At 41.4% G+C, this 144,179-nt stretch overlaps 3 protein-coding genes, 1 long non-coding RNA gene and 3 pseudogenes across 4 annotated transcripts; 5 read left to right on the plus strand and 2 right to left on the minus strand.

Moving 5' to 3' along the window:
• Positions 1-4,990: 4,990 nt before the first annotated feature.
• LOC103247560 (NUT family member 2A-like) lies at positions 4,991-13,987 on the minus strand. The gene is given in 8 exon segments (XM_008019685.3): positions 4,991-5,776; positions 6,111-6,227; positions 6,714-7,099; positions 7,542-7,681; positions 8,649-8,777; positions 10,744-11,443; positions 13,516-13,673; positions 13,675-13,987. Coding segments are annotated over 8 exon segments (2,634 nt in total). The 5' UTR covers positions 13,893-13,987.
• A 2,567-nt stretch (positions 13,988-16,554) lies between these two features.
• LOC103247558 (uncharacterized) lies at positions 16,555-77,488 on the plus strand. The gene is made up of 3 exons (XR_012094103.1): positions 16,555-16,690; positions 53,772-53,820; positions 75,828-77,488. It is a non-coding gene; the product is annotated as an uncharacterized lncRNA (long non-coding RNA).
• A 417-nt stretch (positions 77,489-77,905) lies between these two features.
• LOC103247559 (coiled-coil domain-containing protein 71) lies at positions 77,906-79,701 on the plus strand. The gene is given in 2 exon segments (XM_073019544.1): positions 77,906-79,020; positions 79,084-79,701. Coding segments are annotated over 2 exon segments (1,383 nt in total). The 5' UTR covers positions 77,906-78,105; the 3' UTR covers positions 79,552-79,701.
• Positions 79,702-100,698: 20,997 nt separating this feature from the next.
• On the plus strand, positions 100,699-112,018 carry LOC103247561 (BEN domain-containing protein 3-like; annotated as a pseudogene).
• An 846-nt stretch (positions 112,019-112,864) lies between these two features.
• LOC119627887 (NUT family member 2A-like) lies at positions 112,865-123,508 on the plus strand (annotated as a pseudogene).
• A 5,768-nt stretch (positions 123,509-129,276) lies between these two features.
• LOC119627903 (ribonucleoside-diphosphate reductase subunit M2-like) lies at positions 129,277-130,661 on the plus strand. Its single transcript, XM_038008949.2, has one exon. It carries the CDS (start codon positions 129,353-129,355, stop codon positions 130,520-130,522), a length of 1,170 nt encoding a protein of 389 aa, XP_037864877.2. The 5' UTR covers positions 129,277-129,352; the 3' UTR covers positions 130,523-130,661.
• Positions 130,662-140,588: 9,927 nt separating this feature from the next.
• The window catches only part of LOC103247618 (procathepsin L-like), a 3,608-nt pseudogene continuing 17 nt past the window's right edge, over positions 140,589-144,179 (minus strand).

Below are 144,179 nucleotides of genomic sequence, written 5' to 3' on the forward strand. Positions count from 1 at the left end.
TTCAGCAAAGTTAAAAATGCAACATTATCACACAAAAATACATTGCAGTTCCATACATTAGCAATGACCAATATGGAAAGGAAATTAAGAAGAAAATTTCAGGCCAGGTGCGGCAGCTTATACTTGGAATCACAACATGTTGGGAGGCTGAAGCAGGTGGATCACTTGAGGCCAGGAGTTTGAGACCAGCCTGGCCAACATAGTGAAATCCTGTCTCTACTACAAAAACAAACAAAGATAGAAATGAACACAAACAAACAAAAAAAACCCAACAGTTTTATTTATAATAGCATGAAAAAGAACAAAATACCTAGAAACAAACTTAACCAAGGAGGCAAACAACTTGGATGCTAAAAGCTACAAAACAACAATGCTACAAGAAAACAAAGAGTATATAAATAAAAGAAAAGACATCTCCATGCATGTGGATTTGAAGACTTAATATTGTTAAAATGTCCATATTACCTGAAACAATTTACAAATTCAGTACAATCCCTACTGCAGCATTATTCACAATGGCCAAGAGATCCAATCCAAATGTCCGTTGGTGGATGAAAGGATAAAATATGGTATATACATACAATGGAAGACTAAGCAGCCTACAGAAAGAAGGAAATCATGTCACATGTTAGAACATGAATCAATCTCAAGAACATTATTCTAAGTGAAATAAGCTAATCACAAAAGGACAAGTACTTTCCTTCATATGAAGTATTTAAGGTAGTCAAAATCACAGAAACGTGAAGTAGTGGTTGCCAGGGCTGGGGATGGGAGTAGGGGGAAAATTAGTATTTAATGTGCACAAAATTTCAGTTGTGAAAGATAAAATATTTCTAAAGATCTAAATTGCACAATGATGTGAATACACATAACATTACTAAATTGTACACTTTAAAATGTTTAAGATGGTTTTCAAAAAAAGGAAAAGGCATAGGAATAAATTTCATGACCTAGGACTAGTTAATGGTTTCTTAAACATGACATCAAAACCACAAGTAACAAAAGAAAAAATAGATAAAATGGACTTCATCCAAAGTAAAAACATTTGTGCCTCAAAGAGTACCATCAAGAAAGTAAAGGACAACCCATAGAATGGGAGAATATTTCTGCAAATTATATCTTGTAAAGCATTTTTATCTGGAATATATAAAGAATTCTTACAACTCAATGACAAAACACAAACCGGTTAAAAATTACTAAGTGTTGAGTAACATTGCTCCAAAGAAGATATACAAGTGGCAAATAGGTACATGAAAGAGGTTCAACATCATGGAAACACAAATGCAACTATGATGAGATGCAGCTTCATAACCACTAGGATGACTTTATCAAAAAGAGAGTTGATAGTAAATGTTGGCTGGAATATGGAGAGATGCTGGGACCCTCACACAGCTAGTGGGTATATAAAATGGTTCATGTACACTGGAAACAGTCTGGCACCTTCTGAAATGGTTAAACATAGAGGTTCCATATGGCCCATCAATTTCACTCTTAGGTATGTAGCCATGAGAAATGGAAGCATACATCCCCAGAAAACCTTGTACACAAATGTTCTGAGAAGTATAATTCACAATAGCCAAAAAGTGAAAACAACTCAAATGTTCTTAACTGATAAATGGATAAATTTTAGTATATCCATTAATGGAATATTATTCAGCAACAAATAGGTTTGATGTAATGATACATACAAAAAATGTGGATGACCTTGGAAATATTATTCTAAGTGAAAGAAGACAGATATGAAAGACACATATTGTATGTTCCATTCATAGGGCATCATGTGACACTGAAGTTAGAATCCAAGTGAGCTACAAAAGGGCAGCCACTTGGATCAAGTCCATCCTGGCAGCTGTCAGAAAGCACAGCATGCTCACTAACGGGGGCCGGCCTTACTCATGGTGTCAGATGGAGTTTCCCAGGAGGCCATGGCTTCTTCAGGGATCTGTTACCCAGTGGTGAACGGAGGGGTCTCTGGAGACAAACTGGCCTGGGGCAGCACCAGCTGCACTGGCTCCCAGATTGTGACCTGGGTGCGTAAGCAGGGAGACCAAGTAGACCGAGAGCTTCAGCACACCCCCAGCACCCACTGTGAGCAAGCTGTATGGCTTCCCCAAGCGTGGATGTGACGACATCATGGGTATTTACAGATTCCCTTTCACTGCGTCCCAGGCTCTCCTGGTTCATGTGTGATACACTGCACTTGGGGTGGAGGTGCACTGACAGTCGCAAAGGGCCAAGCCTTTCTTTCCCGTGGCTCTGATGCACGGTTTCCAGATACCAGTCAGGAAGGAAGTTCTTGAGATTATGGACCTTGTCCTAGTCACATAGGGCTGCTAGGATAAAGTGCCATAGACTTGGGGGTGGTGCCGCATATTAAAAAAACAAATGTATTTGTCACAGTCTGGAGAATGGAGGTCCGAGGTTAGCGTCCCAGTGTGGTGAGATCCTGGTGAGGGCTCTCTTCCTGGCTTGCAGATGGCCGCCTTCTCACTGTGTCCTCGTGTCAGGGAGAGAGTGAGCTCTGGGGTCTCTGCTTCTTACCAGGGCCCTAATCCCATCTTTAGGGCCCCACCCTCATGGTCTCTTCTAACCCTGAATAACTCCCAAAGGTCACATCTCCAAATACCATCACGTTGGGGGTTAGGGCTTCAACACAGGAACTGGGCGGGGGGTAGGGGGGTGACGTGTGTTCAGTCTGCCAGAGCCCCCAGTCAGCCCCACCCACTGTGCCCGTTTAGGGGCAGATTGTAGGGCTCAGGTGGGACACAGAGGTGGAGGAAGCACAAGCTCTGCCTCCGAGGAATGGTTCAGCCAAAACAAGGACAGGGACTGTGGGATAGACAACAGCCAGTGGGGTAACCAGCAGGAGCCCCAGGGTGTCATTTCACCCTTAGGTGAGGAAGTTGGCTGGGCACCCACACACACCAGAGTATGGACCATGTTCCCTTCAAACAAGGCTCATTTAACATTCCTAACTCCTGCAAAGGGGCAGTGCTACCTTATCTCCTGAGGATGGCCCTGAATGTAGAGGAGTCACGGGAGCTGCCCACATCACCCACCAGTGACTCTTCACTCCCCACATTTTCCCCGAGGGCCTGATGTGCACTGAGCTGGGGAAGCCCTGCCAAGATAAACTCTCCTTCCTAAAGGCCACAGAGGACAGCAGGCCTCCAACACTGCCCACGTCGAACAGAGGGGAGGGGGCAGAGGGGCATCTGTCTGGCTGACTGCTGTGTTCTGTGGGTAGAGGGGGCCAGAGAGGACCCAAACATGGCTCCCTTTGTCACTTGACTGAGGGGCCAGGCCACTGTGTGCCAGACCATTTTGCCCCACCAGCCTCTGCTGCTGGGCCAGCCCCCAGCGCCATGACCACAGCTCTGCATGCAGGCAGTGCTGGGACCAGCGCCCTGGCAATCATAGGGGTCCTGAGCCAAAAAGGGCCGTGGTGGAGGAATCAGAACTCAGACTGTGGAGAAGAAGGTGTTGGCCAGGAGGGAACCAGGGCGGGTGCTGGGTCCTGTCCATGCTGGGATCTGAGATTCTAAGAGGTGGGTTAGGGGTAAGGGGGGCAGAAGTTGGCTCTGGGGTGAGGGGAGTTCAGCAGAGACTGGGAGGACAGGACAACCTGGGAAAGAGCAGAGTGTCCTCCCCAGCCTCAGTCCCTCTCCTGATGTAGTCCTCATCTCACTCACAGACTCTGGAAGTCTCCCTTCAGCGAACACCTAGCCCCCGACTCCCAGGGCACTTCCCAGACAGCCAATGCCACATCCCAGGCAGGCCCTGCTCTGCCCTTGGGGTCTGTGCCTGGCAGAAGGGTGGCTGACCCTCAACCCCTCTCAGCCTGGGCCCCAGTTCCCCTGGTCCTGGAACTAGCAGATACCCACCCTGTGCCTGGTGGGCTGGTCATGCTTGTCCCCATTGATGATGGTGTACTGGGAGGGAACCGTCTTAGATACCAAGGTAAATCTGTGTTGACATCAATTCCACACAAGTTCAGTCATCATACGGGAAGGGAATCATAGCTGTGGGGGGCTCCATGGAGGACCCTGAGGGCCCCTGAGGCCAGTCCCTGTGGCCACAGCAAGGAGCATCTCCTTCAGCTAGTTGGACAAGACTCTCTCCTGCCCAGAAACAGGCAAAGGGACTTCCCCTGCTCCCCATCCATCGTTGTATCCCAAACACACCCATGTGGACGGTCACCTCAACGTCTCCACTCGGCCCAGTGCCCGTGCTCTTCCTGATGAGGATTAAGCAGGAGCAGCTGCCTCTCCCCATGTTCATGTTGCAGGCGGCTGCCTTCTCCTCAGCTCCCACTGAGCAGAACAAGAGCCAGCCAGGTCTCCCTAATCCCAGGATTTTCTGGGGATACTGATAACGATGGGAGGTTCCAAGAAGCCTCCCGAATGCAGGCAGGGCTTTATGAGTGGGTGGTGGGAGGGATCAGGGCTTTCTTGGCATCTGTCAGTCCCTGGAGCAACTGAAGGGGCTCCCCACACCAGGGGGAAAAAGTGGGGCCAGCCCCTGTGGGTTCCCAGTGCCTGGCATCTCCCAGTTCCTCTGCCCACCCTCACAGATACCCTCCACGGAGCAGCACAGTCCCGAGGACAGAGGCAGCAGCCCTGAGAGCATTTTCCAACACAACTACATTTATTCACATTTACACATAAGACCCCCAAGGCACTGCTTCCCACCCCCCAGCCCCTTCCCCCCAGGACCTCCCTTCCTGCCCTCCCCCATTCAGCCACCCTCTCCCTCCTCTCCCCTCCCTCCCTGCCCTACCCATTCAGCCACACTCTCCCTCCTCTCCCCTCCCTCCCTGCCCTCCCCATTCAGCCACCCTCTCCCTCCCCTCCCCTCCCTCCCCTACCCTCCAAAGCTAAGGCCCAGCAAGATCAGCGTTGGGGAGGAAGAAGCTTTTGACTGCTTTGGGGCATCGAATGCCAGACCCCCACCCTTGGGGACTGGCACCAGAAAACCTGCCCGGAAGCCCCTATTGGCTACAATGCCGCTTCTTCTTCTTCCTGGAGACCAAAGGGTCACCCTTTCTCTTTTGAGACTGTGAGGGGCCACCCAGCCCCCAAGCCAGGGATTCCTCCCCAGAGACTCTGAGCCCAGGCCCTGGGTGGGTTGTCTTTTCGGCAGGGGATGCGCTTCTGAAGAGAGGTCGCTTCTTGGACTTTGTGGCAGGAGAGGCTGCTAGGCTGAGGCCTCTTCTCGGAGCAGATGGGGACTGAAGAGTTCTCTGGGGTCCCCACTTTTCTGGGCTGAGAAGGCCTGACTCAGGGACAGGGCTCTGGGGTAGCCACCAGGGCAGCAGCTTATGATGGGAACCCAAGAAGAAGGCCAGGCTGGGGAGCTCCTCCTCCTCATTTGACCCCTGAGCCAGCCCGTTTGACTCCCTGACAGGAGATCCTCCAGGGATATCAAAGGTGTCCTTGGTCCCCAGGCCAGGGCAGGTGGGTCTGTGGTCCTGGGGAGGAGAGGTTGGCCGGGCAGCTCTCAGCCCAGGGGAATCCTGACATCCTAAAAGCACAGCAGAGTCTTTGGACCTGGCCATGCCAGTTTGGGCTCTGCCTTGTCCCTGAGGGTCCCGGGCAGCCGTCTGGGGTGGGCAGGTTTCCATGCCAACCCCTTGTTGGGGGTCAGAGATGTCTCTCTCTGCTCCTTGGCCAGCTGCAAATTTAGAAGAACTTGAGTCCAACCGGGCCATGCCATGACTAGGGGCTGCCCTCACATGCTCTTTCTCCTTCAAGGATAGGAGGCGCTTCTCCACTAGCTGCGGAAGGAAAGGGGGCACTTACTGGCACTACCCTGGGTGTGAGCAGGGCCCAGGGTGGTGGAGACCAGGACACTTGGGCGGGAGGCAGGGAAGCCTGAGGCAGCTGGGCTTTATGTCAAAGGGAGAGGGTGTGGCTCTGCCGGGCATCCCGTTGGGCCTCACTGCAGCTTGCATCCTGACTCCCATCCCTGGCTCCTCTCCATCCTACTCCCTCTGAACCTGCATCTTCCCACCCCGGAGTGGCTCCCCAAGAAGCCCAGCATCCCCAGCAGGGTGGGGTTAGACAATCAGGTGGGCCTTGTGTGCTGGGTCCCTCCAGCCCCTGGAGTACCTGGGCAAGGGTGAGTCCTTCCTCCTGCTCCAGCTCCTGGCTTAGGGCCAAGAAATCCATCTGTGGATCTGGGGAAAGCACTTCTTCCAGGAATCGGGGGTGAATGACGGCCTCCACCTGGAAACAGAAGGAAGAAGGCGTGAACTTCCTGCACAGGGAGTAACCCGGAGCCAAGGACACCCAGAAGAGATGCAGAAAGCTGCAAGCACCTCGTCCCCACCCTCGTGGGGCTGTCTCACATCATGGCGACTACCAGCTACAGACACAGACCGCAGACCTGGTAGCATACGCACACACAGACAGAGACACACAAACCACACACAGGCACACAAACAGACCCACATACGGCACAGGAAAAGACACAGACACAGCATACACACTCCACACTCACACCCACACAGACACACAAAGAAAGACACACGGTAACAAATCACAGACACAAACACACAGCAACACACAGACACACACAGTCACGTACACAGACACTCAAATCCATGGAAATACACGCACTGCTGAGTAACTAAGGAACAGAGCTTAATTCTAAGGACCTGGGAGTGCTACCCCCTGGAATCCTGCAGACCCCAGCACTCCAGGCCAGCCCACCTTGGTGACAAAGTCCTTCTGGGAACACAGCTTGTCAATGTAGCTCAGGAGGCCCGGGTCTGGGGATGTCCAGTCCTCTTCCTGTGGCTGCTTCACTTCGCCCTCTTCCCGTTGTTTCTCGGGCTCCCCTGTGGCCCCGAGGGGAGGCCCCAGCAGCTCCTCCATGATGTCCACATACTCCTGCACCACTTCTGGAGGAATCTCCTCGGGGACCTTGGTCTCCGCTGGCCTCTGGGGCCTGGGTGGTGGCAGGCGGGCCTTGGTCTCTGCTCGCCGGTGGGGCCTGCGTGGTGGCAGGCGGGCCTTGGTCTCCGCTGGCCTCTGGGGCCTGGGTGGTGGCAGGCAGGCAGTCGGGGCCTTGGGGCCGGCCTTGCTGGGAAGGTACACTGAGGCAGAGAGGGAGGAGGATGGGTGTGGTGAGGGCCACTCCTCCTGCCTGCACCACACAGGGGAGGGCAGGGCTTGAGGATGTGAAGTAGGTCCCAGGTGGGTCAGGACCACCTGAACCGCAGCACCCCCGGAGGAGGCAGGAGGGGCACATGTGAGACAGCATCGCTTGGGAGGAAGTTCGGAGCCACCAATATGCTGTGTAGTCTCCTCGCCCATCCCTGCTTCCTGGGCACAGCATGTGTGGAGTTTTGGATGAGCGAGGGGAGAGAGTAGCTAGGAAACTTGACCAGGTCAATACCCAATGTATGCACCTGGAAGCTGTCCTGTTGGAGGGAGAAGATCTCCCTCTTGAAGGGAAGCATGTGGTGTGGGCACGGTGGCCTCCCTTGGCCCGTTTGGCCTTTGCCATGGCTCCTGTGGGAATGTGGGAAGCCATACCTGGCTGCTTGTCCACCTCAGGGGCTGGAAGTCCTTGAGGTTCAAGCCTCGGTGGGGCTGGAGGAGGCAGGCACTGGGGCCCCTTCATCAGTTGCGATTTCTGAAGCTGCATCTCCTCCTCAGCCTCAAACTCCAGGAACCTGGGGGTGAAGGAGGCCCAGGCTGTGCTGAGAGGGTCCAGGCCCCCTTTCCCCAGGACCAGGCAGCGGCCGAGGGCAGGGATGGGAGGAAGTGCCTCCGGTGGACTGTCCAGCCCTTCACTAGGTGCCATCCCCCAGTCCCAGGAGGGAGCTGCTCCCAGAATTCTGGGCTCAGCCTCCCTCACCCGGCCCCTGTAGAGCCCATGGCATCAACGGGGCTTCCTGACTCAAGTCAGGGCCACGATGTCCAGGAGGGTCCCAGGGGATCCCTCCTCCAGGTTTCAGCTGGCCAGGGGTGGGGTTGATGGCAGAAGGCGTCAGGGATGATGCCCAGATGCAGGAGTCCTGAGGTTGGGACTGTGGGCCCCTCAAAGATAAGCCAGGGCCACAAGGCCTGGGAGACCAATGATCAGGAAGAAGCACAAGCTGAGCCCAGAGGACAGGGCGCCTTTCCCCTGAGGCTGCTGGCTGTCTGTCTTCACGGAGGGGACTGCCCAGGAGCAAAGGCGGTCAGGCCAGAGATGGGGCTCACGGTGTCCTGGGCACAGGTCTCCCCGACCCAACTCCCTGGTCGGGCTGGGATGGGAGAAAACCGACTTCTGGCCACTGCTGTGAGGAGCCTGCACCCCACTCTTGTCTATAGTCACTAGCAGCCCTTCTCCCCATTCCCACAGCTGGAAGTGACCCACTTTGGGCTGCGATGCTGGCTGCTCCCGCCATGACCTCCAGTGTCAAGGCAGGGGTAGGCCCCAGGCCAGGCAGGGCTGCTTCCCAATAGTGAGGACTGAGACCCCAGAGCACTCTAGGTGGTAGGAGCAGCTTCCTGAGGGAGCCAGGGGCCCAGAGCGTCTTGTGTTTGTCCACATCCCCCTCATGCTCCACGCTGAGAAGCCACCACGGCCACCAGGCCTCTGTCACTCACTCTCACACTGCCATGCGGGCCCTGCCCCAAGGACCCCAGACTCACTTTTCCGCCATCTCGTAGAAGATCATCCGGTCAAAGTTGCTTGTGTGCTGCCATTCCCGCACGGCCCGCCACAGTCCCTCCTCCAGGCTCATGGTGGGCTTCCGCCGGGCCAGGGATCGGAGAACTGGGCTGTAAACCAGTGCAGTCAGTCCCAGTCTATAAGCCCACCCTTCATCCCAAGCCCACCTGGTCCCAACACCTGGCCCCTGTCCTCCCCACACCTGTCCTGCCATGTCCCTGTCCTGTTCTCCCCCAGGTGGGCTCCTCAGGCCCCAGGACACGACTGCAAGATCAAACATCAACACAAGCTACCAAGTGGCCTCTCCGACTGCCTCTCGGGTCCTCAGTGTTGAGAAGTGAAGTCAGTACTATGGGTGGAACATGTGTGCCCCCAACATTTCTGTGCTGAAGCCCTCAGGGCCAGTGTGTCAGTATTTGGAGGCAATCAGGGTCAGAGCAGGTCATGAGCGTGGGTCCCAGTCATGGAATGGGAGCCCTGATAAGGCCAGGAGGAGATGCCAGGGCTCTTCCTCTCAGCCACAAGGGGACACAGCCAGAGGCAGCTCTCTCCAGCCAGGAAGAGGACCCTGACCAGACACCCAATCTGCTGTCACCTTGATCTGGGACTTCTGGCCTCTGGAACTGGGAGACATGAATGTGTCTTGATAAAGCACCCAGTCTATGGGATTTGTTATGGCGGAGCCTGAGCTGAATGAGACAGTGTGCACACAGAATGACCTGGGAGCGAGGGTTAAAGTGCAGGTTCCAGGGCCCCAGGACTGAGTATTTAACCACCTTCCTGGGGACTCTGGAGTAAGGCAGCCCCTGGGGACGCAGCCTCAGGGTCCTGGAGCATGAGGAGCAGGAGCACACGTCCAGAACCAAAGCAGAGCCGTGTCCAAGCCCACTGCAAGCAGCCAGGTACAGCTTCCCACATTCCCACAGGAGACATGGCAAAGGCCTGTGAGCCTGGGGCAGCTCCACTCCAAGAATCAGGGTCCCCAGTGCACCGGGACTCCGCTCCAAGGGGGAATGCAACCAGTTCCAGGGTGCGGGGGAAGTGAGATTGTTGGGGATGAAGATGGGGTCACCTTTCACCTACACCCCAGGCAGGGAACTTCCCTAGGGGAACGGCCAGTGTGTTGCAAGGTGGATGTGCTCAAGCTCCCGTTTGCTCATCAGTGGGAAACACAGGGTCACAGAGGCACCGCAGTGTGGAGAGAGGTTGGGACTGGGAATGAAACCACAAACTCTTCCAGATGCTGACGTTGCTGCCTCACAGTCACCACAGTCCACGGCCCTGGGCTGCTGGGCATGTGGTGCACTCAGAGCTATCACTGGAGCCTGTGGCTTTGGGGAGTTCTCTCCTAGATGGCCTAGTCCTGATAATGATAGTAATGGGGACGGTAATCATAATTGCTATCATGTAATGTGTCATAGCATGTTCCAGGCACTGTGCTATGCATGTCATATGTGAGCTCAAGTCATCTCTTCACCATCCCCTGAATGAAGCATCATTGTCCCTTTTTCTGGGAGGGATTGAGGGTGAAGATGCAAATACCTGCCCAGCATCGACCCCAGTGTGGGGCCCAAGACCATCCCCCTGTGAAGGCTCCACCACCGCTGTGCTAACTGGACCTCGGCAGAACTGCGGGCATGTACCAGGTTCCATCTGGGCCCTGCAGCTCCTCCTCCCAGCCTGATGTGATGTGCTCCTGGCCATCAATACTGGGTTCAAGGGGAGGCACTGGGGTGTGTACTCAAAGACCTAAACCCAAACCGTAGCTCACGTCACACCAGAAACCCTCTCTGACCTGGGCCTTCTGTAAACATTGTTGTGAAAATTATTGAAAGTAAGGATTGACTGGACTCATGGGACAGTGACGGGCAGTTGAGATGAGGCCCCTGACAGTCTGTCCTGAGCCGCAGGCAGATTAATGTTGTTGAAAAGGTACCTTCCCATAGTGCAACCCATCACCCTCACAACCGCCCTGCAAGCTCCCCTGAACAGCGGATGAACAAGCTCTCCTGTCCATCCAGCAGCCTCTTTACATGTGAGCTGCAGGATGAGCTCCTGTGCCCCGAGGGCACTCACATGAGGAAGCAGGAAAGTGCTTCGGTGTCAGGACTCTGGGGAAGGTGCCTCCGGGCCAGGGGCTTGTAGTGCTGCCAGAGTCGGAAGTTCTCATAGACACTCTTGGGGTTACAGGAGTTGTCCGGCGGGGACTTAGCCTGGGAGGAAGCCAGGCTGCCCTCTCCATGAGCCCCTTGTGGGCATGGCCCAGTATTCGCTGGAGACACGATGGGGGGCATCTGGGCAACTGGTGGTGGTGGTGGTGGAAGAGGAAGGCCCTGGGACCAGCCTCCCTCACAGGCCTGGGTGCCCCCAACCACCTGGGCAGCCATAACAGGCACCACAGGAGTAGCTGCCAGGAGTAGGGGAGGCGGACACACGACACCTCCACAGAGGGTGCCTGGAGCCTGCCAGACGAGGGGGGCCTGAGTTAGGACCAAGGTCTGCGCCTGAGGGGCCTTCACAGGCCCCACCTCTGTCCTCATCTGGACAAAGACGTTGGAAGCCGCGGCCCCACTTGGGCCGTGGCCATCCTGTCCTGCCACCAGAGATGTGCTGGGGAAGGCAGGCAGCACCAGTGGGCCTCCTGTAGGAACCCCTGCAGTCATGAGGGGTGGCCCCTGTGCTGGGCCGGGAGCAGGTGTGGCGAAGGGCAGAGTTGTGAACACAGACAGGGAGGTGCCAGGGTTGATGGTCACGCCTGGTCCCAGCACTGGGTATGCTGTGGAGACAAAGGAAAGAGGTGAATGAGCTGGGGTCGCCAGGTCTACACTAGTCACTGGGGAATCAGAGGGGAGTCCCAACAGCTGAGGGCATGTGACAGGGAAACTCTGCAGCATGTAAGTGTCCCTGAGTGTGCATCAGATGCTCTATTCCTCCACGGGAGAGTCACTCCACTAGAGAGCCTGGCCCCGGACACCAAGACTCCCTGACCCCTGTCCCCCTAGAAGCAACAGCTAAGCCTTCGCTGCCCGAGGGTCTCCCTCGGGTGTCCCTGGCAGACCCTGTCAGCCTCACAGGATCTCCCAAGCCATGGGTCAGGGATGAGTCTCTCAGCAGCTTGGTGGTCCTCAGCGTGCTCAGCAACAGGTGAGGGGCCTACCCCAGGGCAGTGCCTGGCACTCAGAAGGCCGACAGGAAGTTAGGAGCTTCCGAATATTATGGCCCCATCTCCTCTTCAATCTTCCTTTTCCTGAAGCTCTTGTAAACCCCTGTCTTTCCTAGCTCAAACACAACAAAAGAAAACCACTGGATGGAAATCTTTCCCAAGCCAGTGCCCTACGAACCCTGAAGATAATCCATAACTCGTCATGCCCAGCATACAAGTGATTGTCCTGGCACCACCAACAGCAAGTGCTAAAGAGGGGTCAGATTTGGGCCACCCTTTCCTCAGTGCTTGATGGTCCCAGCTGCCACTCAGGAAGCTCTCTTCCCAGGGAGAGGTCTGAGAGGCAGTGGTGGAGTCCCCTGAGATAGTGTCACTGCACAGCCAGCAACAGCTGCACACGATTAGAACACAGCCAGCAAATGGTGAGCAGCAGGGCTATCAGGGGAGGTGTCTAGGCATTTTCACAGCTGCTGCTCAGGTGACAATAGGTAGTGGGATAAGGAGCCCATCTCTGGTCCTTCTCCTTTGAGCTCCCAATAACTGAACATAGTGGCCAACCAAGAACAAGAGGTTCTTGGGCCACGGGCCAGGGAAGGCAAAGTTGTCTGGAACTCATCTGTATTCACTAGCACCTCATGCAGTCTCTGGTCAAGGGGAATAAGGGATATAGCACATGCACCTCATCATTCAGGACGCACATCCTACCTTGAATAATAATATTAAGAGAACCATCTTCCTATTTGTGCGCTACTCTCATTCCTCTACTTCCTCTACTCAAGGAGTAGAGGAAGGAGTAGAAACCAGCCTTTCCAGACCCTTCCACTGAGAACCAGCAAGAATCCACACCTGTCCCCCATTCATGAGGCTGTATAAATGGAATAGGAGCAAATTCTTCATCTCCACAGTAACACAAAGTGCAGAGGACAGGCCATGAGCTAGCAGACAAGAGGAAGTGGGTCTGAAGACCTGAGCTTCCACAAAAGGGCAAGCAATTCAGAACGACTCAGGAAGCCCAGGCCCTGTGTTGCCTGAACTTCCCCATCTGCCCCCACCCCTGTTAAATCAAAGTCAACAGCTACCTGAACTGACAGAGAAGCCAACTCTGGGAGGGAGCTGAGAGGCTCCGGGCTGTGGCAGTTACAGTAGCCCCCAGCCTCGCCCACCCAGAGGTTGTCACTACAAGGTCTGTCACAGTCAACCCACCCAAGAGTTTTCCGGCTGAGACCACTTCTCCCCACTCCTCCCTAAGATCTAGAAAACTCCAGTCTAAATCCCTCTGAACACTATGGAAGGGCACCTTCCAGGTGTCTGAAGACACGGCATAGGACTCAGGCTTGCCTGTCATCCTCCCGGGGCCACCAGCACAACAAGATCCCACCACTCCCTACAAACACACAATGACATGACCTGTCTCCCTCTAGAAAGGATCAATCCATCCACTCCAACCTTTCCCCTACACGGTGTATTCCCCCAAGCATCTTGGTCCACCTCTAAGGATTCGTCCTCCCTAACCACAGACTCAGGGTGCCATGGCCATCCCCAGGTGTGATGTCCTTGGGGACATCCAGTGCTCCCTCCCTCAACATCAGCCCTATCAACTGTCCCCAGGGGCAGTGTCAAATTTGAATTCCCAAGGAGTTGAGGCATGGCAGACTTGGATAATGCCCCCATCCCTACAGGCTCACCTCCATTTGAAGCCATCCCCTCAGGCTGGGCACTGACCACCGCTGTCTGGCAGTTTCCGCAATGAGAAAAGTCAAGGGTAGGACCAAGAGAGTGATCTGGCTCAGCAGTTGCTCCTGAGTCCAAGTGGAGCAGGGAAAATTTGAAAGTAAATAGGTTTGGAACATAGGCCCCCAGACATTCTGCAGAGGGGGAGGGGCAGTGGGCAGCTGGTAGGGGTGGGGGACATTCTGTGAAGGGCTTCAGCCATTAGGCAAGAACCTGAGTTTCCCTTCCAACTGGACGGCAGCAACACAGATGGTGTGCATCTCTTTAGGCAACTTTCAAATTGTCCCGACTCACAGCAAAAGCTTACACCTGATTTCCCCTTTACTTCCATTCTTTATCAAGAGACCTACTTTTGTGCCCATCAACCCATGCTCCTTCCCACTTTGGCTCTTTCCCACTCTTGATGAATTTCAACAGGGGATGCACTTCCTTGCGGTAAGGAGACTCAGGTGTGAATCTTGGCTTCACCACAAAACACGACCATTGCAGAAAACAATAGCAGGCTGATTTGATGAGAGGAAGTCAGGAGTAGCCATTATACCCTTCTCAGCTTCCAGGTTTAGTGGCAGCAAGCACAGTTGTAAGGGACAGGAGGGCAGACACTGTCTTTTTCTTTCCTAACATAAAGCAGCTTACAATTCCTAGAGCTGTGGTTTCTCCAGGAGTTAGAAATCCACAACCCATGTTCATTCTGAGACACGCCAGGATGCTATCCACCAATGTCCCATCCCCATTCCCATGCATCCCCTCCCATGTGTGAATCCTGGCTGGCCTCTGTCAGCTCACTGTTGGCTTCATCTTCACCATAGAGTCTTGCTGTTTGGAATCTAGTGTCATTGCACGTGCTTCTCTGCGTGGGAATTATTGTAGCCTGTCTTTAAAAAAACTTCATTCTCATTTTCACACTGAGAATCACTGTCCGTTTATCAGCGTCAAAATGACAGGAAAGAACACTCATGTTCTGTGTTGTGAACAAGGGGAGTGTTAGGAAACCGGTCAAAGGAGATGAGGAGTGAGTACTCAGAGCACAGCAACAAAATCTTCTGAGACACACACATCACTGCCTGCTGGGCGGGGTAATTTTGCACTGATTGGAGGGTATTGGGGAACGGAAGAGGCCTTCAGCCAGACCGGTGCACATTGCTAACATTCACTGAAACACACCCTGTTGGCACTTACGAAGCGTTTACCCCTTTTGAAGACATTTGGACTCAAGAAGGCAGAGTTACAGGAAAATGTAATAAGGACCACACTGCAGGGGCAGGCGGTGGATTGCAAGTCTCAAGCCCAGGGTTCTCCCCTCCTTGCCCCAGTTGTGTGAGGTCATTTCCTAACTCCTGTCCAATATCCTCATGAATTGTTGGTTTTGTCCCAACTCTAAACCTGAATGGTCCAGCAAGCATTTCTATGAAATGCCTCCACAGTGGCCACTGGGAGGGGAGTGACCTCCACACAGTGACTGCCTGTCTGGGTGAGCTCCCAGGCCTTTTGTCCTCTGAGACAGAACTGTCTTCTTACATGCAGCCCTCTTCCGCTGTGCAACTCTATCTCGATCTTAGCTGAGAAGATCAACGGAGAGCAATTCAAGCAAAATCATGGTAAACTTGACAAAACAAAACAAAACAAATCGTATACGCTTTGGAGATCTTTCTGAGAACTAGATCTTTTATCACAGTTCAAACTTAAATGATTTTCAATCAATATCTTCATCTAAGAGGGATGTTGAGGCAAAAATATCATACTCAGAATTCTTGGTTACTTCCTTCCTTGTCAAGTCAGTCAGCGGATGCATTCTCAAGATTCTCACACACGGCTTTGATACAGGATTTGAATGAGTCTTTTTCTCACCAGTATACAAAAAATATACTGTGGAACAGTGTCTTGTCTCAACTCTGCAATGACTTCTGTACATGTGTGAAGTCCTAGACCCCAGGAGGAGAGACAATCAAATTAGCCAAAGGTAATTTGTGAAGACTGACCATGGGAGGTGGTGGCTAGAAGTCCTTTGGCCACTGCTCTCTGAGCATGCCCATAGAAAGTCCTGGGCCACACTGACTGCTGAGAGAGAACATCTCAGGGCTTGGATCCCCTGTTCAGAGGACACATGCTCTTCCACCCCATCAGGGAACAGTAGAGGAATGGCGGCTCCATGCTGTGTCATGCCCACCTCTCAGTCTCTGCACTTGAGGCCCTGGGTCGGGGTAGACGTGAAGGCTCTTCAGTGTTATCACATGAAGACAGATGATAGGAATCCTGCAAACGAGCAGAAAGGATGTGACGATTAAAGTTTCTTCTGAAACTATTACAAACTCAAGTCACTGAGTTGCTTCTCTACTAGTTTTTTCTTGCCAATTGGAATTCTGCACTGTGTTGCAGAGTCGGGGGTGGGGGAGTGTGGAATTGTTCCCTTACTATCTGCTGCTCTGTCAACTGAAATTGATCAAAGCTATAACAAAAACATTTCTAGAAATCATTTGAATGCGGTCGGAAAAACTCTGGGAATGGAGTCAGAAGAAGGTATATTTTGGAGTGTGTTTTCAGGTCTAAACTTCTTTGCCAGAAATGTTCCTTAATGGAATCTCCAGACTGAGTAGGAAAACAGGGCATACTATTTTTTGAAAGGAATGAGCAGGAATGAAATAAATGCAGTCGAAAGGGAATGCAAGACATGCACTTTGAGGATACTTTGCTTTAGGATAAACCCTCCAAAGGTAAACCTTTCAGCAAGAGTGTTACCTAAGTGCATGGACTGCAGGTTTGTATTACTGAAAACTGGGAGTGGCCGTTGCGGACGCACTGGTTTCTTAGAGGCAGGTCATGGAGGTTCAAATGAGGAGGCCTTGCCTGGCCCCAGGAAGCACCCAGGTGCCTTGTCCCTCCATTTCCCCATCTCCAGCGGGGCGCTCCCAGGGCGGGCTCCAGGCCTGCCCCGTGCGCCTGCGCACGAGCCTTGAGGCAGGCGGGGTTCCAGCGCGCCGCGGGCGCTCTCAACCGCTCTGAGGGTCTGTTGCTGGCGGTTCATGGCGGGGAGAGGAGCAGCGCGAGAGCAAAGGGCGGTTACCAACGGCCTTCGCTCTCATGGCGTCCTTCTTGGTGTTACCTAAAAATAAAACCAAGTGTGATCAGAAGGTAATCGCCTCCTGGTCATGCTCCCACTGGTCACCAGTGTCCGCGGGGCGACCCCACATTGTGGCCAGAGCAGGCCTGTGGCGGCGCTCAAGGCGGGAGCTTTCATAGCTTTTCGGTGGGGCGGGGGGCCCTGCGGGACGCCTAGGCCTTGCTCCTTTCCCTTGCTAGCCTGGCCCTGAAGTGAGGGAGGAGGGTTTAACAATGCAGTGGGAACCCCAGAGTGTGTCTTGGCCGTGCTTCTCACATTCCAATCAATGCAAAAGCTTGAGGAAAACCTCAGCAGTTGAAACCGTGATGCAGTTCAACAAAGTAGTTCCTGTCCTCGTAAAATCAGTGAAGTTCTCACGGATGACCTCATTGAGTAAGTTGTGAAGCTTGTTGACTTGATCAGAATGATCAGCCAGCATGCATGTTCTAATACACTCATTTGTCAATGATATGAGCAGCTGCGAAGTGGAAGAACAGGCCATTAGTCATAGTCTGTTCACTTAGTAGCACAAGTTGTGGATACAAGAGTGTGGCCAAAGTCAAGAAAAGTTTGTGTAAGAATCGCTTACTTATGTGGAATTTACAAATAAAAAGTAGTGGTATATTATTTGTAAATTGTAGGCTACACATGTATCTAAAATTTACCGCACACACGTATGTATCTTGGGTGGTTGGGTTAGTGTGTACTTGAGAATGTCAGGAAGATTTATTTTGGATTTTGGAGGGTGTGAGATTTGTGGGGGTGGTTTTGTGTATGTGAAAATGTGTTTATATGAATTCTTAGTTTGGAATTTGATATGTATTTAACTGGCGAGAATCTAATATGTATTCACATGTGTGGGTTGGTAGTGTCTATCTGGAGATTGCAGATTAAAGATGGTCATAAATGGGCCGGGTGCGGTGACTCACGCCTGTAATCCCAGCACTTTGGGAGGCTGAGGTGGGTGGATCACCTGAGGTCAGGAGTTGGAGACCAGCCTGGCCAACATGGTGAAACCCCGTCTCTACTAAAAATACAAAAATTAGCTGGGTGCGGTGGTGCATGCCCAGCTACTTGGGAGGCTGAGGCAGAAGAATCACTTGAACCCAAGAGGCGGAGGTTGCAGTGAGCCCAGATCGTGCCACTGCACTCCAGCCTGGGCAACAGAGCGAGACTCCATTCCCCGCCCCCCAAAAAAGAAGGTCATAACTGTTTTTGTGAGAGTGTATAGGAGTGAGAGTTTATATTTGGAGGATATGAGATGTAAGATATGTATACCAGAAGAATTGGGGTCAGATATTTGTGATTTGGGTTGTGAAGATGTATTTTCCATGTGTTTTCTCAGATGAATGTTGGGGATTTGTATTTGTCTAATGTTTGGCAGATTTGGAAGAATTGTCTTGTGCACATGGGCAATAATAGAGAAAGCGCTTGTGTCTATTTTTGTGGATGTACACTGTGGTTTACGTATTTGGGAAATGTAGGAAGACCATTTGTGTACTCAGGACATGTTGCATGATGATGCGTGTTTCTTTGTATGATTTTCAGGGGGTGTGTATGGCTATTTCAATGTGTGAGGGCAGATCCGTGTCTACTGGGGGACTGGTAGGATGAATGTATGCAGTTGTGAGGTGGAATTTGTATGATTCTGTGTCTTGGAAGATGGAGTTATTTCTGTGTGAGCATTTGGAAGTATGATTACGTATGTGCCGGTATTGTGGAACTGTATGTGTATTTGAGGATATGAGGTGGCATGTTTGCATATTTGTGGCGTGTTAGTTACTTGTGGGTATATTTAGGGCATGTAGAGAACTACATGAGTATTGAGTTTGTGTGTTCAAGGGCATGGCAGTTTCGATGAATGCTTTGTGGAGCTATGTGCTTGTATTTTTCAGTAAGTGGTTATTAGGGTTGTATATTCTGGGAATTTAGTATATGTGTGTCTGATAGAGAAATGGGGTTCTCTTTTTATACAGGAGAGTGAGAGAGTTGAATTTATATCTATTAGAGGTGTGTGATATAGTTATTGATTAGTACTTGGCAATGTGGGAGCTGGTTCATACTAGATTGGGATAATTTGGGATTGGGAAGTGTTTTTATGGATATTCATAAATGATAGGCTAGAGATATTTCTGTGCATCTTGGATATGTATACTGGTTTGTGTATATATTCATCAGCAGATGGATGAATTATCTAAGTCTATTTATAGAATATGGGATTGTTAGTATTTAAAGTGTATTTCTTTGGAGAATGCTAGGGTGTTTGTACATGTGTTTGGGCATGTTTGGGGGGATGAAGTGAGGAGGTTGTATTCCGGAGATGTAGCATATTGATTGGATAGTGTTTCGGGGGATTTACACATTCAGGGATTGGGGATATTTGCGTGAGTGTGTATGTGCCCATGGGTATATGAAAGTTGTGTGTGTATATGAGAGTTTTATTGGTGTTTTTGTGGGGTTTTTTGGTGTTGTATGGGTTTTATCTGGGAGGGTGGGGTGTGTATTCATGGGTAGTTTGTGAGTGTGTATATGAGGGGTTTGGGGTATATTAAGACTTAGTGGTCCTCTGTGTCTGTTGTGAAATGTAATGCAGAATTTGGTGTTGCCACTCGTATGTGTGTTCTCAGTGTTTGTGAGGTGGACTCATATGTATTTGATAAAAGTAGTTTGTGGTTCTGTGTGTATTTGAGTTTATGGGGCTTCTGTATTTTGTACTCTGGGAGATGTGGGAGGTTCAGTGCATGTATTTGGAAACAGAGAGGCTGTGTAGGTTGTGTTTGCATTCAAGAATCATGGATTTCTGTATTTTAGAGCTGTGGGATTGTATGTGATTCTTTTTCTGGGTGATGCCTGACACAAGTGTTGTATACCTTGTGATTTTTTTTAGATCCTATGCTTACAGGATTTTCATTATGTACATTATGTACTATTAACAAATGTACTGAAAAGGATTTTCTTAAAAAAACAACAAAAGAAAAAAATAGAAATTTGATTCCAGTGAGCTGTTTGTAAATCAAGGAGTCCCAGCCTTCAGTGCAAAACAAAGGTACACTCTGAAAGAACAAAGAGAGGTATTATCTTTTATAGAGAAAGTTCGTCCTCAGATTCCCAATCTGGTTCACTCTGCAAATGAGGGATACAAGTTGTTTATTTCTGATTGGCTGATGCAAGTCACAATCTTATTTCTTAAGTCCATATGATGAAATGGTACCCCTTGATTCAGGTGGCATAAACAGGAACAGACAGCTGTGAAAGTCCCAAAGTGACACAAGTACATGGTTTTTGCAGGAAGCAGGGTACATGTGTGAGACCTGCAGTTAGCAAATGGCTGCTTGGCTGCATTTTGAGTTTAGGCCCAGTTAGCCACTCATGATCCATCTTGAAGGATTAGCTCTTTCAGGGTTCACAGTATATATGGGTACTGTGTTCATTGTACATGTTTGTATTTGGACACATATATATGTACATACATGGTTTTAGCAGTGATGTGAGCATTTGGGGCGGGTAGAGTTTTGTCTACAAATTTGAGTAGTTATTGGGCAGTCCATCTACTGTACCATGTCGTTAGGGTACAGGTACAGGTAGCAGTTGTGTTGCTGGTGGTCTGGTTCAGGTTCTTGACTTTGCTGCACAAAAGAAGTCTTACTTTGAGAGCGAGTCCAACATAAAAGTGAGCAAGAGAGATTACTGCAAAGCGAACGTACACTCTGACAGCCGATCAGAGTGTGCTGCTCAAAGGTGAGACAGCATTGACTGACACTGGGGAAACCTCCTTTATGGGAGCCTTACATGACTATTCATGAAGGGGTGGGAAGGGATGTCACTGTTAAGCACGCTCTGGGTGGTTCTCTGGATGCGCACGTGTTATTGCTGCACACGCTAGTGCCTATATCAGGTGAATCATTAACATCTTAAATCTCTACCCAAGGGTGTGTTTTTCACTGTTATAATGAGCATTGGTCAAGCCAGGGACACTAATCATGGGTGTTCGCACTTGTGCGAATTTGGGGATTTTCCTTCTTCTTTTCCACCTCCTTACTGCAGGACCTCCTTGTGCGCTGTCAGATGGTTTGTTCTCTTCATCTGTTTAGCAACTTTGTTCTTCTTTAATGGAGGCTATGACCACCCTATCCTATCTTAGTTGTGTGTGTCTGTTCAGGATACATGAGGAGGTTGTGTTCCGGAGGTACGTAGTTTGGTGGTTTTGTTTGTATATTTGGGGTGAGAGTTGAGGGTCCTACTCAGGGTGCAGGTAGATTGTGTACACGTATTCCTATGGAAGGATGTGACTGTGCTGGAGCTGGCTTGTGCTAGCTTGGGGTAGCCACTAGGTATGGCACATCTCTTCTCAACTCTGTGTTCAGTGGCATTAGGTTGGTAGTTTAAAATTAGTCATGCTGAGATATTTACACCACATATGCAGCACAAATCTAGGCTTTCCGATATCCCTCTGGAGAGCATTTTATTAAGCAGTTAGCAACATACCACTGGGGTGTGTGTGTGTGTTTAGGATCTGTAAGCAGATGTTTGTATGAAGCAAGAATCTTGAAGCTTTAATGTGGTTGGTTTTTGAGTCTTTTTTAAAAAAATCTTAAGGTCATAGAAGCGTCCTCTATATTACTTTTTAAAAACTGTACTGTTTTATGTTACACATTGGCTTCTATATGAAATAATTTTTGTGTATGCTGTGAGGTTGGATGTTAATAATCATTTTTCTCTGTATGGATGTATGAAAGACAGCACAATTTATTGAAAATGAATCTTTTCCTCACTGTACTGAAGCACTATTTTTTCACAAATCAGCTAAATATATTGTATGGCTCTCTTTATGAGCTCTCTATTCTGTTTCATTGAAATATCTATACTTGTACCTTTTCCATAATGTCATAATATACATTTATAAAAACTTAAATAGTGGAAATCTTCAGATTATATTTTTTTTCAAAGTTATCTATACATGGCATTTTTTTTAAAAAAATTTATTTATTATTATTATACTTTAAGTTGTAGGGTACATGTGCATAATGTGCAGGTTTGTTACATATGTATACTTGTGCCATGTTGGTGTGCTGCACCCATCAACTCGTCATTTACATCAGGTATAACTCCCAATGCAATCCCTCCCCCTCCCCCCTCCCCATGATAGGCCCCAGTGTGTGATGTTCCCCTTCCCGAGTCCAAGTGATCTCATTGTTCAGTTCCCACCTATGAGTGAGAACATGCGGTGTTTGGTTTTCTGTTCTTGTGATAGTTTGCTAAGAATGATGGTTTCCAGCTGCATCCATGTCCCTACAAAGGACACAAACTCATCCTTTTTTATGGCTGCATAGTATTCCATGGTGTATATGTGCCACATTTTCTTAATCCAATCTGTCACTGATGGACATTTGGGTTGATTCCAAGTCTTTGCTATTGTGAATAGTGCTGCAATAAACATACGTGTGCATGTGTCTTTATAGCAGCATAATTTATAATCCTTTGGGTATATACCCAGTAATGGGATGGCTGGGTCATATGGTACATCTAGTTCTAGATCCTTGAGGAATCGCCATACTGTTTTCCATAATGGTTGAACTAGTTTACAATCCCACCAACAGTGTAAAAGTGTTCCTATTTCTCCACATCCTCTCCAGCACCTGTTGTTTCCTGACTTTTGAATGATCGCCATTCTAACTGGTGTGAGATGGTATCTCATTGTGGTTTTGATTTGCATTTCTCTGATGGCCAGTGATGATGAGCATTTTTTCATGTGTCTGTTGGCTGTATGAATGTCTTCTTTTGAGAACTGTCTGTTCATATCCTTTGCCCACTTTTTGATGGGGTTGTTTGTTTTTTTCTTGTAAATTTGTTTGAGTTCTTTGTAGGTTCTGGATATTAGCCCTTTGTCAGATGAGTAGATTGCAAAAATTTTCTCCCATTCTGTAGGTTGCCTGTTCACTCTGATGGTAGTTTCTTTTGCTGTGCAGAAGCTCTTTAGTTTAATGAGATCTCATTTGTCAATTTTGGCTTTTGCTGCTGTTGCTTTTGGTGTTTTAGACATGAAGTCTTTGCCCATGCCTATGTCCTGAATGGTACTACCTAGGTTTTCCTCTAGGATTTTTATGGTATTAGGTCTAACATTTAAGTCTCTAATCCATCTTGAATTAATTTTCGTATAAGGAGTAAGGAAAGGATCCAGTTTCAGCTTTCTACTTATGGCTAGCCAATTTTCCCAGCACCATTTATTAAATAGGGAATCCTTTCCCCATTTCTTGTTTCTCTCAGGTTTGTCAAAGATCAGATGGCTGTAGATGTGTGGTATTATTTCTGAGGACTCTGTTCTGTTCCATTGGTCTATATCTCTGTTTATATACATGGCATTTTTATTTGCATTTTATAGTCAGTTTTCCAGTTGCCACCAAATATAATGCAGACATATTATGCTATTACTAATCACAGTATTGTGATTTTCAGTGTATTACAAATATAGATTTATTTAAAATACTGAGTCTTTCTTCTAATACCAGGAATTACATAGAAATATGGTACATCTTTATTTCTGTTGAATGCCTTTAATTTCTCTCAATAAAATTTCACGATTTTCAGTAAAGGGATGCATATGATATGTTATGTTTTATATTAGGAATTCAATGTTTCTTCCTAGAAACATTTCAGATTTTTAATATTTTATTTGATTTAGACTCACTACATTTGGAAAGCTTTAATTATAATTTCATTTTTAATAGATACAGAGCTACTCAGATTTGCTATTTATTCTTGTGTCACTATTAATAATTTTCTAGAAATGTATCTATTTCATCAAATTATTTCAAAATTTTTGACTTAAAGTTACTTATTACATTCTCTTTTTCTCTCTCATGACTATAGAATGTATAATGATGTCCTTGTTGTTTCTCATGATATTTAGAATTTGTGGATACTCTTTTTTTAATTTCATGCATAGTCATGGTATATTTTTATCTATCTTTTCAAAGTAACTTTGGCTTTTGCTGATTTTGTTTATTTTATGATTATTTCCTTTTCTCCTGCTTCTTATGTATCTTCTCTTTTCTAATTCTTTGGATTTAATTAGACATCACATTTTAAATTTTTCAGATTGATGATTAGATTATTAATTTTCAAGCTTTAATTTTTAAACATATTTATGTAACCATATACATTTATCTCCAAGCTGAGATTTGCCTAAGCCTCCCAACTTTTAACAAGCAGTATTTTTACTAAATTCAAAATATATTTTAATGTTCACTGTAATTACTTTTTTGATCCATGAATAACTTAGAAATGTGATGTTTAATTTCCAAACATTTGTTCACTTCCAAAGTCTTGCTACAGATTTCCAGCTTAATAACATTGTTGTACAAAAAACACTGTCAAGGATTTCAAATTTTTGGTATTTATTGATTCTTGTTTTGGGCCTAACCTCAGCCTATATCTGTCTATCTTATCTTATCTATCTATCTATCTATCTATCTATCTATCTATCTATCTACCTACCTACCTACCTACCTATCGTCTGTCTACCTATCATCTGTCTACCTAGATAGAGATATCTATAGATAGCTGTGGTAAATTTTGAAACATGTTCCAAATATATTATAATAAATTGTGTGTTTTGTGATTTTTGAGTGCAGTTTTTATGTCAAAATATTTAACCCTACTGCTTTACATTTCTGTATTATTATTGATATTTTGTATCCTTTTTGCTATCAGTTATCGAAAAAGGTGTATTAAAGTCTTTATGATTGAAGATGTGGCTATTGCTCCTTTTAGTTCTATAAAAATTGTAAATGTGTGTTAACTGTGTGTGAGTGAATATACATACACAAGTTTGACAACTTCCTCAACAATTGATTCTTTTATATGGATGATGGATACATCTTCCTTTCAGGTAATAATTTCTGCCTTAAAATCTCTTTTGTCTGATATTAACATAGCTAAACAAATTTTCACTTGGCTTGTGTTTGATTACCTTTTATATACATATATGAAAGATTTTTAAATTAAGAGGGTTCTATAGATAGTAGAAGATATACAGATAGAAGATAGTAGATATCTTCTACAGGTATAGCTATATATATCTATATACATATATAGATATATTTATATCTATTTATCTATATCTATATACAAATGTATATATGCAGATATCTCTATATGTACATCTACATGTATATCTATATACTGATATATATATCTATGTGTGTATATGATATCTATATACATGTAGACAAAGATATGCATGTATATGCATATATACAGATATCTATGTATATATCTATATACATATATACATGTAGATATATACATACCTATATACATGTAGACATACAGATGTAGATATAAACATATATCTCTATGTGTATAGAGATATGTGTAGACATATATAGATATATACATATATAGATAGGTCTATATAGAAAACCATCTATCTATATCTAGAGATAGCTATCACTAGATATCTCTACCTATCTAGATACATTATTTATCTGTCTAATCCATCTATAAAACTATCTTAAAACATCCTAATTTAAAAATCAAGATTCATCTTAATTTAAAAATCTTAATTTAAAAGTTAAGAACCGTCTTTATTTTGTGGTTCATATATACCATGGAATAGTAGGCAGCCATAAAAAAGAGTGAGATCAAGTCCTTTGCAGGAACATAGATGGAGCTGGGTGGAGGCCTTCATCCTTAGCAAACTAATGCAGGAACAGAAAACCAAATACTTCACATTCTCATTTACAAGTGGGAGCTAAATTACGAGAACACATGAACACATAGAGGGAAACAGACCCTGGGGCCTCTGGGAGGGTGGAGGGTGGGAGGAAGCAGAAGATCAGGAAAAGCAATTAATGGATACTAGGCTTAATTAATGGGTACTGAGTGGTGAAATAATCTGCACAACAGAACCCTGTGACACTAGTTTACTTATATAACCTACACGTGTGCCATTGACCTGAAAATAAGTTAAAAAATTATAAAAAATATATAAATAAAAATCTTTAACCAACACAAGATGGTTCATCCCAAGAATCATCTTAATTTAAAAATCTTCACATCTTAAGAAGCTACACAGGAGGCTGAGGCAGGAGAATCACTTGAACCTGGCAGGTGGGGGTTGCAGTGAAGCGAGATCCTGCCATTGCACTCCAGCCCAGGAGACAGTGTAAGACTGTGTCTCAAAAAAAAAAAAAAAAAAAAAAAAGGCAACTTTGCTGCTTAAATTGAGTGTAATACCCATTTACATTTAATGTGGTGAATGAAAACTTTGGTTTTCATTTACCACCCTACAATTGAATTTTTAATTCCTCCACATATTCTATTTGCCTTTCTCAACAATTATTTTATAGATAAGAGGACTTACAGGAAGCAAATATATGACTCAATATTCGAATAAAAGTGCTTGAAATAATTTATATTGAGCACTTTATCCTTCTTTCTTAAAAATCTTAAGCTATACACATTACATAGCCAGGGACTGATGAGAACCTAGTACTAGATAACCTTTTCAAAGGCATGGATAGAATGCTTTCCAGGTATGGATTGCTTCCATGCTCCCCTTCCATACATTTTAAAGCCATTGCATAAAAAGTATGGAATTTTGTAGAGAGGAGTGAGTTTATATCCTTTAATATTTTCTCACGTTAGAAATGCAGTCTTGGAATGATATAAACTCTGTAAACAGACTATCATGCTACATTTACAGATATCAAGGTGTCTATTTTTAAGACAAGAATACAAATTATGTTTTTTCTAATAATAGAAATGGATAAGCAGAATTCTGGCTTCTAATAATGAGAACATACTCTCCCTTAGTTTGAAATAAGTTAGATAATTTAACTTTCTCATGTTATCTTGAAGTTAATACATCGTTCGTATTGAATGTATCAGTGTACTACATGAAGCGGTACATTTGGTACCATCCCTTTTATCCTCCACATAAAATGATTCAGTGTTTTAATACACTTCTTTCCACATCCTGCAGTTTTGCATAGCAAAAGAAGCATGCACTTTGAGGAAAATGTACCTTTTAATTTTTTGTATTTTAAATATTATGGGTACAAAATATTTGTATATAATTATGGAGTACATGTGATGTTTCAATACCTCCTTTTTGATCCCAGATCTTCCCTGAATTTTTTGTCCAATTTGTATTGCATTATTTGTGTTTGAAAAGGAGTAATGATGTTCAGTATATACTGTTATAAAATAACTGATTCAAAGGATGTAAAGTATCTGATACTTACTATGTCCAAATACGATTTTTCAGCAAATGTTCCTAATACATAAACAATAACATGGAATAAAATAAATTCGTATAACTTTATGATAATAATTTTACCTAAATTAAAAAGTGTTATGTGCAAACAGATGGTATACAACACTTAGCATTTAATAATGCAGTTAAGTCCAATTGAATATATTGTTTGATTTATTTCCACAATCTTTGACACATGTATTGTAGATCCAAACATCAAAAACCATAGGTAGCCTGTATAATGCCTTTTTTATTCTCTGTAGTGTTTTTAATATAAATATTTAAAAGAATATCTTAAATTATTTAAATAAGTCAATTATTTTATATGTGGATTTAGTATTAGAATATATATCTTCTTTTGCACAATAAACTTTTTTAAGTGTCAGAAATTATATAATTATATAGTGACTTTTGTTCACAAAGTAGTTAGTTGTACATACCTACAAGATACTCGAAAAATATTTTTATCAACATTGGATGCATTTTTGTCTTATGGACTCTTAAAAATGTTAACAAGCCAACATGTGAATGTACTGAAGTATCTTTTAATCATCTTTTCTAGTGTTGATATTGAGTTGATTTATATAAAGTCATTAGAGTGACAATTCAACAAATATTTTCTGTGGCATAACAAATGTCATTAACTTGCTAGTCTGTCACACTGTTGCAAAGCTAAAACCACATTCATTAGTGTTTTTCGTTGTTGCTGTAGTGGTGGTTTGTTTGTTTTATTACATGAAGTGGCCCACTTCTTGTATTAAATTATTTATTCTTTCTGAGAATGTTCTATCAGAATGCAATAAAACCTTTAAAAAATGATTTAAAAATGTATTCCCATAGGTGGGAACTGAACAATGAGAACATTTGGACACAGGGTGGGGAACATCACACACCAGGGCCTGTCATGGGGTTGGGGGAGAGGGGAGGGATAGCATTAGGAGAAATACCTAATGTAAATGATGAGTTAATGGGTGCAGCAAACGAAGTTGGCACATGTATACCTACGTAACAAACCTGCATGTTGTGCACATGTACCCTAGAACTTAAAAGTATAATTAAAAATATATATATATATTTCTACTGAACACAGTGTCTATATGTTAGATGACCTAGGACTGGTAGGGGGCTCTAATCCAGGGGATTGTTGATAAACTCAGACAACTTCTATAATTTTTACATCATTACTCTTAAAGTCATGTCATTGATTGTCTTAATATTGGAAAATAACTTGTCAATATTCAGTGATCAATAAACTGGAGGAAAAAATGGGCCAATATCCAATTCAATTAAAGACATTAAAAAGAATGTGTATGTATTAGTTCTGCTCACATCTTAAATATTCATCATGTTGTCACCAAGCCAGATAGAACCATATACTGGGGAATGTAATGTTTATCTGAGAAACCAAATGTCTAATACAAATTTTAGTAGTATGAAGAGGAAATAAATATGGGGAATTTTCTAGTCTTCTCTATTACATGTAAGTTGCAAGATTTGGCTACTTTAAAAAATATTAATATTTACTAATTTTTCATCAATTCAAATATCATATTGTAGAGAGCAATTTAATCAAATTAGATAACAGTCCTAAATATAAAATTTAACTGTACATCTTCCAGAAGCCAAAAAATGAGAAATTATTTGTGGCTTTTGGCTAGACAAAGATTGCTTAGATGTGGCCCAAAAGAACAACCTAGAGAACAAACAGAAAAAACAATTTTAATAACAATAAATACAACTTCATAAAAACAAAAAATTCTATGTTTCTGCCCTATATGCCTCAAACTAGGAATATACATTTCCAAATTATATCTGATAAAGAATGTGTATCTAAAATACGTAAACTCAATTATAAGGAAAATTACAGACCAATGATAAACAATAAGGAGAAGAATGTATTTGAACACATACTTTGCCAGAGGAAATTCAGAGACAGCAGGTAATCACATCAAAAGATGTTCAATATCTTTAGCCATTGGAGAAATACAAATTAAATGAGATGCCATTCCACACCTACTAGAATAAGTACAATTAAAAGCTCGTCATCTCGTGTTTTGGTGATGATTTAGAACAACTGTAACTCTCAAATACTGATGGTAGGAAAGTAAAATGATACAGTCATTCTGGGGAAAAAAATGGACTGTTTCTTACAAAGTTAAATAGACACTCACTATTTTACCTACTTATTCTACTGTTGCTATTTAAGCAGAAAACATTATGGCACATATACATACATACAAGAATGTGTTTACAAGTGTCCATGGCAAACTTATTTATAATAACACTAAACTGTAGACAACTCCAAGTTTATCAGTGGGTGAATAAATAAACCAAACACGGTATACCCATAAAGCAAGATATAACTTCACACACACACACAAATACACACACACACACACACGCACAAAACCGTATTTTCAACAGTGATGGAACAATTGAACATCCACATCCAAAAAAAGAATCTAGACACTGTGTTTACACAATATACAAGAATGGATAATATATTTAAATATAAAAATGCGATGTTATAGAAGAATGTTATGGGCTGAATTTTATAAAAATTAAAACTTTTGCTGTAAGAAAGACATAGTTAATATTTTAAAAAACAAGCCAAGACTGGGAGACAATATTTACAAAATGTGTATCCAGTAAAGAACTGGTATGAGCACTCCACAGAACTGTTAAAACTCAAAATGAAAAAAATAAAGATGACTAATCCAGTTAAAAAATGGGCAGGAGATGTGAACAGACATTTCACTGAGGAAAATATATTGATGGCAAATAAGCAAATGAAATATGCTCGACATCATATATTATTAAAGAATTGCTCATTCGAACGAGATACTGCCGCATGCCTACTAAAATGGCTGAAATCCAAAACACTGACAACACTAAATTGTGTTGAAGATAAAGAGCAAGGGAAACTCTCATTTATTGCTTGTGGGAATGCAAAATGGCACAGCCACGTTAGAAGATAGCTTTGCAGTTTCTTACAAAGTTAAATGTAGTCTTACCACATGGACCAGTAACTTCACTCCTATCCAAATGAGTCAAAACTATTTCTACACAAAAACGTCACATGACTCCTTAGGAGTCATGTGTCAAGCAGCCAAATATTACAATTTATATGTACTAGAGAAGACTAGAAAATCCCCCGTATTTATTTCCTCTTACTTCATACTACTAAAACTTCTCTCATAACAAAACTTAGTAGCTACCAGATGCCCACAACAGGTGAGTAATGGTTCAATAAACTAGCATATCTATAAAATGGGATATTCAGTGATAAAAAATAAGTTATCAAGCCATACAAAACATGTAAGAGCCTAGAATGCATATAACTTAGTGAAAGAAACTAATCTGAAGAGGCTGTATACTGTATAATTCCAACGATATAACATTCTTAAAAAGGGAAAAACTGTAAAAAGATCAGAATTTCCAGGAGTCTCCAAGGGAAGGGATGAATAAATCGGCACAGAAATGTTTAAGAAAGTAAAATTATTCTTATAATATTGTAGTAGTGGATACCTGACATATGCATTTGTCCAGACGCATGAAATGTATAATGTCAAGAGTGATCCCTAATATAAAACTAATATATGGACTTTCATTTATAATATGTCAATATTGATGCATCGGTTATAACAAATGTACCACACTAATGCAAGATATTAATCATAAAGAATATGGAGGGTAGAAGAAAGTGTATGGAAATTCTCTCTGCTTTGTTAGTTTTTACTATAAACCTAAAATTGTTCTAAAAATAAAATCTATTAATTAAAAAAAGAAAGAACTGTTGTTACCAGTATCAGCGCAGGCAAAAGTCAGAGTAGTTATGTTGAGTGCAAAAGACAGACAAAAAAGAATAGATTTTGTGTGAGTCCATTTACATAAAATTCTACCAAGTGTAAACCATTCTGTAGTATCAGAAATAGATTAGTAGTTACATGGAGATTGAGTAGGGAAGAGGGGAAGAAGCCATTACTAAAGACAGAGTAACTTTGGGGAAGTGAATATGTTCATGAACTTGATTGCCATGGTGTTTTCTTCTGTACCAATATGCCAAAACTTTAAAAATACACTGGATATGTTCAGTTTATGTCAATTACACTTCAATGGAAAACATTTTAAAGTATTATGTATCTTGATTTTATGTTTATGCAGAGATATTATTGTTCTACATCTGCCACATATACCTTTTGGCATAGTGTAAAGATATGCAAACATAGTATATAAATACGGTATTTATAATATTCTTATTCATATGCAAAATATAGTTTACATTTAATTTTTTAACTTTTCTTCTATTTCTATTCTGTGTCCTCCAGACATTAACATTGAGAACTTTATATACAATTACATATTTAAAAATTAGTCATGTCTAGTATAATACAAAATTTCAGCAATGTAACATGACAGGAACAAAATATAAATGAAGCTGCCTTACATAGATTCATTTTTCTCATTAAAACACTTCATAGCATAATGCACTTATTCAAAAGTATTAACATATATATTCAAGTGCACTATGAAAAACAGAATCAAGAAATGGATACCATATTGATACTCACTAAATCCTATGTTAAAATATATTGAATAATTTGTAGTTTTTCACAAGTAACTCAGTCATGTCACATATTAATAATGTATATATTTATTTTAGGAACTCCTTGTAGGTAACTGTTATATAGTTTTATGCTGAGTTTTATGAGAAATACAATAAGCATATCATTTTATGTCAGGAATAGAGAGTATATTTGTCCCTAGGTCATTTTCTATAGCTGTCAAAATGTTTCAACATCTTTTAAAACTCAAGAAAATGAGGAAGAAATAGAAATATTCCTAGGTTGTTTTTATATCTTTAGTTTTTTCAATTCTTAATTATATTAATTCTTCCCAATGGCTTATTTAAAAATGGGTCTTCAATTGTCTTACATTAAAATTCAATTACCTGTAAAAAGGTTTTATTTCACACAACGTATTTTTCTGTTATGTAAAAGGAAAATAAAGCTGTGGGCTAAAAGAAATAGCTTCTTAAAAATTTTCCCTATTGGGAAGTAGTTGAATATACACTTTGCTGTATTCAGCTAAAACATATTAGAATGTGATTTTATTTACAATAAAAATGAAATAAGGCTGTGTTATATTGGCAAGCTGTAATGGGAAATGTATTTGTCACCCTAGGCAAACTGAAAAGGCAGGTATACTGAATTCAGTAATGCTGAATAATTAAGCCTTCACTTATAACCCTTATATTAGAGAATTCAACTTAATAAGTTAAGTCATTTTCCAAGTGTTTGTTAATGTATCAAAAGGATTTATACATTTCACAAAGGGGGGGACTCAAGCTAAGCTAAAGATTTATAAACACAACCAATTGACTAGAGAAATAATTTTAAGCTTGTTTTTCTTGTTTTTCCAAACCTAATTCTTTCATGGAAAAAAATAAAGGCAATATTATAAAATAGATGAAAGTGCAGGGTAATTACCTTAAGTGCCATTGAGAAACCTTAAACTCACCTGATCCACTATATATATATATATATATATATATATATATATATATATATATATATATATATATATATTTTGTTTTGTTTTGTTTTGTTTTGTTTTTAGATGGGGTCTTGTTCTGCTGCCCAGGCTTGAGTGCAGTGGCGTGATCTCAGCTCACTGCAAGCTCCGCCTCCCGGGTTCACGCCATTCTCCTGCCTCAGCCTCCCTAGTAGCTGGGACTACCGGCGCCCACCGCCACGCCCGGCTAATTTTTTGTATTTTTTTTTTTTTTTTGTATTTTTTTTTTTTAGTATAGACGGGGTTTCACTGTGTTAGCCAGGATCGTCTTGATCTCCTGACCTCGTGATCCGCCCGCCTCGGCCTCCCAAAGTGCTGGGATTACAGGCGTGAGCCGCCGCGCCCGGCCAATCCACAATATTTGATAATCCATGGCACCCCTGGTTTACTTCCACAGTTCCTTTAACGATTGAACAGCCGTCTGAATGCCACAATCTTACTATACTATGTTTTGTAAGGAAACCTGCCCCCTCAAGAACATCTGTGAGAGCCAACCCATTCAGCATGTTAGGACGCTTGCTTCCATGTATGATGCAAGCCCATCTGGTCCAGTGGATTGGACAATGAATGAACGCTTGATTTAGGTGGAAGTTATCCATTTATTGGTTGGAAATCAATAAGCCTCTTTCACTTGAGAATTCTAATTGAGATGAAGAATATAATAATGATGCATACTGGATGAGTAAAGCCATATAGCCTCCATAATGTTATAAAGAATAATATTATTGACCCACAGGCAAGCAATGGAGATACAAAGAGTACAAGAATAAGAAAACAAATGTTGCCCTGGAGTGAGAGAAATTGATAAAAAGGCGCTCCCTTGATGTTGGACAGGTTCTTAGTTCTATGTTTAGCCTTTATTTTCTGCCCTTGGATTCTACACTGTATACTTCCAAGTTTATTTACAAAATGGTTTTGACTACAGAAAAAAGCAAGTGTACCATTATGTCATGTTTGACATATTTTGGGATAAATAAAGTAAAAACTATTTGTTTTCTGGTTTTTTTGTTTGTTTTTTGAGATGGAGTTTCGCTCTTGTTGCCCAGGCTGGAGTGCAATGGCACGATATTGGCTCACTGTGACCGCCATCTTCCGGGTTCAAGCAATTCTCCTGACTCAACCTCCCGAGTAGCTGTGATTACAGGCGTGTGCCACCACGCCCAGCTAATTTTTGTATTTTTAATAGAGGTGGGGTTTCACCTTGTTGGCCAGGCTGGTCTTGAACTCCAGACCTCAGGTGATCCACCCACCCCGGCCTTCCAAAATGCTTGGATTACAGGCGTGAGCCACCGTACCTGGCCGTAAAGAGTATTAAGAGAGTTTTTCAGAGTAGTTTCTGAGTTACATGTAAAAACAAGATAAAAAAATTTACAGCTCTGCAGCTTTCAAAATTAAGCAGTCAAATTTCTGTGTGACTGAGAACTTCTAGCAGTCTCCTTTGTTAGAATTTGCCATGCTCAAAATGTCCCATGCTATACAGTTAAATGGTCAATGTTTGAGTAACATTCAGTTTGAAATTTTTTCCTCTTGAGGGGAAAACATGCTTAGCATTTCATTATAAAATTATCCAAGCTTTCCTCTCATTTCTGTGTTCAAAATCAATGCATGAGTTAAAGCATCTTAAGTCTTCCTTCTAAGCAATTTATATATTTGCCCTATGATTTCAACTAGTCCTAATCTCAGAGGATCACTTCATTGGAAAAGTTGTGCAAAAGTAAAATGAAATGGAGATTAACTATACTAAATTGTCATGTTGAGTTTCATAATAAATTTAGTTACAAAGATGTTACTCAAATTGGAATTAACTGCAAATTTCCTAGGTATGTAAATGAAAGTGAAGTGGAATTACTGTATAAACCTAGAGTTATGACCATCAAAATACATGATATAGCAATAAAATAATTTAATGTTGACTTAGGGAGTCATAAATCAGATATTTTATTCAACAAACTGTGATTTTTAATTATAACATAAGAATTATAAGTTAGTATTTAAAAGTAATTGTTTCTTAATAAATAATGAGTTCACAGAAATAATAGTTGAAAACTAAAATTATATGGAATGGTTATATTGTGAAAATTTACATTAAAAATTAAAATAATAAAAATATCACCTTTGGAAACTACTTTTATTTAAAATATCAGGAGCCCAGAAAATTGCAAGTTTTCGTGATCTACATAATCATTTTTTCAGGAAATTTTAATTCCAAGCCATTGCAAAGATTTATTATTTTATTAATAAACATAGTATTAAGTATCAAACAGCTTCTGTGAAAGTACAATAGAATACAAACATATATTAGAGGTATTGTTTTCTGCATTTATGCATGAACAATAAGATTTTTAAAATTTTTGACTTATCTGTGGAAATATGATAGAGACAATTGTATGGTGCAATTTAAGGATTATTCATTTCCGCACTTAGATGAGGTATTTTTTTCTTTTCTAGATAAACTGTAGTTCCACTTTTTTAATACAGTACACACATATACATGCGTATATATGTTTCTGTTAACAGTAGTGAGATTTTAATAAATGATTTACCTGTCTTTCTGAAAAGTGTCTGTTAATGTCGTATGAGCCTATAAGGGAAGAAAGGGACTATATTACAAAGGAACAGAAATGATCCAGGAGAGTATAAATACAACTGAATTCTAAGAATACTGGGCTATTGGGTGTCGGGATATAGATTGGGATAAAAGTATACCCCTATCAGAGCACTGTCCATTTCACTATTGATATGGTACAAACACATGATAGGATGGTTTGTAGCATCAAGGAAAAAGTGATGGCCTCAGGTGAGATTGCATCAAATTTCCCATGGAAGATGACAGAAGATGCTCATGTCCCAAAGAAAAATATATGTAGAATAGTTAAAATCTACTCTCAATAATTTTTAAGTTATTTTAAATTATATACTATTGTTATTAGCTATAGTGACTATTGCCATAGTCACTATAACTATAGTCACTATAGATCTATTACATAATGTACAATAGATCTCTGAAATTTATTTCTCCTGTCAACTGAAATGTTGTTTCCTTTGACCAACATTGGGATAGCAACTTCTATCACAATTTAAAAATTATAATAACATAAAACAATATAATTTTATAACAAGGAAAAGGCATTTCTTGAAAGTTAATTCACAAAATTGAATGAATGAATTGCTAAACAAAACAATGTCAAGAACCAAAACAACTCTAGATATCTCAGCCAGAATGAATTCAAAGAAAATGACTGCACATATTTCTTCTTAACATTAGATTCACAGTGGAATCACCTGGGGCAATTTTTTTAGAGAAATGAATGCCTACATATCATGTCCAGATTCTGATTTATTTGTTATTAGATATGGCCTGGACATCACTCTTCTCTTGACATCCCTGCTCAAGAATCAACTTCCAGGAAGAGAGACTGGGACTCACTACTTTTGGTGCTATTCAGTTGAACTATGTCCTTACTGATTTTCCACCTGCTGGTTCTATTCATTATTGATAGAGAGATGTTAACATCTCCAATTACAATAGTGGATGTATCTGTCTGTTCTTGCAGTTCTATCTGTTTTCACCTCGTGTTTTGACAGCCTGTTACATGCAAACACATTAAGGATTGTTACGTTTACTTGGAAAATTAAACCTTTTGTTACTATGTAATGCCCCTTTGTATCCCCCTATAATTGTTCTTTCTCTGAGGTCTTTTTGTTGGAAATTAATATATTAATCCAGCTTTCTTTTCATTAGTATTATCATGTTATATATTTTTCGAAGTTAACTCTCAAGCTTGTTCACAATACACTTCCAGAAATTAATCAACTACATCCCAGGCAGCCAGCTGATTACTCCAGAGAATGTCACCATATCAGGGGTTCAATGTTGTCATCTGCTACTGGTAGACTGAGCGATCAAGTCGGACTTGGTGAGTGGAAGTTCATGTTGTTCAATATGTTTTAACACAGGTAGACACACCAGCTGCTGCAGCTGGGACAGGCAGCCCCAGGTGCCAGCATGGGTGCTAGCTCACTATAAGGCTTTGGCTGGACCAGACACACCACAAGCAGCTTCCACAGTGAAGGGGTGGCCTGCCCCTCCACACCTGTGGGTGTTTCTGGTCAGGTGGAACGAGAGACTTGAGAAAAGAAATGGGACACAGAGACAAAGTATAGAGAAAGAAAAAGTGGGCCCAAGAGACCGGCGCTCAGCATACAGAGGACCCACTTGCCAGCACCGGTCTCTGAGTTCCCTCAGTATTTATTGATAATTATCTTTACCGTCTTTTAGAAAAAGGGAAGTGGCGGGACAATAGGGTCATAGCAGGGAGAAGGTCAGCAGAAAGACATATGAATAAAGATCTCTGTGACATGAATAAGTTTAAGGAAAAGTGCTGTGCCTTGATGTGCATATGCAAACATCTCCATAAATATTTTCTCTGCATAAAGAGCAGCATTGCTGCTAGCACGTTCCACCTCCAGTCCTAAGACAGTTTTCTCCTATCTCAGTAAATAGAACATACAATCGGGTTTTACACCGAGAGGTTCCATTGCCCAGGGACGGGCAGGAGACAGATGCCTTTCCCTATCTCAACTGCCAAGAGGCCTTCTTTCCTCTTTTGCTAATCCTCCTCAGCACAGACCCTTCACAGGTGTCAGGCTGGGGGACGATCAGGTCTTTCCCTTCCCACGAGGCCATATTTCAGACTATCACATGGGGAGAAACTTTGGACAATACCTAGCTTTCCTAGGCAGAGGTCCCTGTGACCTTCCACAGTGTCTGTGTCCCTGGGTACTTAAGATTAAGAGAACGGTGATGACTTTTAACAAGCATACTGTCTTCAGGCACTTGTTTAACAAAGCACACCCTGCACAACCCAAAATCCATTAAACCTTGAGTCACCACAGCACATGTCTCTTGCAAGGACAGGGTTGGGGGTAGGGTCACAGATTAACAGCATCTCAAATACAGAACAAAATGGAATCTCTTATGTCTACTTCTTTCTATATAGACACAGTAACAGTCTGGTGAGCTCCCAGGTCTGGGTTCCCATAGAGAGAGCCACAGCTCCTTTTTTCTTCTCTCTTCTTGTCATCCATAATATAGTGAGCGAGGGGTGTGTTTCACCCTTCTTTGTGTTAAAGCATTTTTAGCCCTGTCATTTGGCAGGTCCCAAGTTCTTGTCCTGCCTCCAGGAAGAATGAGGTATACAGACAAGTGGAGGTGAGCAAAGAGGAGCTATATTGAGTAACAGAATAATTCAGAGGATGTCCTGGAGTGGGCACCTCTATTCTGCAGCTGGGCATTCCGACATCTGCATGTCTCAGAAGAGACGTGGCCCTGGAGTGGGTAGCTGCTGTCTGTAGCTGGTCACCCCAATGTCTGCTCAGTTTTGGCTGAGCCTGGGGCTTTTATGGGTCACAGAAAGGAGGAAATGCACACTGATTGGTCCGTGAGAAGCCATGGACGGCCCCAGAAAAGGCATCACAGGTTTACACTCTGGTCCATGGGACTGGCAGCCCAGACCCTAGCCTTCACACCCATCCTGGCCTGAAGGTAGGGCCTCACCAAGGACCCACCCCCTTCTGTGCAGGAGCCTGTCTGCCTCCTGCTGCCATTCATGGCACCCAGGCTATTTGTGCCAAAGGATGCCTGCAGGCCAGTGCCAAGCTGCCCTCAGCATCTCCTTGGCTTCCCTTCCATGCTTGTCAGTGCCCAGAGCCTGGGCAGGGGCCAAAGGCAACATGGTACTGGTGTGTCAGCACTGCCCCAAGCATGTGCACACCCACCAGACTGTAACAGCACCTGGACCTACCCACAACCATGCTCCAAGATCAGAGCAGGTGTTGAGAGTGGGGAGGAGCCAGGCAATGGGAGCCGAAGATACCTTCAAGTCTGCAAGGGCCTGGGGTTTTTTCCTGTGCCCTCAAGAGTGTAGAGATGCCTGGCTCTGCAGCCGTGGCTTGGGCATCTGTAGCCGCACCTTCAAGGACAGGTCTCCTGCCTGCTCCATGGAGTGGGAGGCCCAGGTCTGCAGCCACTACTTGGGCTGCTGCAATTGTTCCCAGGAGGCTCCAACTCTACCAACTCAGAAGGGGCATGTTTCCCACTTGTCCCCAGCTCCTGGCCATGTTTCACCACTGTAGCCAATGTGATGGCAGTGGCTGCTCCAGATGGGGTGCTGCTGCCATCATTATAACAGTAGATCATTATACTACAGTGTTTTTTTACCAGGTAAAGTAAGGTTTTTATGGTTCACTGCAGACAATCAACCCCTTCATAAACTAGAACCTGAAGACTGATCTTCTGAGAACATCAAAGAAAGACTGTCATTGGCATCCACACTACAGCAAAACTTCAGGACCTTGAACCTTGGGTTCATAATCTCACAACTGAGAAGTCTCCCTTTACACTCTTGGAACTGTACACCCATTAGAACCCTTAAAGAAAAGCTAACCAGTGGGGTTTCTCCCCAGAAAGAGATGGCATCCTTGATGTGAGCAGATTTTCCCAAGATCTCAGATCAAGAGTTCTCTACCATCATGAGACTCTTATCTTTGATTATTTTTCCCTTGCTTATGCTTCTATGAAAAACAGAAGTGAAAGCGTTCTCTTGTGTGCACTTATGGGGTATACTTTTTTTTTGTGAAGGGTTTTGCGGCCAGCTTTATACATGGATAACCTTATACCTTAATAGACAAAGATGAAGGCCCAATGTAGATGAGAAAGTTTAATGGTACGTACATAGCCTCATAATCAGAAACAGAACATTGATTTACTCCTCTTAACACACATCATGGGTTAAGGAGAACATTGCTGGGAGGCTTTCACTCTTCTAAAAGGGCATCATTTGTTAGGTCCTTTTTCCATAGTTTGGAATAAAAGATGCAATGATTAAAAATGCATCCCTCATGATAGGCTCTGAAGCAGATTCTACTGTAAGGCTATGTTTACACGACAAACTGAAAATTCTCTTGTGAAAGTTATGCTAAATAATAGAATTGCTCTAGATTAGTTACTGGCTAAACAAAAGTATCTGTACAGTTGCTGGCACTTATGGCCTATGAAGAAAACATCACATATTATAGAGATTAAGTGGTAGGGGATTAATGAATATACTCCTTAGTTAAGTGAGTAGACTCTTTATATAGCTCATTCTTTGATCTATTTAATTTTAGGTGGTTTGGTTTATGGGGACCCCGGGTAAGGAGAATACTCCAAACTCTTGATATTATCCTCCTGATAGTCATAATAATCTCCCTGGTGTGCTTTATTCTCTTAAAAGTTTTAAATGTTTGCATGCAGCCATCTCTAGAATGTCAAAGATCTCTCTTTAACTGGAATGACAAGAGCTGAAAGAAATGCACAACCATGAGGACACCATAACTTACAAATGACATGCTGAGACTAGAAACCCAAAATGATGGTAACTGAGAGTGGTGCTAAGGCCCTAAGTTTGGTCACTCTCTCACCTAAGTGAGAACCTGACCTAAAAAAAAAGGACTTTTTTAAAGGAAAGTATGGGAGGTCATTGTTTTGGACTGAGCTCATGCACTAGGCCCCAACAGACCAAACCAAACAAAACTGGGGTTGCTTGTGCTAAATGTAACGTAATCAAACTGTGTTTGATTATGGAAAACATAGGAAACACATAGATTCTAGAACAGACCAGGTTTTTTTTTTTCTTCTGTAAACAGGATGTTCCAGCATAAGGATATACCCTCTACTCAGTCCTTGTCCCTATCTTTGCCAGACTCACTGTTCTGCTCTTTCCCAGTAAGTTTCAAGAGCCATGGTAATAGTAACATCAATAACTAAAGTTTTGGTCAATATCTCAAAATTGAGAAAATGACCCAAAGAGGGAAATTGTTAAATCAGGTTTAGCCTAAAGCTGCCTCCTTACATATTAAAGTTCAACCTAAAGGTTTTTCTGTACATTGTGAACTATAACAAGTGGAGGTGTAAGCCAACTGTAGCCCACACCTGTACCAATCACTGAGTTTGGGCCAAATGTAGCTAACAGTTCCAACTATGTTCAAATAAGGCAAAGGCCCAGCTGTAACCAATCCAGTTGTTTCTGTACCTCACTTTCCTTTTGCCATCCATAAATCTTCCACCACGTGCCTGCGCTAGAGTCTCTCTAAATCTGCTGTAATTCTGGGTGCCACCTGATTCGCCCATCGTTCATTGCTCGTACTACTTCAATTTGGTTGAAATTTTTCTCTTAACGACACTCATAGAATCAATGTAACAATCCGTCTTCAAAAGTAGTGAAGTGTGTTACTTCTACAGGAGAAAAAAACAAGTCATCTGTAATGATAAGCCAGAATGGTCTCTGCAAACAGCAAGATGTATATATAATTCAGCCTATTCTTGCCTTAAAATATATATATATAATGTATATTTATATATAATCTAAAGTACTGGTATTACAGGTATGAGCTAGCATGCCTGGCCTTCTTTGCAACTATTAGGATGACTGTAATATAAATAAATAAATAATATATAGATACAGAGAGAGAGAGAGAGAGAGAGAGAGAGAGAGTAGGGGGAGGAAAAAGGGTTAGCCAAGATGGTGGATAAAGTTAAAGACGCTTACATTGGTGGTGGGAATATCAAATTGTACGCTTACTGTGGAAATCAATTTGGAGGTTAATCAAAAAGCTAAACACAGAATAATTCCAATTCTTGGTATATACCCGAAATAATTCCAGCGTGACTCAAACAGATACTTGTACACCAGTGTTTATTGCAGCATGTTTGTTTTACAATAGTCAAAAGACAGAAAAACCCTAACAGATGAATCTTTAATCAATGAATAGATGAACAAAATGTCATACATAAATACAAAGGATTATTATTCAGCCATAAAAAGAATGATGTTTTGATACACACTACAGTGTAATGAACCTTAAAAACATTTTCTAAGTGAAAGAAGCCAGACTCAAAAAGATAAATGTTATATGATTCCAAATATATGAAATATCTAGAATGGGCAAATCCATAGAGACCAAGAATATGTTAGTGATTATGAGGATGTGAGGGAGAGTTAAAAGGTGCTACTATTTTATGAGTATAGTTTTTGTTTGGAGTGATGAGCTAATTTTAGAAATAGATAGTTCTGATGTTCATATATTTTGCATGTAATTACTACCATAGAATTATACACTTAAAATTTTTTAATGATGTATGTATATCATATTAAAATTTTAAAAAACAAACAAATAGGAGGTGCCTAAGATTGACTCATGTTCATTAATTTGCTGACCTCTTGATTGTGGCAGTGGTTAATATATTTTAGAATTTAAAATTCACTTAAAAGACGTGTTAAAACACAGATTGCTGTTTCCTTAGTTTCTGATTCATTCATGCTGGAATGGTACCCAAGAATTTGCATTTCTGATACTTTTGTGTATGATGTGGATGCTGTTGGTCCGTTGATCACACTTAAAAAATGCTGGAATACATTTTTTAATGTATTCTATAGCTCCTCTGTCTCATCAATGTAGTTGTTTAATTAATTTGTTTTTTCCTCCAAGTAAAGGGATTAAGTTATTCTATCTAATAATGTGCTAATACAGTTTGGCTCAATCAGGCAAAATCAATCATACATATGAAATCATTATCAACTGAAAAGAGATAGACAAAGTTGGGAAGAGATTAAATGTGAGAGCTGATGTAGGATCACCTGGATGGAACTAAAATCCCAGTTCCATCACCTTTCTCCTCTGTAACATTGGAACAGGTAATGAACTTAGTTGAGATTTAGATTCCCTTGCCTGTAGACAAGGGAACAGCTCTTCTGCTTCATCAATGTAGTTGTTTAATTGATTTTTTTTTTCTCCAAGTAAAGGGATTAAGTTATTCTAATCTAATAACGTGCTAATACAGTTTGGCTCAGTCAGGCAAAATCAATCACACATATGAAATCATTATCAGCTGAAAAGAAATAGACAAAGTTGGGAAGAGATTAAATGTGAGAGCTGATGTAGGATCACCTGGATGGAACTAAAATTCCAGTTCCATCACCCTTCTCCTCTGTAACATTGGAACAGGTAATGAACATAGATGAGATTTAGATTTCCTTGCCTGTAAAGGAGAATAAATAACAAAAATTCCTCATAGAGTATTTTGAGGATTACATGGGATACTGCTTATAAAGTTGTTAGCAAAATGTCTGATATATAACAAGTCCTAATAAACAGTTACAAATGAAAAAAAGGACAGGGAATAAATCAATCTGAAAATTGTTGATGTGAAAAATTCTAGAACTCTCAGGATATCTTCACAAAGTCAGTGTATTAAAATAAATATGGCATAAACCCTCCAATCTGAGCCTCATAAAGAGAGGAGATTTGCTTTTGTGAAAAAGGGAAAGAGTGGAGGGTCTATAAGGAAATTATTAATAATATTGGTTTTATTAAATATTAGCACATTTTATTAAGTGTGTACAGCAACCTCAAGCTGGTGTTGTTAACTGAACTTGGGAGAATATGTGAGCTCATGAACTCTTCACATTGTTCTAAATCTGCACTAAGTAAAAAAGTGATAAAGGAGTGAGTGCAGAAGCTAGTTAAAATGTGTTTTTCATATATATATAAATATACACATAAATAAATATATATTATATATATATAAATGTATCTAACAGTTCCAACCATGTTCAAATAATGCAAAGGCCCAGCTGCAACCAATCCAGTTGTTCCTGTATCTCACTTTCCTTTTGCTGTCCATAAATCTTCTTTCACCACGTGCCTGCGCTAGAGTCTCTCTAAATTTGCTGTAATTCTGGGAGCTGTAATCCTAGCTACTCGGGAGACTGAGGCAGGAGAATTGCTTGAACCTGGGAGGAGGAGCCTGCATGAGGTGAGATTGTGCCACTGCACTCCAACCTGGTTGACAGAGTGAGACTCTGTCTCAAAAAAATATCGTTGCGAAGTAGTGTAATAGTATTTCATTGCGATTTTGATTTTTATTTCCTGAATGACTAATGATGTTGACTCTCTTTCTATATACTTGTTGGCTATTTGTACATTTTCTTTGAAAATGTCTGTACCAGTTCTTTGCCCATTTTAAATATAGGTTCTTTAATTAATTCCTAGCAATTTATCTTTAGATTGCATTTGCTTTTAGGTTCTTGCTCATGAAGTCCTTGCTTAAGCCAACGTCTAGAAGGGTTTTTCCAATGTTATCTTCTAAAATTTTTATGGTTTCAGGTCTTAGATTTAAATCTTTAATCCATCTTGAGTTGATTTTTGTGTAAGGTGAGAGATGAGCATCCAGTTTCATTCTCCTGCATATGGCTAGCCAATTATTCCCAGCATCATTTGTTGAAAGGGTATCCTTTCCCCACTTTGTTTTTGTTTGCTTTGTTGAAGATCAGTTGGCTGTATTTGGGTTTATTTCTGGGTTCTCTATTCTGTTCCATTGGTTTATGCACCTATTTTTATACCAGAGCTTTTGCACTGCAAAAGGAACAGTCAGGAGAGTAAACAGACAACCCAAAGAGCAGGAAAAAATAGTCACAGAACTAATCTCCAGAATCTACAATGAACTCAAACAAATCAACAAGGAAAAAAACAAACAATCCCATCAAAAAGTGGACTAAGGACATGAATAGACATTTCTCAAGAGAAGATATACAAATGGGCAACAAACATATGAAAAAAATGCTCAGCATCACTAATGATCAGGGATGGACATACCAGAATCTCACAAATCATCACTAAAGAACTTACTCATGTAACCAAACACCACCTGTTCCCCAATAAACTATGGAAATTTAAAAAATAGATTCTTTGTCTTCTGTTATTGAGTTTTAAAGATTCTTCATATATTTTAGATATTAAATCCTTATGAGATACATGATTTGCAAATTTTTTTCCATTCTGTAAGCTGTCTCTCACTTTCTTCATAATGTCCTTTGATGAACCAATGTTTTTAATTTTGATAAAGTTCAACTTATCTATATATTTTTTGTTGCTGTGGTATTTTTGGTGTTGTATTTAAAAATCCATTGCCAAATCCCAGTTCATAAAGATTTATCCCTAAGAGTATCTGGTTTTGGCTCTCATATTTGGGTCATTGATTCATTTTGAATAAATTTTTGTATATAGTATGAGTACAATTTTACATATGGTGTGAGTTAATTTTGGTATATGGGATGAAGCCTAATCCTAATTTGCCTTTGGAAATTCAGTTGTCCTAACATCATTTGTTGAAGATTTTTCTTTGCCCATTGAATAGACTTGGCAGGCTTGTTGAAAATAAATTTTCCATAAATATATGGGTTTATGTCTGGATTCAATTCTATTTCATTTATCTATATACCTATCCTATGCTAATTCCATGCTATTTTAATTACTGCAGGTTTTTGATAAGTTTTGAAATGGTAGAGTTTGAGTCCTCCAACTTTGTCTTTGCTTTTTAGGATTTCCATGTACAATTCTAGGAATTTGAGAATTGGCATTTCCGTTTCAGTCAAATGACTGTTGGAATTTTACTAAATATCGTATTGAATCTTTAGACAGCTTAGGTAGTTCTGCTATTTTAGCACTATTAATTTGTCTTCAAATCCATCAACATAGGGTTACTTTCAATTTGTTTAAAACTTCTTTAATTTCTTTCAGTAATGCTTTGTTCTTTTCACATTCTTCATTAAATTAATTCTTAGGTATTTTGTTCTTTTAGATACTATCATAAATGAAATTTGTTTCCTAATTTTGTTTTTGGATTATTTATTTCTAGCATATAGAGATATGAATGAATCTTGCGTGTTGACCTTGTAATATGCAGTTTTGCTTAATTTTTTATCAGCTCTGGTAGCTCTCTGATGGATTTTTTTCAGATTTTTTATATATATATAGAAACATGTAGTCTGAAAAGAGAGATAATTCATTTCTTCCTTTCCAGTTTGAATGCCTCTTATTTGTCTGTCTTGCTAATTGCTCTGCTAGAAGTTGCAATGTTCACTAGTGGTTAAAGCAGACATCCTTGTCTTGTTCCTGATGTTAAAGAAAAGTGTTCAGTCTTTCACCATTGAATATGTTGTTAGTTGGGGATACTTTTAGAGTGTCCTTTATTAAGTTAAGGAAATTCCCTTCTATATGCTCAGTGACTTTTATCATGAAGGTGTGTTGAATTTTGTCAAATGCTATTTCTGTGTCAAATGAATTCATCTCTTTTTTTTTCTTCTTTGCTGTATTACATCGGTAATTTCAATGTGCTGCTTTACATTGATTTTCTTATGTTGAACTACCCTTACATTTATAAGATAAATCCTTCTTGGTCATAGGGCATAATATCCTGTTTATGAATTTGGTTTCCTAGTATTTGGTAAAGATTTTTGCATTTATATGTGCAAAGAATATTCACCTGCAATTTTCTTTACTTATGATCTCTTCATCTGAATTTACACTAAGGGGAATACTTGCCTCATAGAATGAATTAATGTGTAATATCTCCATTTCTGTTTTTGGGAAAGTTTGCCAAGCAATTGCTGCCAGTTCGTCTCTAAATGTATCCTAGAAATTACCATTAAAACGATCTGGTATTCTCTGTGGCTCACGCCTGAAATCCCAGCACTTTGGGAGGCCAAGGCGGGCAGACCACGAGGTCAGAAGATTGAGAACATCCTGGCTAACACAGTGAAACCCCGTCGCTACTAAAAATACAAAAAAATTAGCCAGACGTGGTGGCGGGCGCCTGTAGTCCCAGGTACTTGGGAGGCCGAGGCAGGAGAATGGCGTGAGCCCGGGAGGCGGAGCTTGCAGTGAGCCGAGATCGCACCACTGCACTCCAGCAGCCAGGGCAAGAGGAGACTCCGTCAAAAAAAAAAAAAAAAAAAAAAAAAAAAATCTGGTAGGTAGGTAGGTATTCGATTTTTCTTGATTAGGTGGTTTTTTACTATGACTTGTATTTATCTGTTTTTGGTCTGTTGACATATATTTTTTATTTCTTCTTGAGTGAGCTTAGGTAATGTGTGTCTAGAAAATTCAGCAATTTCATCTAGGTTATCTAGTTTATGGCCTAATTTGGTCATATTATCCTCATAATCATTTTTGTTTCTATAAGGTCAGTAGTAATAGCCCCAATTTTATGTCTGATTTCAGTTATTTATTATCTCTTTTCTTCTTTATCAGTATGGATTAATTTGTCAATTTTGTTGATTTTTTAATAAAATCAACTTTGGTTTTATTATTTCTCTATAATTCCTGCCCTGTATTTTGTTTATTTCTATTTTAATTATTATTATTTCCTCTCTTTTACTTGTGTTTAATTTTCTCTTCTGGTTCATAAAAGTCTGAAGTTATGTTATTGATTTGAGATCTTTTGTACATTTTTTAATGTAGGCTCTTACAACTATAAATTTTCATCTGAGCACTGCTTTTGCTTCATCTCCTAAGTTTAGTATGTTGTGTTGTTATTACATATCTTCAGATATTTGTAATTTCCCTTCTTTGATCCATTGCTTGAAAAGGCGCCCATGGTTTAATTGCCATATATTTGTATATTTTCCAGTTTTTTCTTGTTGATTTAAAGTTCCATTCCACTGTGCTCTGAGAAGATGCTTTGTATAAGTTTAATGTTTTTAAAATGTATTGAAGAATTTTTTGTTGCCAAACACATGGGCTATCAGAGAGAACATGTATTCTGCTGTTGTTGGGTGGAATGTCCTGTGTATGTCTATTAGGTATAGTTGATTTATACAAACACTATTGTTTAATTCCTCTATTTCCTTGTTGCAGATTTTCTATCAGGAATCTGAAGTGGCCCATTGATGTCTCCAACTATTATTGCAGAACTACGTCTTCTTTCCCTAAATTTTGCCAGTGTTTGCTTTGTATATTTTGGGGGGCTCTGTTGTTTAGTGTATGCATATTTACAATTGTTATATCTTCTCAATAATTGATACTTTTATTAGTGTTTAATGCCTTTGTTCCAATTATAACAGTAGTTAAATTAAAGTCAAATCATGTCATATGAGTAGAGCCACAAAACCTCTCTTTTGGTTACCATTTGTATGGAATATATTTTTCTGTTTTTCACTTTCGATTTATTTGTGGCTTGCATCTAAATGGAGTCTCTTATAGAAAATATGTAGTTGTATGATTTTTAAAGTCCATTACACTAACTTTTGCCTCTCAATTGGAAAGTTTACTTCATTTACTTTTATAGAAATTATTGATGAGAATTATTACTGCCATTTTGCTTTTTGTTTTCTGTATGGCTTATAATTTTTTGTTCATTTCTTCCCTTAATACTTTTTTTGTGATTAGTTGATTTTTTATAATGAAATGTTTTAAAACCTTTGTCATTTTCTTATGTCTGCATTTTAAAAATATTGTCTCTAACTGCCATAAGGATTCTGTTTAATATCTTAAATTTATGATCATCTATGTTTTAGTTAATGCCAACATAATTTCAATAGCACGAAACACTCCATGTCTGTGCAGTCCCCTTACCCATTTCATGTTGTTTCACAAATTACATTCATATACATTCTGTGCTGAATAACATAAATTTATAAATATTTTTATAAATTTTTTTCAACACATGTAGAAAATAAAAGTGGAGTTATAAACTAAAAATAAAATAATACTAAGTTTTATAATTGCCTATGGACTTACTTTTTCCAAGAAATCTTTATTTCTTCATTCACCTTTAAGTTATTGTCTAGTGTCTTTTCATTTCAACCTGAAGGAATCTCTTTAGCATTTTTCATAGGGCAGGTCTGCAAGTTATAAACTCCCTCATCTTTTGTTTCTCTGTAAATGTCTTAATTTTTTACTCATTTATGATAGAATGCTTTGCTAGATAAAGAATTCTCAGTAAGCAATTGTTATTGTTTTTGGTCTTTCTTTCAGGACTAAAACATATTATTCTACTATCTTCTGACCTCTATCATTGATAATGAGAAATCAGTTCTTAATCTTATTGAAAATCCCTTGTACATAATAAATTTATTTTCCCTAGCTACTTGCAAAATTGTCTGTCTTTAGCTTTCAATAATTTGACAACTGTATGTCTCAGTGTGGATCTCTTTATCTTACTTGGTGTTTATTCATGTTTCTTGAATTTGTATATTTATATCTTTCATCAAATATGGAAAGTTTTCAGCCATTATTTCTTCAAATATTTGTCCTGCCTTTTCTCTCTGTCTGCTTTTTCTGGGATTCTCCTCCATATGTTGGTCTTCTTGATGGCATCTCACAAGCCCCTTAGGTGCCATTTACTTTTATTATTTCTTTTCTACTTCTAGACTTGATAGGTAGAATAGATAATTTCTATCGCCCTATTGTGAATTTCCTGATTTTGCCTTTTGACTGGTAAAATTTGTTGAATTTCTCTATTTAATTTTTTTATTTCAGTTTTTATACTTCAAAGCTCCAGAATTTTTGACTCCTTTTATAGTTTTTCTTTATTGATATTTTTATTTTGTTCACTTATTATTTTTCTGATTTTTCTTATTTGGTTGTTCAAGTTTTCCTTCAATTATTTGAGCATGTTTAAGACAATTTTTAAAAATAATCTTTTTGCTGGTAATTACAATTTTAAAGATATTTTTAGGGATGGTAGTTGTTAATTTATTTTGTTCTATTAAATATGTTGTATTTCCCATTTCTTTGTATGCCTTGTGATTTTTTTGTTAAAAAATGGACACTTGAATATTACAGTGTGATTCTGGAAATCAATGTTCCTGCTTCCCAGGATTTGCTCATTTGTAATTATTGAAGGCTATAGTAAACTCTTGGTATAATGACTTTTCTCTACTGTTTTTCAGCAAATATGTTTGTTGCATATATTTTGAATAAAGTTTTTGTTCTTTAGCTTTTGTTCAGCTAGTGTTTGACAGAATTTTCTTGAACACCAGAAACCAAAAAAAAAAAAAACAACAACAACCAAGCAACCTCTTTCTTTACTGTTTGGCTCCGTCCTGATTACCTCTTTAAACACTTAGCCAGACTTGCATTAAGGTTAGGGATCTGTAGACTAAATAAAGATTATGTGGTACATATATACCATAGAATATTATGTAGCTGTAAAAAGGAACAGGATTATGTCATTTGCAGAGACATGGATGGAGTTGGAAGCCATTATTCTCAGCAAACTAATGCAGGAACAGAAAACTAAACACTGTGTGATCTCACTTATAAGTGGGAGCTGAACCGTGAGAACACATGAACACATGGGGGGAAATAACATACACTGAGGCCTGTTAAGGGTGGTAGGGGTTGGCAGGAATGAAAGCATCAGGAAGAATAGCTAACGGATGCTGGGCTTAATAACTAGATGATGAGTTGATCTGTGCAGCAAACTACCACAGCACACATTTACCTATGTAACAAACCTGCACATCTGCACATGTACCCCAGAACTTAAAATAAAGGTTGAAAAAATAAAAGTTTAGGGATCAGTATCAGACAAAACAAAGCTCCAAAACACTATAAAACTTAAGGACTTCTTAGGTCTTTTTGAACATGCACTGTATAATTGGCGTGTATGAGGCTTTTCAAATCTCTCCTAACTCATGGGTATTTTTTATTACCCTAATTTTCCAAGGAAAATCTCTGTTCTTACTGTGTTTCCAGGCCTTGGATGTTTGTTTATATATCTTAAATGTCTTTTGCCTCAAGCTTGGGTTTCTTAGGAGTCCAACAATATATTTAAACAATTCCCACCATGTTTACCACTTGGATATGCTGTGCAATAGACAAAGCAGATGAAAGTACCTTACATTATCCCTTCAGGTAGCCCCCATGTAAGTTAAAATGAGCCAAAATAATCTGCAAATAAAGTTGTCTCTTCTACCTCTGGAAACAGGGACTATTCTCTCACACTGGGAATGTGGGCTGCTGTCTGCAAGACTGCTCTTCAACTGGGGAGTGGTTATAGAAAGGGAAAGTAAAACTGCTTTTTTTAAAAATAAAAAAATGATTTTTTATTATTTTTACGTTGACTTTTTAATGCTTTAGTGTTCACTGTGTTGCCATAAACCTGTCTGTTTTCCAGTGTTCTGATAATGTTGATTCTGATGACTTCTGCTCATTTTTCAATATTTCTGTGGAGGGACAGAAGCTTGGAGTTGCCAAATGCAACATCTTGCTTATGTCACTCCCTCCTATCTGTTTCAGTAAACTTTTTGTTTGGGTGTGTGAGAATACAACCATTTAAATTTATTTACATATACTAATGGCTGCTGTTTTGCTACAATGAGTTGAGTTGAACCCAGATTATGTACCCTACAGAAAACTAAACACTTATTATCTGGCCAATTGAAAAAAAACATTTTCTGACCTCTGCTCTAGACTGGTAAAGTCCAGATTTCACAAATTTCAAAGAGATAACTTCCTTTATAGCCACTTTGTTTTTATATTCTACCTTCACATTTAATGAGTCTACATTTATTACTTAGTACTTTGTATATACCAAAAATTCTTGATCTCTTTCCTGAACTTTTCCATCTATTTTAGAGTTAAAGAACCCCATCTCTGATATTCAACATGGGTTCTTTTCTATTTCCCTAAGTGTTGGCTGCTCTGAGAAGTAAAGGGAAAGAGTACAAAGGAGAGAAATTTTAAAGCTGGGTGTCCAGGGCAGATATCACATGTTGGCAGGTTCTGTGATGCTCCCTGAGCCGTAAAACCAGCAAGTTTTTATTAGCAACTTTCAAAGGGGAGGGAGTGCACGAATAGGGTGTGGGTCACGGAAATCACATGCTTTAAGGGCAACAAAAGATCACAAGGCAGGAGGTCAGGGCGAGATCACAAGGTCAGGGCAAAATTAGAATCACTAATGAACTTCCATGTCTAGCTGTGCACACATTGTCATTGATAAACAAGGTTCAAGAGCAGAGAACCAGTCTATAATTTGCCAGGCTGGAATTTCCTAATCCTAGCAAGCCTGGGGCCGCTGCAGGAGACTAAGGCGTGTTTCATCCCTATCTACATCTGCATAAAGGCAGATACTCCCAGAGTGGCCATTCAGAGGCCTCCTCTGGGAATGCATTCTTTTCCCAGGGCTGTTAATTATTAATATTCCTTATTGGGGAAAGAATTCGGCGATATTTATCTTACCCATTTTCAGTAATAAGAGAAATATGGCTGTGTCCTGCCTGGCCTACAGACAGTCAGACTTTAAAGTTATCTCCCTTGTTCCCTGAAAATCGCTGTTAACCTGTTCTTAAGGTGCCCAGATTTCATACTGTTCTACAAACAATACACATGCTCTACAAACAACTTGTGCAGTTAACACAATGATCACAGGGTCCTGAGGCGACATTCATCCTCAGATGACGGGATTAAGAGATTAAAGTAAAGACAGGCATAGGAAATCACAAGAGTATTGATTGGGGAAGGGATAAATGTCCATGAAATCTTCACAATTTATGTTCTTCTGCCCCGGCTTCAGCCGGTCCCTCCATTCAGGGTCCCTGACTTCCTGCAACAAAAAAATAACCAGAACTCAGAGCATCTCAGAAATGTTCAGTCTCAGCAAGCTAGTGAATGTTGGAAGAGATTCACAGGCTTCACTGATTTCAGAGCCAAAATGCTAATAAGTTTAAACATATATTTTGGATAAAATTGATCTGCCTCCCTAACAAAGGTACTGGTCTTACAGTTAACCTGTAAATCAGTTGTGGATGTAAAGGCATTATTGCCAATCCAGTTTGGTTGAGATGAGCTTTAGTATTCAATCCTATTATTCTGAGTGTCAATTAGAGCCAAGAGTGAGCCTACAATGTTATCGATGTTATCGCTTCTCCTCCAGCTGAGAACAAAGTTCTAGAATGACCAATTCATTTTTCTGGTCTTTATTAACCTAGGAAGCCTACACCTATATTAAGTTATATTTAATCATAATAACGAGCCTCTTCTAAAAATAGTATCACAGAGGGGGATCAGAGTGTTTGTTCATTAAATCTCTAATGAAACATTATATGTAACATAAATGTATTATTTTGGATTATATTACATCATATCAAAGTACATAATTTAACAGAATGTATCCCAAACTCCATATTAGTTTGGCCAGATACAGAAACAATTTCCTTCATCCATACTAAGAGCAGACTGAGTTGTGGAATTCCCAAACATAGCTGTCATTGAAATGGATGGGACTTCTAAGATCAGTAGTAGCATTTATATAATGTTATTCTTCAGGTGTAAGCCATTAATTTGATTAGTTATCTATTTGCATTTTTACTTGTTATACTGATTTCATTGCAAACTGGAGAAAAAAATAAAAGAAAAACAAGCAAGAAGATATCACTTTGTAAATGTTTCATTTCCACTTATTTCTACTATTTTAAGAAACAAATGTAAATTGAAGCAGCATAACTTATGCAAAAAGCACTAGATTCATATTTGAAGTCCTGGATTCTACTCACAACTCTGATAATAATTAGCTGCTTCTTTTTTTTTTTTTTTGAGATAAAGTCTCACTCTGTTGCCAGGCTGGAGTACAGTGTCACGATCTCCTCTCACTGCAACTCCGCCTCCCAGGTTCAAGCAATTCTCCTGCCTCAGCCTCCTGAGTAGCTGGGACTACAGGTGCATGCCATGCCCAGCTAATTTTTTTTTTTTTTTTTTTTTTTTTTTTGTATTTTAGTGGAGATGGGGTTTCACCATGTTGGCCAGAAAGGTTTCGATCTCCTGACCTCATGATCTGCCCACTTCGGCCTCCCAAAGTGCTGGGATTACAGGTGTGAGCTACCACGCCCTGCCTAATAAATAGCCTCTTAAGCTTGGGCAAGTAATGACCATTGTGTTTCACTTTAAAATTAATGATAAAATTAATCATTTTATCAGTGATAAAATTAATGTGTAAGAAGGTATTATCTCTGCTTCAGTAAAATATGTGCTGTATGCTATTGTTTTCATTGGGAAACAATTGGCAAATTCCATGATTTACATTAAGCTCCTCAAATCTTATGTTCCTCATTGTGGGTTCATTCTGTACTTAACCTTGTATTATAAGACTTGCTATTGTGGACACCAAGGCCCTTGTCCCACTGCGGTTTTACTAAAAAATCTAGTTGCAAAAGGCATATTAGGAGGAAAAAAAGACTTGGAAATTCATTTAATGAATATACATGGCAACCTTCCAAAGGCAGACCCTAACATACAGGGGAAATTAACAAAGTATGGACAGCTGTGTAGAGATACTATTGGAAGAAAGGTATATCATCTAATGGTGCTAATAGACTGGGTGGGGAAACCCCGCAAGGCTTGTCAGTCTAGATTTTTCTTGACATTTCTAAGCATGTGTTGTTTTCTTCTTCTGGTTACAGGGTAGCACAATCTTTGGAATGGGGGTCTTAAGATGTTCAGTCAACCAAGGTAAGTCAGATAATTTCTTTATGGCCAGTTTTTACACAGATAAGGTGGAGGAAAAATTAGATTAATATATTTTGGTTTTATGGCTGGCTTTGAAGAAAAGGGGTTCTGTTTACTATGACCCACTGTTGTGGAAGAGAGATTCTAGTTTCCATGGCTAGCCTTATGGGAGAATAGAACTGAGAGACAAGAGGATGGGAGAAGGTCAGAGAAAAATGTTTGTTTCTGAGTCTGCTGCTGAAACTTTCATTTTCTGATCCCCAGAACTATCCTACACTATAATTGCCTATTTACTTGTCTGAGTTCCCTAGTTAGACACTGTGCTCCTTGAAGGCAGTGAGTAGTTTTTAAACACTATTTTACTCAAGTGCAATTGCTTAATATCTGGCACACAGCAGGCCCTCTACAAATACCTATGCATGAAAGAATATGATTTGCATCACTCGTTCCATTCTGAAATGTACACACACATATACACACACTGATGAATCAATCAATGGATAAACAGACAGGTAGATTACAGCTAATAAAAAATAATGAATGCAAGTTGTATAACACAATCAAAGTGTTTGTTGTTGTTTATTTTGTTTGAAATTAACTGGCATGCTGGATCTCATTGACACTAGCATCAAAATACCTGATATTATTACCCATGACATATGTTAGTGGTTTCTATGACTGCTTCCCATCACTACTTCCCACCTCAGTGATCTTTAGTGATCCATTTGCTCATCATATCAAAACCAATTTCCCCAAAGTAAGGCTATTATGAATTTGAAAAAGTTGATTATTTCCCAGCAGATAACTTTAAATGTCATGGAACCTATTTAAAGACACTTTTATATCACAAACCTTATGTTCAAGCCTTAATATACAACCAAATGGACCAAATGAGGCAAACAGAATCAAGCTTCCAAATATAATCATAATTCTAGATTAGCTCTCAAAATAAGATTGCAGTTCACAAATTCTACAAAGTATGTTTTGACATTAAATATAATGTACTGAGGATCATTTTTCTGATTTACACTTGCTTTGGTTTCTACCTTTGGGTAGATGGCTCTGACTATGAAACAGTCACTGTGAGCCTGCCAGGCTGCATCTCCCTCCCAGCGGTGAAATCAGGCCCTATTCTCCACATTGCCTTTTCCTTCAGATTCTTATTTACATATGAATGTTTCACAATTTTTTTTTTTTCTCTTCCTTCTAAAACTAAGCAGAGATATTTCCTCTACCTAGTGTTATTCATTGTGAGGAGAGGCATTTTTTCTTGCAGGTGGGAGAGTATAGATAAGGGCAATAAAGTTCCCATAGTTTTTTGTTTTGTTTTTGTTTTTGTTTTTCTGAGCTTGAACTAGTTGTATTTATTTTCTTTTAAATCACAAAGTGTGATTGCTGTAGCACTTCTTCTCAGTTCCATTTTCTTTTTTAAAAAACAACTGTAAATTCAATTGTACAGGCAGTTTCAAGTAATCAAAACATAATGTATTAATCTTGACATATGTGGTTTGTGGATTCAAGTCCCTACATTCTCTAGCTTGTAATGTTTATGAGGTAGTGGATGTGAAGAGTTCATAAGTCAAATTCACATCTAATTTGTACTGGTTTCATCATTCATCACAAGATATGCTACTGAACAACAGTGAGTATGCTATCAATTTGTAAATACACAAATACACATGCACATAACATATAACAAATCAGCTTTTATGATGTGCCTCTTGCATTACAATATTCTTATGTAGCTATGCAACTCCTGCAAGAGATAAAGTAAATACAAAAGCCGTTTTTTTCAGTTGCATGTACATAGATGTATCCTAGAGAAATGCTATTGTCCCTCAGAAATGGCATTTGTAAATGATTTTTTTAAAAAATTAGACAAACCCAGCCGGGCGCGGTGGCTCAAGCCTGTAATCCCAGCACTTTGGGAGGCCGAGACGGGCGGATCACGAGGTCAGGAGATCGAGACCATCCTGGCTAACACAGTGAAACCCCGTCTCTACTAAAAAAACATACAAAAAACTAGCCGGGCGAGGTGGCGGCGCCTGTAGTCCCAGCTACTCGGGAGGCTGAGGCGGGAGAATGGCGCAAACCCGGGAGGCGGAGCTTGCAGTGAGCTGAGATCCGGCCACTGCACTCCAGTCTGGGCGACAGCGCGAGACTCCCTCTCAAAAAAAAAAAAAAAAAAAAAAAAAATTAGACAAACCCAAAGTACTATACTATGGAATACGTTTGTCTTACTTTGTTTTTAATCAGTGAGTATAGATGACTAGTTCATTCACTTAGTCTTTCAGAAGAGTGTTAATATCAAAATCATCATATGGTCTGATTTTTTAAAAAAGCCCAGTTCCTACGGAACAATAAAATCAGACCTGCTGAGGTTCTGACAATTACGAGGGAAGCTTAGTACCAAATACATATGCTATTTCTCCATTTGCACAAGAGAGTTAATTTGTAGAAAACAGAAGACTAAAAGTTGGTAAATCAAATGTGTTTTATAATCACATCTGTGAGAGAAGAATCCTCTTATGACTTCTGAAAATATCAAAATGTGAAGTGACTAAATAACTGACATGCCAAGGAATTTGTATTCTCTTGTTCTTTTACACACAAGGGGAGAAAATAATAAAAGCCAGCATAATTGTGTGGCAAAATATCCATGAAATAATATTTTGAAAATTAAAATATGGATTTAAAATAAGACAAATGGATGTGTGTTTTAGATGTGTATGCCTAAAAGATGGATACTGTGAATATCTAATGGCTTTCTTGATTAAGCCACAACTGGTGGACCTCACAAGTGTCAAATATGTTGTTCCAAAATATCAGTTGTTTAGACTCATTTCTCAGCTTGCTATGGATGAGTTAGTTTCCTTTCACATTTGGAGGCATCTTGTTGGGGAAACTGAAGAACAGATGTTAAATGTGAAGTGTCTCCCTCCTTAGTTCATATTCATATCACATTGTTCGAGCTGCCACATGTAAACAATATAAACACTAAGCCAACTGGTCCTCTGCCTACTGCTGACATGGCAGAAAATATCTAGGAGGTAGTCAGAGGGGCATATGTATACCTGCTAAGTGGCCTGGTTCTCCAATAGTCATGCAAGTATTGCTAAATTTGTTTCACTCCTGGGAATTCAAGCCTCTATTTCAGATTCCTAATCCATGGCAATTAATTATCGTCTCCGAATACCCAAAGCAATGTATGTTGCTTAACATATAATAAAGTTAAGTCCATTATTATTCCTGTTTTATAATTGAGAAGACTAGAGTCTGGATTATTTAAGCAACCAAAGTCACACAGTCAGTCAATGACAGAGCCCATGATTAAAATTCTGTCTGTCCCCAGATTTGTGTTCTTCAGATAATGACATTTCTGCACAGTTATTAATCTGAGTAAATAGAGTCCATAGTGAATTATTAGCTGATTTCAGGAGATTCCATACAAATAAAAGTCTTTCTGTCATTTCATGTTCTGCCAGTGTACATTAATACAAATCAGAGCAATAAGGCAGTTTATTTAAAAATATTAAAAGTAATAGAAGGTTGAATGGAAGGATGAATGGATGGATTTACTAAGAGACAGATAATAGATCAATTGATGAGTGAGAGAAGCACAGAGAGAAAGATAAAATAAAATTAACCACACTAATAAAAGTATGATTTGGTATATAACAGAAAAAGTTTAGTTTGTGTGTGTGTGTGTGTGTGTGTGTGTGTGTGTGTAGGTGTTCTGTCATAAAAACACAATTATCTAAAACATAAAGTCTCAATCTTTTTCTTAAGAAATATTTTTAATTTAGGCTGGTTACAACTGTGAATTAAATTTTATTTTTGTATTTTATTTTGATTTTTATCTTTTTTAAGATGGAGCATCGCTCTACTGCCCAGGCTGGAGTGTGGTGGCGCAATCTTGGCTCACTGAAACCTCTGCCTCCCAGGTTCAAGCGACTCTCCTACCTCAGCCTCCCGAGTAGTAATTTTTGTATTTTTAGTAAAGACGGGGTTTCACCATGTTGCCGAGGCTGGTCTTGAACTTCTGACCTCAAGTGATCTGCCCGCCTTGGCCCCCCAAAGTGCATGGATTATAGGTGTGAGGCACCATGCCCCGCCCAACTGTGAATTAAATTTATATCTAGAAAAGGTGAGAAATATTATTAACGAAGACATTTCTTTTATTTTGTGATACTTAAGTTATACATGTGTAGAAGGTGCAGGCTTGTTACATAGGTATACATGTGCCATGGTGGTTTGCTGCCCATCAACCTGTCATCTACATTAGGTATTTCTTCTAATGCTATCCCTCCCCTTGGCCCCCACCCCCTGACAGGCCCCAGTGTGTGATATTTCCCTCCATCTGCCCATATGTTGTCATTGATCAACTCCCACTTCTGAGTGAGAACATGTGGTGTTTGGTTTTCTGTTTCTGTGTTAGTTTGCTGAGAGTGATGGTTTCCAGCTTCGTCCTTGTCCCCGCAAAGAACATGAACTCATTCTTTTTTATGACTGCATAGTATTCCATGGTGTATATGTGCAACATTTTCTGTATCCAGTCTATCATTAATGGGCAATTGGGTTGGTTCCAAGTCTTTGCTGTTGTGAATAGTGCTGCAGTAAACATATGTGTGCATGTGTCTTTATAGCAGAATGATTTATAATCCTTTGGATATATACCCAGTAATGTGATTTCTGGGTCAAATGGTATTTCTAGTTCTAAATCCTTGAGGAATCACCACACTGTCTTCCACAATGGCTGGACTAATTTACACTCCCACTGACAGTGTAAAAGTGTTCCTATTTCTCCACATCCTCTCTGGCATCTGTTGTTTCCTAACTTTTTAATGATCGCCATTCTAACTGGCCTGAGATGGTATCTCGTTGTGGTTTTGATTTGCATTTCTGTAATGACCATTTCTGTAATGATGAGTTTTTTTCATATGTTTTTGGCTACATAAATGCCTTCTTTTGAAAAGTGTCTGTTCATTTCCTTCGCCCACTTTTTGATGGGATTGTTTTTCTCTTGTGAATTTGTTTAAATTCTTTGTAATCTCTGAATATTAGCCCTTTGTCAGATGGATAGATTGCAAAATTTTTCTCCCATTCTGTAGATTGCCTGTTCACTCTGATAGTAGTTTCTTATGCTGTTCTGAAGCTCTTTAGTTTTATTAGATTCCATTTATCAAGACAGTTCTAACCAGCAACAGGTCCAATATCGGAGCCTTTATGTCTTTGTCCACAAAGTGAGCTATGTGCTGGTGCACAGGGCAGCAGTGTTTAAGGATATATCCTTTTCATGGAGTAACATTCAACTCAAACTTTAATGGCAACACTTTAAATCTTTCCAAGCTCTAAAAGCAATTTCTTCTGCTGAATTGCTTTTTGGGGACTGTAATACATGAATACATGTGGGCATTCTTACTTTAAATATAATTCTCTGCATTTATTTTCAACATTTCTTTTATAGCCACTTAAGTGACTTTTCTCTGGTTATTTATGCAATATAGGTGACAATCCTATTTGGTTTTCTATTTGAATATTCTGTAAAAGCTGAATAACAACTCCAAAATACAACACAAACATGCATATACATATACAAACACTTACTGTATTTTATTCAATTAGTAAATGTGTTCACTTAAATTCACACGCAACTATACCTATAGGCATGGCCACACATACACACACACATGCACTGTTTCGCATTCCTATTTCCTTGATCTGTACTTGGTTTAGTTATGGCTTTTTTGGTTTTTTTCTTTTGCCTCCAACACTTTTATTTTAAAAAGAAAATTAGGTTATTGGGATCAAAGTTATAAACTTTTTGTTACTTTGAATGATTTTTATAATTCAGAATATGTACTTGTTATTTCAGTTCTTATTTTTATAATTATTAGAAGACTTTGTCTAATTACCCTATAAATCCCTGGAGAAAGGTGGCCGCCATACACTTTATTTCTTGGTTATATGCACAAAAATCAGTAGGCAATGTAAAAATGTTTTGTGTGAATTTATGTGAGTTATAATTCTAATTCTATGTCAATATTCACTTCAGATTATCACGTGAAAGTTTAGTCACCAAGTATGCCTCATACTGAAATACCCACTGATTAAATCAGTTGACAACCAGCTCCTATCTTACATTAAAATCGCCAGGATCAATAGAATATTTTCTTATTATCCAGATTCTCAATCCACTGCTTCTACTCACAAATTTCTCCCCCATGATAAACATACACACACACGCACACAGACACATACACATCTCCCAGATAAACTCTTACGGTCATACCAAGGTAATCCCACTGCTTCCATTTATTAAATAATTGATTGAAAATATTTAGATAAGAAAAATGGTTGTGTAAGAGTAATATTGTTAGCAACTGCTAAAACTGAATGTCTATGTACCTTCAAAATTCATATGGTGAAACCCTAGTCCCCAATGTGACAGTATTCAGTGGTGGGCCCTTGGGTAGTAAATAGTTGGTGAATGAGATTAATACTCTTATAGGAAGAGACACCAAAGAGATCATCTCTTTCTGTCTCTCGGTCTCTGCTCTGTCAGTATATAATGAGGAAATGGCCATGTGCAAACAAAGAAATAGGCTCTCATCATCACTGGATGTGCAAGCACCTCTATCTTAAATCTTCCAGCCTCCAGAACCGTGAGAACAAGCGTTTTCTGATTAAGTCACCCAGTCTACGGTAATTTGTTTTAACAGCCCAAAGTAACTAAAACAGCAATTATCTCATGAATTTGGAAATGGTCTGTGTACACATTATTAATAATTAATTTTGGAAAATTTACTTGTTCTTTTGTAAATCTCAGTTCTCACTAAAGAATAGGGATGATAACAATACCCTATCCCCAGCATGTCCATGAAAATTAAATGGTAAAATGAGTCTAAAAAGCCTGATGTATAATGGGCATAAAGTATTCAATATATGCTGATATTTACTTCTTTTCTCTTTACAAGTACATGCAATATGCTCTGATGAGGTCTTTTTTAAATTGTTCACAATAATTGATACTTTACAAGTTATATCATGTAATACTTTTCACCAAACCTGATCTCTGGCTTGATCAGTTTCACTCTACATTTGAAATTTGTACTTAGACTTACGGGACTACTTTCTTCCATGAAAGATCTAACACCCTACAACCAAGCGCTTCATTATTTGGAATTGAAAAGTGAAATTATTTGATTATATCTAAGTTAATTTAAGAATTTTAAGTATATAATGTTTAACCGTTAAGTAGTTTACTTCAATTATTAAAATGACTGAGTCCGAGTAACTGATTATACTTCCTAGGCACACTAGGCCAGATGTCAAGAATCAAGAACTTTATTTTCAGAGCTGGCACTCATTAGCTCTGGGTTTGGAGAATTCATTTATTCTCTTCATTCTTTCTGAATAGTTTAGCATTGTTTTCTAGAAGTGATTGAGTTTAAATGCACTATGTGGAGGCTTATAGGTTCCATTCTTTTAGGGAAAATAATTTTGAAAAAGAGAATAAAAAACTCTAGACCAAAAGAGATCTGTGGCTGACTCACAGCAAGAGTGAAACACTGAGCTGCCCACATGGTACATAAATACTAAAATAAAGAAGGCAAGCTGACTGTGAAAAACAACAGCTAAATTATGGCAATAAATGAAAAATGTCAGTAATATATCCACTGGGGACACTATGGAATGGTGGGGACTGAGGATAATTAGAAAAGACAACCTGCCTAAACATGGCATCACAAGTAAGTTATTGGTTACACATGAACAAATGCATAAATGGAATTATTATTACTTTCTTTGACAAATGCTTTTACATATGTAAAATTTTCATCTTAGAAAGTTATTTTATGTGTTTTTACAGAACTATCTATCCTCTCTTCCATGATACAACTTTGTTAGTTCTATTTCTTTAAGTACCATTGAAGATATTTAGTTATTTTTCTGTTTTCATATATCACATTCTTATTCCGCTAAAATACTATACTTTCTTCAGTTACGTATGATTGGATTTTTTAATCATCCAGATACATGTCTTGTGACATAATAGAATCTTTTTTATTCTTAGAATGAAAGAGCTACACCATAGTAGAGAAAACTTATTAATTTACTATATCACAGCTACTATGGTGTAGTATATAAATTATGTTTATGAAAATTTATGATTATTCAGATTAAGTCCTGCATATGTAATGTTAAGATTTTTTTACTTTAGTTTTCTGAGAACTTGATTTACTAAAAGGTAAATAAATCATACCAGGATGATTATAAATATATCATTATTATTTTAAAAGGTATCTCCCAGTCCTCTTCTTACTGTTGGATAGGCTCATTTTGAAACCACAGTTCCAGACTTTTCTTCTGAGTACAATAAACATATTTTAAAGCAGTGGCAAATATTTGTTTTGTCTGCTACTCCATCTCCAACAGGTAATTTGTTCAACAATTGTCAGTATGAACTGGATGTCCTTTACATGAGCTCCTTAGATTTTTTCAAGGCCATTGGTGCTTCACAACATTTTTTCAGAGGTTACATTCTAGTCACTTTCTTTATTGTCCATTCAAAACACTTGCTGAGACCTAGGGTGTCAGATTCTATTTTGCCTGTTATTTGGCATTCCCTTCTCTTCCCAGGCCGTTTAGCTACACATTTCCTACTGGACTATCTGCTTTGGCATTTAGTAAATAAATACCGTAAGTCACTGAGGGTGTGGGAAGAAATATTGAGTCATAGATACCATTTTATCTTAGGGAATTTTCCTCTGAAGGCTTGCAAGTGTGGTATAGTTCAGTGTAGTGCTAGCAGCTTCTGTTCTAAGGACACAGCTAATTGGGTTCATAATCCAAGTTAAGTTAAACAGATTATTTAACCTTTTTATGTTAGTGTTTCTATTTTGTAAAGTGGTTATAATGAAACCATTTACTATATAAGATTGAGTAAGATCTTCATAGATCTGAAGAAATATTGTACTAGAATGCTTAGTGAAAAATGACACATAATAAATATTCCATACATTTTGGCCTTTGCTCTCATTGTTATTTTTACCATCAGCTCTCTATCTCAACCTTGAAACCTGGCTCAGCCCCTGTGGAACTGTAGTATATTACCCCTGTCCCAAAACGAAGACCTAGACTATTTACCCTTATGTGGTTCCTATATCCAAGGTCCCAGAAAGGTAGAAGGGGGAAATGTCACAATAATATTCAAAATATTTGAAAGCAAATTGCTATTATTTTAGTTTGAGAATAGAGCTTGATAGAATTTGACATTGTATTTCCTTAAAATATTAAACTTGTATACTCTCAACAGTTATATTAAAAATATTTATTCAGGTATAGTCAAAATTTTCATCCTATATTCTATTGAAATAAAAAACTGCTATTAATATGAATGTAATCTTATGGAATATTACTTCTTCAACTGAAAAAAAAAAACCTAAAGAAAAAAACAAAAACAAATGAACCTAAGGTGAGAAATTTTGAAGAAGAGTAATCACTTGTATTCTTGGCAGGATGCTAAATGATAGAGAATAGTTAGAACAAATACTAGTTCAATATTGAGTCATCTGTCCCCTTGCAGTTCTCTGCCTCTTTTTCTACCATGATTGTGTTTGCTCAAACATACAAGTATGAGACCACATGATCTGTGGTCTTCTCTTTTATTATTAGAGATAAATAAAAATTCTCTGAGTTTTGAGCTTTAGCGTCAAATAAGCCTGCTGAAAACCATCTTTTCCCTCATTTTTTACATCAGGGAAGCTGTCAGCCACAAATCAGGCTTCAACAGGCCACCTTTGGACCATCTGATGTACTACGTTGTCGACTTATTATATTCACTTATAACAACTGTTGTTATCATGCTCCAAACGGCAAGTGCTGAATATAGAGACAGGCCTGCAGTAGCCTTATCAGTCACATTCCTTGCTTGACAATCTTCAGACAGAAATTTCCAAAGAGAAAACAGACATCTGTAGTGCAATATTCTATTTCACACCTTCAGTACCTTAAATCTTCCATGGTTAGTGGTATAAGTAATGTACTGAGCGTAGGCTAATGGATTTTTAATTTCAAACTCTACAGCCCTATTTTTCTCTCTGCATTAAGCACTGAGCAGGTGGTATTTTCTAATTGTTCATGTCATTTTTCTTCCATCATGAGGGAAAGAGCTCAGAGACGTGTACAGTGGCATTTGTAGTTAAATGATGATGGATGAATAAAGGAGTGATATGTGTTCTTTGATCACGAAGGCATTTAATTTGGGATCCATGGTAAAAGAAATGTGTGAGGTGGGGCTGAGCCCTGCCCTCAGGAGTTTAGGTGCCATTCAATATCATCTAGCAGTGCTTTATCTTGGCTCTTGTTGCTTGCTAAGAAATGAATTGGAACATGCAATTAGTAAGAGAAGTGTTCATTATCTGCATTTAACAGAATTAAGTTCCTCTGCCACAGTTAGTAAACCTCACTGCGGGGGCATTGTTGCAATTGTGAGGAAGCTGCAAAGGACGACTGCAGCAACTGTGATACAAGTTACAGGGTCTCTGCTTGTCATTGGAGATTTATGCACAATTACAGATACCGACTTTCTCATCTAATGATATCAGCTAAAGTCACCTTTTATAATTCTTCCCTTCCATTTTCATTATACAGAAATTAAGAAAACAAAATACATCATGCTCAATAATAAGGATTCTGAGTAGAAACTCATCAGTTCACCTTAGCTATATTTTCTTTTGCATTTCTTTTCTTTTTCCCTCCCTCCCTCCCTCCTTCCCTCCCTCCCTCCCTCTCTCCCTCCCTCCCTCCCTCTCTCTCTCTCTCTCTCTTTCTTTCTTTCTTTCTTTCTTTCTTTCTCTCTCTTTCTTTCTTTTCTTTCTTTCTTTCTTTCTTTTCTTTTTTTCTTTCCTCCTTTCTTTCATTCTTTCTTTCCTCCTTTCTTTCTTTCTTTCCTTTTTTTTTTGTTTGGCATAGTTTCGCTCTTGTTGCCCAGGCTGGCGTGCAATGGCGCGATCTTGGCTCACTGCAACCTCCACCTCCCGCGTTCAAGCGATTCTCCTGCCTCAGCCGCCCAAGTAGCTGGGATTACAGGCATGCGCCACCCTGGCTAATTTTGTATTTTTAGTAGAGATGGGGTTTCTCCATGTTGGTCAGGCTGGTCTTGAACTCCCAACCTCAGGAGATCCTCCCGCCTCGGCCTTCCAAAGTGCTGGAATTACAGGCGTGAGCCACCGCACCCGGCTTGGGTTTCTTTTCTTTTACTTTCTTCTCTCTCTCTCTCCTTTTTCTTTGAAAATTTTGGAGTGTAAACATATACATCATTTTAATTTGAGTCCTTACGTGTTGACAGTGTGCAAGGAAGAATGGGAAAGTAACTGTAAGTGGAGCTCAGAAAGAGCTAACAAATTCATGGAATTATTTACAATTTTTTCTTTTTCTTTTTTTTTTTTCTGTGATACGGAGTTTTGCTATTGTTGCCCAGGCTGGCACGATCTCGGCTTACCGCAACTTCTGTCTCCCGAGCTCAAGTGATTCTCCTACCTCAGCTTCCCGAGTAGCTGGGGTTACAGGCGTCCGCCACCATGCCTGGCTAATTTTGTATTTTTAGTAGAGATGGAGTTTCTCCATTTTGGTCAGGCTGGTCTCGAACTTCTGACCTCAGGTGATCCGCCCACCTCGGTCTCCCAAAGTGCTGGGATTATAGGCCTGAGCCACTGTGCCTGGTCGACAGGGGTTTATTTTTATGAGTTACAGACTATGTGCTTTGAAAATGAGGCAACAGATTTAAGGATGTAATCATAATTTAAGGATATTGAAAATGATATAGGAATAAACTTCGTTTAGTCATTCATGGATTTATGCATTCTTCAGATGACTATGTGTGTGAATATTTAAGAATTCTAAAACCACATGGGGTTACTTATAACTATATAGGAGCCTAATACTATAATGGAATCAGAAAGGGAGGAGGATTTTAAAAGAAAATCTTCTCTCTACATCTTTATGTCTCTAACAAGAATCCACTGAGGACCTACATCTCCCCAAAGGTTAACAGACCTCTTCTCAGTTTTCCTGGTAAAGTGTTTTTTATACTGGTAGAATACCTTGTATCACTCTCTATATTTTTCTTACCTTAAGTAGAAAAAAATTTTGCCCTTTTGCTTGGGACTGTTAACAGTCCTGGTAGTGGAAAAGTAGAAGGAAATGATTCTGTGAATTTTCTGTTATATAAATTTTAGCCAATTTAGGACTTTTGAATGAAGGACCACACAGTCCAGGATTTAGGAACTTTAGCTCAGGAAAGAAAACTACATAGGTGTTTAATCGTGTCCTTATTAGCTGGGTAACTTTGAGCAAGTTTTATACATATCCTTCCCATGATTTTTTCATTTCTAATACTGGCTTAGTAATACAGTATGTTTCATAGACTTGCTGTCATAATTGATGGGGTGTATCTAATAGTGTTTATTTTACTGTAACTGGGCCACAGTTAGGAAGTGCTCAATTAAAATTAACTGTCATTATTCCTATTATTAATATGGTGATGAACAGCTAAAGAGCATTTAAATAATTATCATTAATATGGATAAATATTAAATGATTTGAAGAATCAGGAATTTTATATTTTAAATGATATTTTATTTATATTGGTAATACAATTCTGATCAAATATTAATATATGTTTTATATATATTTACTCCTAAATTTCTTACATATATAACTATACAGATATAATATGTACATCAAAATACAAAACTATGAAATTTTTTTATACTTTAAAGTTCTGGGATACATGTGCAGGTTTGTTACACAGGTGTACATGAGCCATGGTGGTTTGCCATATCCATCAACCCGTCATCTACATTAGGTATTTCTCCTACTACCCTAGCCCCCCAAACCCCAACAGGCCATGGTGTGCAATATTCCTCTTCCTGTATCCATGTGTTCTCATTGTTCAAGTCCCACTTATGAATGAGAACATGCGGAGTTTGGTTTTCTGTTCCTGTGTTAGTTTGCTGAGAATGATTTCCAGCTTCATCCATGTCCCTGCAAAGGACGTAAACTCATCCATTTTTATGGCTGCATAGTATTCCATGATATATGTGTGCCACATTTTCTTTATCCACTATGAGATAAAATAAGACATAGAAGTTATAATCCACCCTAATGGATCATCTTGCAGGGAAATAGGGATCTACAAATTCCTCTTTGGAGGCCATAGGCAACAAGATGGGAAATAAGGTCAAATATTTCGTTCCTATATTCCTGCTTCTTTTATAAGTGATTTTATTTGAACATTATGTATTCAAGTAAGAGTAGAAGGAGATAAAATTTTAAAACATTATTGTTATGGGCAAGAGTTTGCAAATAAAATTATTATTAGAATCGTCTTATGAAGGGGTGGCCTGCCCCTCCACACCTGTGGGTGTTTCTTGTTAGGTGGAACGAGAGACTTGAGAAAAGAAATGAGACACAGAGACAAAGTATAGAGAAAGAAAAAGTAGACCCAGGGGACCGGCGCTCAGCATACAGAGGACCCATGCCGGCACCGGTCTCTGAGTTCCCTCAGTATTTATTGATCATTATCTTTACCATCTTAGAAAAAGGGAAGTGGCAGGATAATAGGATCATAGTAGGGAGAAGGTCAGCAGTAAGACATATGAGTAAAGATCTCTGTGACCTAAGTTTAAGGAAAAGTGCTATGCCTTGATATGCATATGTGAACATCTCCATAAACCTTTTTAGTGCATAAAGAGCAGCATTGCGCTAGCAAGTCCCATCTTTCGCCCTAAGGCGGTTTTCTGCCATCTCAGTAAATAGAACATACAATCGGGTTTTATACCAAGATGTTCCATTGCCCAGGGATGGGCAGGAGACAGATGCTTTTCTCTATCTCAACTGCCAAGAGGCCTTCTTTCCTCTTATACTAATCCTCCTCAGCACAGACCCTTCACGGGTGTCAGGCTGGGGGACGACGAGGTCTTTCCCTTCCCACGAGGCCATATTTCAGACTATCACATGGGTAGAAACCTTGGACAATACCTAGCTTTCCTAGGCAGAGGTCCCTGCGACCTTTGGCAGTGTACGTGTCCCTGAGTACTTGAGATTAAGAGAATGGTGATGACTTTTCACAAGCATACTGTCTTCAGGCACTTGTTTAACAAAGCACACCCTGCACAGCCCAAAATCCTTTAAACCTTGAGTCACCACAGCACATGTCTCTTGCAAGGACAAGGTTGGGGGTAGGGTCACAGATTAGCAACATCTCAAATATAGAACAAGATGGAGTCTCTTATGTCTACTTCTTTCTATATAGACACAGTAACAGTCTGATCTTTCTTTTCCCCACATTCTTATGTTCTTCAAGATAGTTTCCAAGATCCTACTAGTTAAGCAAAGACTCTAATTCAGATTAGTTTTCATTATTTTTATATAATCTTGAAACCTTAAGAAATTTTGGCTACAGGAGGATACTGATAGCAAATACATCTTATAAATATATGTTGAGCAATTTTTAACACAAAGCCCTGAAATTCTTGACTTTCGTATAACCCAGAACCCCTAAGAAAGTAAGAAAGGCACATGTACATAGAAGCATTTTGAGAAATTTTACATCAAAACTCTTATCAGGTATTAACTTTGAAAAGTATTCCCTCCCTTACCTCCTAGACTTGGCTAAATGTCTTCCTGTTTTAAATATTATGGTAACACTTCCTTTCCTGTATTACCATAACTAACTTTCCACTAATCTTTCTTTTAAGTAAGCTGCTAATTTCCATGAAGCCCAAATCATTTCTTCTTTCTTTTCCTGATACCTAGTGCAGTACTCTGCACTTGACAGGTGTTGGGAGACAGTTCTCCAAGTGTCTTTGGTATTTCTGCACAACTGTTGTTCCGCACTAGGCTCTCTTTTAAAGGATCTTTGTATAGAGAACAACTTTGGAAGGGTAGGTATCTTCCTCTGTAGCAAGAATAGATGTTCATACCTATTGGTAATAAACATGTCTCCCTCCAAGGCAAATCCTGGGCAGGTTTGCTTATAGCTCATGATAAAATAATTGGGGTCCCTCAGCCTAGAGTAACTCAGCTCTGATGTAAATCTACTGTGTGTAGTATCTACCCAGGTTCCTCTACTTTGTCTTGTTGGACTTTTCAGGTAAAAGGAACAATAGGAATGAGCAACTCATGCCCCTTGCTATGCCTTGAGAAATAAAGACCTTCTCCATGAACCAGGGGTCTTGTATCTTCTCAGCATTCATGACATTGTGGCAGGCTAACACAGAAAGTCATTAATAAATGTGTATACATGAATAGATATATATGAAACAAGTACATATGCACTCCCCATTCGTATTGTATGGGGGAACTTTCGAAACTCCCACATCCTTAGAATACAGTATTCCTAATCACCTCATGCCTTTATATAGAGCAGACCAGTCAATTTCAAGACAGTCTAATACAACTCTATTTTGCATATAAAAATCCAAAAAGTAGGACTGGTGGAATTTGTTGGTCCATTTTTCACAAGTAAACATTCTTCATCTAAACTGATAAGTAAAAAAGGGATGATTTGTGCTTTGGAAGTATGGTCACTTTATCCATCAGTGCTCTTGTTAAATACTTTTGATGTAGAATTCACTATTTTACAGATAAGTGTGAAGCATTGTATGTAACTGTGTTAATGAAAATGAGATACTAAGAAATTTATGAATAAATTGGCAAACTATAAATTTTAAAAAAGGACTTCATATAACAGTATGTAAAATAAAATCATGTTTGCCAGCAGCTTGCAAAGACATCGAGCACAATAATAGGCCACCAAAGCCATGTTTAATTCATTGTGATCACCAGCAAAATGCCCAGACATTTGCAAAGTGTGAAATAATGGGTAATAAAGAACAATAAGCTTAAGACCTAGGAAAGCAAAATTCCTCTTTTAATTCTGAGATCAATTCTGATTACTATCATAAGTTGAGAGATAGTCTGTCTGTGGCTTCTCATCTCACCTCAGAAGTAGAATAAGCCTGCGAAACTCTCAAGGCTCAATCACCTATTTTTCTCAGTTATTATTGGAAAGTACTTACAGACGTTAATGAGTAACAAGACCTTTTAAAAGGCAATTGTAACATCATTAAAGAGAAAAATTTCATCCATGTCATCCACATATAAAGATACTAAGATATTTTTATTATAAATTTGTCACCAGCATGTACTATGTATTTTCTATAGAGTTAACATTTTAATAGGCTTTTGAGTTTATAGGAAAATATGGAAGGAATAAATATCTTTTCTCAAGGACATTCTTATTTAAAGAAATAAAACCAGAGAAAATGTATTAAAATATACCATTCATTATAAATAAATGTATATCAAATAATGGTAGAAGGCCTGAGTTAAAACAGTTCTGAGTAAGATACTGATAAATTGGGAAAGCTTTCTTGAAGAAAAAATGTTTTAAATAATCTAATAAAAATAACAGTACAGGTTAGAGCAGACAAAGAGAAAATTAAGGCTAAAGTCAAGGGAATTTTAAAAGGTAGAAAGATAACGATAAGAAAATATTGTTTGGAGCTCTGAAGATTACATAGGTTAGTAGGAGCCCTGCAATGCTTTGAACAAATACAGTTAATGAAATTAATATAATATAGTTGCTCATGATGGCTGTACAGAGAACTGTGTGTGAGCTACAGAAAAGGCACTATAGGTTAATGGCAGGTGAGTGACATGAAGAAGAAACTTTTCTAATACAATAATAATAATTGTTATCATTTATTGAAGGCATAGTATTCTGGTGACATATATCTATTAGCAATTTAATTATCATGAGAAGCATACAAGTAAGACACTATTATTTTTATTTTATGAAAGATGAAACTCAGGCAGAGAACATTTTAATAGTTACTATATGGATCCATTGTGTGATTCAAATGGATCCATTGTAGGTATTCAAAGATAAGCACTCTGAAATCAGAGCTATACTTATAATTATCATACCATATTGCTTCTCTAGATAACGTTGTTATAAATGTTAGTATAAGTTTGAAAAAAATTAGGTCCAGTATCACTTCAGAGAATATAAGTGAAAGGTAAAAGAAGCCATTTTCAATGGAAGACCAGCTTTAGGTAAGAGAAAAAAAGAAAAAGAAAAACAAAAAAAACCTATAAGATAAAGCAAAAAAGAAAGAAAACAAACAAACCCCAAACCTGACATCCTTCTTTAGCCCACTGTGATAGTATCACCACCACAAAATTGCCACTGCTTATTGGCACAACAAATAATGGCTAGTATTGATCCATTCATACACAGAGCTAGATATGGGTCAAGCACAAATAAGAAAAATGTGACAACTATGTCCCAGCTAGACATTATCTTTAAGTACCATCCATTTCATTTCACAACCCTAGATATACACAAGATCAAGAGTTTCAAAAGAAAAAACATTTTGGAAGGGATTATTTTGGTTATTCTTGTGCCCCAAATGGCAGTCTTTTAAACATTTATATTTTGTGAAATAAATCTCTTATGAAACCCCATTAGATAACAAAGCAACTTAATCAAAACAAAGATTGCCACCAATACGACTCCCATTCAGTAATTTTAAATGGGGTAAAACATTATTGTCCTAGTTTATTTGGTCATGATTTTTATTTCAGGAATACAATTAGCAACGAGAGTTGAAGACAGTAGAACCACAGTTGCAGTCTCCTTCACTCCGCCTTGTTTGTCTATTTTTTCCTGATTATCTAAATAATATAGTTCGTTTTTATGATAAGTACATAAATAAATTTTGAATCTTTCTTGGCATTCATTACTTTATCTTAAAAACACAGAGTATTTACTTTTTGTGTGGCAAAGGAGGCCTAATGGGGAACCTTGATCTTCATCTCAACTTGACAGTAAAAAGGTGCTCCTTCCTTCCCCTTTTGCTGCCATGTGTCTGAAAAAGACTAGTATCAAGAATATATAAAGACCTTTCAAAACTTAAGAGTGAACAAAGCTAAATTACAAAGTGGGCAAAAGACATGAATATACATTTCACTGAAAAGAATGTATGTTTGGAAAATCAGAGCATGAAAAGATATCAACATCATTAGCCATTAGGGAAATGAAAAATTAAAACCCCAGTGGGATTTCAATATATACCCAATGGAATAGTTAAAATAAAAAATAATGACAACCCTGAGTGCTAGCAAGGCTGCAAAGAAACTACATAACTGCTGCATGGTTGATGGGAATGTAAAATAACAAAGTCATTCTCTATAACAATTTGATATTTTCTTTAAAAAGCAAACAAACAGTTTAACAGGCAATGACATTATGACTCAGTAATTTCACTCCTGGGCATTTACAGCAGAGTAATTTTTAAAAACCACATTAATTCAAAAACTTTACACAAATATTCAGAACAGCTTTATTTTTAATAACCCCAAACTGGAAACAAACCAGACATTTTTGAAGGAGTGAATAAGTTTAAACAAAATGTATTACATTTGTGCAATGAAACACTATTTAGCAACAAAAAGAAACAAGTTATTCATGTAGACAACAACCTCCATAAATCTTCAGAGAATTATGCTGAGTAAATAAATCTAATCACAAAAGATTATATGATGTAGAATTTCCCTTGTATAACATTACTGAAGTGACAAAATTATGAGAATGGAGGAAAGATTAGTGGTTGTCAAGGGTTAAAGACGAGGTGAAAAAGAGGAAAATGGATATGGCTAGGAAAGAACAACATGAGGGATTCCATGGTAATGGAAATATCCTGTATGTTGACTATATCAATCTCCATATATTGGTTATGATATTGTACTATACTTTTGCAAGATGTTACCATTGGGAGAACTGAGATAAGGTTATAAGAGATCTCTCTGTATTATTTCTTACAACTGTAAGTATATCTACAATTATATCAAAATTTAAAGGTTATTTTAAAAAGAGAGTTCTTAAATTAATAATTCATTCTCCCAACCTTAGAAATTAGAAAAGGAAGATTAAAGTGAACACAAAGCAAAAAAATGAAGAAATATTACAGATTAGAGCAGAAATCAATCAAATAGAAAATAAAACAAAAAACAATAAAGAAATTTAAAGATCCAAAGTTTGAATCTTTGAAAAGATAAACAAAATTGAGAAATATTTAGATGATGAATAATAAAAAAGGCCGGGCATGGTGGCTCACGCCTGTAATCCCAACACTTTGGGAGGCTGAGGCAGGTGGATCACTTGAGGCCAGGAATTCGTGACTAGCCTGGCCAACATGGTGCAACCCTGTCTCTACTGAAAATACAAAAATTAGTGAGGCATGGTGGCGGGCGCCTGTAATCCCAGGTACTCGGGAGGCTGAGGCAGGAGAATCACTTGAACCCAGGAGGCAGAGGTTATGGCGAACCCAGATCCTGCCATTGCAATCCAGTCTGGGCGACAACAGTGAAACTCCATCCTAAAACAGAAAAAAAAAAAAAAAAGACAGAAAGAAAACAGAGAAAATGTGTTGGTTACCAAAATCAGGAACAAAGGTTACTACTGCCAATCCTCCCCAATCCCATCCATCATTGTGTGATCTTGGCCACTCAGCCTTTTTTTGGTAAAAAGGGAATGATAATATCTCTCAAGAGTGTTGCAAGATTTAAATGAAATTAAATGTGTTGAAAGCTTCTGTAAAAAATGTACAGAGTACGCAGAAGAATCTCAAATTTTATGTTTCTCAGTTTTCCCTTTACATTCTCATTCTTATTGTCATCTGCCTCTCACTGACGCTGCTGCTTCTCATGTAGCCCCCTAAGTGCAGACTAGTTCTCAGCCTCAGCTCTCTCACCACTGCCTCTAGAAGTAGAACAAGTGTCCTCTTGCCGAATACTTTTACTTCCTTCTCCTCAAACCCCTCCAGTTTGGAATCTCATACCATTTGATTATACAGATCACTCTCTCCCAATTTTCAGTCACTTTCCCTCATTCTTTGAAGTCTTTACAACCTGTCTTACTGCCATTATTTTGATATCTCATTTAAATTACTTATCTTCTTTCACATTTGACCTTGTCATTTCCAATGCACTTGCTGTCTTCCGTATCTAGCTATTCAATCTCATGATCTCAGATCAAACCACATTATTACTCATAATTGCAAATTTTTACGATCTAACTTTTAAGTCTCCTGCCCTCTGAACATTAACTTCTACCTTTCTAGTTCATTCCATTTACTACAACTTCAAAAATAATGTGACTCATCCTGAATCTACAATCTCATACAATATACAATATAATCCTTATACAATTCTCAATCCAATGTTCTCCACACATCCTTTACTTCTCAGCAAACCTACCTTCAAAACATTTAAATAATTTTTACTACTGCTGTTATCCACCCAGGCCAAGCCAACATCATGTCTCACCTGAATTTTTATCCCCCTTCCTGCTTCTGCATTAGCCCTCACCTTCAATCTATTCTCAATACCCAAGCAAGAATATAACATAATATAATGGAGATAATGCCACTCTACTTACCCACTTTTAAGGACTTCCACCCTGAGTCAGTATTGTACAGATTATACAGCTCTACTCATGCTCCCTACAAGGCACGCCTCTTTGATCACAGCCCTGTTGCTCTTCCCCTCAGGCCTCTGTTCCAGCTTTACTGTACCCAACACTTCCTGGTGCTCTTTGGGCAGGCTGGCAATTGTTTCTGTGTTAGTCCATTCACGCAGCTATAACAAAATACCATAGACTAAGTAGCTTATAAATGACAGAAATTTGTTTTTCACAGTTCTGGAAGCTAAGTCCCAGATCAAGGTGCTCACATATTCCATATATGGTGAGGCCCTATTTCCTAGTTCATAGACCCATCTTCTTCTTCATATGGTGGAGTCATCATATGGTGGAAGGGACAAATCAACCCCCCCAGGCATCCTTTATAAAGGTACCAATCTCCTTCATGAAGGCTCTGTATTCATGACATAATCATCTTCCAAAGACCTTAACTTTTAATAGTATATTGTGAATTAGATTTCAATATATGAATCTGGGGGGATTGTCAACATTCAGACCATAGCACTCTCACATTAGATGCTTTGTACATGGTTTCTCTGACTGAAAACACTTGTCTTCAAATTCCCCCCTGGATTGTTTCCTTACCTCTTGGATTAGTTCCTTCTCATGCTGCTAATAAAAACATATCCTAGACTGGGTAATTTATAAAGGAAAAAGGTTTAATTGAGTCACAGTTCTGCACAGCTGGTGAGACCTCAAGAAACTTACAACCATGGTGGAAGGGGAAGCAACCATCCTTCTTCACATGGTGGCAACAAGGAGAAGTGCCAAGCAAAATGGGGGAAAAACCCTGATAAAACCATCAGAAAACATGAGAACTCATTCATATCACAAGAACAGCAGCATGGGGGTAACTGCCCCCATGATTCAATTATCTCCCACCAGGTCCCTCCCATGACACATGGGGATTATGGGAACTACCATTTGAGCTTTAGATTTAGTGGGGGACCCTGTCAAACCATATCACCTCCTTCAAGTCTTTCACTCAAATGCTACTGTCTCCATCATGCCTTCCTTATTTCCCTACTTAAAATTATATGTCCTCCTCGTGTTCTTTATTTGCTTTGTCTGCTTTACTTTCCTCCATAGCACTTAGCAACACTTAACATATTATATAGTTTAATTATTTATGTTATTATATATCTCCTTCCAAGAGAATGTAAGCTCCAAAAAGGCATATTTTTTTTATTATCTTTTTTTCACTGCTATATCCGCAGTGCCTACAACAAAATGTGGTACAAGGTAGGAGTTTAATGTGAATGAATGAATGTTAGTCTTATTACCTTTTAAGTTTACCCGATTTTCTAATTTTCTACATTTTCTACCTTCCTTCGTCCTTTCCACCATCCTATGTCCTTCGGGATGTGCATACAGAAAGCAGCAACATCAAGGTAAGAAAGTTTAACCTTTGGATTAATATTAAAATCTTGAGACAGTTTTGCTTTTCTGTTGCCTTTAGCAAAACCACATTCCTGCTGCTGTCAGTTGTGATGCACGGAGAAAACTTCAGAGACCTAAACTTTTTCCAGAGAAGAGAGGCTTTACTGGTGGTTCCAGTCCTAAGATGAGACCAGCTTATGCATCCTGGTTTATATTTTATTTTGTCGCCTTTATTCTCTTTCTCTTTATTTTTCTTTTCTTCTTTCTTACATTTTATTTCTGTTTGGAAAAGACCATGTACAAACAGAGTAATATGTAGATCCATGCCTATCCATCTTAGTATAATCATGTATTCATTGTACTTTGTTGTATACATTTGGTACATATTCTATATATGGACATATGCTATGTATCATAATATACATAACCATTTCTCTGTTGGTGGGCTGTTACAGTATTTTTAATTTCAGATAACAGCAAAAATGATCCTTCAGTTGCTATCATCAATATTTATTTGTACATATCAATGATCATTTTAGAGGATTAGAAACTTGGAAGAAGAATTTTTAGGGAAACCATATATAGTTAAAATGTGTATCTACTTTTCACATTTCATAGATAAAGAGCATCCCGATTTTTTTCTCCACTAACAACACAAGATGACTGGAGAAAAATAAATCACCAAATATCATAAAGATACTTGCGTGTTTTATAAGTGATTAATAACTACTTTCTCATAACAGTAAAAACTATTTTGTTTTGCATGAGAGGATTTTTCACTCTATCTTTTAAAAAAATCATTACATACAAATATATCACATCAAACCTAAAAGCCATTGCTAGCACACTGGTTCCTGTCTTAAGTATGAGACAAAAGGCCTTTATCTTCCAGAAAGTTGTTTATAACATGCCAAATATGTGAACACCCAATAGTCAAAGGAGATTATCTCTGTGATACAATTTTGAAAGTTGGTAAAATAATTTTTATCAATTTCATCCTACAAGCACCCAATTTAAACCATTCTTTTAAAGTGGATTTTAGAAGATTGGAATAGGAAGTTTTAGAAGTCAATCCCTCCACAAAAACTGCCCTTAAACTGCAAAAAATAAGAATTAACCTTTTTGTAACTCTGGATCCTAATCAGATAAATAACAACCATTAGTAGAGTGCTTGATGCTATTGGTCTTTAGTAAGAAAATGGCTGCATGCACACGCCAGATACCATCACTCCTTCTTATTCACAAGAGTCAAAAAGTGAAAACAAACCTGTATGTGTGGATAAGCAAAATGTGGTATGTACATACAAGGGAATATTATTTAGCCATAAAAAGGGAATGATGTTCTGATGCATGTTTACAACATGGATAAACCTTGAAAACATTATGCTAAATAAAATAAGCCAGACACAAAAGGACAAATAGTATATGATTCGACTTATATGAAAGATCATGAATAGTAAAATTCATGTAGAGGGGATTCAGATTGCATGTTTCCAGAGCATGGAGGCTGGGGCAAGGGGAATGGAGAATTATTGCTTAATGGTACAGAACCTCTGTTTGATGTGATACAAAAGTTATGAAAACTGTTAATTATACAACATTGTGAATGTATCCAATATCACTGAGTTTTAGAATTGAAAATGATCAAATGGTACCTTTTATGTTATGTATATTTACCACTGGGTAATAAAATTGTATTAAAGTAGGTGAGGCAATTTTAACAGTTGTACCACTCTGCAGGAGGATATTGATAATGAAGGAGGCCATGCATGTGGAGGCAGGGTGTGTATGTGTATATGTATATATGTGTGTGTGTGTGTAATATATATTTTTATATATAATATATAAAAATTATATATTATATAGTATATATTTTATATATTATATATTACATATTTTATATATAATTCATGAAATTTTTAGCTATATAAAATATGTATTATATATAAAATATGTATTATATATAATATATAATATATATTACATATAAAATATGTATTATATATACACATTGTATCAGGGTACATATATAGTAATATATATAGTATACATGACAATATACTATATATATTACTATATATATGGTAAATCTCTATGTCTTCCTCTTAATTTTTCTGTGAAACCGAAACTGCCCTAAAAAATTCAAGTCCTACAAAAATGAAAGTGAGTTAAAGTACTTTTTCTGGAACAAATAAACTTAGCATAAATAGTTAAAATATTAAGAGTTGTAATTAGGCAGCGGGCGGCCATGTTGGAGCAGCGGAGGCGGCGCAGAGGCGCGTCTTGGGTCCCCGCGGCGGCGCCGGTGCCAAGCGCTGGTTTGTGGATACCCAGGCAGATCTGCAGTGCCTAATGCCATGAGTGTGGTGGTTCAGCATGTGGAGGAAAAAGCTGTGCACTCCTGGTCGCGCATCTCCACGGCTGGGAAGAAGGCCCTGGAAGAGGCGCTGCTTGTCTTTAACCCCATGAGCCAGGATCTCAGTGCCACAGAGGCCCAGCTTGTGGCCTTCCTGCAGGGCCTGCGGGATGATGGCTTCCAACCTACCATCCTGCGCAGTGGTGATGTCTATGGCTATAGTTCATGCACAGCTAATCCCCCAAGCCAGACGAAACTGCAAGCTCGTGCCCCTAACCCAACTGCCACATCACCTCCAGCCAGTGGTCCCCGAACTGCCATGCGGTTGCCCGCAGGTCGGGCCACACTGCTTCCCATGCCACTATCTGGTAGGCTGGCTAAAGCGTCCACACCAGCCCTTGCCAAGCATGCTACCACCAACCTGCTGCTGAGCTCTCTGAAGCAATCAAGTGCCAGCCATGCCCGGGGCACAGCAGTGGGCTTCCCCACCCACCTTTATCCAGGTGTCTACCCTGCCATGCGGCTCTCTGTTGTCCTTGAGGCCCTGGTTCCACTCAAGACTACAATGCCCTGCTTGGGTGCCAAGCACAAGGCACAGTCACTGCATCTCTCACTTGCAGACTCTCCTCTGAAACTGCGGAAAAGTTCAGGGAAGGGTCCAGGGAACCCCCGGCCCAAAGCTCCCAGAAAAACCACAAGCAAGGGCTCCAAGTGTCTGACTCGCAAAGGCCCTGGGGCTGGACCCCGACGAGGCTCTGGGCACCAGAGCAAAACCAACAGAGCCACTGGGTCCCCCAGTGTCCAGTGAATGAAAGGGGGCTCTGCCCTGGGCACCAAAGCAGCCCAGGCCAAGGTAGCTCGAACACTGGCCAAAGCTGCTCGTTCCCAAGCCAGGGTGGCTCGAACACAGGCCAAGGCTGCTAAGGCCCGGGCCAAGGCCACAGCGGCCCGGGCCAAGGCCAAGGCAGCCCGGGTCAAGGCCAAGGCAGCCCGGGTCAAGGCCAAGGCCAAAGCCAAGGCAGCACGGGTCAAGGCCAAGGCCAAAGTCATGGCAGCACGGGCCAAGGCCAAGACTAAAGCCAAGGCAGTACGGGCCAAGGCCAAGGTGGCTCGGACCCAGCCCAGGGGCAGGGGCAGGCCAAAGGGGTCTGCTAAGACCAGAACTACAAGGAAGGGCCAGAAATACCGCCCTGAGACTGTTGGGCAGAAGAGGAAAAGGGCTGAGGAGGCAAAAGATCTTCCTCCCAAGAAGAGAACACGGCTTGGGCCCCGATCTCCTAAGGCATGGCTAGGGCCTGGAACAGCAAAGCTGCTCAAGTTCCGTGCCATAAAGGTCGATAGGCGGTCCTCCGATGATGAGGTGCGGCAGCGGGCTCAGCGGATTCTCCGCGTGAACCTGTCACCTGAGATACGGCTCCAGCCATTGCTGCCACATTCAGCAGTCTGATTCCTTCACACGGCAATGTTTGGGGAAACTGAGCCCAGCTGTCTGTGTGGCCAGTGGTACAGTGTGCTATGCCCGTGGACTCCACAATCCTGAGGACTCCGGGTACCTCTCTAGGGCCCTTGTGACCACCAGCCTCCTTTCAGAAACTGGAGGGGGTGGGTTAGGGTGGGGTGGGTGGGTGGGAGGGGTGTTTTCATGGCGCGATGCACTGTGACTTGCTATTCAAGTTGTATGTCTACTGTTAAAAAAAAAAAAAAAAAAAAAAAAGAGTTGTAATTAAGGGAAATTTCAGCTCAATGTGACTTCAACAGTTTAAATAATGTATTACTACACATAAGACCATGGAGAGAGGAACTGGAAGCACCAGAATGGATTGGGTCAGAAATTGAAAATGATATTATCAGTGACCCAGGTTTGAATGTGTCTCTCCACAGCATTAATTTCACTAATGGATGTGAGCTGGTTGGCAGCAGTAGCTTGGACAACATGCTTGTTTACAGTGAGTGCTAGAGAGAGGCAGGGTTTGCTTTCCCAGAAAATCTGAAAAAGATCATCAAACCTCAATTTCCTTAGCCTTCTTCTTCCATGAGCAAATCACTAGCAGATGATTGCTAGCGAGGTGTTACTATTACAATGAACCCCTAAATGTCAGAGAAAGAGTTAATTCGGGGAAATATCCTCTCCACCACAATCTTAGTCATTTAAGTCAATTTAACAATATATGGAAATATTTTTCTCAGAAGTTTAAAGTTCCATTAAAGAGCAACAGTTACAGAAATTATAGCTAGCCTTTAGTTCTACAAGTGACATCTCAAAAGGAAGATGATTCATCAATTTCAAACTTTCCATGCAAGTAATACTGGATGAAAATTAACTTGGCGAATATAATTAATAATCATGGGTTATTAATTACTTCTGCAAGGTGGATGTGCTGATTTTAAAAGGCTTGAATAAAACATAAATTTCCTTAATTTGATACTGTAAATGGAGTAATTTGGTAATGTAAACGGTAATATTTAAGTGATTTTTGCTTCAGATCTTACAACTTAAAATATTTTTTCTAAAATTAGTTTTTATACCCTCTCTCCAGCATGTTCCAGCCTATGTCAGTCAGTCCAGGCTTCTATAACAAAATATCATGGACTGAATGGCTTACACAATAGACATTTCTCACAATTGTAGAAGCTGGAAAGTGCAAGATTAAGGTGCTAGCAAATTTGTTTCCTGGTGAGGGTTCTCTTCCTGGCTTGCTGTATCTTCACATAGCAGATAGACAGAAAGAGAGAGAGAGAGAGAAAGAGAGAGAGAGAGAGAGCACTCTATAGACTCTCTTCCTGTTCTTATAAGGACACAATTCCATTGATGAGGACCCTACGCTCATGACTTTGTCTAAACCTAATTAATTCTCGAAGGCCTCACTTCCCAATACTGTCACATTGTGGGGTAGAGCTTTAACATATGAAGTTTAAGGGAAAAGGGATATTCAGTCTAGAACAAAGTCCCATGAATTTCAAAAAGCTGTGGGACAGGAGGGAATGGGGATGGTATTCAATGGTACCACATCCAAGCAATTCTTGTATGGCTAAAACAAAACAAAATCAATATAATAACATGAAATTTTACATAGAAGCCTATCTGATTATAAACTGTATGTTTGCCATAGTCAATATTGTTATACATTGTTTTAAAAATACTGAATAGTGTTCTTTGTTTAACCAAATAATAGAGGCATTAACTAGTTTCCGAGTGCTGCCAAAAGAAATTGCTACAAACTTTGTGGCTTAAAATAGTAACAAAAACAAAACAAAACAAAAAAATTCTCTCCCAATTATAGAGGCCAGAAGACCAAAATCAAGGTGGAGGCAGGACCACACTTCCTCTGACGGCTCTGGGAAAGAATCTTTCCTTGCCTCTTCTAGCTTCTGGTGGTGGCTCCTGGCACTCCTTGGCTTGTGACAGCATAACTCTAACCTTTGTCTCTATCTTCACATGACCTTGCTTGTGTTTCTGTGTCCCAAATACCCAGGACTCACTCTAAATTCAGGATGATCTCACCCTGAGATCTTTAACTTTATTATATCTGTAAAGCTCCTATTTCAAAATAAGGTGACGTTTACAGGTGCTGGAATGAGAGAGGGTCTAGGACTCAGACACACCTTTATGAGGATTCTATGTGACCCATTACAAGGCATAAAGTAATTACCATAGGCAAACCGCTGAGGAGAGCTCACTCCAGTTTGAAATATATTTATGTTTCCATGTAAGGAGAAAATTTGTCCCTGCTTCAGTTCATCTAGGCATCAGTACAAGGGTGGGATTCAGAGACATATAGGTGTGGAATACCACATCCCACCACACTTAAAAAGCTGGCATACTAAGTTCATAAACAGTGTAGAATGTGAAGTTGAGTTGAGAATGCTTATGCCATACAGTTTATGTATCTTACAATAGCCTTAATTATACTTCCAGTAATTTCCCCCACCATTGGGTGCTAAAAAATAAAATTAGTTAAAGAATTAGATAGAATAAAAATATATCTATACCTCTTTCAGTGGAAGAATGCTGTCGGCACATTTTGTTATTTTATTCCATTGTATAAAGTCTTGGTAGTGCTCTCTTCATAAACGTATTGAAGGTTTGGCTAAATTGTATCAAAGTTGTGATTAAATACAAATGTGAATACTATAAAATATTACAAAGGACAATCTGAATACTATTCTATACCAATTTTACAATTTTACAATGACTTACAGATGCCATAAATATTTACTTTAAGGGAATAAAATAAATTATAAAATCATATTTAAGAACACCTAAATCCTTGAGTAAGTTTAAAATGGTATTATTATTTACGTATGAAGTTAACTGACTATTGAAAGCTTATTTTTCAATAATGGAAACATACGCATTATCTAAAACACATATTCCAATATTTTCAAGAAACAAAATACTGAATTAAATCATCTGTAGTTAAATGTTTATCTATTTTGGTTATAAAGGTCCATGAAAATGTTTAAAATTGGTTTATTTGATCTAAAAAGTTAATAAGCAATTTTTATTTTTAATGTATCATTTTTCCCATTTATTCTTTTCTAAATAACACTTTCATCCAAAATAGATGACAGAAGAAACAAAATGCCATTTTCTTTACGAAATTGTAAAACATTTCAATAATAACTCAGATGCTGTTCAAGGTGTTGACGTGTACAATATAAACGATTGCATTGGCAGTTGAATAGTAGCAGAGTAGAAGCTGAGAAAATGAATCTTGTATAAAAGCAGTTTAAAACAGATGGTAGCAGAGCAAAGAGTTTCCTGCCAACACCCTCTAAAAATCCGTCCTTTTAGGCTTTTGTGCTGGTATTAGGTTTAAGTTATAGACAAGACATATATATGTGACCTTTTCCTTTCCTTTTCTACACCCTGGGGTCAAAGTCTCCTGTAAAAGGATATTTGCAGCAAGTATTTTCAGCTGGAATAGGAGGCAAAGGCAGGGTAGGAGAGCAGTATGATCACCTCTTGCCAATGCAACTTCACTTGATTTGCAAATGGTGTTTAGTAAAGAATTTTGCTATGCAAAAATAGTGTCTTAATTGGATTATTGTAAGACAAAGCGGCCGGGCGCGGTGGCTCAAGCCTGTAATCCCAGCACTTTGGGAGGCCGAGACGGGCGGATCACGAGGTCAGGATATCGAGACCATCCTGGCGAACACGGTGAAACCCCGTCTCTACTAAAAATACAAAAAACTAGCCGGGCGAGGTGGCGGGCGCCTGTGGTCCCAGCTACTTGGGAGGCTGAGGCAGGAGAATGGCGTAAACCCGGGAGGCGGAGCTTGCAGTGAGCTGAGATCCGGCCACTGCAGTCCAGCCCGGGCTACAGAGCAAGACTCCATCTCAAAAAAAAAAAAAAAAACAGACAAAGCATGCATTTTTCATGTTGTATTAGTATTTTATTAATAAGGCTAAGGAAACCTACTAAATCCCTATGCTAAAGTGAATTTGATTCTCCCATAGAAACTTAAATCCTCAGGGTGATGCAACTCAGTTCTGCTACAGCAGCTCTTTTACAAATGCCTCCCAAAGCTCCAAGAAGGGACAAAGAATGTGACCCAGTAAGCTCACACCATGAGTCTATATTGCAGAGACCTTTGTTCAACGAAACTGCAGATGCTCTGTTGAATCCACGGGAGATTGTCCTGATACTAAGGACAAGTATATAAGTTAATGATTTTATTAATTGTAACGTTTTTCAATGTTTTCCTTTGGGGAATTCTAATTTATATATCAATATTCAGGAATATTTGCTGAAAACGCAAACTCTGAAAGTCAAAATGATCTGCGTTCACATTCTCATTTTCTATTATAACATAGAGACAACTACTTTATCATTTTTTTAGAAACTTTCGCAACTACTTTAGTTTCTTCCTAATTTTATAAATTAACCTATCTCAAAAAACTTTGCCCAGAAGAGTTAGTAATAGCTATCCACTTCAGAAAAACTCAAACTTTAAAAATAACTTTTAGAAGGAAAATGAAATACAGAAATAATACATCTCATTTACACTTAATTAAAAATAATACGAATGGTCACTATTTCCTATGAAAACATCTCATGCCAAGTTCTTTTATTACGCTTGGATTTAAAATGTTATATTTTAGTTGAAACTGGTAGAATCTTCGTAAAATTATAACAATAAGAAATTTTTATATTATGTATGTAATATAGAATAATCACATTTAATTCCACTTGTTAGTCTATTCTGATTATTTAGCAGGTTGATTCATAATTTACCAACTTGGGTCAGAAATACTTTCTATTCTTAGCTTTTGCTGTCAGCAGAGATAATAATATAGAGTCTGAACAACAAAGGATTGTGTATTGTTTCGATTTAATTAAAGTTGATTCCCTGCTTTAAGAGAGACTCACATTTTATAGAATTTTTTTAATTAAAAAGAGAATGTAGATATTTGCTTTTCCAAATTTTCCGTAAGATAGGAAAGACATATTTTTTCTTAATTACGCCCTTGCTGAGTCACGCTAGCTGCCTGATCTTGGACAAAATTCTTAACCTCTTTGTGTCTCATTTTCAATAACTGTGAATTAAAGATAATAATTGTAGTATATTTCTCAAGGGATTATTGTGTGAATTAAGTAAATAATCCTCTAAAATGCTTAGTACAGATTCTGGAACATAATAAGCAGAAAAATTAACATTTTTATTTACTATGACATACATATCTCTGCTATTTCAAGGTCTGTGGATTACATAATGGTCAACTCCAATTGATTAAACAAAATTGTTTTAAAAAAATAAAAATATTGCAGCTATGCTGGTTTTAACCATTCTAAACTCTGATGAAATTTGCTTTCTGTTTGGTTTGTGACTACGAAGCTAAGCATTATTCATTAGGACTAAAAATTTCTGGTGTTTAAAAAAATTCAAGAGGAAAACTGTTAGATTCTTTTTTCTTCATGTTTTTTGTTACTTTATTTTTTTATTAAACTTTATATTCTAGGGTACATGTGCACAACGTGCAGGTTTGTTACATATATATACATGTGCCATGTTGGTGTGCTGCACCCATTAACTGGTCATTTACATTAGGTATATCTCCTAATGCTATCCCTCCCCCCTTCCAAAAACTGTTAGATTCTATTACAAATGGGTATATTTGAAATGTTAAGATTTAATTGCAAATATGTAGATAATGCAGATATATCTTAGGGTACAACTTTTGTTCTCATTAAGTTACCCATTTTACATTTTGAGAACACTAATAGATGAAATACTTGTCAAAGAGAAGATCGAAGATGGTTTAAAGAAAATATTAAATGAAATCAAACTTACTTGTCAAGCTCCATAGCACAATTTACAAGTCATAAATCACACTCTGTATGACAGCTACAGGAGGGATCTGGGTAGTAAAACAAAATGATGGATCTTATCTTTCCTGTTTTTGAGTTATTAAGAACAAGTTGAACTATAGAATGACATGAAAGACTCACATCAGGGATGGGAGGTTATTTGCAGAAACTCTTGTTTTCTTTATCATATTAATGTCAATATTTGACATTTCCATATGACTAATTGTCGAACTAATTTTTGATTTCTTATGCCAACTATTAATAATCCTCTTTTCATCTAGTAAACAATCACTTTTTGTCTATCTGTAAATTGACATTTGTTATGTTAATTTATTTTTGCTTATTACAAAGATTACCTTTTATTTACAACAAAGCATTCACAGATTGCTGTGACAGATTTGTCTTCAATCAAATCTCATAAACATTAATTGAATTATTGAGGAATTTGTAAATTATTGTGTTTTTTTTTCTAAGATAGTAACATCAGCATGTATATTACATTAATTTTGTTTACAGTTTTTTGCTTCACATTAACTATATTTAACTGATTTTAACAGTCTTAGATAATTCCAAAACATCAATTACTTTACTTGGATTTATTGATTCATTCAAAAATATATGTATAATGAGAATCTATTATTTGCCAGGCACTGGGCTAGGCAAAGGTAAGAGCGAATGGCAAAATCATGTTCTCCCTGTTTTCCTGTCATATATTGTCTGGCTAGAGGCTGGAAGGAAGAGTCATGTGAAGGAAGAGTATTCGAAGGATATAAGAAAAGGGCTCATACAATTAACTGTATGTAGGATGTTCTTAGGGTGGTACTTGGCCTTCAGTAAGAAGTATGAGGCCGGGCGCGGTGGCTCAAGCCTGTAATCCCAGCACTTTGGGAGGCCGAGACGGGCGGATCACGAGGTCAGGAGATCGAGACCATCCTGGCTAACACGGTGAAACCCCGTCTCTACTAAAAAATACAAAAAAACTAGCTGGGCGAGGTGGCGGGCGCCTGTAGTCCCAGCTACTCGGGAGGCTGAGGCAGGAGAATGGCGTAAACCCGGGAGGCGGAGCTTGCAGTGAGCTGAGATCCGGCCACTGCACTCCAGCCTGGGCGACAGAGCAAGACTCCGTCTCAAAAAAAAAAAAAAAAAAAGAAGTATGATTTGATATTTGATGTTAACCAGGTAATCGAGGGGATAAGGTGCTTTCTCAGCAGAAAGGACATAGTAGGCAAAGTCTTTAAGATAAAAGCATAGTGAAACTCAAAACTGAAGGAGGCTTGTGTGTCTGGACTCCAGGGACAGGAAGAGAGTTTAGAGAGTCTAGCAGAGATAGTAGAGAAGACATTACCTTTTTTTTTTTTTTTTTTTCAGTAGCAACCATCTTTCCTGTGAAAAATTCCCTCTCCTAGTACTTTAGTTTTGTGGATCCAAAAATTATAGCATTCTTCTACCACCACGGGGGTGAGCAAATAATAAAAAATGTCAGTTATTGGAACATGTAAGAAACTTGGAAGTCATGACTCCCATCCTTACGACAAGAAACATTCTGTACAAACAGACTATCAACAACTTATTTTAGATCTGTTAGAGGACTGAGGTCACAGAAAAACTGCTGCCCCCACCCTAAATCCCCACTAAATTAGAGAGATGGGAAAATGCAAAGAATTGTAGCTTAGTGGAGCAAAAGCCCAGGAGCCCCCATAGGAGTTAGTAATGGAGTAGAAAACTTTCATATGTAATTGATTAATTTCTGGAAGCGCATTGTGAACAAGCTTGAGAGTTAACTTTGAAAAATATATAACATGATAATACTAATGAAAAGAAACCTGGATTAATATATTAATTTCCAATAAAAAGACCTCAGAGAAAGAACAATTATGGGGGGATACAAAGGGGTGTTACATAGTAACAAAAGGTTTAATTTTCCAAGTAAATGTAACAATCCTTAATGTGTTTGCATGTAACAGGCTGTCAAAACACATGAGGTGAAAACAGATAGAATTGCAAGAACAGACAGATACATCCACTATTGTAATTGGAGATGTTAACATCTCTCTATCAATTATGAACAGAACCAGCAGGTGGAAAATCAGTAAGGACATAGTTCAACTGAATAGCACCAAAATTAGTGAGTACCAGTCTCTCTTCCTGGAAGTTGATTCTTGAGCAGGGATGTCAGAAGTAGAGTGATGTCCAGGCCATATCTAATAACAAATAAATTAGAATCTGGACATGATATGTAGGCATTCATTTCTTTAAAAAAATTGCCCCAGGTGATTCCACTGTGAATCTAATGTTAAGAAGAAATATGTGCAGTCATTTTCTTTGAATTCATTCTGGCTGAGATATCTAGAGTTGTTTTGGTTCTTGACATCGTTTTGTTTAGCAATTCATTCACTCAATTTTGTGAATTAACTTTCAAGAAATGCCTTTTCCTTGTTATAAAATTATATTGTTTTATGTTATTATAATTTTTAAATTGTGATAGAAGTTGCTATCCCAATGTTGGTCAAAGGAAACATTTCAGTTGACAGGAGAAATAAATTTCAGAGATCTATTGTACATTATGTAATAGATCTATAGTGACTATAGTTATAGTGACTATGGCAATAGTCACTATAGTTAATAACAGTAGTATATAATTTAAAATAACTTAAAAATTATTGAGAGTAGGTTTTAACTATTCTACATATATTTTTCTTTGTGACATGTGCATCTTCTGTCATCTTCCATGGGAAATTTGATGCAACCTCACCTGAGGCCATCACTTTTTCCTTGATGCTACAAACCATCCTATCATGTGTTTGTACCATATCAATAGTGAAATGGACAGTGCTCTGATAGGGGTATACTCTTTTATCCCAATCTATATCCCAACACCCAATAGCCCAGTATTCTTAGAATCCAGTGGTATTCATACTCTCCTGGATCATTTCTGTTCCTTTGTAATATAGTCCCTTTCTTCCCTTATAGGCTCATACGACATTAACAGACACTTTTCAGAAAGACAGGTAAATCATTTGTTAAAATCTCACTACTGTTAACAGAAACATATATATGCATGTATATGTGTGTACTGTATTAAAAATGTGGAATTACAGTTTATCTAGAAAAGAAAAAAATACCTCATCTAAGTGTGGAAATGAATAATCCTTAAATTGCACCATACAATTGTTTCTATCATATTTCCACAGATAAGTCAAAAATTTTAAAAATCTTATTGTTCATGCATAAATGCAGAAAACAATACCTCTAATATATGTTTGTATTCTATTGTACTTTCACAGAAGCTGTTTGATACTTAATACTATGTTTATTAGGAAAATAATAAATCTTTGCAATGGCTTGGAATTAAAATTTCCTGTAAAAATGATTATGTAGATCAAGAAAACTTGCAATTTTCTGGACTCCTGATATTTTAAATAAAAGTAGTTTCCAAAGGTGATTTTTTTATTATTTTAATTTTTAATGTAAATTTTCACAATATAACCATCCCATATAATTTTAGTTTTCAACTATTATTTCTGTGAACTCATTATTTATTAAGAAACAATTACTTTTAAATACTAACTTATAATTCTTATGTTATAATTAAAAATCACAGTCTGTTGAATAAAATATCTGATTTATGACTCCCTAAGTCAATGTTAAATTATTTTATTGCTATATCATGTATATTGATGGTCATAACTCTAGGTTTATACAGTAATTTCACTCCACTTTCATTTACATACCTAGGAAACTTGCAGTTAATTCCAATTTGAGTAACATCTTTGTAACTAAATTTATTATGAAACTCAACATGACAATTTAGTATAGTTAATCTCCATTTCATTTTACTTTTGCACAACTTTTCCAATGAAGTGATCCTCTGAGATTAGGACTAGTTGAAATCATAGGGCAAATATATAAATTACTTAGAAGGAAGACTTAAGATGCTTTAACTCATGCATTGATTTTGAACACAGAAATGAGAGGAAAGCTTGGATAATTTTATAATGAAATGCTAAGCATGTTTTCCCCTCAAGAGGAAAAAATTTCAAACTGAATATTACTCAAACATTGACCATTTAACTGTATAGCATGGGACATTTTGGACATGGCAAATTCTAACAAAGGAGACTGCTAGAAGTTCTCAGCCACACAGAAATTTGACTGCTTAATTTTGAAAGCTGCAGAGCTGTAAATTTTTTTATCTTGTTTTTACATGTAACTCAGAAACTACTCTGAAAAACTCTCGTAATACTCTTTATGGCCAGGCACGGTGGCTCATGCCTGTAATCCAAGCATTTTGGGAGGCCGAGGTGGGTGGATCACCTGAGCTCTGGAGTTCGAGACCAGCCTGGCCAACAAGGTGAAACCCCACCTCTATTAAAAATACAAAAATTAGCTGGGCGTGGTGGCACACGCCTGTAATCACAGCTACTCGGGAGGTTGAGTCAGGAGAATTGCTTGAACCCGGAAGATGGAGGTCACAGTGAGCCAATATCACACCATTGCACTTCAGCCTGGGCAACAAGAGCGAAACTCCATCTCAAAAAAAAAAAAAAAAACAAACAAACCAGAAAACAAATACTTTTTACTTTATCCCAAAATATGTCAAACATGACATAATGGTACACTTGCTTTTTTCTGTAGTCAAAACCATTTTGTAAATAAACTTGGAAGTATACAGTGTAGAATCCAAGGGCAGAAAATAAAGGCTAAACATAGAACTAAGAACCTGTCCAACATCAAGGCAGCGCCTTTTTATCAATTTCTCTCACTCCAGGGCAACATTTGTTTTCTTATTCTTGTACTCTTTGTATCTCCATTGCTTGCCTGTGGGTCAATAATATTATTCTTTATAACATTATGGAGGCCGTATGGCTTTGCTCATTCAGTATGCATCATTATTATATTCTTCATCTCAATTAGAATTCTCAAGTGAAAGAGGCTTATTGATTTCCAACCAATAAATGGATAACTTCCACCTAAATCAAGCGTTCATTCATTGTCCAATCCACTGGACCAGATGGGCTTGCATCGTACATGGAAGCAAGCGTCCTAACATGCTGAATGGGTTGGCTCTCACAGATGTTCTTGAGGGGGCAGGTTTCCTTACAAAACGTAGCATAGTAAGATTGTGGCATTCAGACAGCTGTTCAATCTTTAAAGGAACTGTGGAAGTAAACCAGGGGTGCCACGGATTATCAAATATTGTGGATTGGCCGGGCGCGGCGGCTCACGCCTGTAATCCCAGCACTTTGGGAGGCCGAGGCGGGTGGATCACGAGGTCAGGAGATCAAGACGATCCTAGCTAACACAGTGAAACCCCGTCTACACTAAAAAAATAAAACACAAAATACAAAAAATTAGCCTGGCGTGGCGGCGGGCGCCTGTAGTCCCAGCTACTAGGGAGGCTGAGGCAGGAGAATGGCGTGAACTCGGGAGGCGGAGCTTGCAGTGAGCTGAGATCGCGCCACTGCACTCAAGCCTGAGCGGCAGAACAAGAGATTTTCCATGTGCATAATTGTCAGATTCAGATTAAATATTTTTCCAGGAAAGAATGGTATTCAAGATTACTTGGGTAAATTGTTTGATTAATTTTTTAAACAAAAATATAACTGTATTCCTCACTGTATTTCAAATATTGCAATAGCTCTGTTTAAAATGACAACTGTTTCATTATATCTAGATAATATTTCATTATCTATTGCATTTTATCAATTCATAAATAAAACGATATTTTAGATGAGGAAAAAAAAAGACCCCATCTTAAAAAAAAAAAAAAATATATATATATATATATATATATATATATAGTGAATCAGGTGAGCTCTAGGTTTCTCTATGGCACTTAAGGTAATTACCCTGCACTTTCATCTATTTTATAATATTGCCTTTATTTTTTTCGTGAAAGAATTAGGTTTGGAAAAACGAGAAAAACAAGCATAAAATTATTTCTCTAGTGAATTGGTTGTGTTTATAAATCTTTAGCTTAGCTTGAGTCCCCCCCTTTGTGAAATGTATAAATCCTTTTGATACATTAACAAACACCTGGAAAATGACTTAACTTATTAAGTTGAATTCTCTAATATAAGGGTTATAAGTGAAGGCTTAATTATTCAGCATTACTGAATTCAATATACCTGCCTTTTCAGTTTGCCTAGGGTGACAAATACATTTCCCATTACAGCTTGCCAATATAACACAGCCTTATTTCATTTTTATTGTAAATAAAATCACATTCTAATATGTTTTAGCTGAATACAGCAAAGTGTATATTCAACTACTTCCCAATAGGGAAAATTTTTAAGAAGCTATTTCTTTTAGCCCACAGCTTTATTTTCCTTTTACATAACAGAAAAATACATTGTGTGAAATAAAACCTTCTTACAGGTAATGAGACCCCATAGAATTTTAATGTAAGACAATTGAAGACCCATTTTTAAATAAGCCATTGGGAAGAATATAATTAAGAATTGAAAAAACTAAAGATATAAAAACAACCTAGGAATATTTCTATTTCTTCCTCATTTTCTTGAGCTTTAAAAGATGTTGAAACATTTTGACAGCTATAGAAAATGACCTAGGGACAAATATACTCTCTATTCCTGACATAAAATGATATGCTTATTGTATTTCTCATAAAACTCAGCATAAAACTATATAACTAATAGTTACCTACAAGGAGTTCCTAAAATAAATATATACATTATTAATATGTGACATGACTGAGTTACTTGTGAAAAACTACAAATTATTCAATATATTTTAACATAGGATTTAGTGAGTATCAATATGGTATCCATTTCTTGATTCTGTTTTTCATAGTGCACTTGAATATGTATGTTAATACTTTTGAATAAGTGCATTATGCTATGAAGTGTTTTAATGAGAAAAATGAATCTATGTAAGGCAGCTTCATTTATATTTTGTTCCTGTCATGTTACATTGCTGAAATTTTGTATTATACTAGACATGACTAATTTTTAAATATGTAATTGTATATAAAGTTCTCAATGTTAATGTCTGGAGGACACAGAATAAAAATGAAGTTAAAAAATTAAATGTAAACTATATTTTGCATATGAATAAGAATATTATAAATACCGTATTTATATACTATGTTTGCATATCTTTACACTATGCCAAAAGGTATATATGGCAGATGTAGAACAATAATATCTCTGTATAAACATAAAATCAAGATACATAATACTTTAAAATGTTTTCCATTGAAGTGTAATTGACATAAACTGAACATATCCAGTGTATTTTTAAAGTTTTGGCATATTGGTACAGAAGAAAACACCATGGCAATCAAGTTCATGAACATATTCACTTCCCCAAAGTTACTCTGTCTTTAGTAATGGCTTCTTCCCCTCTTCCCTTCTCAATCTCCATGTAACTACTAATCTATTTCTGATACTACAGAATGGTTTACACTTGGTAGAATTTTATGTAAATGGACTCACACAAAATCTATTCTTTTTTGTCTGTCTTTTGCACTCAACATAACTACTCTGACTTTTGCCTGTGTTGATACTGGTAACAACAGTTCTTTCTTTTTTTAATTAATAGATTTTATTTTTAGAACAATTTTAGGTTTATAGTAAAAACTAACAAAGCAGAGAGAATTTCCATACACTTTCTTCTACCTTCCATATTCTTTATGATTAATATCTTGCATTAGTGTGGTACATTTGTTATAACTGATGCATCAACATTGACATATTATTATAAATGAAAGTCCATATATTAGTTTTATATTAGGGTTCACTCTTGTCATTATACATTTCATGCGTCTGGACAAATGTCAGGTATCCACTACTACAATATTATAAGAATAATTTTACTTTCTTAAACATTTCTGTGCCTGATTTATTCATCCCTTCCCTTGGAGACTCCTGGAAATTCTGATCTTTTTACAGTTTTTCCCTTTTTAAGAATGTTATATCATTGGAATTACACAGTATACAGCCTCCTCAGATTAGTTTGTTTCACTAAGTTATATGCATTCTAGGCTCTTACATGTTTTGTATGGCTTGATAGCTTATTTTTTATCACTGAATATCCCATTATATAGATATGCCAGTTTATTGAACCATTACTCACTTGTTGCGGGCATCTGGTAGCTACTAAATTTTGTTATGAGAGAAGTTTTAGTAGTATGAAGTAAGAGGAAATAAATACGGGGGATTTTCTAGTCTTCTCTATTACATATAAATTGCAAGATTTGGCTACTTGACACATGGAGTCATGTGACATTTTTGTGTAGAAATAATTTTGACTCATTTGGATAGGAGTGAAGTTACTGGTCCATGTGGTAAGACTACATTTAACTTTGTAAGAAACTGCAAAGCTATCTTCTAACGTGGCTGTGCCATTTTGCATTCCCACAAGCAATAAATGAGAGTTTCCCTTGCTCTTTATCTTCAATACAATTTAGTGTTGTCAGTGTTTTGGATTTCAGCCATTTTAGTAGGCATGCGGCGGTATCTCGTTCGAATGAGCAATTCTTTAATAATATATGATGTCGAGCATATTTCATTTGCTTATTTGCCATCAATATATTTTCCTCGGTGAAATGTCTGTTCACATCTCCTGCCCATTTTTTAACTGGATTAGTCATCTTTATTTTTTTCTTTTTGAGTTTTAAGAGTTCTGTGGAGTGCTCATACCAGTTCTTTACTGGATACATGTTTTGTAAATATTGTCTCCCAGTATTGGCTTGTTTTTTTAAATATTAACTATGTCTTTCTTACAGCAAAAGTTTTAATTTTTATAAAATTCAGCCTATAACATTCTTCTATAGCCTCACATTTTTATATTTAAATATATTATCCATTCTTGTATATTGTGTAAACACAGTGTCTAGATTCTTTTTTTGGATGCGGATGTTCAATTGTTCCATCACTGTTTGTTGAAAGTCTGGTTTTGTGCGTGTGTGTGTGTGTGTGTGTGTGTGTGAAGTTGTATCTTGTGTTATGAGTACACCGTGTTTGGTTTATTTATTCACCCACTGATAAACTTGGGGTTGTCTACAGTTTAGTGTTATTATAAATAAGTTTGCCATGGACACTTGTAAACACATTCTTGTATGTATATGTGCCATAATGTTTTCTGCTTAAAAAGCAAGTGGAATAAGTAGGTAAAATGGTGGGTGTCTATTTAACTTTGTAAGAAACAGTCCATTTTTTTTTCCCAGAATGGCTGTATCATTTTACTTTCCTACCATCAGTATTTGTGAGTTACAGTTGTTCTAAATTATCACCAGCACACAAGATGAGTATTTTTAATTGTACTTACTCTAGTAGGTGTGGAATGGCATCTCATTTAATTTGTATTTCTCCAATGGCTAAAGATATTGAACATCTTTTGATGTGATTACCGGCTGTCTCTGAATTTCCTCTGGCAAAGTATGTGTTCAAATATATTCTTTTCCTTATTTTTTATTATTGGTCTGCAATTTTCCTTATAATTGAGTTTACATATTTTAGATACACATTCTTTATCAGATATAATTGGTAAATGTATATTCCTAGTTTGAGACATATAGGGTAGAAATATAGAATTTTTTGTTTTTATGAAGTCATATTTATTGTTGTTATAATTGTTTTTTCTGTTTGTTCTCTAGGTTGTTCTTTTGGGCCACAACTAAGCAATCTTTGTCTAGCCAAAAGCCACAAATAATTTCTCATTTTTGGCTTCTGGAAGATGTACAGTTAAATTTTATATTTAGGACTGTTATCTAATTTGATTAAATTGCTCTCTACAATATGATATTTGAATTGATGAAAAATTAGTAAATATTAATATTGTTTAAAGTAGCCAAATCTTGCAATTTATATGTAATAGAGAAGACTAGAAAATTCCCCATATTTATTTCCTCTTACTTCATACTACTAAAATTTGTATTTAGACATTTGGTTTCTCAGATAAACATTACATTCCCCAGTATATGGTTCTATCTGGCTTGGTGACAACATGACGAACATTTAAGATGTGAGCAGAACTAATACATACACATTCTTTTTAATGTCTTTAACTGAATGGGATATTGGCCCATTTTTTCCTCCAGTTTATTGATACACTGAATATGTTATTTTCCAATATTGAGACAATCAATGACATGACTTTAAGAGTAACGATGTAAAAATTATAGAAGTTGTCTGAGTTTATCAACAATCCCCTGGATTAGAGCCCCCTACCAGTCCTAGGTCATCTAATATATAGACACTGTGTTCAGTAGAGAGAGATATATATATTTTTATTATACTTTTAAGTTCTAGGGTACATGTGCACAACATGCAGGTTTGTTACGTAGGTATACATGTGCCGACTTGGTTTGCTGCACCCATTAACTCGTCATTTACATTAGGTATTTCTCCTAATGCTATCCTTCCCCTCTCCCCCAACCCCATGACAGGCCCTGGTGTGTGATGTTCCCCACCCTGTGTCCAAATGTTCTCATTGTTCAGTTCCCACCTATGGGAATACATTTTTAAATCATTTTTTAAAGGTTTTATTGCATTCTGATAGAACATTCTCAGAAAGAATAAATAATTTAATACAAGAAGTGGGCCACATCATGTAATAAAACAAACAAACCACCACTACAGCAACAACGAAAAACACTAATGAATGTGGTTTTAGCTTTGCAACAGCATGACAGACTAGCAAGTTAATGACATTTGTTATGCCACAGAAAGTATTTGTTGAATTGTCACTCTAATGACTTTATATAAATCAACTCAATATCAACACTAGAAAAGATGATGAAAAAATACTTCAGTACATTCACGTGTTGGCTTGTTAACATTTTTAAGAGTCCATAAGAGAAAAATGCATCCAATGTTGACAAAAATATTTTTCGAGTATCTTGTGGGTATGTACAACTAACTACTATGTGAACAAAAGTCACTTTATAATTATATAATTTCTGACACTTAAAAAAGTTTATTGTGCAAAAGAAGATATATATTCTAATACTAAATCTGCATATAAAATAATTGACTTATTTAAATAATTTAAGATTTTTTTTATATATTTATATTAACAACATTGCAGAGAATAAAAAAGGCATTATGCAGGCTACTTATGGTTTTTGATGTTTGGATCTACAATACATGTGTCAAAGATTGTGGAAATAAATCAAACAATATATTCAATTGGACTTAACTGCATTATTAAATGCTAAGTGTTGTATACCATCTGTTTGCACATAACACTTTTTAATTTAGGTAAAATTATTATCATAAAGTTATATGAATTTATTTTATTCTATGTTATTACTTATGTATTGTTCGGAACATTTGCTTAAAAATCATACTTGGACATAGTAAGTATCAGATACTTTGCATCCTTGGAATCAGTTATTTTATAACAGTATATACTGAACATCATTACTCCTTTTCAAACACAAATAATGCAATACAAATTGGACAAAAAATTCAGGGAAGATCTGGGATCAAAAAGGAGGTATTGAAACATCACATGTACTCCATAATTATATACAAATATTTTGTACCCATAATATTTAAAATACAAAAAATTAAAAGGTACATTTTCCTCAAAGTGCATGCTTCTTTTGCTATGCAAAACTGCAGGATGTGGAAAGAAGTGTATTAAAACACTGAATCATTTTATGTGGAGGATAAAAGGGATGGTACCAAATGTACCGCTTCATGTAGTGCATTGATACATTCAATACGAACGATGTATTAACTTCAAGATAACATGAGAAAGTTAAATTATCTAACTTATTTCAAACTAAGGGAGAGTATGTTCTCATTATTAGAAGCCAGAATTCTGCTTATCCATTTCTATTATTAGAAAAAACATAATTTGTATTCTTGTCTTAAAAATAGACACCTTGATATAATTCTCTGTAAATGTAGCATGATAGTCTGTTTACAGAGTTTATATCATTCCAAGACTGCATTTCTAACGTGAGAAAATATTAAAGGATATAAACTCACTCCTCTCTACAAAATTCCATACTTTTTATGCAATGGCTTTAAAATGTATGGAAGGGGAGCATGGAAGCAATCCATACCTGGAAAGCATTCTATCCATGCCTTTGAAAAGGTTATCTAGTACTAGGTTCTCATCAGTCCCTGGCTATGTAATGTGTATAGCTTAAGATTTTTAAGAAAGAAGGATAAAGTGCTCAATATAAATTATTTCAAGCACTTTTATTCGAATATTGAGTCATATATTTGCTTTCTGTAAGTCCTCTTATCTATAAAATAATTGTTGAGAAAGGCAAATAGAATATGTGGAGGAATTAAAAATTCAATTGTAGGGTGGTAAATGAAAACCAAAGTTTTCATTCACCACATTAAATGTAAATGGGTATTACACTCAATTTAAGCAGCAAAGTTGCTTTTTTTTTTTTTTTTTTTTTTTTTTTTGAGACATAGTCTCACACTGTCTCCTGGGCTGGAGTGCAATGGCAGGATCTCGCTTCACTGCAACCCCCACCTGCCAGGTTCAAGTGATTCTCCTGCCTCAGCCTCCTGTGTAGCTTCTTAAGATGTGAAGATTTTTAAATTAAGATGATTCTTGGGATGAACCATCTTGTGTTGGTTAAAGATTTTTATTTATATATTTTTTATAATTTTTTAACTTATTTTCAGGTCAATGGCACACGTGTAGGTTATATAAGTAAACTAGTGTCACAGGGTTCTGTTGTGCAGATTATTTCACCACTCAGTACCCATTAATTAAGCCTAGTATCCATTAATTGCTTTTCCTGATCTTCTGCTTCCTCCCACCCTCCACCCTCCCAGAGGCCCCAGGATCTGTTTCCCTCTATGTGTTCATGTGTTCTCGTAATTTAGCTCCCACTTGTAAATGAGAATATGAAGTATTTGGTTTTCTGTTCCTGCATTAGTTTGCTAAGGATGAAGGCCTCCATCCAGCTCCATCTATGTTCCTGCAAAGGACTTGATCTCACTCTTTTTTATGGCTGCCTACTATTCCATGGTATATATGAACCACAAAATAAAGATGGTTCTTAACTTTTAAATTAAGATTTTTAAATTAAGATGAATCTTGATTTTTAAATTAGGATGGTTTTAAGATAGTTTTATAGATGGATTAGACAGATAAATAATGTATCTAAATAGGTAGAGATATCTAGTGATAGCTATCTCTATCTACATATAGATAGATGGTTTTCTATATAGACCTATCTATATATGTATATATCTATATATGTCTACACATATCTCTATACACATATAGATATATTTATATCTACATCTGTATTTCTACATGTATATAGGTATGTATATATCTACATGTATATATGTATATATACACATAGATATCTGTATATATGCATATACATGCATATCTATCTTTATCTGTCTACATGTATATAGATATCATATACACAAACAGATATATATATCAGTATGTAGATATATATGTAGATGTACATATAGAGATATCTGCATATATACATTTGTATATAGAGATATATAGATATAAATATAAATATATCCATATATGTATATAGATATATATAGCTATACCTGTAGAAGATATCTACTATCTTCTATCTGTATATCTTCTACTATCTATAGAACCATCTTAATTTAAAAATCTTTCATATATGTATATAAAAGGTAATCAAACACAAGCCAAGTGAAAAGTTGTTTAGCTATGTTAATATAAGACAAAAGAGATTTTAAGGCAGAAATTATTACCTGAAAGGAAGATGTATCCATTATCCATATAAAAGAATCAATTATTGATGAAGTTGTCAAACCTGTGTATGTATTTTCACTCACACACAGTTAACACACATTTACAATTTTTATAGCACTAAAAAGAGCAATAGCCATATCTTCAATCATAAAGACTTTAATATGCCTTTTTCGATAACTGACAGCAAAAAGGATACAAAATATCAATAACACAGAAATTTAAAGCAGTAGGATTAAATATTTTGACATAAAAACTGCACCCAAAAATAGCAAAACATACAATTTATTATAATATATTTGGAACATGCTTCAAAATTTACCACAGCTATCTATAGCTATCTCTGTCTATCTAGGTAGACAGATGATAGATAGGTAGGTAGATAGATAGATAGATAGATAGATAGATAGATAGATAAAGATAGACAGATATAGGCTGAGGTTAGGCCCAAAACAAGAATCAATAAATACCAAAAACTTGAAATCCTTGATAGTGTTTTTCATACAACAATGTTATTAAGCTGGAAATCTGTAGCAAGACTTTGGAAGTGAACAAATGTTTGGAAATTAAACATCACATTTCTAAGTTATTCATGGATCAAAAAAGTAATTACAGTGAACATTAAAATATATTTTGAATTTAATAAAAATGAAAGTAAAAATACTGCTTGTTAAAAGTTGGGAGGCTTAGGCAAATCTCAGCTTGGAGATAAATGTATATGGTTACATAAATATGTTTAAAAATTAAAGCTTGAAAATTAATAATCTAATCATCAATCTGAAAAATTTAAAATGTGATGTCTAATTAAATCCAAAGAATTAGAAAAGAGAAGATACATAAGAAGCAGGAGAAAACGAAATAATCATAAAATAAATGAAATCAGCAAAAGCCAAAGTTACTTTGAAAAGATTGATAAAAATATACCATGACTATGCATGAAATTTAAAAAAGACTATCTGCAAATTCTAAATATCATGAATAACAAAGAAATCATTATAGATTCTATAGTCATGAAAGAGAAAGAGAATGTAATAAGTAACTTTATCAAAAATTTTGAAATAATTTGATGAAATAGATATATTTCTAGAAAATCGTTAATAGAGACACAAGAATAAATAGCAAATCTAAGTAGCTCTAAAAATGAAATTATAATTAAAGCTTTCCAAATGTAGTGAGTCTAAATCAAATAAAATATTAAAAATCTGAAATGTTTCTAGGAAGAAACATTGAATTCCTAATATAAAATATAATATATCATATGCAATCCCTTTACTGAAAATTGTGAAATTTTATTGAGAGAAATTAAAGACATTCAACAGAAATAAAGATGTACCATGTTCCTATGTAAATCCTGGTATTAGAAGAAAGATTCAGTATTTTAAATAAATCTATATTTGTAGTACACTGAAAATCACAATACTGTGATTAGTAATAGCATATGTCTGCATTATATTTGGTGGCAACTGAAAAACTGACTATAAAATGCAAATTAAAATGCCGTGTATAGATAACTTTGAAGAAAAAATATAATGTGAAGACTTCCACTATTTAAGTTTTTATGAATGTATATTAATTATGACATTATGGAAAAGGTACAAGTATAGATATTTCAATGAAACAGAATAGAGAGCTCATAAAGAGAACCACACAATATATTTAGCTGATTTGTGAAAAAATAGTGCTTCAGTACAGTGAGGAAAAGATTCATTTCAATAAATTGTGCTGTCTTTCATGCATCCATACAGAGAAAAATGATTATTAACATCCAACCTCACAACATACACAAAAATTATTTCATATAGAAGCCAATGTGTAACATGAAACAGTACAGCTTTATTACTTTTAAAAAGTAATACAGAGGACGCTTCTATGACCTTAAGATTTAAAAAAAAAAGACCCAAAAACTAACCACTGAAGGCTAATAAATAAGATAAAGATAAATAGGTTAATAAATAGTAATAAAGTAACATAAAAGATAAGGATTTGTAATCACAAAATAACTCACTAAGAGTGAAAAGGCAAGCAACAGAATGGGAAATGAAATTTGCTAACATAAATACAGTAAGAACTCTTGATCAAAAGACACTTTTTAAACTCTGCAAATGAATTTTTTGGGAAAAAAAAAATATGGCCAGGTACGGTGGCTCACGCCATTAATCCCAGCACTTTGGGAGGCCAAAGTGGGAGGACCACTTGAGTCGGAGAATTTGAGACTTGTCCGGGCAACACAGTGAGAGACCTCTGCCTCTACCAAAAAAATTTAAACATTTAGCCAGGCATGGTGGCTCTGGCCTGTAGTCCCAGCTACTCCTGAGTAGCTGGGCTCTTTTAAGTCTGAGAGGTCAAGGATGCAGTGAGCTCTGATCAACCACTGCACTCCAGCCTGGGTGACAGAGTCAGAACCATCTCCAGAAAAAATTGGTGTAGAAGAACTTCTAAGAAGTGTGAGTGGAGACAGAGGCCAAAGATGCTGCTCTAGGCTGCTCTGTAAATTCCAGGACTTCTGAGAAGCACCCTCTGGACAGTGTCTTCACTGCCCTCCAGGACTCGGCCGGTCAGCAGTGGCCCGCCAGACTCCATCCCCAGCGTGGAGAGGAGGCAGCTGATCCCAGAGACGCTGCTAGCAGGCATGTGGAACCCGAGAATAGCTCGTCCTGCCAAGGCAATGGAGAGCAGGCCAGCAAGGCAGGAGCTCGGGCTCTGTGTGGCCAGGCAAGGAGGAGCGCTACAACCATGCCACCACCCCTTACTACAAGAAGCCTCTGTATGGCATCTCACACAAGGTCATGGAGAAGAACCCTCCCTCAGGGGACCTGCTAAACATGTATGAGCTCTTCCAGAAGGCAAATGCCAGCAACGGCCCCTTGCTGCTTAGGCTCTTGAATGAGCCACAGAAGTGGGACTGTGGCAGCACTGGGGTGGCCACCAACAGTGACCCTAACATCTACTTCCTGATCCAGAAGATGTTCTACATGCTCAACACCCTCACATCCAACAGGTCCCAGCTGCACAGCAAAGTGGACCTGCTCACCACTGAGATGGTGGCCAAATTCCAGCCGACCCCCACCACCCCAGAGCAGCTCACAGGCCACGGAGTTCAAGCAGATCATGGAGCAGAGCCTGTCAGGCGGGGTCCTGGCCTGCAGCCCGCTGGTGCAGCTCTTCCCCAGGCTCTTCAGCCACAGTCGACTTCTCCTGAGGCTGCAGTGCCTGCAGCTTTGAGGCCAAGTGTAAGCTGGAGTCACTGCACCTGCAGCTCATCCACAACTACATGGAGGACTACTACCCCTCGGTGAAGGACACGGCTGTGTGACAGGCCAAGTGCCTGCCCCAGCTGAATAACTTCTTCAGCCGCTTCTGGGCCCAGCGGGAGATGGAGAAAAGCCAGCCCGGTGGCCATGCCGCCAGCTTCTTTGAGGCTGATCAGTGGACCTCAGAGATGAGGAGGACGGCCTGTCTCTGGACCGGAGCAGCAGCATCGCCTCAGACCATGTGGTGGACATGTAGGACCTCACTGAGTTCCTGGATGAAGCCTCTTCACCCGGCGAGTTTGCTGTCTTCCTCTTTCACTGGCTCTTCTCTGAGCTCTTCGAGCATCGCAAGCTGGGCGAGCAGGACAGCTGCTACGGGGACAGCGGTAAGCAGGAGCTTGACCCGCAGAGGCTGCAGATCATCTGCAATGACACAGAGGTCTACTTCCCCCACATGCAGGAGGAGGAGGCCTGGCTGCAATAGTGCACCCAGCGCATCAACAACAAGCTCCAGGGCCTGGGGCTGGACGCAGGCAGCGAAGGCAAGCCCCCCACGTGTCGACTGCTATGACTCCTCCAGCCTGCCCAATGACATCTCAGTAATCAGGGTGGAGGATAGCTTCCAGGGCCAGCGGTGCCGATCCAAGAAGATCTGGCCGGTACCTATCGACTTGGACAAATTGGAGATCCTCCAGCCCAACTTGGAGGTGCCCGGCACCGACTGCCTGCTCAGCAAGGAGCATCTTCGCAGTATCTACCAGAGCAGCCTGTCCATCGGCAACTTCCCCTCTCATCTGCTGGTGTCCCTGTTCCCCAAGCTCTTCACCCATGAGAACCTGCACAAGCAGTACAGCTGCTGCGGCTCCCGGGGCAAGAGCAGCTGGACCCGTCCTGCATCAAGCACATTTGCCACTACGTGCACCTGCTCTACCTCTGCACCAAAAATGACCACGTCTGGACCCTGGAGTTCATGGACAACCTGTGCCAGGACACGAGCAGAGGCCCTCCTACCAGCAGCAGTGCAAGGTCCACGTGCTGACCCCGAGTGCAGAGACATGAGGAGCTATGCAATCAACCCCGAGAGGTTCGGGGAAGAGTTTGAGGGTCCCCTGCTGCCCCCAAGAGGAGCAGCAAGGACTTTTTCAAGATTCCCTTGGATGAGGTGGTGGTCCCTTGCCCAGCTTCCGGTACCCTCTCCCTACCTCCCTACCTGCTGTCCGACAAGGAGGTGCGTGAGATCATGCAGCACAGCCACTCCCTGGGCAACTTTGCCGCAGGGCTCCTCCACCACGGAGAACCTCCGGCTGCAGTACAACCATTTCCGGGCTTGCAACAAGAAGCTGCTGGACTCTACGCAGCTGCCACTCATCTGCCACAACGGGGAAGCTGTCTGCTCCGTGGAGAAGGTGGAGGAGATGTGGCACTGCAAATGTATCCCCAGCATCTACCAGCGGTGCCGCTGCCCTAACAGGAAAAAATGCGACATCCTCAAGAAAGTGAAGTGAAGGCCCGTGGCCTGCCCAGAGACTCGGGGTCACCAGAGACTGAGCAATACTCGGGAGCATGCCTATGGCATCCACAGACAGGCACCTTATGTCCGTGGGGTGTGGCTGACTGCACTTACACACGCAAACACCCAACCACAAGAAAGAAGCCTTGAGTTTGGTCTCTTGTCCTTACGACTTCTGTCCTGTGTTCCTGGCGGCGCAGCCTGAGTGTGGGGAGCGCAAGCTGTGAGAGCGGGGACTAGTGTGTAGGGGTCCTCTCTCCCTGGTCGTGTCCTCCCCAGTCCCTCACAACTTCAAATGCAAACTCAGCAGCTCTCTTGCTCCTCTTCCCGTATTTTAAAGCTTCAATTTTTATCCTTTTTTTTTTTAATTAAAAAGAAAATCTTAAAAAAATCACTGGGCTCTTTAGGGGCCATTTTACTTAGAAAAAAATCTTTTTAAAAGCGCCGTCTTCAGGCCAGGTGTGGTGGCTCATGCCTGGAATCCCAGCACTTTGGGAGACCAAGGCAGGTGGATTACCTGAGGGCAGGAGTTCAGGACCAACCTGGCTAACATGGTGAAACCTCATTTCTACTAAAAAAAAAAAAAAAAAAAAAAAAAGCAAAAATTAGCCAGGTGTGGTGGCAGGTGCCTGTAATCCCACATACTCGGGAGGCTGACAGGAGAATCACTTGAACTCGGAAGGCAGAGGTTGCAGTGAGCCGACGTAGCGCCACTGCACTCCAGCCTGGGCGACAAGAGCAAAACTCCATCTCAAAATAATGAATAAATAAATAAATAAATAAATAAATAAATAAATAAATAAAAGTGCCATGTTCGTGTACAATGGCTAATCATAGCTTCAGGTGGCGTGGATACTGATTTTCACCAATCTTGTCTTTTACATTTGATTCTGGAGGAGTCAAGAGGCCTCTTGGATGGCAGTAGAGGGGATGGAATAGTGTGAAGTCCTTTGCGGCCATGTGTAAGATTTCCCTTCTGCTCCGGTGCCTCGGAAGGCTTCCATCCAGCTTGGCCTGTCCGTCAGGCATGTGGGTAAAATGTTGTGCTCACTCTGTAGAGGAGAACACTCGATAATAATATGAATGTAGAAAGCCATGGAAACATGTCTGCAGTGTCTTCATTTGAGCTGTGTCCTACCACTGTCCCCATTCCCTCTCCACACCTGGCTTCTTGTTGGAGATTCTGGGTTCTGGGAGCTGTGTAGTGACTTCCGCACTACACAGGAATCCATTTGTACCACAGGAAAGAGGCTATTAGAACATTAAAGGAAGTGATGTTGGCACATTTTATTGGCAGGAGGATTCACCATGAGGAAGAAAAGGCCAGAAGGCAACTCCTGGTAAGGAGCAAGGTCCACAAATCCTTGGGTGAGTCTGAGGGAGGAGGTGGTGGCTGTGGGGTCAGCAGGTGGACACCTCCATCACGTGGCTCCCTCTGCTGGGCTTGTGGTCCCCTCTGCTGGGCTTGTGGCCCCATGTGCAATAAAGAAAATATGGAAGGTTAGGTCACCCATGCATGAAGCTGGCCAGGCGTAGTGGCTCATGCCTGTAATCCCAGCACTTTGGGAGACCAAGGCGGGTGGATCACCTGAGGTCAGGAGTTTGAGACCAGCCTGGCCAACATGGCAAAACCCTGTCTTTACCAAAAATACAAAATTAGCTGGGCATGGTGGTGCACGCCCGTAATCCCAGCTACTCTGGAGGCTGAGGCAGGAGAATCGCTTAGAACCCAGGAGGTCGCAGTGAGCCGAGATCATGCCACTGCACTCCAGCCCGGGCAACGAGGGAGACTTGTCTCAAAAAAAAAAAAAAAAAAAAAAGGAAAAGAAAAGAAAAGAAAGAAGAAGCTGAGATGTGATTGCCACTCCAGGGGCATCCTGAGCCTTTGGAAAGAAAGGAGAACCCGTCCACAGGGTTCTCAGAAACATCAGAGCCACATTTTCTCAGGGGGGCTTCCCTGTGTCTCCAGACCCCAGCTCCCAGTACCCCTCGGGACAGAGCCTGCCCAGCTCTGCCTGTGTCACTTCACTGACCCCAGCCCTGCCAGGCTTCTCCCACATCTGCAGGGCCAGCACCCAATGTGCTGAGAGAGTGGGGACCGAGAACTAGATAAACACGTCAGGAGGAACCGAATCCATTCTCTCTTGGGGTCCTGAGCCTCCCGGTGACAGAAGATCCAGGAGATGTGAGTGGGAGGCTGCGCTAACAGGATCTAACATCATGCTCCAGATTGCTGAAGGGACACAGATCAGTGCCTCCTCTCCTTGACTCTACCCTCTTCACTCCTTAGCAACAGGCCCGGCTGTACATCCCTGCTGAGTTGCAACTAAGACCTCTGCCTGCAGCTCAGGGGTGCCCCAGACAGGAGCACAAGAGGAAAGAGGAGGCTCACCCCCACCCACAACCCAGGCTGGAGTGAATCTGGCTGCCCAGGCTCTGTGACTGGCTTCTGCCCCAGGACCTAAGCCCATGTAAACTCAGGTTTCCTGGCCTGCCCACTCCAGGCCCAGGTTCTAAAGGTGTGCTCCCCACCACTTGTTGCTCCTCCACTTTATCCCTAGAATTATAGCCCAGTTCTAGGTAGGACTGTCAAGCTCTGCCCAATGCCTTCCACGAGAAATCAGATTCAGGTCCTTGTGCCTGAAGACTCCTTGTCAAGATTCTAGATGACACCTTCTCCAAGAGCAGATAAGGAGTCACCTTGGGCTCCTCAGGTGGAGTATACATTTTCCGTAGGGAACTTCAGAAAGAAATGGTCAACATTCATTCCTCACTTCACCAGAGAAAGAAGAAAATGTCACATGCCTTGGATTCCCTCTTTTTACCATGACTCCACTGAGACAAAACTCCTAACACAGAAACCAACATGTATTCTCAACACTGGGTACCTGCTGGAGGTCCTGCCTTAGCCCTGAAGCCTCAGGTTTCCATGGGGACAGGTTGGTTGAGAACTGGTGGCCCAGTTCTCAGCCTGACACCCAACAGTATCCCCACCCAGGGGGCAGATGGCAGTGCAGGCACAGGTTCTGCAGGCTTTCATCTTGTGGAACCTATGTTAGAGGGTGTCCTCGTCACTCGCCATGCCCCAGAGGAATCAGCAGGGACATCACAACTGAGAGAAGATATGGCACATCTGACCTCCTGTCCTGGAAACCCCACATCTTTCTGACTGTGCCCATCACATGGACAATATCTGGGAAAGTTCTGCTCTGCACAGTGTTCTGTCTACCAGGCCCACCCATCTGAGGATCCAGATGATAGGAACACACAGATACTGAAGGCGCAACAACCTGCCTAAGGTGCAGGTACCCCTGCATCCATCTGCGGGAGGAAGAGCCAGAAACGACCATATATAAGGATTCTTTGGCCCTAAAGAATGAACCAACTATTTAGGAGTAACACAGTGATGCAGAATGACCACCCTTGTCATTCTACACATAGAATCCCCAGTATACACACCCATTAAAGCCTCAATATTCTTGCTTCATACAAACATCTGCTTACCGATCCTAAACACACACACACACCCCAGTGGTGTGTTGCTAACTGCTTAATAAAATGCTCTCCAGGGGAACATTGGAAAGCCCAGATTTGTGCTACTTATGTGGTGTAAATATCTCAGCATGACTAATTTTAAACTACCAACCTAATGCCACTGAACACAGAGCTGAGAAGAGATGTGCCATGCCCAGTGGCTACCCCACGCTAGCACAAGCCAGCTCCAGCACAGCCACATCTTTCCATAGGAATACGTGTACACAATCTACCTGCACCCTGAGTAGGACCCTCAACTCTCACCCCAAATATACAAACAAAACCACCAAACTACGTACCTCCGGAACACAACCTCCTCATGTATCCTGAACAGACACACACAACTAAGATAGGATAGGGTGGTCATAGCCTCCATTAAAGAAGAACAAACTTACTAAACAGATGAAGAGAACAAACCATCTGACAGCGCACAAGGAGGTCCTGCAGTAAGGAGGTGGAAAAGAAGAAGGAAAATCCCCAAATTTGCACAAGTGCAAAAACCCATGATTAGTGTCCCTGGCTTGACCAATGCTCATTATAACAGTGAAAAACACACCCTTGGGTAGAGATTTAAGATGTTAATGATTCACGTGATATAGGCACTAGCGTGTGCAGCAATAACGCGTGCGCGTCCAGAGAACGACCCGGAGCGTGCTTAACAGTGACACCCCTTCCCACCCCCATGAATAGTCATGTAAGGCTCCCATAAAGGAGGTTTCCCCAGTGTCAGTCAATGCTGTCTCAGCTTTGAGCAGCACACTGTGATCGGCTGTCAGAGTGTACGTTCACTTTGCAGTAACCTCTCTTGCTTACTTTTATGTTGGACTCGCTCTCAAAGTAAGACTTCTTTTGTGCAGCAAAGTCAAGAACCTGAACCAGCCCACCAGCAACACAACTGCTACCTGTACCTGTACCCTAACGACATGGTACAGTAGATGGACTGCCCAATAACTACTCAAATTTGTAGACAAAACTCTACCCGCCCCAAATGCTCACATCACTGCTAAAACCATGTATGTACATATATATGTGCCCAAATACAAACATGTACAATGAACACAGTACCCATATATACTGTGAACCCTGAAAGGGCTAATCCTTCAAGATGGATCATGAGTGGTTAACTGGGCCTAAACTCAAAATGGAGCCAAGCAGCCATTTGCTAACTACAGGTCTCACACAGGTACCCTGCTTCCTGCAAAAACCATGTACTTGTGTCACTTTGGGACTTTCACAGCTGTCTGTTCCTGTTTATGCCACCTGAATCAAGGGGTACCATTTCGTCATATGGACTTAAGAAATAAGATTGTGACTTCCATCAGCCAATCAGAAATAAACAACTTGTATCCCTCATTTGCAGAGTGAACCAGATTGGGAATCTGAGGACGAACTTTCTCTATAAAAGATAATACCTCTCTTTGTTCTTTCAGAGTGTACCTTTGTTTTGCACTGAAGGCTGGGACTCCTTGATTTACAAACAGCTCACTGGAATCAAATTTCTATTTTTTTCTCTTGTTGTTTTTTTAAGAAAATCCTTTTCAGTACATTTGTTAACAGTACATAATGTACATAATGAAAATCCTGTAAGCATAGGATCTAAAAAAAATCACAAGGTATACAACACTTGTGTCAGGCATCACCCAGAAAAAAAATCACATACAATCCCACAGCTCTAAAATACAGAAATCCGAGATTCTTGAATGCAAACACAACCTACACAGCCTCTCTGTTTCCAAATACATGCACTGAACCTCCCACATCTCCCAGAGTACAAAATACAGAAGCCCCATAAACTCAAATACACACAGAACCACAAACTACTTTTATCAAATACATATGAGTCCACCTCACAAACACTGAGAACACACATACGAGTGGCAACAACAAATTCTGCAAGTATTACATTTCACAACAGACACAGAGGACCACTAAGTCTTAATATACCCCAAACCCCTCATATACACACTCAAAAACTACCCATGAATACACACCCCACCCTCCCAGATAAAACCCACACAACACCAAAAAACCCCACAAAAACACCAATAAAACTCTCATATACACACACAACTTTCATATACCCATGGGCACATACACACTCACGCAAATATCCTCAATCCCTGAATATGTAAATCCCCCGAAACACTATCCAATCAATATGCTACATCTCTGGAATACAACCTCCTCACTTCATCCCCCCAAACATGCCCAAACACATGTACGAACACCCTAGCATTCTCCAAAGAAATACACTTTAAATACTAACAATCCCATATTCTATAAATAGACTTAGATAATTCATCTATCTGCTGATAAATATACACACAAACCAGTATACATATCCAAGATGCGCCGAAATATCTCCAGCATATCATTTATCAATACCCATAAAAACGCTTCCCAATCCCAAATTATCCCAATCTAGTATGAACCAGCTCCCACATTGCCAAGTACTAACCAATAACCATATCACACACCTCTAATAGATATAAATTCAACTCTCTCACTCTCCTGTATAAAAAGAGAACCCCATTTCTCTATCAGACACACATATACTAAATTCCCAGAATATACAACCCTGAAAACCACTTACTGAAAAATACAAGCACATAGCTCCACAAAGCATTCATCTAAACTGCCATGCCCTTGAACACACACACAAACTCAATACTCATGCAGTTCTCTACATGCCCTAAACATAACCACAAGTAACTAACACGCCACAAATATGCAAACATGCCACCTCATATCCTCAAATACACATACAGTTCCACAATACCGGCACATACGTAATCATACTTCCAAATGCTCACACAGAAATAACTCCATCTTCCAAGACACAGAATCATACAAATTCCACCTCACAACTGCACACATTCATCCTACCAGTCCCCCAGTAGACATGGATCTGCCCTCACACATTGAAATAGCCATACACACCCCCTGAAAATCATAAAAAGAAACACGCATCATCATGCAACATGTCCTGAGTACACAAATGGTCTTCCTACATTTCCCAAATACGTAAACCACAGTGTACATCCACAAAAATAGACACAAGCGCTTTCTCTATTATTGCCCATGTGCACAAGACAATTCTTCCAAATCTGCCAAACATTAGACAAATACAAATCCCCAACATTCATCTGAGAAAACACATGGAAAATACATCTTCACAACCCAAATCACAAATATCTAACCCCAATTCTTCTGGTATACATATCTTACATCTCATATCCTCCAAATATAAACTCTCACTCCTATACACTCTCACAAAAACAGTTATGACCTTCTTTTTTGGGGGGCGGGGAATGGAGTCTCGCTCTGTTGCCCAGGCTGGAGTGCAATGGCACGATCTGGGCTCACTGCAACCTCCGCCTCTTGGGTTCAAGTGATTCTTCTGCCTCAGCCTCCCAAGTAGCTGGGCATGCACCACCGCACCCAGCTAATTTTTGTATTTTTAGTAGAGACGGGGTTTCACCATGTTGGCCAGGCTGGTCTCCAACTCCTGACCTCAGGTGATCCACTCACCTCAGCCTCCCAAAGTGCTGGGATTACAGGCGTGAGCCACCGCACCCGGCCCATTTATGACCATCTTTAATCTGCAATCTCCAGATAGACACCACCAACCCACACATGTGAATACATATTAGATTCTCGCCAATTAAATACATATCAAATTCCAAACTAAGAATTCATATAAACACATTTTCACATACACAAAACCACCGCCACAAATCTCACACCCTCCAAAATCCAAAATAAATCTTCCTGACATTCTCAAGTACACACTAACCCAACCACCCAAGATACATACGTGTGTGCGGTAAATTTTAGATACATGTGTAGCCTACAATTTACAAATAATATACCACTACTTTTTATTTGTAAATTCCACATAAGTAAGCGATTCTTATACAAACTTTTCTTGACTTTGACCACACTCTTGCATCCACAACTTGTGCTACTAAGTGAACAGACTATGACTAATGGCCTGTTCTTCCACTTCGCAGCTGCTCATATCATTGACAAATGAGTGTATTAGAACATGCATGCTGGCTGATCATTCTGATCAAGTCAACAAGCTTCACAACTTACTCAATGAGGTCATCCGTGAGAACTTCACTGATTTTACGAGGACAGGAGCTACTTCTTTGCTGAACTGCATCACGGTTTCAACTGCTGAGGTTTTCTTCAAGCTTTTGCATTGTTTGGAATGTGAGAAGCATGGCCAAGACACACTGTGGGGTTCCCACTTTGTTAAACCCTCCCCCCTCACTTCAGGGTCAGGCTAGCAAGGGAAAGGAGCAAGGCCTGGGCGTCCCGCAGGGCCCCCCCCCCCCCCACCCCCAGGAAAGCTATGAAAGCTCCCACCTTGAGAGCTGCCACAGGCCTGCTCTGGCCACAATGTGGGGTCGCCCGGCGGACACTAGTGACCAGTGGGAGCATGACCAGGAGGCGATTACCTTCTGATCACACTTGGTTTTATTTTTAGGTAACACCAAGAAGGACGCCATGAGAGCGAAGGCCGTTGGTAACCGCCCTTTGCTCTCGCGCTGCTCCTCTCCCCGCCATGAACCGCCAGCAACAGACCCTCAGAGCGGTTGAGAGCGCCCGCGGCACGCTGGAACCCCGCCTGCCCCAAGGCTCCTGCGCAGGCGCACGGGGCAGGCCTGGAGCCTGCCCTGGGAGCGCCCCACTGGAGATGGGGAAATGGAGGGAGGAGGCACCTGGGTGCTTCCTGGGGCCAGGCAAGGCCTCCTCATTTGAACCTCCATGACCTGCCTCTAAGAAACCAGTGCATCTGCAACGGCCACTCCCAGTTTTCAGTAATACAAACCTGCAGTCCATGCACTTAGGTAACACTCTTGCTGAAAGGTTTACCTTTGGAGGGTTTATCCTAAAGCAAAGTATCCTCAAAGTGCATGTTTTGCATTCCCTTTGGACTGCATTTATTTCATTCCTGCTCATTCCTTTCAAAAAATAGTATGCCCTGTTTTCCTACTCAGTCTGGAGATTCCATTAAGGAACATTTCTGGCAAAGAAGTTTAGACCTGAAAACACACTCCAAAATATACCTTCTTCTGACTCCATTCCCAGAGTTTTTCCTACCGCATTCAAATGATTTCTAGAAATGTTTTTGTTATAGCTTTGATCAATTTCAGTTGACAGAGCAGTAGATAGTAAGGGAATGATTCCACACTCCCCCACCCCCGACTCTGCAACACAGTGCAGAATTCCAGTGGGCAAGAAAAAACTAGTAGAGAAGCAACTCAGTGACTTGAGTTTGTAATAGCTTCAGAAGAAACTTTAATCGTCACATCCTTTCTGCTCATTTGCAGGATTCTTATCATCTGTCTCCATGTGATAACAATGAAGAGCCTTCACGTCTACGCTGGCCCAGGGCCTCAAGTGCAGAGACTGAGAGCTGGGCAGGACACAGCATGGAGCCGCCATTCCTCTACTGTTCCCTGATGGGGTGGAAGAACATGTGTCCTCTGAACAGGGGATCCAAGCCCAGGACTTTCTATGGGCATGCTCAGAGAGCAGCGGCCAGAGGACTTCTAGCCACCACCTCCCATGGTCAGTCTTCACAAATTACCTTTGGCTAATTTGATTGTCTATCCTCCTGGGGTCTAGGACTTCAGACATGTACAGCAGTGATTGCAGAATTGAGACAAGACACTGTTCCACAGTATATTTTTTGTATACTGGTGAGAAAAAGACTCATTCAAATCCTGTATCAAAGCCGTGTGTGCGAATCTTGAGAAAGCATCTGCTGACTGACTTGACAAGGGAGGAAGCAACCAAGAATTCTAAGTATGATATTTTTGTCTCAACATCCCTCTTAGATGAAGTTATTGGTTGAAAATCATTTAAGTTTGCCCCGTGATAAAAGGTGTAGTCCTCAGAAAGATCTCCAAAGCATTTATGGTTTGTTTTGTTTTGTTTTGTCAAGTTTACCATGATTTTGCTTGAATTGCTCTCCGTTGATCTTCTCAGCTAAGATCGAGATAGAGTTGCACAGCAGAAGAGGGCTACATGTAAGAAGACAGTTCTGTCTCAGAGGACAAAAGGCCTGGTAGCACCCAGACAGGCAGTCACCATGTGGAGGTCACTCCCCTCCCAGTGGCCACTGTGGAGGCATTTCATAGAAATGCTTGCTGGACCATTCAGGTTTAGAGTTGGGACAAAACCAACAATTCATGAGCATATTGGATAGGAGTTAGGAAATGACCTCACACAACTGGGGCAAGGAGGGGAGAACCCTGGGCTTGAAACTTGCAATCCACCGCCTGCCCCTGCAGTGTGGTCCCTGTTACATTTTCCTGCAACTGTGCCTTCTTGAGTCCAAATGTCTTCAAAAGGGGTAAACGCTTCGTAAGTGCCAACAGGATGTGTTTCAGTGAATGTTAGCAATGTGCACCGGTCTGGCTGAAGGCCTCTTCCATTCCCCAACACCCTCCAATCAGTGCAAAATTACCCCGCCCAGCAGGGAGTGACGTGTGTGTCTCGGAAGATTTTGTTGCTGTGCTCTGAGTACTCACTCCTCATCTCCTTTGACCGGTTTCCTAACACTCCCCTTGTTCACAACACAGAACATGAGTGTTCTTTCCTGTCATTTTGACGCTGATAAATGGACTGTGATTCTCAGTGTGAAAATGAGAATGAAGTTTTTTTAAAGACAGGCTACAATAATTCCCACGCAGAGGAGCACGTGCGATGACACTAGATTCCAAACAGCAAGAACGTATGGTGAACATGATGAAGCCAACAGTGAGCTGGGAACAGTATGCTGGGAAACAAAATGAAAGGATTTCTGGTCTTGGTGCTATAGGTCGCATAGCCACTCTTTCCTGGATTGAGGCTTTCCAGCAAAGGGGATGGGAAGTAAGCCTGGCCTGCTGGTGTGGACAGAGATTCTAGCAACATACATGACCTGGGGGCACAAGGATTGCTTCTAAAACAATGATGAGCAGACAACCACCTAATAGCCTGGATCAGCTGAGACCATCCTGATTTCAAAAACCCAGTCCCCTTGCCTTCCTAAGAACCCCTGTGTTTTCAGACTGAAAACATGTTCTGAATTGTGTTCAGGAAGTGCATCCCCTGTTGAAATTCATCAAGAGTGGGAAAGAGCCAAAGTGGGAAGGAGCATGGGTTGATTGGCACAAAAGTAGGTCTCTGGATAAAGAATGGAAGTAAAGGGGAAATCAGGTGTAAGCTTTTGCTGTGAGTCGGGACAATTTGAAAGTTGCCTAAAGAGATGTACACCATCTGTGTTGCTGCCGTCCAGTTGGAAGGGAAACTCAGGTTCTTGCCTAATGGCTGAAGCCCTTCACAGAATGTCCCCCATCCCTACCAGCTGCCCACTGCCCCTCCCCCTCTGCAGAATGTCTGGGGGCCTATGTTCCAAACCTATTTACTTTCAAATTTTCCCTGCTCCACTTGGACTCAGGAGCAACTGCTGAGCCAGATCACTCTCTTGGTCCTACCCTTGACTTTTCTCATTGCGGAAACTGCCAGACAGCGGTGGTCAGTGCCCAGCCTGAGGGGATGGCTTCAAATGGAGGTGAGCCTGTAGGGATGGGGGCATTATCCAAGTCTGCCATGCCTCAACTCCTTGGGAATTCAAATTTGACACTGCCCCTGGGGACAGTTGATAGGGCTGATGTTGAGGGAGGGAGCACTGGATGTCCCCAAGGACATCACACCTGGGGATGGCCATGGCACCCTGAGTCTGTGGTTAGGGAGGACGAATCCTTAGAGGTGGACCAAGATGCTTGGGGGAATACACCGTGTAGGGGAAAGGTTGGAGTGGATGGATTGATCCTTTCTAGAGGGAGACAGGTCATGTCATTGTGTGTTTGTAGGGAGTGGTGGGATCTTGTTGTGCTGGTGGCCCCGGGAGGATGACAGGCAAGCCTGAGTCCTATGCCGTGTCTTCAGACACCTGGAAGGTGCCCTTCCATAGTGTTCAGAGGGATTTAGACTGGAGTTTTCTAGATCTTAGGGAGGAGTGGGGAGAAGTGGTCTCAGCCGGAAAACTCTTGGGTGGGTTGACTGTGACAGACCTTGTAGTGACAACCTCTGGGTGGGCGAGGCTGGGGGCTACTGTAACTGCCACAGCCCGGAGCCTCTCAGCTCCCTCCCAGAGTTGGCTTCTCTGTCAGTTCAGGTAGCTGTTGACTTTGATTTAACAGGGGTGGGGGCAGATGGGGAAGTTCAGGCAACACAGGGCCTGGGCTTCCTGAGTCGTTCTGAATTGCTTGCCCTTTTGTGGAAGCTCAGGTCTTCAGACCCACTTCCTCTTGTCTGCTAGCTCATGGCCTGTCCTCTGCACTTTGTGTTACTGTGGAGATGAAGAATTTGCTCCTATTCCATTTATACAGCCTCATGAATGGGGGACAGGTGTGGATTCTTGCTGGTTCTCAGTGGAAGGGTCTGGAAAGGCTGGTTTCTACTCCTTCCTCTACTCCTTGAGTAGAGGAAGTAGAGGAATGAGAGTAGCGCACAAATAGGAAGATGGTTCTCTTAATATTATTATTCAAGGTAGGATGTGCGTCCTGAATGATGAGGTGCATGTGCTATGTCCCTTATTCCCCTTGACCAGAGACTGCATGAGGTGCTAGTGAATACAGATGAGTTCCAGACAACTTTGCCTTCCCTGGCCCGTGGCCCAAGAACCTCTTGTTCTTGGTTGGCCACTATGTTCAGTTATTGGGAGCTCAAAGGAGAAGGACCAGAGATGGGCTCCTTATCCCACTACCTATTGTCACCTGAGCAGCAGCTGTGAAAATGCCTAGACACCTCCCCTGATAGCCCTGCTGCTCACCATTTGCTGGCTGTGTTCTAATCGTGTGCAGCTGTTGCTGGCTGTGCAGTGACACTATCTCAGGGGACTCCACCACTGCCTCTCAGACCTCTCCCTGGGAAGAGAGCTTCCTGAGTGGCAGCTGGGACCATCAAGCACTGAGGAAAGGGTGGCCCAAATCTGACCCCTCTTTAGCACTTGCTGTTGGTGGTGCCAGGACAATCACTTGTATGCTGGGCATGACGAGTTATGGATTATCTTCAGGGTTCGTAGGGCACTGGCTTGGGAAAGATTTCCATCCAGTGGTTTTCTTTTGTTGTGTTTGAGCTAGGAAAGACAGGGGTTTACAAGAGCTTCAGGAAAAGGAAGATTGAAGAGGAGATGGAGCCATAATATTCGGAAGCTCCTAACTTCCTGTCGGCCTTCTGAGTGCCAGGCACTGCCCTGGGGTAGGCCCCTCACCTGTTGCTGAGCACGCTGAGGACCACCAAGCTGCTGAGAGACTCATCCCTGACCCATGGCTTGGGAGATCCTGTGAGGCTGACAGGGTCTGCCAGGGACACCCGAGGGAGACCCTCGGGCAGCGAAGGCTTAGCTGTTGCTTCTAGGGGGACAGGGGTCAGGGAGTCTTGGTGTCCGGGGCCAGGCTCTCTAGTGGAGTGACTCTCCCGTGGAGGAATAGAGCATCTGATGCACACTCAGGGACACTTACATGCTGCAGAGTTTCCCTGTCACATGCCCTCAGCTGTTGGGACTCCCCTCTGATTCCCCAGTGACTAGTGTAGACCTGGCGACCCCAGCTCATTCACCTCTTTCCTTTGTCTCCACAGCATACCCAGTGCTGGGACCAGGCGTGACCATCAACCCTGGCACCTCCCTGTCTGTGTTCACAACTCTGCCCTTCGCCACACCTGCTCCCGGCCCAGCACAGGGGCCACCCCTCATGACTGCAGGGGTTCCTACAGGAGGCCCACTGGTGCTGCCTGCCTTCCCCAGCACATCTCTGGTGGCAGGACAGGATGGCCACGGCCCAAGTGGGGCCGCGGCTTCCAACGTCTTTGTCCAGATGAGGACAGAGGTGGGGCCTGTGAAGGCCCCTCAGGCGCAGACCTTGGTCCTAACTCAGGCCCCCCTCGTCTGGCAGGCTCCAGGCACCCTCTGTGGAGGTGTCGTGTGTCCGCCTCCCCTACTCCTGGCAGCTACTCCTGTGGTGCCTGTTATGGCTGCCCAGGTGGTTGGGGGCACCCAGGCCTGTGAGGGAGGCTGGTCCCAGGGCCTTCCTCTTCCACCACCACCACCACCAGTTGCCCAGATGCCCCCCATCGTGTCTCCAGCGAATACTGGGCCATGCCCACAAGGGGCTCATGGAGAGGGCAGCCTGGCTTCCTCCCAGGCTAAGTCCCCGCCGGACAACTCCTGTAACCCCAAGAGTGTCTATGAGAACTTCCGACTCTGGCAGCACTACAAGCCCCTGGCCCGGAGGCACCTTCCCCAGAGTCCTGACACCGAAGCACTTTCCTGCTTCCTCATGTGAGTGCCCTCGGGGCACAGGAGCTCATCCTGCAGCTCACATGTAAAGAGGCTGCTGGATGGACAGGAGAGCTTGTTCATCCGCTGTTCAGGGGAGCTTGCAGGGCGGTTGTGAGGGTGATGGGTTGCACTATGGGAAGGTACCTTTTCAACAACATTAATCTGCCTGCGGCTCAGGACAGACTGTCAGGGGCCTCATCTCAACTGCCCGTCACTGTCCCATGAGTCCAGTCAATCCTTACTTTCAATAATTTTCACAACAATGTTTACAGAAGGCCCAGGTCAGAGAGGGTTTCTGGTGTGACGTGAGCTACGGTTTGGGTTTAGGTCTTTGAGTACACACCCCAGTGCCTCCCCTTGAACCCAGTATTGATGGCCAGGAGCACATCACATCAGGCTGGGAGGAGGAGCTGCAGGGCCCAGATGGAACCTGGTACATGCCCGCAGTTCTGCCGAGGTCCAGTTAGCACAGCGGTGGTGGAGCCTTCACAGGGGGATGGTCTTGGGCCCCACACTGGGGTCGATGCTGGGCAGGTATTTGCATCTTCACCCTCAATCCCTCCCAGAAAAAGGGACAATGATGCTTCATTCAGGGGATGGTGAAGAGATGACTTGAGCTCACATATGACATGCATAGCACAGTGCCTGGAACATGCTATGACACATTACATGATAGCAATTATGATTACCGTCCCCATTACTATCATTATCAGGACTAGGCCATCTAGGAGAGAACTCCCCAAAGCCACAGGCTCCAGTGATAGCTCTGAGTGCACCACATGCCCAGCAGCCCAGGGCCGTGGACTGTGGTGACTGTGAGGCAGCAACGTCAGCATCTGGAAGAGTTTGTGGTTTCATTCCCAGTCCCAACCTCTCTCCACACTGCGGTGCCTCTGTGACCCTGTGTTTCCCACTGATGAGCAAACGGGAGCTTGAGCACATCCACCTTGCAACACACTGGCCGTTCCCCTAGGGAAGTTCCCTGCCTGGGGTGTAGGTGAAAGGTGACCCCATCTTCATCCCCAACAATCTCACTTCCCCCGCACCCTGGAACTGGTTGCATTCCCCCTTGGAGCGGAGTCCCGGTGCACTGGGGACCCTGATTCTTGGAGTGGAGCTGCCCCAGGCTCACAGGCCTTTGCCATGTCTCCTGTGGGAATGTGGGAAGCTGTACCTGGCTGCTTGCAGTGGGCTTGGACACGGCTCTGCTTTGGTTCTGGACGTGTGCTCCTGCTCCTCATGCTCCAGGACCCTGAGGCTGCGTCCCCAGGGGCTGCCTTACTCCAGAGTCCCCAGGAAGGTGGTTAAATACTCAGTCCTGGGGCCCTGGAACCTGCACTTTAACCCTCGCTCCCAGGTCATTCTGTGTGCACACTGTCTCATTCAGCTCAGGCTCCGCCATAACAAATCCCATAGACTGGGTGCTTTATCAAGACACATTCATGTCTCCCAGTTCCAGAGGCCAGAAGTCCCAGATCAAGGTGACAGCAGATTGGGTGTCTGGTCAGGGTCCTCTTCCTGGCTGGAGAGAGCTGCCTCTGGCTGTGTCCCCTTGTGGCTGAGAGGAAGAGCCCTGGCATCTCCTCCTGGCCTTATCAGGGCTCCCATTCCATGACTGGGACCCACGCTCATGACCTGCTCTGACCCTGATTGCCTCCAAATACTGACACACTGGCCCTGAGGGCTTCAGCACAGAAATGTTGGGGGCACACATGTTCCACCCATAGTACTGACTTCACTTCTCAACACTGAGGACCCGAGAGGCAGTCGGAGAGGCCACTTGGTAGCTTGTGTTGATGTTTGATCTTGCAGTCGTGTCCTGGGGCCTGAGGAGCCCACCTGGGGGAGAACAGGACAGGGACATGGCAGGACAGGTGTGGGGAGGACAGGGGCCAGGTGTTGGGACCAGGTGGGCTTGGGATGAAGGGTGGGCTTATAGACTGGGACTGACTGCACTGGTTTACAGCCCAGTTCTCCGATCCCTGGCCCGGCGGAAGCCCACCATGAGCCTGGAGGAGGGACTGTGGCGGGCCGTGCGGGAATGGCAGCACACAAGCAACTTTGACCGGATGATCTTCTACGAGATGGCGGAAAAGTGAGTCTGGGGTCCTTGGGGCAGGGCCCGCATGGCAGTGTGAGAGTGAGTGACAGAGGCCTGGTGGCCGTGGTGGCTTCTCAGCGTGGAGCATGAGGGGGATGTGGACAAACACAAGACGCTCTGGGCCCCTGGCTCCCTCAGGAAGCTGCTCCTACCACCTAGAGTGCTCTGGGGTCTCAGTCCTCACTATTGGGAAGCAGCCCTGCCTGGCCTGGGGCCTACCCCTGCCTTGACACTGGAGGTCATGGCGGGAGCAGCCAGCATCGCAGCCCAAAGTGGGTCACTTCCAGCTGTGGGAATGGGGAGAAGGGCTGCTAGTGACTATAGACAAGAGTGGGGTGCAGGCTCCTCACAGCAGTGGCCAGAAGTCGGTTTTCTCCCATCCCAGCCCGACCAGGGAGTTGGGTCGGGGAGACCTGTGCCCAGGACACCGTGAGCCCCATCTCTGGCCTGACCGCCTTTGCTCCTGGGCAGTCCCCTCCGTGAAGACAGACAGCCAGCAGCCTCAGGGGAAAGGCGCCCTGTCCTCTGGGCTCAGCTTGTGCTTCTTCCTGATCATTGGTCTCCCAGGCCTTGTGGCCCTGGCTTATCTTTGAGGGGCCCACAGTCCCAACCTCAGGACTCCTGCATCTGGGCATCATCCCTGACGCCTTCTGCCATCAACCCCACCCCTGGCCAGCTGAAACCTGGAGGAGGGATCCCCTGGGACCCTCCTGGACATCGTGGCCCTGACTTGAGTCAGGAAGCCCCGTTGATGCCATGGGCTCTACAGGGGCCGGGTGAGGGAGGCTGAGCCCAGAATTCTGGGAGCAGCTCCCTCCTGGGACTGGGGGATGGCACCTAGTGAAGGGCTGGACAGTCCACCGGAGGCACTTCCTCCCATCCCTGCCCTCGGCCGCTGCCTGGTCCTGGGGAAAGGGGGCCTGGACCCTCTCAGCACAGCCTGGGCCTCCTTCACCCCCAGGTTCCTGGAGTTTGAGGCTGAGGAGGAGATGCAGCTTCAGAAATCGCAACTGATGAAGGGGCCCCAGTGCCTGCCTCCTCCAGCCCCACCGAGGCTTGAACCTCAAGGACTTCCAGCCCCTGAGGTGGACAAGCAGCCAGGTATGGCTTCCCACATTCCCACAGGAGCCATGGCAAAGGCCAAACGGGCCAAGGGAGGCCACCGTGCCCACACCACATGCTTCCCTTCAAGAGGGAGATCTTCTCCCTCCAACAGGACAGCTTCCAGGTGCATACATTGGGTATTGACCTGGTCAAGTTTCCTAGCTACTCTCTCTCCTCGCCCATCGAAACTTCCACACATGCTCTGCCCAGGAAGCAGGGATGAGTGAGGAGAGTACACAGCATATTGATGGCTCCAAACTTCCTCCCACGCGATGCTGTCTCACATGTGCCCCTCCTGCCTCCTCCGGGGGTGCTGTGGTTCAGGTGGTCCTGACCCACCTGGGACCTACTTCACATCCCCAAGCCCTGCCCTCCCCTGTGTGGTGCAGGCAGGAGGAGTGGCCCTCACCACACCCATCCTCCTCCCTCTCTGCCTCAGTGTACCTTCCCAGCAAGGCTGGCCCCAAGGCCCCGACTGCCTGCCTGCCACCACCCAGGCCCCAGAGGCCAGCGGAGACCAAGGCCCGCCTGCCACCACGCAGGCCCCACCGGCGAGCAGAGACCAAGGCCCGCCTGCCACCACCCAGGCCCCAGAGGCCAGCGGAGACCAAGGTCCCCGAGGAGATTCCTCCAGAAGTGGTGCAGGAGTATGTGGACATCATGGAGGAGCTGCTGGGGCCTCCCCTCGGGGCCACAGGGGAGCCCGAGAAACAACGGGAAGAGGGCGAAGTGAAGCAGCCACAGGAAGAGGACTGGACATCCCCAGACCCGGGCCTCCTGAGCTACATTGACAAGCTGTGTTCCCAGAAGGACTTTGTCACCAAGGTGGGCTGGCCTGGAGTGCTGGGGTCTGCAGGATTCCAGGGGGTAGCACTCCCAGGTCCTTAGAATTAAGCTCTGTTCCTTAGTTACTCAGCAGTGCGTGTATTTCCATGGATTTGAGTGTCTGTGTACGTGACTGTGTGTGTCTGTGTGTTGCTGTGTGTTTGTGTCTGTGATTTGTTACCGTGTGTCTTTCTTTGTGTGTCTGTGTGGGTGTGAGTGTGGAGTGTGTATGCTGTGTCTGTGTCTTTTCCTGTGCCGTATGTGGGTCTGTTTGTGTGCCTGTGTGTGGTTTGTGTGTCTCTGTCTGTGTGTGCGTATGCTACCAGGTCTGCGGTCTGTGTCTGTAGCTGGTAGTCGCCATGATGTGAGACAGCCCCACGAGGGTGGGGACGAGGTGCTTGCAGCTTTCTGCATCTCTTCTGGGTGTCCTTGGCTCCGGGTTACTCCCTGTGCAGGAAGTTCACGCCTTCTTCCTTCTGTTTCCAGGTGGAGGCCGTCATTCACCCCCGATTCCTGGAAGAAGTGCTTTCCCCAGATCCACAGATGGATTTCTTGGCCCTAAGCCAGGAGCTGGAGCAGGAGGAAGGACTCACCCTTGCCCAGGTACTCCAGGGGCTGGAGGGACCCAGCACACAAGGCCCACCTGATTGTCTAACCCCACCCTGCTGGGGATGCTGGGCTTCTTGGGGAGCCACTCCGGGGTGGGAAGATGCAGGTTCAGAGGGAGTAGGATGGAGAGGAGCCAGGGATGGGAGTCAGGATGCAAGCTGCAGTGAGGCCCAACGGGATGCCCGGCAGAGCCACACCCTCTCCCTTTGACATAAAGCCCAGCTGCCTCAGGCTTCCCTGCCTCCCGCCCAAGTGTCCTGGTCTCCACCACCCTGGGCCCTGCTCACACCCAGGGTAGTGCCAGTAAGTGCCCCCTTTCCTTCCGCAGCTAGTGGAGAAGCGCCTCCTATCCTTGAAGGAGAAAGAGCATGTGAGGGCAGCCCCTAGTCATGGCATGGCCCGGTTGGACTCAAGTTCTTCTAAATTTGCAGCTGGCCAAGGAGCAGAGAGAGACATCTCTGACCCCCAACAAGGGGTTGGCATGGAAACCTGCCCACCCCAGACGGCTGCCCGGGACCCTCAGGGACAAGGCAGAGCCCAAACTGGCATGGCCAGGTCCAAAGACTCTGCTGTGCTTTTAGGATGTCAGGATTCCCCTGGGCTGAGAGCTGCCCGGCCAACCTCTCCTCCCCAGGACCACAGACCCACCTGCCCTGGCCTGGGGACCAAGGACACCTTTGATATCCCTGGAGGATCTCCTGTCAGGGAGTCAAACGGGCTGGCTCAGGGGTCAAATGAGGAGGAGGAGCTCCCCAGCCTGGCCTTCTTCTTGGGTTCCCATCATAAGCTGCTGCCCTGGTGGCTACCCCAGAGCCCTGTCCCTGAGTCAGGCCTTCTCAGCCCAGAAAAGTGGGGACCCCAGAGAACTCTTCAGTCCCCATCTGCTCCGAGAAGAGGCCTCAGCCTAGCAGCCTCTCCTGCCACAAAGTCCAAGAAGCGACCTCTCTTCAGAAGCGCATCCCCTGCCGAAAAGACAACCCACCCAGGGCCTGGGCTCAGAGTCTCTGGGGAGGAATCCCTGGCTTGGGGGCTGGGTGGCCCCTCACAGTCTCAAAAGAGAAAGGGTGACCCTTTGGTCTCCAGGAAGAAGAAGAAGCGGCATTGTAGCCAATAGGGGCTTCCGGGCAGGTTTTCTGGTGCCAGTCCCCAAGGGTGGGGGTTTGGCATCCGATGCCCCAAAGCAGTCAAAAGCTTCTTCCTCCCCAATGCTGATCTTGCTGGGCCTTAGCTTTGGAGGGTAGGGGAGGGAGGGGAGGGGAGGGAGAGGGTGGCTGAATGGGGAGGGCAGGGAGGGAGGGGAGAGGAGGGAGAGTGTGGCTGAATGGGTACGGCAGGGAGGGAGGGGAGAGGAGGGAGAGGGTGGCTGAATGGGGGAGGGCAGGAAGGGAGGTCCTGGGGGGAAGGGGCTGGGGGGTGGGAAGCAGTGCCTTGGGAGTCTTATGTGTAAATGTGAATAAATGTAGTTGTGTTGGAAAATGCTCTCAGGGCTGCTGCCTCTGTCCTCGGGACTGTGCTGCTCCGTGGAGGGTATCTGTGAGGGTGGGCAGAGGAACTGGGAGATGCCAGGCACTGGGAACCCACAGGGGCTGGCCCCACTTTTTCCCCCTGGTGTGGGGAGCCCCTTCAGTTGCTCCAGGGACTGACAGATGCCAAGGACGCCCTGATCCCTCCCACCACCCACTCATAAAGCCCTGCCTGCATTCGGGAGGCTTCTTGGAACCTCCCATCGTTATCAGTATCCCCAGAAAATCCTGGGATTGGGGAGACCTGGTTGGCTCTTGTTCTGCTCAGTGGGAGCTGAGGAGAAGGCAGCCGTCTGCAACATGAACATGGGGAGAGGCAGCCGCTCCTGCTTAATCCTCATCAGGAAGAGCACGGGCACTGGGCTGAGTGGAGACGTTGAGGTGACCGTCCACATGGGTGTGTTTGGGATACAACGATGGATGGGGAGCAGGGGAAGTCCCTTTGCCTGTTTCTGGGCAGGAGAGAGTCTTGTCCAACTAGCTGAAGCAGATGCTCCTTGCTGTGGCCACAGGGACTGGCCTCAGGGGCCCTCAGGGTCCTCCATGGAGCCCCCCACAGCTATGATTCCCTTCCCGTATGATGACTGAACTTGTGTGGAATTGATGTCGACACAGATTTACATTGGTATCTAAGACAGTTCCCTCCCAATACACCATCATCAATGGGGACAAGCATGACCAGCCCACCAGGCACAGGGTGGGTATCTGCTAGTTCCAGGACCAGGGGAACTGGGGCCCAGGCTGAGATGGGTTGAGGGTCAGCCACCCTTCTGCCAGGCGCAGACCCCAAGGGCGGAGCAGGGCCTGCCTGGGATGTGGCATTGGCTGTCTGGGAAGTGCCCTGGGAGTCGGGGGCTAGGTGTTCGCTGAAGGGAGACTTCCAGAGTCTGTGAGTGAGATGAGGACTACATCAGGAGAGGGACTGAGGCTGGGGAGGACACTCTGCTCTTTCCCAGGTTGTCCTGTCCTCCCAGTCTCTGCTGAACTCCCCTCACCCCAGAGCCAACTTCTGCCCCCCTTACCCCTAACCCACCTCTTAGAATCTCAGATCCCAGCATGGACAGGACCCAGCACCCGCCCTGGTTCCCTCCTGGCCAACACCTTCTTCTCCACAGTCTGAGTTCTGATTCCTCCACCAGGGCCCTTTTTGGCTCAGGACCCCTGTGATTGCCAGGGCGCTGGTCCCAGCACTGCCTGCATGCAGAGCTGTGGTCATGGCGCTGGGGGCTGGCCCAGCAGCAGAGGCTGGTGGGGCAAAATGGTCTGGCACACAGTGGCCTGGCCCCTCAGTCAAGTGACAAAGGGAGCCATGTTTGGGTCCTCTCTGGCCCCTTCTACCCACAGAACACAGCAGTCAGCCAGACAGATGCCCTTCTGCCCCCTCCCCTCTGTTCGACGTGGGCAGTGTTGGAGGCCTGCCGTCCTCTGTGGCCTTTAGGAAGGAGAGTTTATCTTGGCAGGGCTTCCCCAGCTCAGTGCACATCAGGCCCTCGGGGAAAATGTGGGGAGTGAAGAGTCACTGGTGGGTGATGTGGGCAGCTCCCGTGACTCCTCTACATTCAGGGCCATCCTCAGGAGATAAGGTAGCACTGCCCCTTTGCAGGAGTTAGGAAAGTTAAATGAGCCTTGTTTGAAGGGAACATGGTCCATACTCTGGTGTGTGTGGGTGCCCAGCCAACTTCCTCACCTAAGGGTGAAATGACACCCTGGGGCTCCTGCTGGTTACCCCACTGGCTGTTGTCTATCCCACAGTCCCTGTCCTTGTTTTGGCTGAACCATTCCTCGGAGGCAGAACTTGTGCTTCCTCCACCTCTGTGTCCCACCTGAGCCCTACAATCTGCCCCTAAACGGGCACAGTGGGGTTGACTGGGGGCTCTGGCAGACTGAACACACGTCGCCCTCCTACCCCCCGCCCAGTTCCTGTGTTGAAGCCCTAACCCCCAACGTGATGGTATTTGGAGATGTGACCTTTGGGAGTTATTCAGGGTTAGAAGAGACCATGAGGGTGGGGCCCTAATGATGGGATTAGGGCCCTGGTAAGAAGCAGAGACCCCAGAGCTCTCTCTCTCCCTGACACGAGGACACAGTGAGAAGGCGGCCATCTGCAAGCCAGGAAGAGAGCCCTCACCAGGATCTCACCACACTGGGATGCTAACCTCGGACCTCCATTCTCCAGACTGTGACAAATACATTTGTTTTTTTAATATGTGGCACCACCCCCAAGTCTATGGCACTTTATCCTAGCAGCCCTATGTGACTAGGACAAGGTCCATAATCTCAAGAACTTCCTTCCTGACTGGTATCTGGAAACCGTGCATCAGAGCCACGGGAAAGAAAGGCTTGGCCCTTTGCAACTGTCAGTGCACCTCCACCCCAAGTGCAGTGTATCACACATGAACCAGGAGAGCCTGGGACGCAGTGAAAGGGAATCTGTAAATACCCATGATGTCGTCACATCCACGCTTGGGGAAGCCATACAGCTTGCTCACAGTGGGTGTTGGGGGTGTGCTGAGGCTCTCAGTCTACTTGGCCTCCCTGCTTACGCACCCAGGTCACTATCTGGGAACCAGCGCAGCTGGTGCTGCCCCAGGCCAGTTTGTCTCCAGAGACCCCTCCGTTCACCACTGGGTGACAGATCCCTGAAGAAGCCATGGCCTCCTGGGAAACTCCATCTGACACCATGAGTAAGGCCGGTCCCCGTTAGTGAGCATGCTGTGCTTTCTGACAGCTGCCAGGATGGACTTGATCCAGGTGGCTGCCCTTTTGTAGCTCACTTGGATTCTAACTTCAGTGTCACATGATGCCCTATGAATGGAACATACAATATGTGTCTTTCATATCTGTCTTCTTTCACTTAGAATAATATTTCCAAGGTCATCCACATTTTTTGTATGTATCATTACATCAAACCTTTTTGTTGCTGAATAATATTCCATTAATGGATATACTAAAATTTATCCATTTATCAGTTAAGAACATTTGAGTTGTTTTCACTTTTTGGCTATTGTGAATTATACTTCTCAGAACATTTGTGTACAAGGTTTTCTGGGGATGTATGTTTCCATTTCTCATGGCTACATACCTAAGAGTGAAATTGATGGGCCATATGGAACCTCTATGTTTAACCATTTCAGAAGGTGCCGGACTGTTTCCAGTGTACATGAACCATTTTATATACCCACTAGCTGTGTGAGGGTCCCAGCGTCTCTCCATATTCCAGCCAACATTTACTATCAACTCTCTTTTTGATAAAGTCATCCTAGTGGTTATGAAGCTGCATCTCATCACAGTTGCATTTGTGTTTCCATGATGTTGAACCTCTTTCATGTACCTATTTGCCACTTGTATATCTTCTTTGGAGCAATGTTACTCAACACTTAGTAATTTTTAACCGGTTTGTGTTTTGTCATTGAGTTGTAAGAATTCTTTATATATTCCAGATAAAAATGCTTTACAAGATATAATTTGCAGAAATATTCTCCCATTCTATGGGTTGTCCTTTACTTTCTTGATGGTACTCTTTGAGGCACAAATGTTTTTACTTTGGATGAAGTCCATTTTATCTATTTTTTCTTTTGTTACTTGTGGTTTTGATGTCATGTTTAAGAAACCATTAACTAGTCCTAGGTCATGAAATTTATTCCTATGCCTTTTCCTTTTTTTTTTTTTTTTTTTTTTTTTTTTGACATAAGAACAGTTTTATTTTAATCACTTAACACTTGTGCATTACTCAATTTTGAGATTGAAATACTTGCTTCCCTTTCAACTGATCAGGAAATGGTCTGAGTTGGCAGAAGTTAATCCTCACATTATTCAGCTAATGAGACACAGAACCCTAAAACCTGATTCCAACTTCCGCCTGAACCTCACAATGCAAAGCAAAGCCTTTCATTTTAATGTTGTACAAGTATAAGGACAATGTAATCTGGATTAACTTTAGGTAACAATAACTTAAGATAGGAAAATGTATCATATTACAGACATTTAAAAATTGACTATACAATAAATGAAGAAGAAAACTAACAATAGAACAGGACAATGTTCAAATAGCGAATACAATGAACAAATGGGGCCAAAAGATCAACATTTATCTCTCATCATCTTTCTTGCAATGTCTCAGCTTTCTTCTCCCAAACATAAAGGCAAATTAATTCAAAGTAGCCCTATTAAGAATATTTGTTTATCATGCCTGTAATCCCAGCACTTTGGGAGGCCCAGGTGGGCGGATCACCTGAGGTCAGGAGTTTAAGACCAGCCTGACCAATATAGTGAAACTCCGTCTCTACTAAAAATACAAAAATTAGCCAGGTGTGGTGGCACATACCTGCAGTTCCAGCTACTTAGGAGGCTGAGACAGGAGAATTGCTTGAACCCAGGAGGCGGAGGTTGCAGTGAGCCGAAATCGCACTACTGCACTCTAGCCTGGGCAACAGAGCAAGACTCCGTCTCAAAAAAAAAAAAAAAAGACATAGTAAATATAAATGAATTAACTCACACAACCTACTTACAAACAAAACTAGAATAAACAACAACTTGTAGGAACCACCTCTAGTTGATTTCATCACTTAACAGGGGCAAGATCTTAGGTGGGTCACTTTGTTTAAGGATGACTTGAAATTTTACAGTACTACCTTAGATCCCACATATGAAAACTCTTCAAGAATTTTTTATCAACTAGAAGTTGAGGAAAATACAGTGAGAAATAAGATGAAATGGCTTCTTACACATATGAAGGCCCAGATCATGCCTAAATTCCTAATGATTTAACTTAAGAAGCTCCTTGTCCTGAGAGATTCCTTTAACCCACAACACTACTCAGATGGCACAGAGAATCTCAGGACACTACCCAAGCCACAGGATAAAAACACAACCTGTCTTCTATCTGGCACTAACAGACTAATATCTAGCTATACACGGGACTGACTTTAAAGTTGGTTAACGAGTATTTCAATCCATTAAAATAAAACTTAGAAATTACATGCTTAGTCTACACAAGTTTAACTTACTTTAGTCACTTAGTGAACTGTGAATTGGCTCCCATTAGTGGTCAGAATGCTTTGTATTTGGTGTAGAAACCAAATAAATCAAGCTATTATTACCTTGTGAGTACAAACAACGTTTATTTGTTTGTAAAGTGCCAGTTTTATATTTAAGTAAACATTAAAATGTGCGTTGAAGCAGTGAGGCTGCATCTTTCAATTGCCTGTGCTGGTTAAAAGACTGTTTAATCCTGCTGTGCCAAGCTCACTAAAGGGTCACCCCTCACTTTAAAGTCAAGACTGCCATTGTCACTGCTATGATAAGTCACAGCCAGCCAGGCCTGCTGGCAAAAGGTGATACTACCAGCACTATAAATAAACAGGACTGGTTGTGAGGTGCTTCGCGTCCCAGCCATCCTGTTCTGCTCTGTTGCTGTACTTCGCTGCGCCGCCACTATGCTCTCCGTCCGCATCCCGCTCGCGCCCATCACGAACCCGCAGCAGCTGCAGCTCTCGCCGCTGAAGGGGCTAAGCCTGGTCGACAAGGAGAACACGCCGCCAGCCCTGAGCGGGACCCGCGTCCTGGCCAGCAAGACCGCGAGGAGGATCTTCCAGGAGCCCGCGGAGCCGAAAACTAAAGCAGCTGCCCCCGGCGTGGAGGATGAACCGCTGCTGAGAGAAAACCCCCGCCGCTTTGTCATCTTCCCCATCGAGTACCATGGTATCTGGCAGATGTATAAGAAGGCGGAGGCTTCCTTCTGGACCGCCGAGGAGGTGGACCTGTCCAAGGACATTCAGCGCTGGGAATCCCTGAAGCCCGAGGAGAGATATTTTATATCCCATGTTCTGGCTTTCTTTGCAGCAAGCGATGGCATAGTAAATGAAAACTTGGTGGAGCGATTTAGCCAAGAAGTCCAGATTACAGAAGCCCGCTGTTTCTATGGCTTCCAAATTGCCATGGAAAACATACATTCTGAAATGTATAGTCTTCTTATTGACACTTACATAAAAGATCCCAAAGAAAGGGAATTTCTCTTCAATGCCATTGAAACGATGCCTTGTGTCAAGAAGAAGGCAGATTGGGCCTTGCGCTGGATTGGGGACAAAGAGGCTACCTATGGTGAACGTGTCGTAGCCTTTGCTGCAGTGGAAGGCATCTTCTTTTCCGGTTCTTTTGCATCGATATTCTGGCTCAAGAAACGAGGACTGATGCCTGGCCTCACATTTTCCAATGAACTTATCAGCAGAGATGAGGGTTTACACTGTGATTTTGCTTGCCTGATGTTCAAACACCTGGTACACAAACCATCAGAGGAGAGAGTAAGAGAAATAATTATCAATGCTGTTCGGATAGAACAGGAGTTCCTCACTGAGGCCTTGCCTGTGAAGCTCATTGGGATGAATTGCACTCTAATGAAGCAATACATTGAGTTTGTGGCAGACAGACTTATGCTGGAACTGGGTTTTAGCAAGGTTTTCAGAGTAGAGAACCCATTTGACTTTATGGAGAATATTTCACTGGAAGGAAAGACTAACTTCTTTGAGAAGAGAGTAGGCGAGTATCAGAGGATGGGAGTGATGTCAAGTCCAACAGAGAATTCTTTTACCTTGGATGCTGACTTCTAAATGAACTGAAGATATGCCCTTATTTTGCTGATTTTTTTTTCCATCTCATAAAGAAAATCAGCTGAAGTGTTACCAACTAGCCACACCGTGAATTGTCCATAATGTTCATTAACAGCATCTTTAAAACTGTGTAGCTACCTCACAGCCTTTTCCTTTTTTAAAAAACCATCTTAAACATTTTAAAGTGTACAATTTAGTAATGTTATGTGTATTCACATCATTGTGCAATTTAGATCTTTAGAAATATTTTATCTTTCACAACTGAAATTTTGTGCACATTAAATACTAATTTTCCCCCTACTCCCATCCCCAGCCCTGGCAACCACTACTTCACGTTTCTGTGATTTTGACTACCTTAAATACTTCATATGAAGGAAAGTACTTGTCCTTTTGTGATTAGCTTATTTCACTTAGAATAATGTTCTTGAGATTGATTCATGTTCTAACATGTGACATGATTTCCTTCTTTCTGTAGGCTGCTTAGTCTTCCATTGTATGTATATACCATATTTTATCCTTTCATCCACCAACGGACATTTGGATTGGATCTCTTGGCCATTGTGAATAATGCTGCAGTAGGGATTGTACTGAATTTGTAAATTGTTTCAGGTAATATGGACATTTTAACAATATTAAGTCTTCAAATCCACATGCATGGAGATGTCTTTTCTTTTATTTATATACTCTTTGTTTTCTTGTAGCATTGTTGTTTTGTAGCTTTTAGCATCCAAGTTGTTTGCCTCCTTGGTTAAGTTTGTTTCTAGGTATTTTGTTCTTTTTCATGCTATTATAAATAAAACTGTTGGTTTTTTTTTGTTTGTTTGTGTTCATTTCTATCTTTGTTTGTTTTTGTAGTAGAGACAGGATTTCACTATGTTGGCCAGGCTGGTCTCAAACTCCTGGCCTCAAGTGATCCACCTGCTTCAGCCTCCCAACATGTTGTGATTCCAAGTATAAGCTGCCGCACCTGGCCTGAAATTTTCTTCTTAATTTCCTTTCCATATTGGTCATTGCTAATGTATGGAACTGCAATGTATTTTTGTGTGATAATGTTGCATTTTTAACTTTGCTGAAATCATTTATTAGTTCTTACAGGTTTTTTGGTGGAATTTTAAGGTTTTCTACATATAAAACCATACAATCTGTAAATAGAAATAATTTTACTTCTTCCTTTCCAGTTGGAATGCCTTTTATATATCTTTTCCTTGTTTAATTGCTCTGGTCCAGTACTATGTTGAATAGAAGTGGCAAGAGTGGGCATCCTTAACTTTCTCCTGTACTTTGAGAAATAGCTTTGTCTTCCACTAGTAAACATAATGTTAGTTGTGGGCATTTCATGGCCTTTATTATGTGGTAGTATTTTCCTTTTGTTTCTAGTTTGCTGAGTGTTTTTCATCATGAAATGGTGTTGAATTTTGTTGAATGTTTTGTCTGAATCATGTGATTATTGTCTTTCATTATATTAATGTGGTGTGTGACTTGATAGATTTTTGTATTTTGAATTATCCTTTGCATTCCAAGTATAAATCCAACTTGGTCATGATGTATAATCCTTTTTTTTTTTTCTTTGAGATGGAGTCTCACTCTGTCACCCAGGCTGGAGTGCAGTGGCGCAATCTCGGCTCACTGAAACATCCGCCTTCCAGATTCAAGTGATTCTCCTGCGTCAGCCTCCTGAGTAACTGGGATTACAGACACCTGCCACCATGCCTGGCTAATTTTTGTATTTTTAGTACAGACAGGGTTTCACCATCTTGGCCAGGCTGGTTTTGAATTCCTGACCTCATGATCCACTCACCTCGGCCTCCCAAAGTGCTGGGATTACAGGCGTGAGCCACCGCGCCTGGCCTATAATCCTTTTAATGTGCTGTTTAATTCTGTTCACTAAAGTTTTTTAGGATTTTTGCATCAATATTCACCTGATACATTGGTCTTTAGTTTTCTTTTCTTGTGGCTTTGATTGTGGAATCAAGGTAATTAATCAAATAATTAAAATTGATATCCATAATTCCTAACTCTCTCCTGGCTCTTCCCGCTGACCTTGCCCCCATTTTGGGGATTCCACCTAATGAGAAAGGAGGCTGCCTTCATTCAGTTGCAGCTTCAGCACCTCTGACCTCTCACCCCTGCCCCATACCTCCTAGTCCCGCATCTTTCTCCTTTCAGCCTCCCTTCAGAAGGGAGCCTCCTACACCCATATGTGTGCTTTCCTCTCCTCCTCTTTCCTCCCCCACTCCTCTTCCAGCACCTTCCACTGGGATTCCTGCTGTCACCCATCAGCAGATGAATTCCACAGCAGCCATTTCCACCATCACAGCAAGGCTATCTGCCCACCTAGCCTTGCAACCTCCTTGAGCCCTCAACTCTTTGCTATGGACACGACTCCCACTATTAACGCTGCTGTTTTCAAATCTTCACCAAGCTCCAGAGTGAGCCCTCTCTTAATTCCCCAAATTCAGTGCACAGTAGAGGCACCTTGGAAAGACATCAGCCTCCGTCTGCCTAGCTACATTCATATTCTCCAGCCCCACCCCTCAGCCCACACTTGGGGCCCCCTGATAGGCAACAATGAAAATCCTCTGTCCCCAGTGCCCCTATTTTTCTGAGCCTTCCCATCAGGGTTCCTCCAGGTACCTCCAGTTTAGGGATCAGCGCCTCTGCAACATCCTCCTCCAGAACAGATGGTGCGATGGGGACGGCACCATAAATGCTGCGACTGAACACAATTAGGGTCCCCATTCAGAAAGAGCACCCAAGGCCCACCTGGTACACACAGGTGGTATGATGGGGAACAAATAAGAAGCAAGTCTCCCTCCACATATGGTTCCCATGAATGGACATTGCTGCCTGAGGAAGGGGCTCAGTCCCTTGAAGTTAAATTTAAGCTGCTCTCTCCTTATACAAGCCAGAAACCCCAAACCTCAAAGTGAGTGTGTGTGTGAGTGTGTGTGTGTGTGTGTGTGTGAGTGCGTGTGTGTTGGAGGATGTGGGGCTGATGAACCCAATCAGAACCACAGTGTATTTGAGACACTCTCCTGTGGACAGAAGAAGTGCCAGCATGTGTCATCATCAACTGTGCCATCCCTGGCTTGACCGTTAATCTGGCTGACCAAAGTCCCCAGCCAGGTCCCCATTCTTTGAACTGGCAGGAGGCCCACTGCTATTTACAGGTGCCCCTCTTCCCCTTGCCTGTTCACTTTGATGGGCCCTTCTCTCTCCTGATTGTGTGTATTAAAACCTTATTTTTGTTGCTCTGCCTCTGCTCATGTGTCTATATATTTTGTAATATATATCTTATATTTTTATTAAATATATATTAATTATATGTAACCTTAACATTAGATATAAAGAATGTAGGCATATAGATATCTTACAACCATAAAACCTAAAGAAACTTACAGATCAACAAATGTAGGGACCTCATAAAATTCAAATGACAATTTTAATGTAATGGAACAAAGGCAGAACAGTCACTCCCCTCCACCCTGAGAAAATGGCTCTCCCTGCCCACATGCAGACTCTCCTGAGATCTGCCTGTTGGCGGCATGCATTGCAGTAACTGGATGCTTCCACCACTTGTCCCTATGTAAGTTACACAGAGGCTTCCTTTGTACATCCTGCAATGAAGTCTTTTGGCCTTCACTTGGTGAGAACACAATATTTCATATTAACTCCCTGTGCATTTTTTAAAATATATCTCTATAACAAAGAAAATGTCACTCCCTGGTACCAAAGAAATGTTAACTAGATAACAATGCAGACCTTGAGAGGATATGGAAGCTCTCTGCTAAGTCGATCATCCAAATGAACCAAAATATGTTGATCTTGATCGGTTACTCCACATCTCCAGCAATATGACCCTGTAGGCACCTGATCTCCTCCATTAACATTTTATTTACAAAATCAGGCTTCAGGCCAAAGCTGGTATGGTTTGCCGACCCCTGTTTTAGTAGAAGAGACATTCAACAACTAATTACACAAATAACAACCACTAAGTGCTATCAAGTAAAAGTTCCCAATGCTTAAAACCCTCTAAGAGTAGAGATTGAACCTATGCAGGTAGATCAGATTGCCCTGAGGGAGTGGGTCTTAGATTTAATGTAGTTAATTAGTCAGGCGAGGGCAAGACTACTCCAGACAGAGGAAACCACCTGGGGAAAGGGCTGGGGCAGAAGACAGCCTGACAACCCAGTCTGAAAGAGGCTTATGGAGCGGGAGTACGAAGAGCGAGGGCCAGCGCCTGTGAGCTCAGGCTGAAAACAGCAGGGAGGTCAGCTCCTGTGAGGTCCTATGGGTCTTGTGAGGGAATTGGGTCTCTATTTAAATATAGAGACTGTGGCACAAGAAGTAACATGCTCAAGGCTGTACAGCCTGCATAAGATGGAGCTGGAAGCCTCCTCTGTTCACCTCCAGACCCAACTTCTGTATTCTCTTTGTGTTCATTTTGGTTCTAGGCTTGCCCAGAGTCCTTACAAGTTTCCCTCCATGCAATTCCAAAATCTTTCAACAAAACAAAGAGGAAAGGAAATTTTGTCTGCACCTAGGCTATCCTATAGTGGAAGGCCTAGAGGACTGGGGAGAGCTGTGTTCCCGCTTCTCCTTTCCTCCACATATGGAGTCTTAGCAAAGCTTTCTCTGTCCTTGATGTCAAAGGAGCCTTCAGAATATCACCTGGGCTCCTCCTCTTGTGTTACCATGCCCTCTGGGTCTCGCCCTGCCTGCCTCTGCACTCTGTCCTCACTGCCTCACTTCCACGCTCCCCTTGGGGACACTTGCACAGCTTGCTGCCCCATGAATGCTCCACGTGCACTTTTCAGTTCCACGTTCCTCTGCTGGAAGAGCACGTGCCTCACCCGGCCCTTTTGTCTGGACACCTTCTTTTCTTTAAGAATCTACCCAGGAACAGCTTCTGATGCTTCTAGGCCTGCAGGAAGCCATCCCCGGCCCCTTCCTCACCCAGCCTGAGCGCTGTGCTCCCCTGCAGGGTCCACACAGTTCCCAGTGTGAATGGCTGACATCCCAAACTACTGTTCACCTCGGCCTCCCGCACTGCACCCCGAGCTTGTGAGCTCTGTGACAGCAAAGGGCTTATGCGAAGGGCATTTGGCACTTTCCACATGGAGGTTAACCCATTTACCTTGTTAATTCCGTTCGTTCCCACCTCTTAGGTACCTGCATATTTCTATCCTTCAGATTTCCTAGCATTGGACCTTACGGCAGCATTTCTTAAAATGGGGTCCCCAGTCCAACAGCAGCAGCATCACATGGGAGTTTGTTAGAAATGCAACTTCTGGAACCCTCCTTGGACTTCTGGGATCTAAAACTCTGGGAGTAGGTGCAGTGATCTGTCTTTCATAACCCCTCCAGCTGACACTGAGGCAGGCTAACGTTTGAGAACCACGGCCTCCCAGGAAGTCATTGCTCATGAAATTGTTGATTCCCTGAGGACAGTAACGGGTTATTTTCAATCTGGAAAAGAAAAAAGAGTAACTGAGGAAATGACAAAGAACACTTTTACTTTAGAAAAAGAATTTTCTGACTTGATATTCCAACATGTGACTTCCAAAGAAGGCCTAGTTTTGCACATTTAAAAACAAGGTTGATTCTGTCTGGCTCAGTCTACCCCAGGTGTGGTTTTGCTGAAGGGCAGGCATTTGGAAGAGATAAACTTACCAGGTGCCCTCCACAGCGCAGATTCTCTGCTTCTAGGATATTCTGTGTACTATAAAATAAATAAAAGCTAATGAGGGTTTCTGGTTTCTGTTTTGCAGGATGAAAGTATTCATGGATGGATGGTGGTGTTGGTTGCATAAAAATGTGAGTGTGTTTAATGCCACCAATCTGTGCAGTTCAAGATGGTTAAAATTATCAATTTTATGTTATTTATGTTTTACCACATTTCGAAAATAAAAAGAAAAAGAAAAAACTGGAACCTAAAAATGTCCAGCTAGCAATAAAGAAAGCTGGCAGAGTAGCGTATAGGACTATCCAGTGTATTTAGAGCAGCCCAGCAAAGAAGAGACCCCTAGAGAAATGGGGGATAAGAACAGTGAAAGATTGTTGTTTCCAAAACAACCACCTATAAAGTGGTCTTCCTAATGGGAAGAAGTGATTGTTCCTTGGCTCATTTTATTTTTTATTTTTTTTAGTTTGCAGGGTTTTCGTTCAGTTTGAATTTATATGTGGGAGGATGTCACAGTCTTTGCAGGCCTTTGGATTCTTGAGAACTTAATCAGGCCAAGCTGTTGATGAGGAGTAGGGTGCTCAAATTCATCCTTCCAACAAGGGGCTGTTGGGTACCACTATGGTGCCAGCCCCACGCTAGCAAGTGGGATGAAATGCCCAGTGAGGGCCACATCCTGGTTCACCTACCAGGCCCCAGGCTCAGCTCCACAGCTGCCTGAGAAATTTGCTTTCAGGAGTAATTTGTAGAGATTGTAGCTGAGCTTTGGGTGGCAACATGAGGTGCGGTGAGACTTTATCATCACAACCAAAAGTCATGTGCTGATGAGAGGCTGTAACAACACCTGGAGCCCATGACCCAGTAACTTCCAGATGTTGAGCTGGGACAGGGAGCAGGCTTCTCTGCTCCAGATGATTGCCCTGGCCAGAAAGAGTAAAACCAAGGAGGCACTCTTGAAAGAGGGTGTTAAGGAACAGTGAGCCCCCTTCCACCTCCACCAGGAAACGTCTCCAGGACAGACAGCTGCTGACCTCTTTCTGGAAGCACTGGGCCTCAGAAGGTTGCTGGTTCCTGCCTACTTGCTCCCAAGGCATATTCTTGATCAGAAAGGAGGGAAGAAGTGCGTGGGTGTGGGGAGGAGAGGCAGGGAAGAAGTCACAGGAACACCCACAGCAGAGGTCTTCGGGGACGCTGGGCTATCCCTGGTGGCAACACTCTTGGGGCTGGCGCTGGATGAGGACAGCCTCACAAGCACCCTGTGCTGTGACTCCAGCCCCCAGGATCCTCCTCAGGGTTCAGAGAAGGAGCTCAGGTGAGCTCTAGGTGGATGATACCATCTTTTCCCATTGAAATCACAGAATTTTACAACTAAAGAGAACTTCCAGATGGTTTGAGTCAACTGCACTCTTTTGGGGGCTGGAAGCAGAGTTGAAAAGATTTAGACAAAATCACACAGTTCAATTATTAACAATTCAGACTAAGTGTCAGGCCATCTGACCACAACTGAGGCCCCCCAATACTGCTCTACTAAGTGTATTATACTGTGGTGTGTATGTAGGTGTGTGTGCACATGTGTGTGAATGTGTGTCAGGAGTACATGTATATACATGTGTATTGTGTAAGGGTGTGAATATGTGTGCATTTGGGCATCTGTACATAAGTGTATGTGTATAGGTGTGTCATGTGCATACATGTTCATATGTGTAATGAGTTAGTGTGCATGTACATATGTGTGTATCGGGCGTGTGTGTAATTCTATGTGTTTGTGGGTGCACATACACGTGTATTTGTGTGTGCTTAGTGAGCGCTTCGCTGGCCATAATGGCTTGTTTCTCTGGCCAAGAGACTTGATTCTCCCTGATTCAGCCATAAGTGTCCATTTCCCAGCATCAGGGTGACTAACCAGGACATCCGGAGAACTTTCTTCTTCTCTGCCCCACCCATCCTGCCCACTCCATTCTCGAGTGTCAGAGGCTGAGGCTCTGGCCCCAGCGTGAGCCCCACAGGAGGTCTTTGAGCGCTCAGGTTGCCTCACAGCCAGCATCCATGAGCATCTTTCTGTTTTCCAAGAGGGTGAGCCAAGGCTGCTCCCGTCAATGACAAAATGCTGGGACCTGGATTCACATGCAAGGAGAAACCAGGCACTGGGGGCTGAGGGTCCAGCTGCTCCTGGGCTGGGAGTCAGCAACCTCAGTGCTTTCAGGGCTCACCCTCCCTGGCCATGGGCAGTGCCCCTTGGCTTTGTGGCAATTTGAGGCAATGAAAGTTTTTATTTCCTCTGGCTGTATTTTCTAGACATATTTTAACATAGCTATAATCATACAAAATGTTAAATTTTTTGTCCTGCTTTTAAAAAGATTCTAGTTAGGTTAGATTATAAACAAGGTGGGTGGATCACCTGAGGTTGGGAGTTCAAGACCAGCCTGACCAATGTGGAGAAACCCCATCTCTACCAAAAATACAAAATTAGCCAGGCATGGTAGCACATGTCTGTAATCCCAGTTACTCGAGAGGCTGAGGCAGGCAAATCATTTGAACCCAGAAGGCAGAGGTTGCAGTGAGCTGAGATCACACCATTGGATATTAGCCTGGTCAACAAGAGAAAAACTCCATCTCAAAAAAAGTAAATAAATAAATAAAAATGCCTAATAAATACTTATTGAAAGTATAAGTATAAAAAACTTTAATTACATTAATTATGAGATTTTAAAACTGTATTACTTGAGAGAAGAGACCAAATCTCCTCATGATACTTTTATTAATTTAATAATAAAGATGAACATAAACATTTGTGCAATTCAGTGTTTAAAGTTTGCCAAGGTATATGTATATATTTTTCCCAGTACTGATGCTGTGAGAAGCCCAAGCCATGGAGAGGCCCCAGGCAGGTGCTCTTGTCAACGGCCCAAGTTAAACGCCCAGCCAACACCAGCATCTGTGGCCAGCCATGTGAGTGAGCCTTTGCAGATGTCTAGTCCCGTCAAGCCCTGCAGATGTCTCCAGCACAGACAGAGCCTACAGATGTCTCCCCATGAAACCACACAGCCAAGTCCAGGCGGAAAATGTGAAAGGTGTTTCTACTAAGCCACTGAGTTTCTGGGTGATTTGTTTTACAGTAATAGAGACCGTTCAGGTTCTATCTTTTGTATTTTTTTCAGTGGGAACATGAGACTTTAGAAAAAACACAGGTGATGAAACTATGTGCTCTTTTAGCCAATACAATGGGGAAGTTTTTCTGTTGATTAAAATAATTCAGGTGCTTACAGGTAGCTTGGTGAAAATGTGGCCACAGACTCTCAGTTTGGGTCCTCTTATCTGTCTTCCACCTTCCAAGGCCAGCACACCATTCCTAAAGCCCAACCTCACACCCTGGAGTTTATCCCTCATCCCTTGAGGACCCAAAGACAAACAGCCTTGCCAATGCAGTAGTACCTTGTCTCACCTCAACTGCAAAGTGGCCATGGGGTGTTCAGCAGCAGCTGGGGAAGATGCTCCAGAAACTGGCCCTGATAGCTTTACCCTGTAACTTGACTGGGTTGCAAACACCGTGGGTGAGATAAACATGATTTCTAAGGCTCTTTTTCAGTATTGAAATTACATGTATGTCTGATCTTTTTAAAGAAAAATGTGAATTTTTTATTAAAACAATTTTCTTTTGTCCTTATAGACTGTTTGTCATATTTTGCTTCAATCAAGAGTTGGGTCAGACACAACAACTGGGCAGCTGATATGAGATCTGCACATTTGTTACTAGAAGAGCCAGAAGGCCACCCACTGTTCCTCCTAGTGAACCACTGGCAGAGCAGATATGGCTTAGAACCCAGTTTCGTGCTTGACTGCTGATATGGTTTGACTGTGTTCCACCCACATCTCATCTTCAATTTTAGCTCCCACAATTCCCACATGTTGTGGGAGGGACCTGATGGGAGGTAATTGAATCATGGGGGCAGGTTTTTCCCATGCTGTTCTCATAATAGTGAATAAGTCTCACGAGATCAGATGGTTTTATAGGGGGAAACCCCTTTCGCTTGTCTCTCATTTTCTTCTCTTGTCTGCTGCCACGTGAGACGTGCCTTTCACCTTCCATAGTGATTGTGAGGCCTCCCCAGCCACGTGGAACTGTGAGTCCATTAAACCTCTTTCTTTTGTAAATTGCCCAGCCTTGGGTATGTCTTTATCAGCAGCGTGAAAACAGACTAATACAATTACACAAAAAAGTCAATGCATCAAAACATAAAGAAGTCCACCAGTACATTTGAAATTACATTTTATTTAAACAGGTAAAAATAAGTATATCTTTTAAAAATGAAAATGCAAAGTAAGTGAATCAATAATACAAAATGTTTATAGCAGTAATTAAAATAGAGGTAACATTTACCAGTGTGAAAATATCAGAATTCCAATCACACTTGGATCTTCAATGATTGAAGTGTGCATTCCACACAGCAGGGGCTGGTAGACTGAAGATAAATTCCTCCTCTGGATGTGCCATCCTCAGTCAAGTTCTTCCTCATCACCATTCATCAGCTCACACAGTGGGGTAGCTGCCTGCTGTGGCGATTCCACAGTTGTTCCTCCGGTCTTTGGCCATCTTTATGTAGCCATCCATGCCCTAGTTTTTACCCCAGCTGAAAGGAGAACAGGTTTTCCATTTCAGAGGAAGGATAAAGCACTTTGGGTTATTAACTTAAACAGTGTGCCAGAAGCCACAGGCTTAACATAAAGAATCAGGAGATGCCGATGTTCCTGTTCATCGCTCATAAATTCTTGAGTCAAAACCCGCATATCAATTCAATCCCAGGCCCAAAACTGTGACCTTTCACAGAACTGCAAAATCAGAAACAGAAAAAGGACAGGATGTCTTTCCAGCCAGGTATGCTTCAGAATTAAGAAAATGTTCAGAATTTAAACATGCAATGGGACAAATACCATGTTAATATCCCCAGCATGCTTGTGACAGTATCTTGATGTTACAATCAATCATTACTATTCTGTGTTCTATTCTAAGGGGGATAAAGACTTCTGGGATTTCAGAAATGGGATTAAGGGCTTGCGGTATGTAAATACTGATTGCAAAAAAGGATTCCCCTTTGAATTTCAACTATAAGCCTTTCTGGCAATTTATACCTGTTCTTCACCAACCAATATTTATTGTTATCCGAGTCTGCTCCTTCATAGCCATAGCTAACCGCCAGCATAGCATGATCTAGGCCTTCAGGGTCACAACGTGGCTCAAAATAAATTCCCGAGAGAATAAAATGAAGGCTGGGTGAAAAGTTCCCAAGGACACCTGACAGTAACCCACCCTGTCACCCACAGGGAGGGAGACATCTCTAAAATCAGTGAAACGACACACAGTCCAGATCGGGCTTAACGAGATCTATTGTTATCAAAGCTAGGGAATTAGGCTCTCATCCACAACTAGCAGAAATAGAAATTAGCATAAGTCCTTCATAAAACAACTTTCCTACAGGCATAAAAGACCACTCATTTTAAGCTTGTACTTCTACTCTAGAATATCAATCTTAAAAATAGCACAGAACACCAAAATCCTTGAATCAAAAGGCTCTTTTCAGATTTAATCACAGAAGTAAAAATCTTTCTAAAAATTCTAAGAATACAACAATTAGAGAATATTTAAGTAAATTAAGCTATACTATAAATAACATAGCTATTTATAAAGTTATGAAATACACATATTCATGGAGATATGCTCAAAGTAATATCAAACAGAAGCATTGGGTATGATTATTGCATGTATAGAGTCCATCATGCTGGTGTGCCATGGTGGTTTACTTTTTTTCTGCAATAATTTCTATGAAGAAAGATGCTTACCTTTTTTGTAGAACTGGAAGGAGAAATGGCTTGCATCAACAGCAACAGAGACGGGCCCCACAGTTGCCACTGCCTTCGCCACGGCCTTCTCCCATGAAGGGATGTCCACAAAGCCAGTGTCATTACCAACAGAATACTTTAAAGGTCAAGAGGGAAGCGATTTGATTACTACCATCCTTCTCCCAGGGAATGTGAGTCAGAACCACAATACTCAGCAGTTTGCAGCATAGAATTTCCAAGTCAACACTGTCACAAATCATCCAAGGAAGTGAAATGTTGTTATTAATAGTTAATTTGAAACTGAAAATTAGCTCAGTTCTCTTCAGCAAGACCCCTAGGTTTACTTTCCATAAGACGTTTTTCGCAATGGAGACATCTGTATTATGTGTAGAATGGTTTGTATATTCTCCATGTTACACAGAAGCAAGAACAGCTGCATGTTAACCATGCAATCCCAGAACTCTGCAAAGGCCATCATTTATAACAGACAGTTTGCAGATAGAGATTCCACCATCTAAAATGGGAAATCTGAAAAGTGTCTGTTATCTCTGAAAGTGTCCCAGTAAAACAAGGCAGGAACGGCGTCAAGAAAAGAAGCTCCATTTACCTTTCCTTCATATGGATAGGATGCCTCAGAGTCCAGGCCTCTGTTCTCCTGAACGTACCAGAAGGAATTATCCATGAAACCACCGTTGCAGCCCTCATTGCCTTGAGGCCAAGAGCAGTCTACCAGATTCTGCTCACTCAGTGAAATAAGTTTGCCTGTTTTCCAGAACATCTGCCCTTCCAGAGCACCAGTTGCACTAAAAGCCCAACAAGAGTCACACATACCCTGAAAAGAGAATAAAAAGGCTGATACCCCCCCCCCACACACACACAGAGCAAGACTTTTAACAACAGCTCATATATCTAAATAATCCTTTAAAAAGTGAATGCATGCTGCTGCACACCCTACCATAGCACAAATGTCAATTGCTTCTTGGCTTTCCTGGGGTGATAGGAAGTCTGAACCTAACACAGTCTCACCTGATTCTTCACAGGAGTCATGTAGCCTTTCTCTCCCCAGTCCACAGATGTGGGGATCTCAAGAAGAAGACGTTCCTGGAACTCCTTCCCCTTCCTGTGCTTCTGGTATTGAAAACCATTCATCACCTGCCTAAATTCTTCATTGGTCTTCAAGCAAAAGTAAATAAAATGTCAAAAAGCAAGAGATTAATTTGGTAAAGAACTGAGGAGGAGAAGCACAGAGTTTGGCAGTCCACAGCATACTTACCATGTCTCCAAAGACGTTCATGGCCATTGTGAAGCTGTGTTTCCCTTGACTGTATTCTTGATTGTGCTGCTCAATCATCTCCATGTTCTTCTGCCACACTGCTCTCCTCCATCATTCTTCATTCTAAAGGAAAACATGTAACTGATGCTTTTTTTTTTTTTTTTTGAGACGGAGTCTTGCTCTGTTGCCCAGGCTGGAGTGCAGTGGTGCGATCTCAGCTCACTGCAAGTGCCGCCTCCTGGGTTCACGCCATTCTCCTGCCTCAGCCTCCCGAGTAGCTGAGACTACAGGTGCCCGCCACCACACCCAGTTAATTTTTTGTATTTTTTTTTTTTTTTTAGTAGAGACGGGGTTTCACCATGTTAGCCAGGATGGTCTCGATCTCCTGACCTCTTGATCCGCCCGCCTCAGCCTCCCCAAGTAAACCCCAAGCTGGGATTACAGGCGTGAGCTACCGCGCCTGGCCAATGCTCTTCATTTCTAATTAAAACCCAACATATGCTAACCAAGTGAATCTTCAGACAGAGATGTAAGAGCAATCATGGCCAGGGAAGGCTTGACACCTCTGGGAGATGTTCTCCAAGCTCAGACACAACAAGGGTGTATTCCCATATCATGTTCATAATCAGTGCTATTAAGTTATTGCACTAGGTTATTGGTAAGAGCTGGCCTCTAGAAGCTACTCTCCAGGCATATGATCCCAATAGAAAGGCCCGTCTCTCTGGGGTTCCCCTGGACAGTTTCAGATGCCACCAACCATGCCATATAATTTCTTATGCTTTGCTTTCCACTTGGTCCATTGTGCATCTAAACTGTGGTCACGTGTTAGAGCAGCTGAGGCAATTCCCAGGCAAAAGGCAGCCAGG

Source organism: Chlorocebus sabaeus, chromosome 9, assembly GCF_047675955.1.
Source record: "Chlorocebus sabaeus isolate Y175 chromosome 9, mChlSab1.0.hap1, whole genome shotgun sequence".
NCBI classification, from domain to species: domain Eukaryota; kingdom Metazoa; phylum Chordata; class Mammalia; order Primates; family Cercopithecidae; genus Chlorocebus; species Chlorocebus sabaeus.

Excerpts from the sequence above, each read along its gene's own strand:
- LOC119627903 (XM_038008949.2), top strand. The coding sequence starts at position 129,353 with ATGCTCTCCGTCCGCATCCCGCTCGCGCCCATCACGAACCCGCAGCAG.